The sequence below is a fragment of the Clinocottus analis genome, unplaced genomic scaffold (assembly GCF_023055335.1).
Source record: "Clinocottus analis isolate CAN_PGR_092001 unplaced genomic scaffold, fCliAna1.0.p SCAF_6, whole genome shotgun sequence".
In the NCBI taxonomy this organism is placed as follows: Eukaryota; Metazoa; Chordata; class Actinopteri; order Perciformes; family Cottidae; genus Clinocottus; species Clinocottus analis.
The window spans coordinates 11,145,126-11,286,473 of record NW_027176218.1 but is presented as its reverse complement, the minus strand read 5'-3'; the positions used below and the strand labels follow the sequence as shown (position 1 = coordinate 11,286,473).

The 141,348-nt window shown below is 41.7% G+C and overlaps 10 protein-coding genes across 20 annotated transcripts in view; 6 read left to right on the top strand and 4 right to left on the bottom strand.

Annotated features, from left to right (window-relative positions):
• The window catches only part of grm3 (glutamate receptor, metabotropic 3), a 40,319-nt gene extending 34,118 nt beyond the window's left edge, over positions 1-6,201 (top strand). For all 3 annotated transcript variants that reach the window (XM_068602158.1, XM_068602156.1, XM_068602157.1), the window contains 7 exons: positions 142-384; positions 502-691; positions 2,021-2,330; positions 2,438-2,631; positions 2,943-3,075; positions 4,279-4,456; positions 5,328-6,201. In XM_068602158.1, the coding sequence (XP_068458259.1) occupies positions 142-384; positions 502-691; positions 2,021-2,330; positions 2,438-2,631; positions 2,943-3,075; positions 4,279-4,456; positions 5,328-5,404 (1,325 nt within the window). In that variant the 3' untranslated portion in view covers positions 5,405-6,201. The remainder of the gene's footprint in view (positions 1-141; positions 385-501; positions 692-2,020; positions 2,331-2,437; positions 2,632-2,942; positions 3,076-4,278; positions 4,457-5,327) is intronic.
• A 4,722-nt stretch (positions 6,202-10,923) lies between these two features.
• elapor2a (endosome-lysosome associated apoptosis and autophagy regulator family member 2a) lies at positions 10,924-25,389 on the bottom strand. Its single transcript, XM_068602738.1, has 22 exons — positions 25,133-25,389; positions 23,696-23,816; positions 21,324-21,513; positions 21,099-21,246; positions 19,623-19,712; positions 18,705-18,810; positions 18,449-18,601; positions 17,240-17,328; positions 16,978-17,158; positions 16,765-16,893; positions 15,687-15,777; positions 15,479-15,581; positions 15,260-15,397; positions 14,257-14,520; positions 13,964-14,137; positions 13,672-13,858; positions 13,383-13,479; positions 13,181-13,282; positions 12,951-13,077; positions 12,276-12,454; positions 11,679-11,847; positions 10,924-11,590 (listed from the first exon to the last, which is right to left on the bottom strand). The coding sequence occupies exons 1-22, from the start codon at positions 25,226-25,228 to the stop codon at positions 11,522-11,524; spliced, it is 3,003 nt and encodes a 1,000-aa protein (XP_068458839.1). The 5' UTR covers positions 25,229-25,389; the 3' UTR covers positions 10,924-11,521.
• Positions 25,390-31,564: 6,175 nt separating this feature from the next.
• On the top strand, positions 31,565-54,591 carry fam107b (family with sequence similarity 107 member B). Of its 3 annotated transcripts, none has more exons than XM_068603945.1 (4): positions 31,565-31,718; positions 50,811-50,982; positions 53,692-53,848; positions 54,040-54,591. In XM_068603945.1, the coding sequence occupies exons 1-4, from the start codon at positions 31,565-31,567 to the stop codon at positions 54,157-54,159; spliced, it is 603 nt and encodes a 200-aa protein (XP_068460046.1). In that variant the 3' UTR covers positions 54,160-54,591. The 3 variants fall into 3 exon arrangements, with proteins under 3 accessions (XP_068460046.1, XP_068460048.1, XP_068460047.1); XM_068603947.1 differs by lacking the exon at positions 31,565-31,718 and adding an exon at positions 38,383-38,568; XM_068603946.1 differs by lacking the exon at positions 31,565-31,718 and adding an exon at positions 49,821-50,019.
• A 2,555-nt stretch (positions 54,592-57,146) lies between these two features.
• On the top strand, positions 57,147-60,044 carry gcsha (glycine cleavage system protein H (aminomethyl carrier), a). The gene is made up of 5 exons (XM_068603131.1): positions 57,147-57,336; positions 57,530-57,612; positions 57,752-57,815; positions 58,758-58,889; positions 59,472-60,044. The coding sequence occupies exons 1-5, from the start codon at positions 57,186-57,188 to the stop codon at positions 59,567-59,569; spliced, it is 528 nt and encodes a 175-aa protein (XP_068459232.1). The 5' UTR covers positions 57,147-57,185; the 3' UTR covers positions 59,570-60,044.
• Positions 60,045-60,113: 69 nt separating this feature from the next.
• Positions 60,114-65,142, bottom strand: si:ch1073-390k14.1 (deoxyribodipyrimidine photo-lyase). Of its 2 annotated transcripts, none has more exons than XM_068602327.1 (9): positions 64,766-65,142; positions 63,191-63,839; positions 62,735-63,028; positions 62,421-62,593; positions 62,117-62,201; positions 61,801-62,033; positions 61,454-61,648; positions 61,130-61,355; positions 60,114-61,019 (listed from the first exon to the last, which is right to left on the bottom strand). In XM_068602327.1, the coding sequence occupies exons 1-9, from the start codon at positions 64,997-64,999 to the stop codon at positions 60,478-60,480; spliced, it is 2,631 nt and encodes an 876-aa protein (XP_068458428.1). In that variant the 5' UTR covers positions 65,000-65,142; the 3' UTR covers positions 60,114-60,477. The 2 variants fall into 2 exon arrangements, with proteins under 2 accessions (XP_068458428.1, XP_068458429.1); XM_068602328.1 differs by having other exon boundaries at positions 63,734-63,839.
• Positions 64,814-98,675, top strand: gtf3c6 (general transcription factor IIIC, polypeptide 6, alpha). Of its 5 annotated transcripts, none has more exons than XM_068602330.1 (8): positions 64,814-65,007; positions 96,036-96,078; positions 97,067-97,147; positions 97,276-97,339; positions 97,614-97,658; positions 97,749-97,856; positions 97,982-98,098; positions 98,148-98,675. In XM_068602330.1, coding segments are annotated over exons 1-7 (456 nt in total). In that variant the 5' UTR covers positions 64,814-65,005; the 3' UTR covers positions 98,095-98,098; positions 98,148-98,675. The 5 variants fall into 5 exon arrangements, with proteins under 5 accessions (XP_068458431.1, XP_068458430.1, XP_068458432.1 ...); XM_068602331.1 differs by having other exon boundaries at positions 64,830-65,007; positions 97,985-98,098; XM_068602329.1 differs by having other exon boundaries at positions 64,816-65,007; positions 97,982-98,675.
• LOC137803648 (zinc finger homeobox protein 3-like) lies at positions 73,747-91,106 on the bottom strand. 2 transcript variants are annotated; one of them, XM_068602324.1, is made up of 11 exons: positions 90,817-91,106; positions 86,550-88,257; positions 85,927-86,468; positions 85,557-85,770; positions 84,796-84,894; positions 84,558-84,694; positions 84,269-84,379; positions 82,599-82,749; positions 77,696-82,470; positions 76,915-77,571; positions 73,747-76,786 (listed from the first exon to the last, which is right to left on the bottom strand). In XM_068602324.1, the coding sequence occupies exons 2-11, from the start codon at positions 88,219-88,221 to the stop codon at positions 76,670-76,672; spliced, it is 8,475 nt and encodes a 2,824-aa protein (XP_068458425.1). In that variant the 5' UTR covers positions 88,222-88,257; positions 90,817-91,106; the 3' UTR covers positions 73,747-76,669. The 2 variants fall into 2 exon arrangements, with proteins under 2 accessions (XP_068458425.1, XP_068458427.1); XM_068602326.1 differs by having other exon boundaries at positions 84,558-84,691.
• A 450-nt stretch (positions 98,676-99,125) lies between the features above and the next one.
• On the top strand, positions 99,126-103,641 carry calub (calumenin b). Its single transcript, XM_068603843.1, has 7 exons — positions 99,126-99,178; positions 100,171-100,413; positions 100,561-100,754; positions 100,873-101,039; positions 101,132-101,192; positions 101,376-101,575; positions 102,300-103,641. The coding sequence occupies exons 2-7, from the start codon at positions 100,193-100,195 to the stop codon at positions 102,402-102,404; spliced, it is 948 nt and encodes a 315-aa protein (XP_068459944.1). The 5' UTR covers positions 99,126-99,178; positions 100,171-100,192; the 3' UTR covers positions 102,405-103,641.
• Positions 103,642-105,832: 2,191 nt separating this feature from the next.
• LOC137804531 (cadherin-related family member 5) lies at positions 105,833-113,472 on the bottom strand. Its single transcript, XM_068603825.1, has 15 exons — positions 113,388-113,472; positions 113,074-113,288; positions 111,567-111,623; positions 111,041-111,133; positions 110,853-110,939; positions 110,642-110,752; positions 110,263-110,433; positions 109,983-110,073; positions 109,796-109,902; positions 109,494-109,694; positions 109,248-109,379; positions 108,483-108,561; positions 107,399-107,589; positions 107,283-107,303; positions 105,833-106,949 (listed from the first exon to the last, which is right to left on the bottom strand). The coding sequence occupies exons 1-15, from the start codon at positions 113,470-113,472 to the stop codon at positions 105,924-105,926; spliced, it is 2,667 nt and encodes an 888-aa protein (XP_068459926.1). The 3' UTR covers positions 105,833-105,923.
• A 4,026-nt stretch (positions 113,473-117,498) lies between these two features.
• kcp (kielin cysteine rich BMP regulator) lies at positions 117,499-140,523 on the top strand. Its single transcript, XM_068603511.1, has 46 exons — positions 117,499-118,034; positions 118,635-119,167; positions 119,429-119,501; positions 120,067-120,371; positions 120,468-120,636; positions 126,805-126,875; positions 126,977-127,070; positions 127,913-127,995; positions 128,077-128,170; positions 128,276-128,355; positions 128,479-128,564; positions 128,691-128,781; positions 129,038-129,137; positions 129,258-129,343; positions 129,550-129,643; positions 129,749-129,898; positions 129,975-130,081; positions 130,168-130,261; positions 130,369-130,542; positions 130,622-130,704; positions 130,804-130,897; positions 131,280-131,462; positions 131,590-131,760; positions 131,859-132,032; positions 132,136-132,218; positions 132,299-132,389; positions 132,465-132,547; positions 132,632-132,805; positions 133,427-133,606; positions 133,724-133,988; positions 134,411-134,493; positions 134,568-134,661; positions 134,735-134,908; positions 135,010-135,092; positions 135,395-135,515; positions 135,598-135,680; positions 136,073-136,172; positions 136,293-136,381; positions 136,463-136,565; positions 136,676-136,812; positions 137,041-137,213; positions 137,913-138,024; positions 138,111-138,212; positions 138,322-138,486; positions 138,598-138,898; positions 139,883-140,523. The coding sequence occupies exons 1-46, from the start codon at positions 117,932-117,934 to the stop codon at positions 140,101-140,103; spliced, it is 6,309 nt and encodes a 2,102-aa protein (XP_068459612.1). The 5' UTR covers positions 117,499-117,931; the 3' UTR covers positions 140,104-140,523.
• Positions 140,524-141,348: the final 825 nt, after the last annotated feature.

The window sequence follows — 141,348 nt, the reverse complement described above, 5'->3', positions numbered from 1 at the left end:
TCTGTCCCTACTACTGCTTAAAAGAAGCATCAATGAGACATCAATGGGATGACTGTCTGGGATTGTTTAGCTTTAATCTCCTTTTTTCCATTTGTCTCATCACTTTCTTCGCCACTCTTTGTCTCCTCTCACTCCCCGCAGCCCCTTTCTCTCCTCCAGGCAGTGAGACAGTAGTGAAATTTGATTCCCAGGGGGACGGCGTGGGCCGATACAACATCTTTAGCTACCAGCGAACTGCCGATCGTTACGGTTACGTGCCAGTAGGTGACTGGGCAGAGAGTCTGACTCTAAGCAACGATCTGATTCACTGGCCCAAAGAAGTGGTACCCACCTCACAGTGCAGCGACCCCTGTGAACGCAATGAGATGAAGAAAATGCAGGCAGGTATGAGACTGAATTTCAACAATGTTCTTTTTTGTCACAGCATACCATACCAAGCAGCAGTGCCTTTTGAGAAAACTCAGACTGACACATTCTGCTGTTCCTATTCCTGTTTCCCAGGTGAGTACTGCTGCTGGATCTGTACAGCCTGCGAGCCTCATGAATACCTGGCCGATGAGTTCACCTGCTCGCCCTGCGCTCCTGGCCAGTGGCCCACTGATGAGCTGACGTCCTGTTATGACCTTCCTGAGGACTACATTATGTGGGAAGATGCCTGGGCTATTGGTCCAATTACCATCGCCTGTGTAGGGTAAGTGATTAAGGCCCGTCGACATGATGTCAGTTTCTGACTTCAAGGAGGTGTAAACGTGTGTGTGTGTGTGTGTGTGTGTGTGTGTGTGTGTGTGTGTGTGTGTGTGTGTGTGTGTGTGTGTTTGTATGTATGTCGAGATGGGGCAAGGGAATTGGCCGTGCCTCCAAGCTATGATAGTCCAATCATAGTTTAGCAGCCGTCAATTTTTTTGGCTTTCCAAAAACTGAAAACAAAAGAGCGAAAGTTAATAGGAATGAGAAAACAGAGTGCTCATCTGCTGCAATGTAAGCTGCAACTGATGGCAAATCCAGCTAACTAGCTTACCTACAGTAATGGGGGTACTTTCATATTTTCAGAACCATTAGTTGATTTGCTGACCATTCAATACTTGGTCCACTAAGAAGTTGATTTAATATTTCATAATAAATTACTTATTTACAAGAAGTGTATAAACATATCTCTGCTAAACACAATATTTTGAGAGGTGCTTTTGCACATTTGTTTGTGAAAGAAAATGTGTTCTACAGATCAATTATTTGACAAAACCATATGAGTGTTTGTCAACTCAAAATTTCTTTGGTCGAAAACAGCTGTAGGTTTTTTCCCACTTTGTTCCAGTTGGTCCTGGAGGCCATTAGAGCTGAAGCTGGCATTAGCAGCTCTGCTCTGCTTTTTATTGGATTTTGAGATATTTACACAGCAGCAACCCCAGCCAATATTACTCAAGATGCTCTTATGTTTGCCAAACACATCAGTTTGTCATCAACCTAAAGTATTTTCTCTTGTAACGTTAAAGTTGAAATAAAGTCTCATCACATAGTTTCCCTTATGCTAACTACAATTATAGGACTATATAGCACTTCACTGCAATACAACAGCAATGTAGCTTCTTTCTTTTGTCAGTAATGTAAAGCGTGTTTGCGTATCTAGAAAAGCGCTTTATAAATTGAAATTATTATTATTATTTTTTGTATTTTCAACTAGTGAGGATGCTGACTTTTTGCATGGGACATGCAACTTTAGTCTGTTATTTTGATATGTACATGGATCCCTTCTATACTTTTTTAGTATAGAGGGGATCGACTAGTTTTAAAACTAGTCGGTTGAAAACATTCAACTTTTCCGATGAACTAATTGGTCTGATATGGGTTAAGTAGCGAGCTAGCAACATCTGTTAGTTTACTTGTGCTTTTCCATCCCTAAACATGCATTATTCAATTGTTTTTGATATGTGTAGCTCAGCTCTACTTGTATAATAATATAGGCACCTATCAAAACTGTGACTTCATGACGCTGCTTGTCTGTTTGGCTGCTTTAACTCCACAGGTTTATGTGCACCGGTATGGTGTTTTGGGTGTTTATCCGACACAACGACACACCGCTGGTGAAAGCTTCCGGCAGGGAGCTATGTTACATCCTCCTTTCTGGTGTCTTCATGTCCTACGCCTTGACTTTCCTCTTCTTGGCCAAACCCTCTCCTGCCATCTGTGCCCTGCGGCGCCTCGGCCTGGGCACTTCGTTTGCTGTCTGCTACTCCGCCCTCCTCACCAAAACAAACCGAATCGCCAGGATTTTCAATGGCATGAAAGACGGCGCGGGTGCAGTGAGGCCCCGCTTCATTAGCCCGTCCTCTCAGGTGAGCGATTGCAGCATCATGTCCATCCATCTGCATCATTCACATGGATGGAAAGACAGACAGTGGGTATTAATGATCTTACCCTTCTTTTCTCCCTTCTGTTTTAGGTGTTTATCTGTCTGAGTTTAATCTCCGTCCAGTTAGTGATGGTGTCGGTGTGGCTGCTGCTGGAGGTTCCCGGGACACGCCGCTTTACGTTGCCAGAGAGACGACAAACTGTCATCCTCAAGTGTAACGTACGCGACTCCAGCATGCTGCTTTCACTGGGATATGACGTGCTCCTGGTCATCCTTTGTACTGTGTAAGTGTTGTCATAGCGGGTTTGATTTGTACTGATAGTTTTGTAAAAGGTTCCAACTGAAGAGCTTTATGTTCTCCACCCTGATAACTTTGTTCCCTGTGTTTTGGAGCCATGTGCTTTCATGCACACCTATAAACAACTTTGTCATGTCTTCTTATGTGCGCAACAATCTCAATGGCCTCTTAGATAAAAAAAAAAAAATAAAATGTTAAACTTTCATAAGTTGTGCTTTCTAAACAACGATCATCCAGTAGAGTAGTCATACATTTATTGAGAGGTCCTCTAACTGAAATAAGATTCTCTCCCTCTAGGTATGCCTTCAAGACCAGGAAGTGCCCTGAGAACTTCAATGAGGCCAAGTTTATTGGATTTACAATGTACACCACCTGTATCATTTGGCTGGCTTTTCTTCCCATCTTCTATGTTACATCCAGTGACTACAGGGTATCTTCCTTAACACACACACAGATGCATGCAAGCACGCACGCACACACACACACACACACACACACACACACACACACACACACACACACACACACACACACACACGCGCGCACACACACACACACACACACACACACACACACACATATACACACACACGCACACACAGATGCATGTCTCTGTCTTCTAGGAAGACATTGTCAGATAATACTGAAGACAATATAATTGTGTTCGAAATGTTTTCTCCCCTCAACATGGTAATACAAGCACAGAGGTTACAAAGCATTGACCATACAGGTATAGAGGCCACCTACATACTTAATAATCCTGCTGGCAAATGTTCCAGCTCTGCAATGTTGGCATGACAAACAGGCAGGCTCTGTCAAACTGCTGACACTTGTCCAGATTTAACAGCAAAGGGGGTGAGTGTTCATTTGATCCATACAAATCTTAAGCATACAAACACACACACACACACACACACACACACACACACACACTGTATCAAAGGGCATAAGAGAGAAATGCTGATGCTAGGGCTGCTCATTTGATCCCTAGAAGAAAAAAAACAGCCCCTCTCTCTCTCTCTCTCTCTCTCTCTCTCTCTCTCTCTCTCTCTCTCTCTCAAAAAATAAGCATGTCTCTACCCTTGTAATCTGACTTTAGGATTAGTCAGGTGGAGGTACAACATCACCAACAGACACCACCCACTCATACACACAAGTACACACACAGACGAGATGTTGATTATTAATGTGTTTCTCTGTACTTCTACTGTGAGCTTAAAAGCTTCTACTGAGATACTGTTAAGTTTGGACTCTGTGGTCTCTGTTGATTAAGTATTGTATTGATTCATCCTGTAACAGTTGTCCTCTAAACTGTTGCAAGGCAACAGAATCTGCTAATAAATAGTTAAGTTTACTATTTAACCCTCATTGGCTCTCTTTACTCATCAAGATTACTTAATTACTTGGGTAATTTGTATGCTTAAAATGTATCCATCCAATATATTATTGTTTTATTTTCTGTTAAGCACTTTGTAACACTCATTTAAAAAAAGTCCCTTTGACAAATCTTCCTTATTACAGATTATTATCACCAAATTAGCTCTTAACAGCAATTACTTTATACGACATTAGCATAAGATGTATCCATCAAAGTCTGGCTACTAATTGCTGTCTCCTCCTCTTTGCTCTGCAGGTCCAGACCACTACCATGTGTATCTCAGTCAGTCTGAGTGGCTTTGTGGTCCTGGGCTGCATGTTTGCTCCCAAGGTCCATATCATCATGTTCCAGCCCCAGAAGAATGTGACCAGCCACAGGCTTAACCTCAATCGCTTCAGTGTCAGTGGAGCTGCCACCACATACGCATCTCACGGTAGATTACAAGCAGTTACCTCATTTGTAAAGAGACAGGGGTTTAGAGCGGCACTGTCCTGCTCTATTATTATCATACCTCTGTCAAATGGGTGTTTTCCGCATTCAATATTTAGCCACACTGTGTTCCACTTTTGCTATAGGGCGACATAAAATCTTTAATTATAAACATTTGAGGCGTTTGTTTTCTGTATTTTGTATCTAAACTGCAGGACAGGCAAGTCATAATGTCCCGAGGAAGAAAGGTTTCTAAATATGAATAGCTGTTCATCCAAAGTTGTTGCCTTTACGGTGATGCATAAATAGTCTCCATTGTATGCTTGTTAGACTGCAGAGAATGGCATCCTGCTGACAGAACTGTGGTGTTGAACAGTGCAATGCAATGCCAAGAAAGAGGCGTGCCCCCAAGAGGTTACTGGAAAGTCTAACAAATTCCTTAGTACGGAACTAGCCTAAAAAAAAAAGATAATTTAAGGGTCGGGAGCAATTCCACACAATTCTTTCTTCACAAATGGCTTGTAAATTAGCAGTGATAACATATTTATTACCGTTAGATTTTGTCTGCATTCACACCCCCACTGATGTCATTTGCATCAGTTATATGACTGTCCCTCATTTAATTTGCTTATCAAGTCAATGCTCTTTCTACACTAGCGCCAAGACCTCAATAAATATTATGATTGTTTAATGTAATGGCGTAATGTCATACATATATTGCTTTATTGTTAGTTTTAGCATTTGGCAGCAAAAATCCTCAACTGAGGAAGTCTGTTATGAATGATTATATGCATAAATCTGATGTCTGAGAATGGTTCATTTCCTTTTTTCTACGCATTTATCTTCTTTTTTCTTGGTCTCTCTCTTTTTTTTAGCTTCTGTCAGCTCCCACCACGTCCCAACCGTGTGCAACGGGAGAGAAATTGTCGACTCCACTACTTCCTCTCTGTGACCACAACCCGTCCACTCTCTAAATCTGCCCCTGCGACTGTTAGCCAATCCATGAACATTATCCCCATAAAACCACCATTTCCCACCTCAGTCACACACACACTATATACACTCATAAAAACACACAAACACACACAAACATACATACACATACACACAAATACATGCACAAACAAACAAACAACCTCCCTTGTGGACTAGAAGTGTATTGTTTCAAAAATGTAGAAAGTGTGTAACTATAATTAAATTATTTTCTAGGGATGTACATACATGGAATCAACATTGTTGTAAGTAGAGAAACAAAAGAACAAAAAAAAGTTTTTAGGAGGAATTTTTGGAGCCTTTGTTTTTGATAGCTTTGTTATGATGCAGTGTAAATAGACATGCGCTTAATAATCATGGTAGGAGGGTGTGTGTCTCTCAGTCTGGATGCACATTTGTGGCTCTGCTTGCCTCACCTGCAATATCTCACAGACTTTTTATTCTCATGCTTTTTTGTAGGTCTCATTGTAATACTAATTATGTATGTATTTCTATTGTGTATCTGTACATTTGTATATTATACTACTGATGGTTCAAACAGCACAATGTTGACAGTCTTGTAACCCTTGAATGAATGTGGACAAACGCATAAACTGGACGGTATAGGATGGCTGGAACGGACATGTACACAAATCCACCAAACTCATCGACTTACAGTTGCACTGTGCCAGTACAGTTTTTTAGTTTGACAATTCATCTATTCATCTCTTGATATACTTTTGTTGCATCCTAGATCAATATAAAGAAACCGTTGTAGCTGTTTTTGCAGGGAAAATATGTTTTGCTTTTGATACAAAAGTTCATTTTTCTATTTCTAATCATGGAATCCCTTTATCTTGATGGCCATAGTTCCAGACATGTGTTCAGCAAGGAAACAATATGTTCACTCCCACTCCCAAACTGCCTGTTTATTCAGAGGACTGTTGTAATGAATTGCTAATAACAACTAACAACTGAAAATATATAGCACATCAAAAACATTTATTTTGCATCAAAACTGTCAACACAGACAGAAAACTGCAATAGTTCTGTCAACAAGCACACATTGGTGTCTTACCCAGTAATTATGAATTTGTGCCCTTCACTAGTGGTTGAGTTACAACCACTTATGGGGGAAAACTTTATTTGCTGACCACATGTGTTTTGTTTTTGTTCAACTACAGGGGAGTGGTAGCTTATGGTTTTTCGTGCCCCATAGATACAGTATGTGGTAATGTTTTTAAAATGGCTATGTGCCTTAATGTATGTTTGGTAGTGCTCCAGGTAGGCATCGAAAAGAGATCAGTTCTACATTACCAGATACAAATCTTTTCTGGCAAATGTAAAAGTGACCCCAGCATAGCGCACATGTTTCAGGGCAACACAATGCCAGTTTTATTCCCTAGCAAGCCTTCTGTTATTGATTGTTTACCTAAAGCGTTGAAACAGTGAATCTGAGGAACTCTTAGGTTGAAATGACTTTCTCTACCATCCTCCTTTTTCCAGTCTGTGATTAAAAAAAAATAGGAAATGGATATTTCTGATAGACACCCATCACAATAATGTTACTTTACATTTATCTCAGCTTATCTGCTCCAATAACAAACGGAAGGAGAAGAGAACAGCTCATATACCAATAAGGTGAAGTTGCTGAGTTGTCGAGTTATTGAAGTGTGTCTACATGCCTGTGTTAAATGTGTTCATGTTGAGAGGCACAGTGGAGCAGCTGGCCACGGCAGTCCCAGAGAGGCTCACGAGAGGAAGCAGAGCACACAATGTCAGCTGCTGGCAGAGCTCATCATCTAACAGAAGGATGTTAGAGCAGAAGTCATATGCAGAACATGCATTACATTTATCAAAACATCCCATCAAACTCTCTGTTTGTGGCTGGGAATACAACATACTCTCTGCTGGGTGACAGTTATGATGTGGGGAGTATAAATGACAAAAATATGAATAAAGTTTTTTACAAGAAAATCTAAATAGCCTAAACTAATTTAGGTTACATTATATTTTATTGTTAAAAAGTGGCCTCTCTTTTAAGAATGTATTGCAATTAGGATAAACTGATCATAAACAGTTACATACTATATAATATGCTGTCTAAAATAAAGTGTGACTGTTATACTTGATATTTCTAACATAAAATGTGATCAGAATCACTTATTTTTCATCCCCGGGCAAGCTTCTTCAATGTGGTTTCTCCATGATAAAATCCATACAGTAGGTACAGGCAGAACTCTTGAACATGCATCTCTTGACCGGTCTACACCTTGGCACAGGCGGTCTCCAGCAGCACCCTGTGATTATCACACTGAATGATAGATTGAAAGAATCTTAGAGGATGCGCCAAGACGAGCCGACCTACATTGGGGCGTGTGTGTTTAGGTGCAGAGAGCAGAAGGAGAGAGTGATGTGGCGGAGCAGAGGGGAGCTGCTGCTGGATTATGTAAAGCACTCCCACAGCCCAGAAGTCACAGCGCTTCTATGGAAGCTGAAAGCATCTCAGAGATTCACAGTCTTTGTTAGCAGAAGGCTTAGCCATTCACTCAGTGGTCCTGCTCCCACAAGATACACCCCGCATGGCAGGTTGCTATGGACAACCACCGCCACATCCGCTGCCGGAATGTCTATTTGTCTGCATGGAGAGGAGGCGGGTGGGGGGTAAGGAGGGGGGAGGAGAAAGCGAAAAAAAGAGGAACAGAAAGAGGAAAAACTGGTTGCTGGTTGTGATTCAAATTGGCAGCGAGTGATGAGATTTGGCTCTGCGAGGCCCAGTACTCTACTCCCAGCTTTTAATGGTCACACAAATAGAGCACTTAACCCGGCTTCTCCTCTCATTTAGTCCAGGGTACTAGTCTCGGACAACAGTCTCACACTCTTCCTCTGACCCGCTCTCTCTAAACCCACCTCCCCCCTTGAACTTTTCCCCCGCCACCTTGTGTCCACCTCATTTCAACTCTATGTGTGAAAGTTGCTGCTGAGTCGGTCCCAGCCAAGACCACCTAAAGCCAGACCAACAGACTGGGAGCCCACACTTAAACTGAAGATCTGACTGCCCACTGCAGCACATGCCAACGAGGCGGACTTGAGGAAGTTGGAGGAGGGATTATGGGAAGGTAGACAAAGAATTTGGAGAGAGTATAACAAAAGGAAATTGGCGAGTAAAGAAAATGCATCGGTTTAAAATACATCACCTTTCTCACTCCGATGTACTCAGTTTATCATCTCATATAGCTACTAACTCTCCGTGGAAGCTTCTTTAATTGGCTTTCCTCGTGAATATCCCTTTCATCCCGCTAGCCATCCACTACGGACATTGTTTCTCTTTTCAGCCTCTGCCAACTGCCATGTGCTCTACAAAGGTCTCTGTGCTGTAGCCCCTTGCTTTACAACAAAATGTGTCCTCGGCCTCTCGACTTTAAACAAGACAAGATCTCTGTGTGAAGCTCAGATCGAGCTGAACTCTGGAACTGATCAATCAAAGCAATAGTTCCGTGTTTATGAAACGTGCAATAAAGACGCTGTGATGACATCATAATAAATAACAACAAGGAAACAGATGGTGTCGTCTACTCGTCCTTCTGTGTCAAGTCTGTCCTGCTGATGAAAAGTGTCTCAGTGTGTCTCGAACTCTCATCCAAAATCAAGGAGTTGAATGCAAGTGTCCCTATATTTGTCTCGACAGCGACATTGACAACCCCTCACCACCACTCTCACACACACACATGCTCTATTCATAGCGTGTGTTGGCAAATGTTGAAAGACGTCTTTAACACTCCTGCGTAATCTGTTCCCTAAGTGATGGCACTCCAATTAAACCATCTACTGGAGTGCTCACTGCCGGAGGACAATGCACTCCTGTGTGTAGGCTCAAATCCATAAAAAAAAGACTGAAGAAGAAAAATAAAGGGCCTAAAAAAGAAACAATCAACAGTTAGAGTGAAGTTTAGTGTCCTACACTGTCAGGTTGTTGATTCAGTTCATGAAAATGTTACACACTTAATGTACTCATGTCATTGCTGCCTCTCTCTTGTTTCAGACTCCATCATACTGCCAATTGTTCCTACTTTTGCAGAACTACATGTTGATTATCTTCATATAGCTAAGCAAAGGTTGCCCTCTGGTGGTAGGGTTGGGTTATTACATACATTACCATCTACTGCGACACAAAATTGTAATCTCTATTTTTCACTTTTCTCTAATCATCTCCATTCTTTCCAGACCAATAGACAAGCACCTTTGCAGTCTGTGCATAAAACCGATCATGAATTATAAATATACAACTGCCTCTCAGTGCAGCCTCACAAGAATAAATCATATGATGTTCATATGATTACTTGAACAGACATCACTCAGGCCTCGGCGCTCTAATGAGTATAAGTAGTATATGTATTTATTTTAAAAGCAATTTAGAATATTTAGGTAATGGGTTTAGGTTTTATGGAACAGCCTTTTTTTTATTCAACATCACATGAATCAAACTCCAAAAGTGCTGGTGTAGTGCACTAATATATGTTATTTCATATTTCTTACTGATTTAAGATGACCGTGTCTTCTAATTCTAATTTACTTTAAATGTGTGTTTAAGTTCATTCACATGTTGTTATTCCAATGTTTGAGAACATTAACTACCTTTGTGTATTTGATAATTTTTTTTAATTGCTTTTATCATGAATATAGTTTTGAAATATAAGAAAACCCTATCAAAATCTGATGCTGAACTGGTGGCTTTACTTGTGTTATGATCATTTTGAAATGAATACATCATGTATCTTTGCTGACTCCTCAGCTTGTAGGACAAGGTATGCAGGGGCGTGCTCATTTTAGACCACTAACATATCACAGTTGTTAATGATCAAATGGTTTTGTAATCAAAGGATTTTGAAAAAAATTATAATGCTGAGCCACACAAAACAAATTGTTGGATAGCTGAATGTCTACAAGGAAATATAGTTCACCCAATACATAGATCATCCCACCTTCAGCTAAAAGCGTAATTACAAGTTCATCAGTAAAAACCTCAAATTTATAGTCAATGTCATATATTTGAAAATATATGACATTGTAACTGGTAATTGTGAGCTTTAAATCCTGCAACATAAAGTTTTACAAACTGGAAGTTAAAACGCAGATTACAGAATGCAAACTACTATGTTAAAATTATGGCATTCATTCCACATGTCTGACATGCAGGTATCATGTATGCCATGACACGTTTTGTAGTTTTATGAGGGATTCCATTATTTTGTGTATCAGAAACCATTGGAATTTTTCCTCCAAAATAAATGTTCAGGAATGATTATTGGACTGAGTGCACACATTTTCAGCTGAGGTTTGAAATTATTTAGAACCTTTTTGCTTGAAATCCATTTCTCACCCACAATGCCACTTAAACCGGTCCATCCGCAAGCCCTTCAGATAATTGCTCAAAAAAATCGGACACAAGGGAAAGCAATCAAACTGGGTCCACTTATACATAAATACATCATAATTTAATTGACGTAAACAGACAGTCGGCAACACAACCTTATCCGCATAATATTACATCTTCATTTTCACTCGGTGAGCAAAACACTTCTCCTCGTTACAATAATTTCAACTAAGCAAAAGAACACACAGATGAGAAGATAGAGACTTTATATGTCTGTGTAAACATCTATGGGAGATGGACACACACTCACCATGATGATCCTGATGGCAAATGAGACTATGGCTGCCTAAAGAAGCATCAGGCACTACACAGACATAAATTAGTACGAAAACAGAATATCGATCAAATAGGTCCTCGTCTTACCCTGAGCTCTTCTAACAGCCTTTCTGACATTAGTTTCAATCAGAATATTACCTGTTCACAGTACGATACTTCGAGTTGGACGGCTCTATCGTACCGAGCTTTAAGGCCACCATGTTCTTGACTTCTCTGAACCTGGCTCGAGGTGCATAACGTGTGTGTGTATTTCTGTGTGTATGAACACGCAGTTGGTATTCCAGGTACCAGAGCTCATAAAGGGGATGGTAGGTTAAAGAGAGAGGAGGGTGGGGGTTGAGGAGGGGGGGGGGGGCTTCCGATCTCTCCCCTCATTGTACCACCTCTCTAGCTCCATACCAATGCTTTTGAATGAGAGGAGTTTAGCTGCACATGTTCATAGTGCTCTCCATTGCCCTGAGAAAATGAAAAAAGACATTATGTGTATAGTCTATAAAGACTTATCAAAGTGAGATTTATACAAGTGCAACATGATGTGACTTACCTTGGATGCAATGGCTTTGAGTTTACCAAGTAGAGAAGGTTTTGTGTACACGATTTCATCCTCCATGTCTCCCTCGTTCTCTCCTTCCATCACAGCACAGCTATCAGCTCCTGGCATCTCACACTCCTTATTGGCAGATATCACCAAACGGGAGTACTTGTACTCCAACCTAGCAAAAAAAACAAGTGACAAAATTAAATACTGCAGAAAAAAAATAATGTTGTCATCATGAATGTTGATAAAATGTGTGATGTGAAAAAGGAAACAATCGCAGAAAAGATGGGATCAAAAGGCGAAAGTTTGGAGGAGATGATGAGTTGAAGGAAAAGCGAGAGCTGGTGGGACATTGAGGATGGAGAAAAAAGAAATGAAAGTGATGTCGTTGGCATGAAGGAGGAAAAGAGGAAGTGGTGTGGACTTGAGAGGGAGATAAGTGGCACAGGAATGAAAGAAACAGAAAGGGGAAAGGAGGGATAAAGTTAGGAAAGAATAAAAAAAAGAAGTAGAGTAGTAGGAAAAAACAAAATGAAGGAAAGAAAGAAGGAGGTATATAGACAAAAACAAAAAAGCTTGCAGGAAGGAAAAAGGGAATTGTACCTTTTGTTCTTCTTCCAGAAGTAGCAGGTGAGCGAGACGAGCAGCACTGCAGTGAAAGCTCCCATCCCTGCACCGAGCCGTACCCAGAACTCCATACCCTCACATGGCAATGTTTTCTTTTCAGGCAAGGTCAGACCTCCCATGCACAGCTTTGGATCAGTCCACACATACAGCAGGTCCTGAGGAAGAACCCACACACACATTTAGCTGCAAATAAACCAAAACATACACTGAATGCGCACACATTTGCCTTACATATCATGCTGTCTGTAAGTACTTAATATACTTTAAATGGAGTGGCTTTACTCCAGCACACTTTATTCAATGAAACACTACTAAAGTGCTAACTTTCAGCTTTAAGAGGGTTTGCATCCATAGTGGCTGAAGGAAGGGGGTTATGAAATAGGCTTTAAACACTACAGTCAATAGGATGTGGGTGTAAACACCTTCAAATTAAAGCTGGCGGCACATTGTTTCATTTTAAAACCATTGTGTTTTGCTCAAGAACCAAAACAAATCTGTCCTCAAACTTGTGCAACGCGCACACACACACACGCACACACACACACACACACACACACACACACACACACACACACACACACACACACACACACACACACACACACACACACACACACACACACACACACACACACACACACACACACACACCTGGTGTCCTCCCTTGCAAGCGCCCTCTATCTGATGGTAGTCTCTCTCTGTGCATGTAGGGCAGGCTCCTGAGCTCTCCCATAAGAAATTAAAGGTACAGCCATCACATGTTCCTGCAGGGCACCGACTGTAATAGCCAAACACAAGGGGTCACCTCTACAACACAGCATACATCGGGGTTACAGGAGATTGTAGACGGGGAATCAGGGAAACAGTGACACATGTGGTACCTGGGAACGGTGAGCTCTCCTTTAGTGCTCCTCTCTGCATTACAGCGAACTGTCACCACTGCGCTCCGACCTGACACACAAGATGAGGTCGGCTCCAGGGACCTTAGCAAAGGGAAAAACAAAAAGCAAAACATAACCTTAGAGCACAATGTTTATTTCAGTTTGATTTTTTAAATTGTAATATTAAAATTATCGGAGGTACCTGTAGTAGAAGTTAACATCAGGGACTTTCTTGGTGGTTTGAGGGTACAGCTCTGGACTCGCCCTTATTCCCTCAAGTGAACTATCAACCGTCACTCCTGTTAATAATATACAGAGAAATTATCTTGTAATGTGTGTATGTACAATTAATGCATCTTTGATTTTCTCTCTCCTGTAACATGAATGTGATATAATTTGATCAAAGACCAACAAGACCAAAGCAATAACAGTAGCATAAAAGACACCAAATGAAGCTCTCCACACTATCACTGCATCTTATGCTCACTAACCAACTAATGTGTCAGCCAGGTTAATGGACTGTGAGGCGAGCGCTGTGTGGAAGCCTCGTCCAGTAGCTGGGATTATTGTTGACTGACAGATGAAGGTCTTGACGGCATTGATTCCCTCCCCTTTCTCTCTCTGGGAGTCAGTGATGGAGAGGTCTGTTACATTGTCTGTGCATACTGCCAACTGACCCTTAAATTGAAAAAAAGAGCAAATATTAAGATCATTGCATTCATACACACAAATATTGTATTATATTGACTCTGCATGTGTGTGTATGTTTTCATCTCATCACACCTTTCCTCCACACAGGCCGATTTTGAAGTGGTGGAAGTACTTGGTTCCTTTGGAGGTAAAGCTTGGACCGATCATCAGTGATCCTACAGACCCGAGGAGGCTGAAGTCATAAGTCAGAGTGGCATTGCCATCAGTGTGGGTGAAGTGACAGTCACTGTAACATAAACTGTGGTCCTGTAAAAAAAATAATTAAAAAACACATGAACACAGGTATATGGTTGTGCTTATATGAATCATTTAAAAATAATTTCCCAATAGTTTGATTCCTTTCCCCATTACAAAGAAAAACTAACTTTGTCGCTCTTGCTGGCCGGTCCACAGGGTTTGCAGGCATCCAGGCCCGGCGTGGCATGAGGTACGAGGTATGTGTTAGGGGGACACTCTGTGCACTGGCTGGTGCGAGCGTCAATGTAGTGTCCAGGGGGACACGGCACACACGTGGAGCTGGAGGGTTGGGTGCTGAGGGCACAAGCCCGGCAGCTGGAGGCCACCCCATCGACCGCGTTACTCACTGAGATGGAGTAGATTCGCACCACATCGTTGACGTACCGGCGTACCTGAGAGAGACAAACAGGTACAGAACAATGCTGCTTATAGGGGCTGTGGAGCTTTTGAACTTTTTTTTCCTAGAGAGTCTAAGCAAAACCCTGACATATGAGTGGATCGCAACATACAGTATTGGTACTTTATACAGTTCTGTCCTTACTTGAAATGCCCACGTTCCTGCTAAACAGTGCTTTAAAAGAGCAAGTTAATGATTTAAGCTTCAGCTAAGTGGCCACAAAGATAAGTAGCCTGTTTGTTTGTTTCGTGGTCAGGTTTAAGCATTACCTCAGCAGATAGCATCTTACCTAGCCAACAAAAGGGAGTGTTCAGTGTACCGAGTGTGGGGTGGATTTACGAGGCTGAAGGACTTTCTAGTTGTTGCCCGAATGTGCTCTTAAAAAAAAATTACAGGAATTATTTCAGAGCCGCCTTGTTTCTGGAGATCAAAAATAAACCCCCAAACTAGGTTTCCTGACTTTTTGAAGAACCAAGTGGCCAAATCCTGGGTCAGTGACAAGGCAAGAAACACACAGCTGAGCACAGAGGGGGTACTATGAAATATGTGAACTTGCTGATTGATCGTCATTGATGAAGGGTTTCAGGATTTCAGGGAACACATATTTGAGTAACAACCTTCTAGGATTTTTGATAATAACCAGGAAACTAAGAATAAAATAAAAAATAAAAAACTATAATAAAAAGGCAATTAAAACAAACATTATATATTTACAGTAGTTAACGCATACTTACATCTGAAGGTTGGTTTGTCCTCTGAAAAGCCCATGTGTAGGAAACTGAGGCATTCTGTGTCATGACGTGTGTGTAGGTCTGTCTTTTTTTCGTTCTCTCCCATGACTCTACCACTGTAGTACTCTTCCGGTTTACATCCTAAAGAACAACATTTTTACTCCACACCACTTATATAACAATGTATTTGTAGCAGCAAATATCTGTCAGGGGCTATCTCACCATCATGAAGTAGAACTCACAGTCAGCAACACACACAGTTTCAAATTCAAATGTGGTGCGACCAAACTCCGTCCCAGAATGGCTCGACATAGACGTAGGGAGCCTGGTGGCAGAAAAAAAGACAAGCGAATCAGTCACAGCAAAACAAAACAGACAGCTAAATGATGAGAATGATGCAGACTCAAAAAAACAACATGGCTGTACTTACTTGAAGCCAGGAACATGGATGTTGAGGATGAGATAATCGTTATCTGAGCTCCCAGCTCCACTCTGGATATAGTCACCTGCCACCTCCCAGCCTAGAGGACAGGACAAATCTACATTACCTAACTATTAAAATAATATTTAGATAACATTGACATTAAAAGGGACAGTGAGTCGATGTGGTGGCATCCAGCAGTCTGGTTGCAGATAGCAACCAACTGAAAACCCCTCCACTCACTTCATCCCTGTGTTTGGTTTGTCCGTCCTGGGCTACTGTTAAAACATGAAGGTTCAACCGGCTGACACCATGAAATGAACCATCTCTGTCTGTAGACATGAGGCTCAGTGGTGAGCAAGATTTTTTTTTTTTTTTTAATCAGAGGATCGACGGTTTGATCCCCGGCGGTGCTGGCCCATGTCGATGTGTCCTTGAGCAAGACACTTAACCCTAAACTGCTCCCTTACCTACGCCTACTGAGTGTGAATGGTTGATGATACTGATGTGGTGTGGTGGCTTAGTGTGTGAATGAGTGTGAATGGGTGAATGACGTCATGTAGTGTTAAAGCGCTTTGATTGGTTGGAAGACTAGAAAAGCACCATACAAGTACAGGTCCATTACCATTACCAGTCTATGTCAATGAAAACAAATCAAGGCTTTCAGGTGATTAGACATCAATGAAACATAGTTATGAATATTAGATTCTATTTCTGAAGAACAGTTCAACAATGGGTGAAAAAAAAGCTTATTTATCATCTTGCAGAGGATCAGATGAGAGGAAATCACTTGCAAGTCTGTCTAGTAAAGTTACAGCCCTCTATCTATCTGAGCTGAGACCAGAAGTGTTGCTGTCAACGTGAGGTAGAGGCTCCAGAAAGTTACTGGCCCCGGCCAAGCTAAGTTTACTATCTCTTGGTTTCAACTTCATATTTACCAAACAGACTTAAGAATCAATCTTCTTCATTGACTTTCTTTTGTAAGAAAGCGCATGTTCCACAATGTTGACATGTTACTTTAAAAGAGGCATTCAGAAACAGAATGACCATAAAAGAGAGAGATCACTACTGGACACCTGTGACTTACCATTCATACCATCACATTTGGAGTTGCCAACATTGAAACAGGAGGTCTTCATGTTTGCAGGAAGAATATTCCACCATTTATACTCGTAACCCAAGGTGGGCTCAGTTCCTGCTGGACATCGGTCACATGCTGGGGGATAAACACAATGAATAAAAGTAACTAAAGAAAATCGGCAAGGAGGAATGAAATACATATCAAGAGAGTTCTCAGTACGTTTCATCCCATCAGAATAGGTCCCGGGTGGGCATGGGGAGCAGGTGGCCGTGTCATTGTTATAGAAACCAGGGTTACAGGGGGGGCAGGGCTCCCTTTCTCCCCTTGGAGGCAACGACTCAGCTCCAGTCACAGCCTCCAAACAGATTTTAGGTTCAATCCACTTATAAATGACTTGCGTCTGAAATTACAAAGAGATGTTGAGTCATGGACAAGAAACTGTAATTACAGAATAGGATTTCTCTCTGTATTTTTCACTCACCTTGCCTTCTTGGTCACATGCTGTGTGGATTTGGGAATAATCCTTCTTTGAACACGGAAGTCTGTCCTTACACACAGCAGATCCCTCCGCTTTTAAAAGGCAAAAATAAAACCACATGAGCAAAAGAGAAAAGAAATGTCTATCGTGTAAAGATATAATTCACACAGACCCCTGCTAATACTGTGACACTTTATTATTAATAAGTAGAACCAATATGCTCAAACACACTGCAGAGAATTAAACATAAAAGCCATGCTGCTAAATTACTAAGAAAGAGAACCATTCAGATAAAATACAGGCGAGTGAAGATATTAGAAAAATATGTGATGCAAGATGTGAATGCAGACAACGAATAAAAGAATAGTAAAAAATGGTGTGCTCTTGAAGAAGAGCACTTTGGTAGGAGATTAAAAACACAGTACTGAAGCACATGAGTCATACAATATGCATCAAGAGGTGTACTGCATTAAATATGTAATATGTTCTGAATATTCCAACCGTCTTACTATCACTTCTCAGAGACTTTTCTAAAACAGGACACACACTCACAGCATCATCTGAGGAATCTTAGACATGGAAATACTTTATATTACAGCAAGTCAAAGAAAGAGAAAGATAATTTAATTGAATTACTTTCATTTAATTTATTTAGACCACATCAAAATTTAAAAAAATGTCAGGTCAGTCAACAATATTTCTTATAGTTATTATAACTAATTTACTACCTTCGGTTGATTTGGAGCAGGGTCTAGAACAATAACTGCCTTACATGGGCAAATGTATTCTAGTAAATCCCTGTTGAGAAACATACTAATGTAGATCTGCAAGCATAGTACATATAGCCCTGTAGAAAAAGCATATACAAAACTAAAATTGTAACACGTAAGTAACATAGAGGCTTTATGAAAAATACATGAGCACACTGGCTACACCCTGTGCCAAAATCTGTGCCAAACACTATGACTCCCTTGCGATCACACAAGTCCTCCACACTAAACAAACCACTGTGTTTCTCCTTCTGAAGTTTGACTAATTTGGCAGAAAATAGGACAAACTCTCGTTCCATCATGTGGCTGTGTTATGTCTCTGTGAGCAGCGCTAATAGCAATAAGGCTACACTGACGTTACAAAGTTTGGTTTCAAAGATGAAACATGCAACATACCGTGTTGTTGTGCAACATATGCACCTCTTCTTGTGCGTGTTCCTACCTGCATACTGAGTGGTAGTGTTACAATGGGTGCAGGAGCTGGCCCCGTGGCCGGCGTAGGTGTCCCGAGGACAGGGGTCGCATGCAGTGGATCCCGGGACTCGGCTGAATGTCCCCAGCTTACATGGGAAACACTCTGATGTGTAGGCCACTCCTGGGAGGACATTAAAGAATGAGAATGAAACGATAAATCATTGTTTATTAAGTGTATTGATTTGTTGTTGATTACAGGGAGAAGTTGGGAATTTCTTACTGACCTTCGATTTGAACATTTTTCAGCAAAACAGGCTTCACCCCTTTAGCCCTCATCAGGACGCCACCTGTCCTCCAGTACAAGATGTTGGTGCCAGATTTCAGGTTCACCTGGAATACATATGTTTTCATGTCTCATCAGTCAAGTTGTGCCAGTGTGGTAGTTAAGAGAGCACATTTAAGTCAGGCTTTACTTTATGTAGCTAATTAACAAGATATGCCAGCTTAAAGTAACTGATGACATATATTTTTATAAACAAAACTTGAAATTATGTATGTATGTATGTATATATATATATATATATATATATATATATATATATATATATATATATATATATATATATATATATATATATATATATATACATACATATGATCACCATATTAAATAATGAGAAAAGATATATGAAACTAAATGTTAATCATAACCTCTAAACCAAAAAAGAAATTAATTGAATTGAAATCAAACAGTATTACTCAGCTTGTTTACAAGATATGTAGTAGAGGGGGATCTACAGAGAAAAACTACAGTATGAAGTGAATCTTTGGATGGATGGGAAAAACAACACTGAATGGAAATGCTATTGACGCTTTCAGTCCATGAAAAATGTATGAACCCTTACTGATTGGTTTGGGTGACACTCAAACCGCATTATATTTAGAAAAAAGCAACAAAACTGGCAGCTGCAATAACTAAATTGCACAAATTCGTAAGATCGGCCCAAATGCTCCTTCACTGCATATGATCATGTCATGTAAATGGGAAAAGCTGCACTATGAATAATCTGGAATCCTGTTGATATCCACCCATTTCTTGCTACTACACTTGAGTTTAATACATTTCTGTTGGTAAAGCGAGGCCAGCTGCCAAAGATGTGTCCTTTCCAACTATTTTTTATCTTACGGCATGCAACACTTACCGTGTGGGTTGCCCATTCACCATGATTGGTGCGCTTGAGCCACTTCGTATCAGCAGACGGATCCATCTCCTGACATTGGTCATTCTGGATCTAAACACACACAAATATTCAATCTCCATCAGCTGAAACTCTCGCCTATTGTATGGCAGTGTGGTGTTTTATGACTTCAATATTCATGATGTACACCCTCATGCATTACCCAATAAAAAACATGAAAGTGACTTGTTGTCTATAGGCAGAACCGTGTTTTGTTTATTGAACAATACAACATCTGTCTTTCATAATTGAGAATAAATAAAAAAAAGTGGCCTCTGTTTACTGCATATCAATTGTAAATCAATATTTCCAGCACACATGGCTTCAATTAAACACTAAATAAGGGTCTCATCATTTGACTCGGCATTGCAGATGAAAGCACAGGTGCAACAATCTTTGTTAGTTATGGCTCTGTTATATCTAAGCAGTGCACCATGTCAGTGAGCACAATGCTGTGCATGCCGGCTTTGAATTCAGCCAAAAATATTAGGTTTTTTTTTTGCTATGCCCTGTCAGCGTGCCTGTCACGAGAAAAGCCTACTCAGAGTCTCGTATTGGTGGGCCGTCAGGGCCTGCTAAGCCTTTTCTGCAGGCCTAAACAGAAACTGATGAAGCTTTTTGTACAGAGGGTTGCGGAGCATCTGGTGAGTTAAATGTTGCTTGTTACTTTTTTTACATCTGCAGTCGTTTTTAAATCATAAACAAGCAGTAGCGCTGTTGTTGCTGCTGGTTGAGCCAGCACTAGGGCTGATCCCACGCCTCTCCCCTCAAGGTGCACAGCTGCACCGGTTATGTTACGTGTGTTGGTGTGTGTGCTCGCATAGTTTCAGTGCCGCGGTTTTGTTAGATTGTTTTGTTATAACTAAATGTGACTGGTTGTTAATTTGGACTAAATGACGCAGCAACGGCGAGGTTGGACGCTTGCTCCATGGAGCGGCCGCGCACACCGAGCCCCCAGCACCTCATCTGACAAAAAAAAAGGTTTTAAAAACTGCTTTTTTTCTTCTTCTGCAAAGTGGTTAGAATAGCTTCGCAAGTCGGTCCAGATACCCCGCGTGACCTCCCTCTATGCCTGTAATAGTAAAAAAAATAAAAATGAACGCGGTGTGTAGTGAGCAGCATCACATCAGCCCTGTTCTTCAGAACCTCCACTGGCTCCCCGTCCCACAACGCATCCATTACAAAATCCTTCTTCTGACCCACAAAGCCCTTCACAAGGCCCCGTCCAACCTCACCGACCTGCTCCAACACCACACTCCATCCCATCAGCTATGCTCCTCTAATGCCAACCTCCTGTCCATGTCCCATAGGACCAAGCACCGAACATGGGGTGAAACGCACAAACATGGACACACAAACAGCATCCACTTCAACAGCTATTTCGATAGACAAAAAAGACAAAAGTAAAAAGATAAAAAGGAATAAATATTTGAAACTCACAAAGAACTCAAACAGCAAGTTGTTGTCTAGATACTGGTACTCAAAGCTGACAGAACCCTGTTTCTTCAGATGAACAGCATAGATGAGGGAGACCGTGCATTCATCCCTGTTGGACTCCAGATAGTTTCCTTGAGGCACCCAGGTAGAACTGCAAGGAGAAACACATATAGTTGATTTGTAACACGCAATCCCAATTTAGTTTTTTCTCCCATCCTAACCACACACCTGTTGCAGGTGAGTCTGTCGTCTCTGTGAGGATTGTACTCCATTGAGGTTGCCAGGCTACTGAATCCAGCTGGCATGGAATCCCATTGGTCGAAGCGGATGCCGCTTCCGAGGGAGTAGCTTCCTGCTGCACACGGGGTACACTCCTGAGCCGACATCTCGAGGAATTCCCCGGCCTTGCATGAGAAGGCTAGAGGAAACCAAAGGGCATGGTACAGAGGGGTGGAAAGAAGAAGAACACAAGTCATTTCCCAACCGTCTTTGAAGTCTGCTGCCAAAATTATGAACACAATGTAGAACGGCACAGACTGACGCCATGCAAATCACTGCCACATTCAGTGTAATGTAGCTCCAGTGATCAGGGAACTTAATCCTTACATCCTGTTACACATTATGTCTCTCTCAGTGCTTTTTGCTCTCCGAGCAGCCCTCATGTCTTTCGCACCTGCCAATGTTTGACAGCGTCAGCTTTTCCTCATACCTGAGCTGGTCAAATGTCATTGTGATGCCTCACCGTGCTTTAAAAACAACCAAGGCAAAATGTGTAGCCGTACACAATTTGTGTAGCACGTGAAAGCAGGTGTATATTCATGTGTGCAGAGGGAAGTGCTTGTTGGTGTGATTGGAGTTCGTATAGTTTGCTGTGGTCACATAATTAAAATAATTAATTGGTGACAGTTAACTTTTTTAACTTGGCCTCTTGTGATGCCTTACAGTGCAATGCATCATCATATATAATCATCATATCTAATCATCATCCCGTCTAATCAAATCACCATCATATCTAGTGGAAGATGTGTTGTCCAATTGCTATGAGGTCAGGTGTTCTTACAGTGAAATGTGTAGGAGTTTGAACAAGAAGGAGGAAACAGAAAATGTCAAAATAACGAAAGGTGAGGTATGCAACATGAAGAGGAAAATAGCTTCAAGCAATGTGGAAGGAAGGGCAGGTCATTTCACCATCCTGATCTATTCATATCGTGAGAAACGCTATAGCTGTCCATCAACATGCACCTAATTCTGTGTTATCTTTTACCTTGGAAAACTATGATGATCTCAGCATGTGTTGTGACAGCGCAGGACAAACCTGTTCCAGGGAAGTCTAACTAAAGAACAAACTTGATTGACGACCTTGAAGGAAATTAGTGCCCTTATTATTAAAATCTGCCTTCCCGACTCTGTCATGAAAAGGCCAGTTTCACCAGGATCGAGATGTCTTTGAGCACCCTCCTCTCAACAAAAATAAGTATTTAACTATCTCTGTGACTCACCTTGTACTTAGCAGACCTGTTCCCATGGCAAAACATTAGCACTGATCTGTAATGATTATGTATATGGCCTATGAATAAGGGTGTCCACTCAAAAGCCCGAACATTGTCGACCGACTATTAAATTACTTTATTCTATTCATTTATCACCAACATTTAGTGCTGTTGCTCATGTGAAAAATGTTCCCTTGCCAAATTTGTAGAAATAGACCAACTATCTTTTTATTGTATTCATTTATCACCACATATTACAGCCATACAATTACTGTGATCGTCTACATGGTCCTATCAATGATTAAGCAAAAAGCAATGAAGTGACAGTGTTTTGTTCTGAGAGCATTGGCCTCTGGCTTTGCTCTGTAGTTTGTTTGGTGAATTTCCAAATAGGGTCAGTCAGGTTGAAGTGGCGGAAATTCCTGGCTACTGATAAGAAGGTGAGCTATACTGTACACATACATACACATCCTCTCGCTCTCTCACATGCGAGCCAGCACAGCAAGGGGAGAGCCTAACCCCATCAGCTCAACAAAAATGCATGTTGTCCAAATCTTTCAACAAAACCGCCACTCTGACCCTGCACAGTGCACAGACATGACATTGCAGCACAGCTGCGCCAGTGACAACCTCTCCGCGCGCAAAGGAGAGGCTGTGGGTAGAAGCACCAGTACCCCCAGGTGCAGCAGCAACAGCAGCTTCTAGGTTTGAGATGGTAGCTACACTGACCAATCACAGCGCATGTTAATGGTCACAAGGGCCCTGCATTTCAACTAGGGTAATATTACATAGATAAAGAGAAGTGAAATGTGATTGGATTAAAAAATGCTGTTAAACAGGTCACAAGAAGCCATACAAGAGGCCTGAAGGAGCAGAGGAACAGATGAAGGCAGCTGTGCAATTAGAAAATAAGCTAATAGGGAAAACATATTATAATACATGTAATGTATTGGTGAAAAACAATTACATTATTTAGAAAAAAAGCTATAACTTTTAATTATAAAAAATATATATATAATGTAATTATAAAAAAGCTATAACTTTGTGATTCTGTTTAGGCCTGCTTGCCACTGGCACACACACACGCACACACACACACACATTACTTACAGCACTCTGTGCCACGTACTGGCTCTGGTAGTCCAGTGCAATCCCCGGGATTCTGTGGGATGGCCACTCTCCACCGAGATCCTGTGCTGTCACACTCTGTGTACTCATAGTAGTAGTCTGTCTGTCAATTACACACAAACAAAACAACTGCATTAGAAATCAGGCGTCACGAAAGTCTTGGACCCAAACAATTAGCACATGTAGGTCAGAGGCAGGTCAGTGAGCACCACAAGAGGCCTGCACCCACATCAGAGTCATCTAATTCAGAGTGAGAATGCATCGGAGCAGACTGAATTGCTCCTGCTGCTGCAACCGGTACTGAAATAAACGTCTGTTACTAGCTGCTCTGGGCTTTCAAAACATGACCGCCTTTTACACTGCGTTATCTCTTAAACCACAACCACACTTTTCCTAAGGATACACAACATACCATCTCCAGGGTGATGGGAACCTGGGGGGGGTAGCAGCAGGCATGAGGCGTTATACCAGCAGCTTTTTTTAAAAACATTTTCAGGATGACAATTTTGACGACCACACGTTATAGTTTTAATCTATCGTCTGATGTAAAAATCCATTGACTTGATGTTCTTGCCTCCCTCCATATTTCCATCCACAGAGGAGGGTGGCCTAATTTCTGACCATTTACATAATGTCGCTCCTTGAGCCAAACCAGATTTTGACACTGCAGCACATGCAGGCTGTTGTTTGGGGAGTCAGACTGGTTTTCAGTGGTGTCTGTGGGTCTGGACATAGAGCTCAGTCACACTGATGATAATGAGAAAAGAGGCAGATTTGAGCTCAACTGCCTTCCAGACTTTGCGAATCTCATTTTGAGAATCTTAAAACCAAGATATCAGCTCAGGTGTCATACTTTGTCATTCCACAACATGTTGCACCATTAAGCCCTTCACGGATGAGCTGCATAATCTCTCAGCCTGTGTGAAAAGACAGATTGAGTCAATAACGTAAAGGAATGTTGCTCCTCTATCTTGGGATCAACTCTCTGCTTTGAGACCGAGCTGCCAGCCTGGACTCGGGAGGTGTTGACTGGAGCCTGACCAGAGGGAAGGAAAGGCCAATCCGTGCAGGAAACTGATAACAGTCTGAACAGCAGTCGAGTAGGTGAAGTTCAACATGCACCAGACCTCATCAGAGATTCGTGTTGTTCAAACGTGTTCTCTTCACAAAGGCAGCTATGATTAAAACGTGCGTTCGTCCTGCTGCAAAGGATGATCAAATCAAATAGTATACCATAAATCCACCCGGAAACGTGTCATCAATTTTTAATCGTAGTTGATGTGGATTACTAACTCGCTGTCAGCGTGTAGAGCCATAGGAGCGCCTATCTGTGCGTGTGTTTTTCCTTTTTAATTGTCATCCCCGTCCGTGACTCTAACAATTAAAGGCGGTTCATTGATCGACTGTGGCATCTCTCACCTCGCCACACAGGCGATGTCCTTTGGTCCCTTCAATCAACCGGAGCGTAGAGAGGATGAGAGCGTAATTGGCGACGAACCAAGCCGAGGACCGCATTGTGGATCATCGAGGGGGAGAAAACAACAACCACGATCCGGGATGGACGAGTGAAGCCGGCCCCAAACCCGAGGCAGCTACCAGTCGACACCTGCTTCTGTCGCCTCTCTCGTTGTAACCCTAAACACCTGCGATTATCCTCAGACTGTGCGCCCCAGGGCTTACTCATCACAATCAAGCGAGGCAGAATAAACGAGTACTTCCGGTTACGGTTTTCAAAGTAAATCTCGCAATGCACATGTCACCGGTTAATGAGTAGGTGGCAGAGGTTTTTTTTGCTTCTTTTGCAATACAATTTTGTTTTTGTCTAGCCTAAACCAGTGTTCATATTGTCTGATTGTCTTAATATTTACCTTTTTGCTGCTTTATTTTGAAGGCGGAGTAGTCTGTTGTTGTTCTCTCTGTGTGTGTGTGTGTGTGTGTGTGTGTGTGTGTGTGTGTGTGTGTGTGTGTGTGTGTGTGTGTGTGTGTGTGTGTGGGCGCGCGCGTGCGCGTGAAGGGAGAGGGGGGTTGTACACCGGGTCTGACGCTCTTCTGACGTTGCTCAGGGGTAAAAAAAAATTTAAAAAAAAGAAATTTAAAAAAAAATTTAAAAAAATATATCTTGTAGATGCGAGAAAAGAAGGAAAAAATGTGGAACATATTTTGAAGACAGCCTGTGTATTTAGATTCGATGCCAATAAAAATAGGCACGTTAACAGTCTCTGTTGGGATCATTGTTGCAAATTTGTTTTGGTCGATGTTGGTGTGAGAATAGACATTTTGAAAAGATGAAGCTGCAGTTCGTCTTTATGTTGAACATATCGTCGGTGAGATTCATTGTACTGTATTGTCCTTAAATCCAAACATTTGCAGTTCACATCACTGACCGCCAGAGGGAAGCCAAACTCTGCCAAACTGCGAGATGGATCACATACATTGCGGTGTTATTTGTCTGCTACAATGAGATCATTCTGTTTGTATCTGAGAGCGCGAAGGGAATGATTTTCATGGACATACATGGTTTATTTACAGCTACAGGTTAGCTCAGTGAGCAGAATGTCCTCCGCTGCCAGGACCTGGTGCTGCAGCAGCAATAAGACAAACTGTATTTTAAGAGAGGTCAGTCTTTGCCTCCTGTGAGTATGAGTTGATTTAAATGAAAGCAATAACAACTGTGCTAATACGGTTTAATGCACCATACAGTATCATGCAGAATGAAATAAGGCAACACAAGCAAAGTGGTATTGGAAAATAGTGTGTGAGTGAGAATCTAAGAACATAAGGCTCTTTCTTTTAACACCATTTATGTCAACCAAGCTTGCTGCCCCAATGTCATTTTTATATTAAGTTCAAATGAATAATATGGGTATGAGTGTATATTAGGCCGGCTATTTTCCTAGTTTCCCCAGAATGTATTTCTCTTGCTTTCTCCATCCAAACTATGGATATGTTTAAACGCTAAGTTACCTTTAAGTATTGTATTTATAAGAATACAAATGTTAAAGACATGTATAAATTACGTGGCATAACAAAAAGTTACCAGATGCTTTTTATTTCATACTCTTGCAACTATATCCCCTCTAAGCTTCCAAATAGTTAGGCCAAATTATCTCTCTGTTTACCTGAAATAAAAGAGCCCATGCATGTTTTATGATCATACCCTGGTTTTATTTGTCATGGTTTGTTACCCTCACAACACAAATAAGAGAGTAAATGGAGGCGATACAGCGAGCATGACAGATTTTGTATCTTTAGAAGGGAAGCAAATATTCACATGAGAGTTTACTAAAAATCCCTCTTTAGAGGGCAGAGATTATGATTGAGGTCTATCAATCTAATTATCACTGTAATAATTAGATGATCCAATCAACAGTTTATAGTATAGTACTTATTACAGTATCTAAATTACCTCTAAGTTAAAAACAAATTAAATAAATTGTTAACGTTCCAATTCTAGCAATTTTTTTTAGATTTTACATTAATTTGCCAAATGCACCGAGCTCAAACTCCTTACTACCAACATAATACCAACAACAACCTTTTTTTAATGTACGGGCCGATTTTACACACATTGTAGGATTTGCCTTTTCAGACATTTGTATGTCTTCTTAAATCTCAGTCGTCTCACCAAACTGGAGCTGAATCATTTGAACTTGCCTCCTAATGTATCAGTTAGACCCAAAGTGCATGTGTAATTCATCTTTCAGCACAGTTGTATGTGGTGTTTAATGTTCTTGTCAGTATGGATTCAACCCTGCATCAAAAAAGTTTCTGCTATACTGGTTAAATAACGAATACAACCAATCCTAATATGCATACAAACAGTAACCTGACAACCACATTCTCTGTATTTTTGTCATAATGCTGTGTTTAATGTTGTCTTGTGCAAGAAAAAATAATTCACCAATAGACCCAGCTGGATAAACTATATCTGCCAGTATGCTTCATGTGATGTCTGCATATTTAAGTATATTCAAGCCGTCAACCAAGGGCAGCTGGGTCTTTCTCTCTCTCCCCTCCTCTTTCGTTCTCATCTGAGGCCTATCGCTTACGGTGTAGCCTGTAACTTGAACTCTCATATTCAACCATCGGTTACATTCAATAATCCTTACACTCTAAGCCACTGCTCTGTGATCAGATGAGTTCATTAATTAATAGCAGTGAAGTGTATAGGGCAAGTGTATTAGCAACTGACCCTGAGTCAGGTGGTAACCAGAGTCCAGATGGCCCAACCTCTACCCCCAAAACTCACAACAGACCAGGGACGACCTGGTTAAGTAATTAGACACCCAGCTCTGACACACTGCAGCTCACACACCCTGTGACACTCAAACACACATCACTTGTCAGGAAAGCAGACAAGGACCAAAGAAGGGCTGAAGAGAGAGTGACCCTCACCTGTAAATAGTGGCTGAAGCCACTAAAAGACAACCTGACTGGGAATTTATTTTCTGTGAGAGAAAGAGAGGATAATAAGATGAGAGACCAGCCTACTGACCGAGAGATGACCCACACAGTCTGGACTTTAAAGTTGAAGTCTGTGATAAACTGATGATGCACTGTTACAGTTGCTGCTGTTGGACAAGTGGACAACTAATGATGCAATGATATAACAAGGAGATATGCTGAAATGGAGGACAGCTATTGAGGATACTTGTTGGCATGGATTAAACTGAATGTCTTCCCTGGACAAAGAGATGTTTCCATTTCATACATAGCTTCAAAAGTGTGGAAAATGGCTGCCACGTTCTTACCTTACCATCTTACTTCATCCCACTTTGTGGAAATGATGGATATACCTTTTTGAGTGATGTTTGTTCATACTCTGCTCAAGTGTAATATAAAATGTTACTCCAGATTAACTGCCGAATGTTGAGCCACACACTGGGATACACAAGGTCCACCTGATGTCAGTGCGATTAGCTTTCCTTTTGTTGTTCACTTGAATCATTTCTGAATGCCCCAGCATGCACGGACTACCTTGTTCCTCTCTGGGAAACTGTTTTGGTAATCCATCTGATGTTAACACTGATCCAGCACCTGCTCAAGAGACAAACTACTCCAGACAAAGCAGAAATAACAGTGGACTTGCGGCAGCAGACCCGGTTATATCCCAACCAGAAGCCCTAACATGCAGCCCACAGGAGCAGCAGCACAAACAGCCTCAGAGGACTGTCAGCTGTATCTCCGACCACTCAACCAGAACCATAAAAGTAAATGGTACCAGCTTAAACTCTATCTGTTACCTGCGAGATGCAGATGATGGCTCATGCTTTGAGTCTCCTTCAGCCTGTCATAGCCTTTCCCAGACCTCAGAGGATGAGGAGGAGGTGGAGTGTAGTCCGAAGATGGAGCTGCAATATCCACAAATTCCCAGACCATCTATTATTATCAGACAGTCAAAGGTAAGACGGCTGTGGTCAGTACGTTCTGTTTCCAGAATATGTATTTATAATATCTATATGTATTTTATAATAAACAATTTTATAATTCAATATAACATCAATCAATTTGACAGGAAGAACATCAGTTTTGGAGTCAAATCTACCAGTCTACTGCAGTTGTTTGTAGATTTAATGCATTACATTATATCACCACAAGGTGGGTGTAGATCCAAATGAAGTTATTACTTGAGTCTGGCATAAGTAGACGCTGATCCTCCCTTGTCAGAATTTAATTTTAATTCATTCACTTCTCATCAGAAAACATCTTCTTATCAATGACATGAATAGCTCTGAAACACACATGCAGACTCACACGCCCACTTTGCGGTCAGAGTGCTCAGTGACTGTGGATAAGATGTCAGTGAAATGAGTCCTCAGCTCCTGTTCAACATGATCTGTGAATCCTGATCCCTCTAAACACACAGACATGTGCCTTTGACCGTGTGTGTGTGTGTGTGTGTGTGTGTGTGTGTGTGTGTGTGTGTGTGTGAGTGTGTGTGTGTGTGTGTGTGTGTGTGTGTGTGTGTGTGTGTGTGCCTATATGTGTCAGCTATTCAGTCTTAACTAAAACTGGCAAAACAAACAGATTTGAAGCTTAAGATTCGACTCCCTCCTGCAAGAAGAGGATGACACTTTGAAGCCGTGGCTCCCCAGGCTCTGATCAATAGTGCTGATCAGCAGTGGCAACTGCAGAAGAATGAGAGGGAGGAGGGGCGGGTTTTAGTAGGAATCCTAGAATTTACACTGTTGATTATTTCATCGGAAACATTCCATCAGCAGATGCTTAGACATCTGGTGGCTTGGTCGTTTTATACCAGAGGATTGTCACCTCATACAATCTGAGTAAGTATCAAACATATGGTTGATTCTTTGGGGCGGTTGGATACAAGCTTGGTATGCGAATTTCCTTGAGCGACTAAAACATTGAGCCAACAGTAACCATCGCTCAACAATTTAAGTAGCGTGTGCCAGCCTCCCTATAAAACTGCAGTAAAGCTGCTAAACAGTGCACTGCATGTTTGTAGTGGACACCTCCCAGAGTTACAAGACTGTGAATGTATACAGCCAGGCCCTCCCCCAACACAGCCATGAGCTAGAATGAGTTGCAAAATGTTATTTTGAGCATATGTTTCTCATATTCTGTGGAAACAGGAAAGAGGTTGCACAATGTTTACTTAAGAAAAGCAAATATTAAACACGTGAAACACCAAGGGTTGTTTCCTCATTGATGTCTGATCCTGACAGCAGGAGCTCACAAAGGTATCCAGTGGAGCATAGGCATGATCTGAGCATGTGCATTAACCTTTGTAGGGCTCCATCTTCTTACCAGCTGACCCCTCACAAATCACAGCCAAAAGCCTTAGTGATTCCTTCCCTCGAGGTTCTAATTAATGCCCTCTCTGCTGAAGAGCTCAAGGGACTGAATGTGAAAATACTGGTAATTACTGACAGGCATATTGTGAAATGGCTGTACAATGTGTCCAAAAAGAGAAATAGGTAGGAGTGTGTGAGCATAACTAACTTTTCGGTTATTATGAGCCAGTCCATTGTGTCATTCCACATTGTGCAATTATTCTGACTTAATCATTATAAGATATCCAGCGCAGCAACAGATGTAGCTTTGATCTCCTGGGTCCTGAGGCTTTATCTGTATCTGTATGTGTGTGTGTGTGTGTGTGTGTGTGTGTGTGTGTGTGTGTGTGTGTGTGTGTGTGTGTGTGTGTGTGTGTGTGACACAGTTTTTGCATTTATCTCTGACCCCTATGACTCCTATCTTAAAGCCGGACAAGTTTATGGGACACTTCCAACATCGAGAGCAGTAATCACTGCTATCTGAGCATTTAGCAGTTTACACACAGGAACAATTATTAAAGGAATGTTCAATTGTAAACAATAATGCAAAGTATTCAGTGTTACTCTCTTTCACACACACACACACACACACACACACACACACACACACACACACACACACACACACACACACACACACACACACACACACTGAGCCACACAAAGAAGTAAAAGATTACTGTCATTATGCAAATGTGTGGGTGGTGTGGACAGTATAAGAGAGAGCAAAGAAAATGTAGATTCCCTGATAGAGCAATCACTTGATATCCCTACAATGACTTCATAATATACCTGACAGTAATGTGTTGTTGTGTAGCATGCAGACATTTGGCAATAGATTAAAAAAAAGATAGTTAGCCCTGAATTCCAGTCCTTGGCTATCTTAAGACACTTTAAAAAACCTCATATTTACAAAATGCAGCACAATAATATGTGATATCCTGTGTGTCTAAAATTAGCCAGCGTGCTAAGATCCCTGGTCTTACATTTTTTATGGCCCCATAACTATGCACTTTGCTTTGTTCAGCCTCAACCTGGCATGTATGTGTGACATGTCATGCCTATTATATTGATGTGTTTCTTATCCAGTGATGGGACTGACAGTATCTCTTTGTGTTCCCTTCCCAAACACTCCCCTCAGGAATCAGAATTCCAGGAAACGACATCTAACAGGTCAGACGGTAGGGAGACAGAGGATGGAGGGTTATCAGGTACGGAAAACAACACCAACTTCCTCCTCTTTTCTCTCTCCTCTCCCAGCTCTTGCATGCTGGAGTTGTTGACCACAGATTTGACAATGGAAAAAGTTTTGGCTGGAGCTGTCCTCTGCTGATGGAAAAACAACTTAGATTTTTATGGGGAGAGGAACATATTTGTGAAAAGAATTACTCTGCGTGTGAGGAAATGATCAGGTTCACACAGTTATGGCCCCGATGTGTGAACGTGTTTTTGTGAAAGAATTGTTGTTCCAAAACGTGTCCGTTCATGAGTGACTGGGGAGACTTCTCTTTGTCTGTCTGTAGAAAATAGTGACCCAGAGGAAAGGACAGGCATTCTGTGTGTGTGTCTGTCTGTGTGCGTGTGTGTGTGTGTGTGTGTGTGTGTGTGTGTGTGTGTGTGTGTGTGTGTGTGTGTGTGTTGTTCACTCACCTTGCCAGGATGTCTGGGAGGAGCTGAGTGCTGGCGGTTACCTTGGCAATGATTCTTGGGGCAAAGCACAGGGAGGGGTACAAATGGGTAAAAGGATGGAGTTGAGTGCCCGATTAATAATGTGATTGAGTGTGTACATTGTGTGTCTACAAGCGTGGCTAAAATGTGAATAGTGTGTGTGGTAGTTGACCGATAGGAGAGGGTGTGTATCCCCATCTGCAGTCAATCTCTCTGTCTTTTGTTTTCTAAATCCATCTGATAACATTACAAAGGATAGATTTAGGGGTGGGGGTTGGGAAATAAAAACATCAAAGAAAATATTGCAGTCCATTACGATATCACATTAAACTATGACCTCAAATTTGAGCGAATCTGACACAACAAAATAAAAATAAAACATTGTCGAAGTTTCTAGAGTATACTTCTATAACTTTGCCTTTTATTATATATTCATGTATTTAAGGTATTGAAAGGGGCACTCTCCTATGTGGTGGGTGGATCAACAGGCAGAATGAATAAACCAAACACTGACATTAATGTTTTACTTACCCAGCACAATGCATAAGGTGCTTTTAAAGGATTAACTATGCCTCTGTGCCACAAACACATGCACACACACTAAAAGAGACAAGAGAACATCTGCTTCATGAGGTTTTATAAGAGTTGTAATATCCACACAAAGAGCTCAGTATGCCTCTCAACTGAAGTCTTTTTATTCTGGTGACAGATATTTCAACAATGCAAGCACACTTTTGCCCCCCCCCCCCCGCCCCTCCACTCTCCCTCCACCAAGGATAAAATGAGAGAGATTATGATGCACCAGGGGGAAATGTAAGTACAGCACCTTCCATGTCTCTCTCTGACACACACACACACATGCACACAATTGTCACACTGACCTTGATATCCTGTGGTAATGGTGTGTGTGTGTGTGTGTGTGTGTGTGTGTGTGTGTGTGTGTGTGTGTGTGTGTGTGTGTGTGTGTGTGCACGCGCGTGCGTGTGTGTGTGTTGTTTGAAGGGCCTTCCTGTTCTATGTGTTGGAAATCCTGCTTATTCAGCTTATTCACACAAACGCACAGAGAGACAGGCGAGTGGACAGGCAGAGAGGAATGTATAGCTCTACTGTAGCTCACCCAGGCCTCCTTACTTCCCACATTCAAACCTTATTCTTTTTGTCTGTTTAGTTATGCACAGTTTATGATTAACTTAATAACTAAATAACCTGTTAGCTTATGTCCATCCTACGAGGGAGTACTTGAGTTTGAGTGTACTGAATGTGTGCTGCATGTGTGCACAGTCCCAAGAGTAAAGAGCTTTTATGCCTGTATTTAGGAATTGTACAGGAAATAATGAATTACTCAATTTGTGTATCCATGAAAACAGTGCTCCTAATAGCGTGAAGATAAACGCTAGAGTGTCTAGCAAAGAGACACATATAACCTTAATCAGTTTGTGGCCTGAGTGATAAAATAGACATGTAAGTATTGAGCACTTTTGTCCAACTCAGTGGATATTTCTCCGTCACTGTACTGTAACCGGGCCATCTGCTTTCATTCCTGTTGGCAGTCATTAGGCTAAGTGGAAAGGCTCTGTACAGTAAAGCTCAATAAATCTGGGTGGCTTGATCAGTAATAACAGTCTCTGCGACAACATCCGGGGACTGCAGTTAAATTACTGTATCTTGATCTTTTTGCATGCTCACTCGCCTGACATTCAAACACAGACACACACGCAGGCATGCATGCAAAGGCAGGAAATGGCATGCAGGCTGTCTCATCCGCTACACTCGAGTGACTTTTTTCATTTGAATAAACGACAATTTGTTGTTAGATTCACCTCGTATGGTTAAAAGGTGAAGTAGGTGTGTGGTAACAGACAGATAAGAAGAAAAATAAATTGTAATTATAAGTAAGTAAAAGTAAAATCAGTCAAAACTTGACAAAAGCCATCATTGATGGAGAGACAGCCCTGAGAAAGTGTTAACATTATTATTGTTGCTCCACGGTGTTCTATGTCTCACTGCTAGTCAGTATACATAACAAGGGAAATTTCTGGGTTGGTAACAAAAGAGACATCAGGAAATAAGAAATGAAAAGAAAAAGTAAATGAAAAGGAATATCAATACTAGAGAGAATGAAAAGCATGACAGTGCATTAGCTGATTATAAAAACAGAGACAGGGAGAGAGGGTTATGAAACTAGGGAACAAGAGCTTATTTCAGAAGTGCGTTGAGAGGCTGACGCAGCACTCATTTTACAAACCTCATCCAGCCATGCATCATGGTGCATGTGTGTGTGTGTGTGTGTGTGTGTGTGTGTGTGTGTGTGTGTGTGTGTGTGTGTGTGTGTGTGTGTGTGTGTGTGTGCGTGTGTGTCTCTGTGCAGAAAGGGACACTGTGGTGTGAGTCATCCAGCAGTGATTGAATTAGCTGAACTTTGGCTGAACACTCACAGTGAAAAAAGGAACAGGCAGGAAAAGGAGAATGCATTACGTTTCCCCAACTTGTGACAGACAGGCTGACAGTGGGAGTGTCACCCAGTTTTTAATTTAAAAAATCATCCAGCTTTATTAAAGCTACACAAACAGCCTGCACACACACTCTTTGTAATGTGTACGCAGCTCACAAAGTCGCGTACAGTTACCTAAATGGCAATTTCTTCCAAAACACATGTCATAATTGTGGAATATTACTTGAGTACTGAGTTCTATCTTGGGGTTTCTCCACCAGTGCACTGAGGTCATAAGCTCCAACTGTTGCTGGGTCAGACATGAGGCAGAAAACAGAGTGGAAAGAATGCATTAAGTCTGTTTTGGCGAGTGAGAAAAAGAAGAAAGTGGTGGTTTGATGTTAAAAAAAAGGACTGATGATTTCAACAAGTATCTCAAATGTAACCAAGGGGCTCTTGAACATACACTTCTTCAGCATATGGTGGGTGTACTGCTGGTGTAAAACCACAGTCATTCACAAGTAGGTCACACATGAGGGGGTAGTGTTTATGTACACTACAATTACATGCAATTATTTTTACCATCTACTCCTTTCCTTTGCTGCTGTGATGTTAAGAGTGGCTTTACATTCTTCACAACAGCAATGAGGCAATGATGTTATTCTTCAATTCACATTATCATTGAGCGAGCTATACAATTTATATTCACATCTTGTCCAGAAAGAATAACCCCCAAACCTCTACTATAAGAGATTCACTATTGTCAGTTTTAAGTCATTCCCCTAACTCACAGGAAGACCTCTCTGTGTCACCATGGTTTTTTAGATAACTGCCATATCCTGTTTAAAGTGAAGGCCCTTGGAGGCCTGATGAAGAAAAAATAAAGGGGCCTCACATGCAAACCTAGATGCACATGTGCACACACATGAACAGTGGGAAACCCTGGGACAATAACAGAAACATCTGTCTCAGAAATTAGACTTCAGATACCAGCAGTGTGAGACAGAGAGGAGGGGGCAGGGAAGCTGTCCACGTCCCGGCAGTGACACTGATCGGGGAAACCTCCCTTTTACTCGACACACAGGAAGAGGCAACAACATGACCTTCAGGGTCCAAACCGGTCCGCTTCACACAATCAGCCTTTATTTACGGCTAAATAATTGTATTTATATGCTGACATGTGTCCACACAGGTCTATCAAGAGACACATTTATGTTTTGAGGGTAAAGAGCACAGTGGTGAATGCGGTGTGTTTTCTAGAGCAGGAAAAGGTTATTTTTTTAAACCACTATTTGGGCGTGCCCCTCTCAATCTCTTCATCTCATTGGTGGTTTAAAGGAAGATGAAGTTTGAGACTTAAACAGAAACCACTGAGAGATGCAATATCACTGGAGAGGTTGCTGAAAACACAGGCCTGTTGCCATAGCATGGAGGAAGTGCTTTCTCCTTAAAGTGATGAAAGTTTTAAGTTTAATATGAATTCAGTATAAATAGCAGGGAAAGTGTTTGTTTAAGGTTAAACAACAACAACAAAATAGGCTGTCATAAATAGATGAGGTAATATCTGTATTATTTTAGGTTAAGTTTAAATGTAGTTTTACAGTCAGGGAAATGCACTCAGTCGCTTTCTTGAGAGGGGTTAGATGACAAAATTGTTGTATTTACATCCTAGTTTTTGTACGGATTAAATAACGAGTCACGTGGCGAGCTTTAGAGAGCAAAGCTAGGTGTTTAGCCCTGTTTCCTCCCATTATGCTAGGCTAAGCTAACCGGCTGTTGTCTCTAGCTACATATTTAGAGAGTGTTATATGTAATCTTCTCTTCTCTCAGCAAAAAAGCACTTAAGTACTTCCCAAACTATCACACTATTCCTTTAGGCAATAGGAATAGCATGGTGAGGATGGCTTGTGAGATAAGCGATAGTTATAGTCATTGCTCTGGGTTTTGAGTTTCTCATACAGCTTTTACGCACACTCTGCATACACATCTGCTTCCTGCATGGTGGGAGCTCTGAGTGTGGTGGTCTCTGAAGGGAGGGCCCTCCCTATCAGTGCCGACCCTTATATGACTCATCCTATTGTGTAGCGCAACACTCTTAGTCACCCCACTTTTAAATTATGAGAAGCTGCTTAGGAATGCATTACTTCTCTGACACCCCTCCCATATGTTTGGAAATTAAACCCAAAACCGTAGGTAATTTTTTGTTCTTTTGGTCATTTCCAGTAAGTCTGCTCTGGTAATTATATGGCAACTTAGATCTTAGAAGATGTATTCCTCCTGAGATAAGCAGGGCAACATAAACGACATCATGAAACTATAGAGTTTTAGTGAGCCGATTTAACAGAAGGGTGGTGGATAAGCAGATCTACTGACCCTTCATCAGTAAGCAGATTACTCTTCATCACAAAGAATGCTTGGGATATTTAGTATGCCACAATAACAGACAGCAGAGTGAACTGTTGTGATCAAACTAAAGAATTAATGATCTCTCCTGGAGGGTGTGATACAAACTGTACTTTTGAATCCTTAAAGAAATCACTTTTGAAAGTAATTAAAGATTCCATACAGACAAACATTTATTATTTTATAATGTTCCAACATCATAGTTTTGCTCAAATAAAGAGTTTAAATAAGACATGATACAGAAAAGAAAACATATAATGGTGATATGATACATTAAAGTTACTTATAATGTATTTATTTATTTTTGGCTACAACATGCAAATATAATGACATAACAATGTTGCATATTTACATATCCAGAAGGCAAACAACAGCTCCGTTTTGGTCTTCATCAGCTCACTTGCTAATTGCTGCACTCTTTTCACAAGCTTGCTCATTTAAACTTGCTGTTTGATGCTGGATGTTCTGTGTGTTCATTAGAGCTGTTTGACTGTTTGACAGCTGGAGCAGTAAATTCAATGAGAGCACACCTGAAAGTTATCAGCCATAAAACCCAAAGCATGGGCTGAAAGATGCTTGAACACTCTGAAGTTTCACTTTTACGTTTACTTTACACATTTGTAGTGCTGCTTTGACAAAATGAAAGGGGGAAGTATCGTAAAGAGCCAGTGTGTAGGATTTGGCGGTAGCAGTGAGTTTGCAGATTGCAACCAGTTGAAACTTCCCCTATGGGCGAAGCGTGCAGGAAAAGGTGGCCAACAAAAACGTGAATGGCCCCACCTGAAGCTATGCTGTTTGCTTTGCCTGTTCTTGACTACTGTGGAAACATGTATATGAAGACTAACTCTGAACTTATTCTAAGGTAACTAAAGCACAACAATTAGTGTTTCCAGGTGATTATTTTCGAAAGAAAATTTAATTCAAAAGTTTAAAGTTTAATACTCTATTCCATTTTTGTCAAATATATACCCCTAAATGCTACACATTGGCCCTTAAAAGAGGTACATTTTATCATGTTAAAATATATCCCAGGATCTAAAACAATGTTTAAAAATATGGGGTGTACAAGTAGCCCACTGCTACATGTTGAAAACAACAGACAAAATACAAGTCTCTTTACAAATCCATTTTTCGCAGGCACTTTTCAGGAAGCCTGACACAGATATCTATGACTTGTTTTTCTATTTATTTTTTTACATGTGTTTATTTGTGTAAGCGTGTGTGTGCGCACGCCCCTCCACCCACGCCCCGCCCTGCGCTCGAGGAGTCCCCACTCATGTTATTCAGGGAAGACAGGGAAGGAGGAGGAGGAGCCCTTCGTGACGTCACTGCAGCCCTCCCACTCATCTTAAATTTACATTTTCTATGGGTCCGGACTGAGTGAATGTGTGTGTGTGTGTGCTACAGCTACGGTGCAGTTTACAAAACCAGAGTCTCGCAGACACACCTCAAGCCAAAAGAAGTGACCCGGAGACACACTGATGTGGAATTGAACCACTTTGTCATTTTAAATATTGAACAACTCGAGTTGGAGAAGTCGGGTCGGGGTCGACTTTGAGGTAGGTGTGTACGTGTGTGTCTGTAGCTCGTTTTTTTTTTCGTGAGGTTGTTTCACGAGCGCACTAACAAAAGCAGCACGTTTTGACTGGTCTGTCTGCTCCCGTCGGCAGATGCAGCAGGTTTTTTTTGGGGTTGAGAAAAACTGGAAAGTAGCGCGGAAAAGAAAAGACCGAGGAGGGAGAGAGAGAGAATGAGATTACAAAACACAAACTCTTGTTTCATTGTCTCCTTTTGTTGCGGCGCATGACCGAAGCCGACGGGACAGTGAGGAGCAAACACGCTGAGGTTGTTGTATGTACAGCATGTACAGACGACAGTTACTTGGGAGCGGAGAGATAGTGTTTATGGCACTGTCGGAGAAGTATAGCAGAAAAAAAGAAAATCTGTGTTTATTATTTCTGGTTTCGCGAAGGTGTTGTAGAGACAGTGTCATGGGTGCTTATGTTACCATGTGATTATATAGTTGTCAATATCTGGACACTATCATCTAAAATATAGCCTCACGCTCTTGTTTTTAAACCATGGCGAGATTATGTATCCATCCCAACCTCACGAGTTTACAATAGAGTGTTTTACACTCTACAACACAAGAGTTTTCTGACTTTTTTTTCCTGCCCTTTCTATTAACTGTTGCCATAGTTTTGAGATAATAATGTCAACTTAAGTCTTGAAGTAAAGGCCCGTTTGTGAGTGTATTGTGAATCCATCCTAAGTGAGTAAGCCTGTGTGTAATAGCACAGCGGTGACTATACTGGCTTCTGTGTCAAAGCACATGGCTTCAGTCAGAGCTGACACACTGGTGAGGTGCTGTCATGTAGGCGCAAAGGTGTGTGTGTGTGTGTGTGTGTGTGTGTGTGTGTGTGTGTGTGTGTGTGTGTGTGTGTGTGTGTGTGTGTGTGTGTGTGTGTGTGTGTGTGTGTGTTGTATTTTTGACGTGGCAATGACTCTCAGACTTATGGTTGTTTGTTTTTCACAGTGCCATAAACGTTGTTAAAAAGTCTCAGAGTTGCTGGCAAACTTCAACAAGAAGTTAAACAAACTGGGCTGCGTATGTTTAGTGGGTGGAGGCAGAGAGCAGCTTTAAAATGTAAAGTGGTTTAACTCTGGTTCATCAGATATGCTCTAGTGACAGAAGGGGAAAAAAGCAGGTGATATGAATGAGTAAGTTATAGGTGCAGAGCTTTCAAGAGTGTGTGGGTGTGTGTGCAGGGAGAGGAACGTTTCTCTCACATGTGTTAGTCATTTAGAGGGAAGTTTGCTAAAACATTTACATCTGTTTTCTGATCTTTGAACCCCCATCTTTCCCTTCTCTCTGCTGTTTCTTTTTTACACTGCCTCTCTTGCTGTCTTCTGTTTCCCGTAAGGGCTGATGTTGTCACTGTGTGTGTGTGTGTGTGTGTGTGTGTGTGTGTGTGTGTGTGTGTGTGTGTGTGTGTGTGTGTGTGTGTGTGTGTGTGTGTGTGTGTGTGTGTGTGTGTGTGTGTGTGTGCGTGCGTGCGTGCGTGTGCTTGTCTGTGTGGTTGGTGTTACAACTGGAATGCTCTCTGCTCCATTATTATTGCACTCAAAGGAATTTAAAAATGTGAATGAAATGTCTGAGTTTCCATTTTATAATAGCACGTGTCCATTAGTGGTTCTGGTGTATTTCTCAGCTGTATCATTATATAATCTGAGTCCATGTCAAGGATTCATCCTGACCTCAAGAAAAGCAAGGTATTTGGGTCAGGAATGGGTGTGTATGTGTGTGTCCAGGATGGCTAAATGGCAACCACATGTGTGTTGACAGTATTATCTCTCAGAGTCCTGCTGGTCTGTCTGTGGGCACAAAATCTTCATTACTCAGCAGAACACACTGATCCTTTAGATCCACACTGCATGAGACCGTGTTACTGTGCGTGCTTGTGTGTTGCTAGACATTGAAAGACCTTGTAGCAAAAAGTATTTCCCCCTGTAATGAGCCATGTAAACATAGAGTAAAGTTTCAAAGGGTCTCTGCAGTAAGAGTCGAGTCCTCGTGGTTTTAGCAATCACGTCTTTACCAGTTCTGTCCAGTTCTATGCTGCAGGGAAACTTTAGTTTGCTTTCTTCTAATTCACCTTTTCTTGCTCTAACAAAACAATTACAGCCGTGTCGTGTCCAGTGTTGCCAGTACTTTTGCCAAATACAAATACTGTACAATTGGAAATGTTATAACTTTAATCAGGAAATATGGAATCAAAGAATATGTTTGAGAGGCTCAGGGTTTCCCTGAGTGTTTTATAGTGGAGGTGGGCCGCCCCCTGAATCAAAGACCACCATTACTAACATCATAATGTTAACACTTTAATGAAATAAAATATTTTTAGGTACTATTTCACGCTGCAGGTGTTGTGTAGTTGAGTGTGGCTATTCTTAAGGCCATCATCTACAGACTGAACTGTGCACAGGACAAGATGTGGAGAATCTGTGTGGTGCCACCTCTGCTAAACAATACCCAAATGCTACTTGCACATTTCTATGAGCATGGGTATTATTATTCTAGCTAACATGGTCAAGTAAATTCATTTGATTGGCAGTTTTTGAAAGATACCCATGCAGGCGGAATAAAATTTTGTGATGCAATAAAAATGCAAGTGATGCAATCACAAATTCCTACAACAGGACAAAGGATCTGTTTACAGTGTGCTGTGGTTTTGTTGCCATGGTTTAATATTATGATGTCACGATTCAGGTATTGTGTGTGTGTGTGTGTGTGTGTGTGTGTGTGTGTGTGTGTGTGTGTGTGTGTGTGTGTGTGTGTGTGTGTGTGTCTTGGCTGCTTGTGGGGTAGGTGTTGGTGGATGTCAGTTCATGTAAATGTCAGACATTCACAGGCTTGACTTACTTTTATTTAAGCAGGCTAAGGACTCAATGTTGATTTAAGATAAGATGTGTGTACCAAAGACTAAAACAGAGACACACACACCTACAGAGAGCAAGCTTCTCAAAGAATCTTATTGATTTTTCTGCTGTTATGCTGGAGCTTCAATCACAATAAAGCACCATTACTGTGCTGACCACTTTGCGTAGTCTTGGAGAATGGATGACATGCACAAATGCACACATAGACTCTAAATGCCTTCCTCCTTGCATCGTGTTAGGTTGAAGTAGAGAGAGAGTGGAAGTCTGAGCTGCATGAATTGGATTAGGCTCTTTTGTAAGTCAGTATTACGATATATGTTCCTGTTTTATTACAAATGGGAACATATGCCCTCTGAAGAACAGAGCTATGTCTTTCTGTCACAGCCTGATATGCAGAATGTATACTGGCTTTAAAAAGTTTCATAAGACAATGAAACCGAATGATTGCCTACTATCCCAACTAAAAATATGCATGTACATACTGAGTATTTTGAGTCATTGCAAGCTTACAGCATAGAATCAGATAGAACAAAGACTCTCCATTTAGCCTACTTTAATACAACTGGTTACCCCATTATACATGTGTGTGCGTGTGTGTGAACGATCGGCTAGCACCCCTGTGTGTCTGTCTGGCTAACTGTGGATTGTCTGGTTGCCCAAGGTAACAGTTGTTATTGGGATTTTCTGTACTAGTGTGTAAACAAAGGAGAACCTCCCAAATCCTTCCCGGTGTGCCCCCCAGCCAATAAGGATTGAGCTCCCAGCATGGCTCAGCCAGTAGACGATAAGGAGGGGCGTGACTCTGGTCCAGAAGGGAAAAGCAGCAGTAAAGCACAAAGCTTTGAATCTGGAACTAGAACAGACAACGGAGCCATAACAAAGACTCCTCCTTTATGACTGAACGGTACTTCACACTGCTGAGCCAGACAAAACCGCTGTGGCTTTTTAACTGTATGGCTTTTACAACACTAAGAAGACAGATATTGGAACTGCATTTAAAATGCTTGTGTGCGTGCCTGCGTGCAACGAGCAGTATCGGGGCACATGTTTACATCTGAGTGAGGAGGAGCCACATGAAACATACTTGTGGTCCGTCTATAATTTGTCCTCTTAGGGTGTGTCGATGTAGCAAAACCGTCTGGATTCTGTACATCTGTCTCAGTCCACCTGTTCTTATAAGGCCTACACATATAAGTGCAAGACCATGTGTTAGTGTCAGCTGTGGGAGAGTATAGACCAGCCTTTTGTATTTGATTGACAGGTGTGACCCCACACTGTACCCCCTCACCAATTATTCCGGACATGTGTCCATTTGGTTGGAGTCAGCACTTTGATTTTAACCATTTAAGGAAAAGTGCTCATGGTGTGCACGTGGCAAATCACTCTGTCTTTCAAAGTGTGTGCGTGCGTGTGTGCGTGTGTGCGTGTGTGTGTGTGTGTGTCCAAAGAGTAATAATCACTTTGCAGGTTCATCACATTCCCACTGCATGACTCAAAAGTGGTGTCTCTGCCTTTTCAATCCACCCCATTCATTCTGTAATCTGCCTCAGCCCGGGGCTCAGAACGTGTGACAACCGGACTGTGCATGAGCCACCGCATTAAATAACTTCAGCCAGTGTGGAGGACAAACTGTCAACACAGGCATGTTGTAATTCAGAAGGGGAGATCACAATATAACATGATTAGTTTGTGCTTATTTGAATTATCTTAACAGTAAAAGATGTCAGTTACTCTTCATCCAAACATGATGGGTCATGTTGAGTAATGCATGTGGAAACTTGCTCACAATGCAATCAACTCTTAAAAGCCAGATATAAAAGCGGCCAAACTTTCCTTCAAGTCAGACAAGACGAAATGCAGCCGCCGTGGTGGTTATCCCACAGATGCAAGTCACGAAGAGGAATGGAAAGAAACTCAGACACATATTTGAAGAACTATGGCCTCAAGAAACAACTGTTTCCAGACAGAGATCACAAGACCCCAGAACCACATTAACATTGTACTTACAATTGTTGCCAAAGGGGCTTTGTTTTAAATGCAGAACATATTTGTGCAGAATATAGACATGACACGTTGTCATATACCCTCTATTTTGGCCTGTTCTCCAAAATTACAATATCGTCATGTGATCAAGGGATTGTTTATACTTTGAAGCCGGGGTGCCAATTTTTACATATAAATAATCATCTGTAACTTTCAAGCCCTTGCCAAACAAAAACACGCGTTGCAGATTAAGCCTCACGCCGCCAGGGAAAGCTCACTGTATTTAGCAGCATGCTGGAGTTGTAGTGTCCGGGGCCTGTGGGTAGGTTTCCTGCGCTGGCGCACCGGTGATGCATATCACGTTGTCTTTAACTTGCCAGAGCTAAAAGAGGGAAGGGAGGGAAACCTTAGAGACTGAGCAGCAGCTTGGAGTGTCACAGAGGCTATGGCAGAAAATCCTATAAAGCATCCAAGAAAGATTTCCGAAATGGAGGCTCTAGATGAAAAAGTAATTTTGTAGGTCAACCTGTAAAAAGTGAAAAAAATGATGTTACGCAATAAATGAAATGCACCAGGTCGCATTAGCGTAAGTTTACACATCAAGGCGGACTATAGATGTGATGACATTTTGTCAACTCATTTAGGAACGTGTAAGCAACCATATTTCTTAACTTTCGTATAAGAGAGTTATGTATTCATGAATTATTATATACTGTAGAACAAATGTTAAAATCTCTAAAGCTTGTGTTAACCACAGGCCATATCTCAGGTATCTAACTTCTAACTTAACGTATTCTGCTTTAAGGGATCATTCCTGGAGCACTCTATTGTGAGACATGTAAGAGTAACGATAAACATTTGATAAGGATTGCATGACTTATTTCTGAAGAACACAATGAAATGGAGACACTGATTCCAAATGACCACACAAATATCAGATATGTTTATGCTGTATATATGCCAACAGCAGTATATCTGCTAAAAGCTGTTATCAGTCCAGATATACTAAGAATAGGTTATTAATATTACTCAAACTGCAAGTGAAGACAAAACAGGTTTTCAAAGTCAACATAGGGTAATAGCCAGAAAGATAAAGGAAGAGCCACATCAATTCAGATGTTTTTTTTCTAAATATTACTCTTGGCATCCAGGCGTAGTAATGAGTTTGGGTGTTTACTTTTCATCATGACAGTCTACAGAGCCACCCAGTATTCCCATAATGACATTAGGACACACACACACACACACACACACACACACACACACACACACACACACACACACACACACACACACACACACACACACACACAGTGCAGGCCTCCCTCACAGGATACACTGTGTTTTTCATTGTGTGGGTGTTTGTGCATGTCTGTGCTTTATGAACCCTAACACCCAGATTCTAAATTCCCATACTCCCGCCTCTCCCTAGTGACATCATCACAATGTGGGAGCGGAGTGGGTGCTTTTCAGATGTCAGTAAACGATGAGGCCCCAGAATTCCCCAGCTCCTCTCCTCTGCTCCAGACCCCCACTCCGAGGCAGGAAATACAAAACAGATCTCAACCCCCAAACTCCCAAGCATACTGTGGTGGAACCCTTTCCCCCTTCTCCCTGTCTTTTCGTTTCTCCCTCAGATCATCTCATAATTAAGCCTTTTTCAATCAAACACTGTTAATGTTGGATGTATTTGTAGCCTAAATATCCTTCACTAAAGCTCCTTATTTTCTACTCAAAATATTGTCTTCTGTACGGGTAGTAAGTATACAGTGCAGCCATTTGTTTGCATTGAATGTGTGCTTGGTCCTGACTCGATCATGGTGTTTATGTGTCGTCTCCTCTTATTGGCTGCTTCTTTCTTTAGCGTTCACTGCAGGCCGATATTTCCTGAGGGGACGCATACAAATTCAGTTAGACTGAAAACAAATGACGTGGGTATGTTTCTTTTTTGTGGATACTGACTTTGAATGCGTTTTATAGGTCTAAGTGATTATGTGCTCTGAAAATATGTGTATGTACGTCACTGCGCTGCCTACCATGATTTATGTGTCGTCACGAGGGGAGGCTTGTAAATGAACACGTGCACACAGCTGCTGTCCGGGAAATGAGCTCATTGTCACTACTTGGCCCCCAAACTCTCTGCTTCTCCTTCACTTTCTGTCACTTTCTCGCTCGTTCGCACTCGCACGCACTCGCACACCGCTCTCCCTCCCCCATTGCCCCACAGCTGTTCGTTAAATGCTCATCTATCTGTGTGTTTTAATTAGGCCCTCCCCTAGTTATGGCTGAATGACCGCTTCATTAACAGAAACGCTGTGAGACGCACACTTAGATCTGTCCAGCCTGTAATACGCAGTAAGTGGGGGGAAAAGGGTGTGTGCGTGTTGGTCTGTGCGTAAGAGAAAGAACTGGGTGTGGGGGATGCTTTAGGGGTATTGATGACGCAATTTCCCCTGAGGGGTGGACCTCCCATCTGCGAGTGGAATAGACAGTATGAGAGTGAGCAAGAGGAACTATATGGGACAAGAGGGAGACATGGGGATAAGAGGGAGGATGGTGATTTTTAAGTTTTTAAGAAAATGTTATTTGTTCTTCAGCTTTTGGTGGAAATGTACTGTGAGTCTGATTCAAAGCAAGCTTATCCTTTTCTTCACATATTAATGCTTCAGAAAATGGGTCACATTTTTGGTGCGTTTCTGTCGGTGTGCCAGCTCTCCAAAATGGCAACTATAATATAAAAATATATAAGGCCAAAGTCATGGATTACAAAAGTCTAGTTTAGGATTCATTCTATGGAATTGCTCTCTAAGCCTCCTGGTACACGCTCGTGTCCATGATCAGCTTCTATCGAATCAGATGCTAAAATGCTGACGCATCCTTTTTCATAAGCCTGTGTATCTGTGTGCGGGAAAACTGTGAAAAACAAATCCTGCCTGGCTGTGGAGTGGGTGTGGTCCACCATGTGTTCACAACCAATGACAGTTAACGGCCCATCCCCACTCCATGCAGGGATGGTTCGTGCCCGTATCCTGGAGAAGAACAGGGAGGTCAGGTGGTAGAGCAGGCCACCAGCTGCTCTCCTTGCCTTCATTTTCTCAAGAAGGCCACTGTTGACTGATTAGAGCAAACCATGTCATGTCTCTGTTATATTTCCCCGTCTGTCCATGTTGGCTCTGATCCTAATATCAAGTTATCGACCGCTTTCTTCTCTTTCACTTTAGTAACAATTCCTTTTTTTGCAATTGTCCCTCTTTTTCTGTAGTATTCACCATATTGTTGTCTGCTTCCTAGCAGTGTAATGAAAGACAGCCAACTTATGTTCTCCGACCCCCATCATCAATCTTTCTGCCCATCTGTGCTCTTCACTGTTGGATTAGATGAGGAAGAATGCTTTTCATGCATGCGTCTCATCCTCTTTAGCTGCCAAGTGCTCTTCTCTGTTTTGCAACTTGTCTTGTTAACAGTGGCACTAAACAAGGGACATACAGTCAGTTATCTGAGCTTTTATGCTGCGGAAACACCACTCCAGGAAACTTAAACAGAGGAAATTAAAACACTGAAGTTGCGGCCTGAAGAAAATAAGTGGTGAACTGACATAGTCCTACACATAGTCAGTTGAGCCATTGTTGGTAAATACATTATGATTTTAGATGCTTGGAAGGCTGCTTTTGCCGAGTTATTTTCAGTTGTTTCGTGTCATCAGTGATGCTCATTGGAAGGCTTCAGACTCCCCGTATTAGTTGGCAGCCGCTCCTTCCTGTCCCTGAATGCTGTGTCACCAAATGCAGAGTGGGTGACGGCAGGTCTCCATGGCAACCTAGAGAAGATGACAGTTGAGGGGGAAATTGAGAAATGAGTCTGCGTTATGAATGTAAGTCTTTGTGCGTGCTAATACAGCGGCGCTGGCCGGTGGTAATGAAATCAGTTGGCACGGTACGGGAACTCTTATCCATCAAAGATAAGTCATTCAATCAGCTCTAATGCAACCTGTCACTGCACGGCACACTTTCACACACACACCACAAACATGTTTATCAAACACATACATCCGATTACCGGTACTTACTTTTTTTAACTGTGAAAAGAAAAGCATGTGTGTGATATATTATTCAAAACGTATGCGTTTAGTTTTAGTCTCTTTGTGGATTTAACTTTCAGTGTTTTTTCTTTTTTTTAGCATTCTTACATGATTTCCTTTAGCTGCTAGGTTAAAAACCTGTGTCGTATATGAGAGCGCAGTAATACAGACATGAGGATGACCGCGAATGAGTAATGGCCTCATATTACCAGCTTCCTCTTCTCTTTATCTGACCCAGTTCTTCTTTCTTTTCTATGGTTTTCTTTTCAACTTTCTTCTCATTTTCTCCTTGAATGCTTGGATATTTTGAAACTTCTAAATGCTGACCCATTCCTCTGGACATAATGGAAATCCAGGTCTTTTGGATGCTCTGTGTGTGTTTGCCTGTTGTCTGTGCTCTAAGGTTGTGTTTCCACAACCAATAAACAAACCATTTTAATGGGATTCCTGGAAGTAAACTCTATCCACACACTGACATGCTTGGGGGGAGTCGCTTCTATAGAACACGTTTAGTTTACAAAATTTTAGATATTAACGCATACAATCTACTGTATCTGTTGGACGGGCTGGTTGTCACACCATTGTTGTACAGTTCTGAAATGCACACAGAGCAAGACATCTGTAAAAGGACAGGTCATTAAATGCAGGGTTTTATCTCACTGACATTGGAGCATGTTGACTCATTTATTTGTATATTTCGCTTCAGGTCTTGTTAGTGCAACATATGATCTATGTACCCTTTTGAGTAAAGCAGGACTAACTATAACATGCAGAACTACTAGTGATAAAGCAGAATTTAAAAGGCCCTGGGGAACCAATTTGAGGTTGCAGGTTCTCTTTGAACTCCCTATGTCACTTCCCCTCTCCCTTGGGGCACAGAGGAAGTCGGCGCAGATGTGTTAAGCTAACGGACACTTTGACAACACTGGCAGTCTGTAAGTTCCTCTACCCCCTACTACCGGCTTTAACACAACCCGCCTTTTGATGTACACAGCACCTGTGTGCTCACACGCAGCCCTCGAGTACAGCCAAAAAACTGTTCTGCCCACCTCTGCCATCTCAAGCACTGTCAACACTGCCACTGCGTATTCTTTACATGCTGTGCCTGGCATGCTGCTAACAACATTACAGCCTGTGATGAACATTGAGGAAAATACTTCACTGAACTGGTACAATTTCTTATTTTTAGGAACAGATTCATGAATATTTATTTTCTACACTTAACCCTAAACTTGTGTTACTTAAGATTATTATGTCATGGATTTACTGTCTACAATTTAAGATTCGTGTTGGCCACATTTATTTTTTATTTTTTTAAAGTAAATAATCTGAGATTAGATGGGATTACTCACCACTGTGACTGTAGATGATAACTAACTGGAAAATGCAGTATTTACATATGTCAACATATTCACTCCATCCATCAAGCGTATTATTATGTGGTATTCCTCCCCCTTTGTTCAGCAGTGTGCAGCCACAAACCGTGTTTATCTTGGGCTTCTTTGTTATGTAACTGACATGGTTTAGTTTCGGGAATGCAGGAATGTTGACCTCTTGTGGTGTCTTTAACTCACTACACCAATCCTCTGCATGTATGTTTTGATTCTGAGGACACGCTCCCTCCCCTTTGTGTCTAGCACGTGCAGTAAAATGCATCTTTGGCACCAGTGATGATTGTGATTGGACCGCTCTGGTTCCAAAAAAAGTCTTTTTTAATTAGTCGCAGACATGAGAGTCTCACTCAAGGGCTCTTGAGAACATAATCATTTATAAATCTGAGTCATTCGTCAGAGCGTGGGAGAAGAAATGCATGAGACTTTGCTATCTAATCTCAGCTAAATGTGTGTGCGATGTATACCCATTTACTCCTCTATATGGGACTATATTACAGGCGAGATAAAAACATCACAAAGTTCAGAGGGGGAGAGAGAGGGGGGGGGACAGAGAGAGAGAGAGAGGGGGGGGACAGAGAGAGAGGGGGGGAGAGAGAGAGAGAGAGGGGGGGAGAGAGAGAGAGAGGGGGGGAGAGAGAGAGGGGGGAGAGAGGGGGAGAGAAGGGGAGAGAGAGGGGGAGAGGGGGAGAGAAGGGGAGAGAGAGGGGGAGATAGAGAGAGAGAGAGGGGGAGAGAGAGAGAGAGGGGGGGAGAGAGAGAGAGAGAGGGGGGGAGAGAGAGAGAGAGGGGGGGAGAGAGAGAGGGGGGAGAGAGGGGGAGAGAAGGGGAGAGAGAGGGGGAGAGGGGGAGAGAAGGGGAGAGAGAGGGGGAGATAGAGAGAGAGAGAGGGAGGGAGAGGGAGAGGGAGAGAGAGAGACTATAAAACCCGACTTTGATCTCCAACCAGCTCAATAGCAGACAGCTGTGCAGGACAAAGCCCCTCTCCCGCGTGAGGCTCTGCAACGGACGGATAAACAGAAGCGAGTTTTATTAGCTTTTTCTGGAAGATATATTTAGGATCAAAATAACAGAGATGACGACAATTTTTAGATACCCCGTCTTTCCTCATTTGCAGGGTGAGTTCAGTCATGGTTGCTAACTATGTTTTTAAAGTCTATATTTTTTGTCAGATATTATTCTGTTAAGATTTTTTAATTGAGCATGTAAGCCATCAAACGGATGTAATTTGGATTATTTTCATTAAAATAAGCAACGTACGCAACAATCACACTTGGCTTCTATAAAAGTTACCGGCTATTGTGTTATTGTTTGTAACTTGTGATTAGCATGAGGCATGGGTCAAACTTGCTACATTTGAGTTATTTATCATCTTTATAACAACCTGACCTATGACCTTTTGGTCCGGAGATAGTAAATGTCAACACATGAGTGTTAAATTTCTATTAAATCAAGAAAATACTGAACCATACTTGGAAAATATAGAAGATATGTTTTTTAATGTATTAAGACTGTGTGACGATTAGAATCACATAGATTTTTGAGGTCATGGAAAACAGGGGATCAGACGTGTTGGTATGTTATTAAAATAGTTACATAACAATGTGCCTGTACGATATTGACATTATTGTTCTGTTTCATGTCTTCATTATAGAGAGGAATGAAATGTTCCTCTTCACTCTGTGGGAACAATTATGTAATCCCAGCGCTGAGTCCTATGACTATCGAGACAATTCAAAAATCTGAGCTGGTGCCAGAGGATCAGGCAGATGCTCTTATCACAAGTTGAAAGGAGATATAATGAATCAGTGAAAATGGAAAAACGATTTTTGTTGGCACTGCATTGTTGCATCAGAGCCCATGGCATGATGGTCAAATAAAGTATCTTCTCTTGTCTCTGTCGAATCAGATCCGCGTGACCCTGGTCTATCGCTGTCACCGGGGAGGAGTGTCATGGCAGAACCCGACTACATCGACGGAGACTGTGATGAGCTCATCAAACCTAAAAAGCTGATCAACCCAGTCAAGAACTCCCGCAATCACCAGGACCTGCACCGAGAGTTGCTCATGAACCAGAAGAGGTCAGGAGACAAACAAATACACCTTCAACACCTTTCTCCCTTTGTGTTGTCTGGCAAACACACATCGTAATTCCCAGGCTACTTTTAAGATGGTGATTGATATTTTACAATTGGCAACCAGAACTTTTCCCATGAATTTATAGCATGTGAATAAACTCATCGGTCAGAGATAAATGTCTGCGATCGGTCTTTCACAGAGACGGCTGCATTTTAAAGGTATCACTGGAGATAATTATGAATTTATTGGGTGGTAAAATCATTTTGAAGTCCAACAGTTTCTTCAATATCAAGATCCAGGCGTATTTTCTTACTAATGTAAGATGAGTTGATACAGTCGCCCTGCTACTTTGCTCTAATTGGCCTGATAGTATCCATGCAGACTGCACTGATACTTCTGCAGTGAGTCACTGTTGTTGACTTCACTGCTCCCTGAGACCTCTAGCACCAGTATTATGTAAAGCTCAGGAAATAAAACTTTCATTGTGATCTATTATATAAAACCCCAAGTGCATTAGTGTGTCAAAATTGGCTATGTAAAGGTCACACATATCTACTCTACAGATGAATAAACCTGGTCTGGCTGCCGACATTAATACTGGATCCCACAAGGCAGGATTTAATGCCATCTGTGTGAGCATCCATGCAGCAGTAAACATGCACACTGGGACCTAAGATCACCCTTTTGACACTAAATGTTAGTATCTTCTCTCACCAAACAGTGGCGGCAGCTTTGTGCCTGAGCTATAAATAGCCACATAAACACACATGCTGTTGACAGCTGTTACATCACAGCAGCAGTGATGCTCTGTCCTAAACAGGTCAAACAGTGAGGTGTTAATGAATAATGGGAAGAGGCAAAGATGCGCAGGATAAAAAATGTAGGCCAGACAAGATTTTTTTTTTGTTTTTAATATACTGTACGAAGATTCCGTTCCAAATGCTGCAGAGTATTGTTTGCAGTTGTCTAGACGAAGAATGTCCGGCCGTATCAGCAGAAGTCTGAGATAAATCTAGTGGGCTTTTAGGGGGGATATACTTGTTATGTTTGGACTTTCTGTCGTGTACTGAAAATATGGAACGCTTGTCTGCATGCATAGTGGATTAGTCACGCTGATGAGGGTGAGGTGGGGGGGATGGATTGGCTGCATGAAGAGGGGAAAAAATGTGTTATGTAATCAAGATTACAAAACATTCCTAGCTGAGGGCCTTTCTCTGCCTTTGCTACCTTAGCTGTGCTGACACCCCCCCCCCCCCCCCCCCCCACACACACACACGCGCACACACACACACACACATTATATTATTGAGTATTTACAGAGGAATTTCAGAACTTCAGCCGTCAAGACTGGTGAAGCATTTAAGCAGATGGAGATATTGATGTGTGAGATTTGAACACTTATTCTAACTAGCTAGAGGGTGTGCACTCATCGGTTGACGTCATGGATAGGAGGGTCACTGATTATGTAAACGATGCCTACTGTGAAAGGAGAGTGGAGTAAGCATCTTTATAGTCGTATTGCCGACATCGGCCTTAACCCTCCTTCCATTCTGTGTGTGGTGCTCGACAACAGCCCGACTCAATTGCGTCTTTCACCCTCTGCTCTGCTTCAGCCCGTTGAGTGCTTTCACACAACCCTCACTGTCAGGAAAACCAGAGGCTATTTAACTGCAGCAGTTACTTGGGATAAAGTAGTGCCTTGTTGTAAATGAACTCCCACTCCTTCTTGGACCACCATGGGCTCAATTACGCAATCTTTAGGATTTAATGATGCATTTAATTACGACGTTGTTGTTGCCGAACTGCAGTCAGGTAAGCGTGCTGTGTTTTCTCTGAACAGACGCAGCCTGTGCCAAGTCAAGCTTTCATGACGAAAGGAAACTTATTAACTACGGGGAGAGAAAATTAATCTGGAAAATATGCTTTTTAAATCGACTTAATCAAGTAATCAAGGCCTGTAGCATGTTTTTTGGACCAATTGATAGTTGTTGTTGTTTTTTGTGGCACTTTATTGTGCCTCCCTAATCCTGTTTGCTGTTTATTGGCTTCTGCCTTTTTCTAGCTGACTCCAGCCCAGTTTTGTTCCCCACTGTCTGAAGTAACTCTTTTCCTATGCCTCATCCTCAGCCCCAACCCTTCTCTCTCGTAATTTGGAGGAGTTTGGAGCATTACATAACACTTGGTATTTTTGCTATTTTTCTCAAGTCACGCTCACACTTTATTTTAAGATGCCCCTTTTTGAATGTTGCTGCACAAACCCAGGCAGTTGTGCAACAATCTGTCTGCTTTGCCACAGATGTATCGCCCCAATACAACTTCCATGTGGGGAACACTTTTTATATTAAATAGTTAGATTAGTTTAAGATATGGGTTGATAAATTGGGATAGTTTTGGCACTTAGGGGGGAAAAAAGGAAAGAAAAGGAGGACATGCCCTAGCTTTCAACCCTCTTTTCCAAAGTCAGTCGAATGCTGCCTACCACATACACAGAAATGTGGAACAATCTGGGATTGGGCTCAAAATCAAAACTTTTCCAAAACACGACTGTTTAATCTACAAAATCAAATACAGATCTGCATGTCAAACTAGAATGAGGTCATGTCCATCATGTGTTACGCATGAATGTGAATGCTAATCTCCCTCTGAGTGTGGACCTGTAGTGTCGTCAGAGGTTTCTTTTACTCACATGCTATCTCACTGATTCTGCACAGGGGTCTGGCTGCTCAGAACAAACCTGAGCTGCAGAAGGTTCTGGAAAAGAGGAAGAGGGAGCAAGTTCTCAAGGCTCAGAAGGAGGAGCAGGAGGCCCACAAGAAGAGGAGCGACCTGGAGATAGAGCTCATGAAAAGACAACAGAAACTAGAGCAGGTAAATATTTAAAAACATGCATAAATATGAACTGTCACTTGAATAGATGCCCATTGTTAGTGTATCTGATCAAGCCAAAACAAGGATTAAAGTTACTGACTGGACCTTTCGAGATAAACCGACATGCATCAACAGATTATCACCTTTATGATTAGTTTAATCTGAATTTGTCAATGTCTTTGCTCCTGCAGCAGGAGATGGAGCAACAGAAAAATGATGAGGAACAGGAAAACACACCTGAGTTTGTGAAGATGAAGAGCAACCTGCGCAGAACCAAGCAGGAGGCTGACGGGGAAGAACGGACCACCTAAAAACCAGCCGGGGTGTCTGGGTCCGGCTGATTGTGCGCGTGTTTGTGAACACGATAACTTCAGGAGTGCGTGTGTACAAAAGAGTGTGTCGTCTGTGGTGCACGGCGGTGACCAAGATGCACTTCCTGGCCTTCCCAACCTAGCTGTTCCTTCCCGCAGTGAGGAGAGAGACTTTACAGACTAAAGACCCCCCTCTGCCTGCCTGCAGTGGACCGCCAGTACTCACCTCTGCTCCTCGCACCCATCCAGCAGCACACAGCACCCCCTGCAGGAAGGACCTAACACAGACATGTTTCATGCTTCCAACAAGGGCGAACAAGCTTCCTATGAGCTCTGATGGAGAAAACAACCCCCCGCCCCACCACACACACACACACACACACACACACACACACACACACACACACACACACACACACACACACACACACATACATACACACATACTCAGCCCCTCTGTTTTCACTCCTCGCTCCACAGCAAGCTGTCATTACTCTTTACTCTTCAATGTTGTTATCGTCGTCGTTGTTGTTATTGTTTTTTTTTGTTCTCATCTTCAGAATGAAATAAGGAAAAGTGGACACTGGATGGACTCTTGAAGCTGTGTAATGTAAAAGCCAAACAAATGTGCTTTTGTTATTTATGTTTGTAGCTTTTAGCCCAGGTATAGGGGAGGACACTTTTAGTCGTTCTGTATTTTAATTTGTTTTTACAGCATAGTTTATGAAGCCAGAACAGGACAAAGGGAGTGTATGGTTGTGTGAAACACTTAAGTTTGCTATTTTATTTTTTTTAATTCCAAACATGCCATTTCCTCAGCTAATGCAATTTTGAGCAATAGTAGAACTCCCAGGCATGAGAGTGACCTTTTCTTTATATATTATGTTGTTTTGTATGAATAAAAGTGTTACTTAATAAATAATTTAAATTCTTGTTAGGGTGGTCTATAAGAATAAGCCTTGAGCCCTGTCTGATCAGTCTGTGTGTGCTTTTATGAGCAAAGGACTTAGGAAGCATCCACATGTAGGCCATCTGTCATATATATATATATATATATATATATATATATATATATATATATATATATATATATATATATATATATATATATATATATATATATATATATATATATATATATATATATATATATATATATAGTAGGCTTTGGGACCTACGTGGCTCTTAAAACAACTCTGATAAGAAGCTGGAACTTAATCACTGCTGTATTGTTTTCTTTATAAACAATGGAGCCATAGTTGAGCAGACAGATAATTTAAGTCGATGAATCTGAATAAAAGTGGCTGTTATCTGCCAAACATAACTAGTGTATGCAGCCATTATATACACACATTCCAAAATGTGAGAAACTGTGATATATTTGGATGTTAAAGTGCACATGTAGTGGTTATATAATTATCACAAACAATAATATCATGGGTCTAAAATTCTGGTGTGTGGGTCTCCAAGGGATGGTATTTATTATTCTGATGGAAAGAAGCAGATTTATGACAACATAACCCTGTGTTCTTTCCCAGAATCTTCTTTTAAATAAACAATTTTAATGCACATGTTCATTTTATTTTAATTTTATTTTGTGTGTTGCTGGAGTCTGTGGATTTGCTATTTAACTATTAGCCGTCTTTATTTTCTAAATGGAATGTGATCCAAAAATAACAGCAAATTAGGACGCGCATTGTGTAGTGTGGGGACTTGAGTGCACAAAATACTGAGTAAGAAAACTGATGGTAATGGTCAGGTCATATGAGATTTGTTAGATGAAAGTTATGTACCTAAATAGTTGTAGTTTAAAACAAGATAAAATGAATAAGATACATTGGTTTCAAATAACATTCCTCCAATACATGACTAGAAAGTAAAGCATGAACGAACCGTATATTGACATCTAGCCAGTCGTATGTAAAATAAACATTAATTTCTGAAACTGGAATGACGCAAGCAAAAGATGAAATGTGCTTTATTTTATTAAAACACAAGTACAACATATTAACAAACATAACATTGCCAGGTTAGATATCAGTATGCAGGATACGCGTGTGTGTGTGCGTGTGTGTGTGTGTGTGTGTGTGTGTGTGTGGCAACTGCGTGTTACAGGAGCACAGGAACTCATTTTCATTCACTTTATTTTTTGATGCATACTCACTTCAAACATTTCACATCATCACTGGGTCAGAGTAAGTAACAGATTCTGGTCAGAAACATCTAAAAGGTGTGCTTATCTGGCCAAGAGGTAGTGTCAGTGGGGGTCCTGCATGGACCATCAGCTGAAAGAGTTTGTTCTGCAGCAGAGAGCCAACACAACAAAGTTATTATATTTGGTTGATAGTTGTTTGCAGCTATCACAAGGTCAAGAATAAAGGCGACACGTTTAAATATGTCTTTCTCCATTATAAAATCACTAGACATGAGTGTGGTCTATAATTATAATAAATAATACAGTCATATTAGAATATAAACTACAGTATTACTCAGCAACATCCCAGTGCAGTTTCATCTAAAGCCCAATAGAGGGCACTTCATTACCACAAATGGTCACCATTACAAAATGAGGAGATGACCCATTGAATCTTGCAGTAGAAATATAATAGTATAGTATGTCATTAAAGTGTACCGGCACTGTATCTTGATGAGAAATGTGTTTGTCCTCAGATTGTATTATGCCATTTATTTGACAAGCTTTTTGCTTGTTCGCTTGTTTTTGCTTGGAGGTGGATTTGATTTAGTTATTTAATACGAATTAAACCAAGAAGAGTGAGATCAAGCAAATACAGTGTTAGAAGAAGAAGAAGAAGAAGAAGAAGAAGAAGAAGAAGAAGAAGAAGAAGAAGAAGAAGAAGAAGAAGAAGAAGAAGAAGAAGAAGAAGAAGAAGAAGAAGAAGAAGAAGAAGAAGAAGAAGAAGAAGAAGAAGAAGAAGAAGAAGAAGAAGAAGAGGTGGTGGTGGTGGTGGTGGAGAGCAGACCCACGAAGAAGAATTCGAAGCGTTCATCATCAGTACGCGACAAACATGGCCGCCTGTGGGCTACTTCGTTCCCTGTCTTCCAACTTTTTCACAGTTTTGCCTTCACTATCCCGCTCGGCAACACTTTCCCCGTTGCGGCTGGCATCTCAACCTTACTTTGGAAGAACACTAGCCACTTCTTGTCGATTAACAGCAGGTATTCCCCCGTGGGTGTGTTTTATTGTAGCGTGTTAGCTAACATGTTCGTTTGCTAGAGGGTAACATTAGCTAAAGAAAAGGACACGTAAGCTGACGACGCTGCTGCACGTCTGTATATGTTTATTCTAGTTGTCATACATTACAAAATACTCCACACCGTTGTGGTCTGAGTCTGTTGTGTTCTCTTGCAGCACTTAAATTCACAGACAAGCACGAATGGATCCGAGTAGAAGACGACGGGATTGGGACTGTTGGCATCAGCAAATTTGCGCAAGTAAGTTCCATCGTGCGTGTCCACATGCACGCACGCACACACACACACACACACACACACGTGTAAGCTACTTGCACGAGCACACAACAAAGTAAATACTTTTGCTACAGTCGTTGACCTTGCTTTCTGACCCTTGCAGGAGGCTCTGGGAGATGTAGTTTACTGTGGACTACCAGATGTGGGAACACAGCTTGCTCAGCAAGGTATGAAGTGGAGGGCAGTGTGGTTTAGGCGAACAGTGTACATATGTAAAATACTGCTATGCCGGAATAAAACCCGATGGCATGCATCATATTTAATGGCGTGGAGGAGAACATTCTAACTGTTGACACTGTTTTCAAAACTAATATACCATCAATTTGAGACTTTTGTGATTACCCAAGTATTGTTTTAAACTTGAAATGTTGTTTTTGTTCCCACAGTTTGATGGCTACAATATAATGATGTAGTATTTTTTTGTCTGACTAGTGGGCAAAACAAATGATTCCTCTACAATCTTAATCAACATGCTAATTAATTATCTTGTCAGTATCACCACACTTTTTACTTAATTAGAGAACGGAAAGATTGCTACACTTTCTTTCAATGCAAAGGCTTGAAAACAAAATTATCTGGGCATGTTTCTATGGTCAGTATTTCAGAACTATTGTAGTTTATCTCAGTTAAAAAATGTCATCTCGATAAGTTTGGGTTAGCTTTCCTGTTTCATAACTCGAAATAAGTCTTTAAAAACATTTTTAGTTTGTAGTTTTCACAACACAACCGGCCTTACAAAGCAAAGATGTATAAATAGTAATGGTGTAAATTAATTTTACATTTTAAAGCGAGAGCTACATAATGTTTCCTTCAGAGGCACTTGCTTAACTATTTTCTGTCCATTACTTAAAATGGTTTTGGTAGTAAAATCAATATAGCTTGTTTAAATGTTTTTTGGGCAAATGCATGAATTATCACCATGCCACAAAACATAAAGCAGTGTAGCTTGCTGTCATTCAGACCTAACAGACTACTGGGGAAAAAGTAGTTCATGTCAACATAACTTTGCAATATTTGCCTTTTTGTCTTCTGTGTAGTTGCTACTCTGAAATTTTGAAATGAGCTAACTTGAATATATATGCACTTGTTTCTAACCTCTACTGTCACAGATGAGTTTGGAGCTTTGGAAAGTGTGAAGGCTGCCAGTGAGCTTTATTCCCCTTTAACTGGAGAAGTTGTAGAGGTTAATGCACTACTGGCAGACAATCCTGGTCTGGTGAACAAATCCTGCTACAAAGATGGTAAGCACACGCATATCAACACGTCGTCAAGTCTATCTAGTGTACTTTCAGGATGAGGTTTGACTAATTAGCAACACTCTAAAGTCCTAATGTCTTTTGTTAATTTTTTTTAATTGACACTAGTCTTTGTTTACTTTCTAAAATTCTTACTGCAGATTGGTGTACATCATGTTAATTGAGTTTGTTGAGTCGGTTCACTGAGAAGTTTCATACACAACTTGAAGTGGCTTTGATTGGGGAAAAAATAATAATACATATACTGATGATTTACTGTTTTCAATATGACCAAGTATCCTGATTCACAGTAATTGGTTGTGAGGTTTAAGGAAACCATTCTAACTTTCTTATTTTTCGGACAGTCGATGGCAGTAATGCAACATAATAGCAGGCACACTGTGAGATAAACAAGATGAAGCCTGTTTTTAATCTTTTTTATGTCTATACTGTAATGCGCAAAGAAAGTCAATGAAAAAGACAATAGCAGTGCTAAAAAAAATATTTGACTTGTACTAAACATGCTTATGTATGCAACAATGGGCCTAAAATCACAGCGTAACCTGATTTTTAAACTATTCAATATAGGTTGGCTGATAAAGATGACCATCGGCAACCCTTCAGAGCTTGATGCTCTAATGGATGAACCAGCTTATGAGAGATACATTCGCTCCATTGAGGATTAACCTAACAGTTCTTAATAAGTGCTTCATTCTCCTTTTCAAACACCACTGGCAGGAAGATCCACAAGTTGTGCCTGTCTGCTACAACGCTATGCTTAGCATCCACTAGTGGAGCTCATGAGCGCCATAATGCTGACCTGCCAGTGGTGTAAAGCTGTGAACATTAGGAATCCTTTATCTGCTGTTAAAGACTGACTTTAGGGGAAAAGATTTACTGTGAAATCTGCACTGACTAAACATCCAGTGTTGAGTTTTTGCCTCAAATGGAGGAGATGGGACTCGGTCAATAGAGCAGTTCACATACATTTCATTCAAAGGAAAACTTGAATCTCTGTTGTAGGACATTGTTAGACTTTTAAAGGCACTTTGGTCTTCATGGTATTGATGATAATGTTGGTCGACACTGCATGTATGACAGCTAAATTGTAGACATGAAACCTTTTTAAATTTAGAAAAATAAAAAAATCCTGAGACATTGTTTTCTTTGTCATTTTTTATTAAATCCCAAAGATTAGACTTTATATTATAAAAGTAGTTTTCATATAAATGACTGCTTGTTGTGTCATGTAAGTGACTACACAGTATCTTTGACATTACACAGGCACCTGCACCCTGTCAGATCACAGAATATAAATTGTATTTAATATTTCGCATTACTTAAAAGTTTGAGTAAACCCACCTCTAATAGTCACACACTTATTTCCAACCAAAAAATATTGCCCAATAATATGCTTTATCCCCTACTTATGCTTTAACGATACAATGTATCAAAAATGTTTCAATTAAGCATTCTGCAAACTTTGTCAACACATGTTACTCACTCTATCCACAGGCCAGTGTAGAATTTGTTCTTTCCTCATCTTTGCACTTAAAGACTATTGTTCTGTAACATTTGTACATTGATCTCTGGGTCACTTGGCTGAAGAGACCGCCCCATCAGGCACAGAAAACTTGTCCTTGGATGTTGGAGTTCGTCTCGCCCTGCCCCGAGGCGCTGGAGGCAGAGGGAGTCCTTCGATTCTGCGATAATTGCTCTCCAGCCTTTCCTTTCTCTGAACTCCCTCGTACATCACACTGGCAGTAAAGTCTCTTTCATTAAAAAAGGCAATGGTCTCATCCCTCTTGCGACTCACATATCCTTTTAGAACAGCATTGTAGGGATTTGAGGCGGCATCTGCATCTGGATCTTCCAGCTGGTGTTTGAATTCCATGCGGGTGATAACCGGTAACAGGAAGTGCTTCCCTTCTCTTACCACATCTCCATCCTTGTGCGATAAGCCCAGAGCCTGAGAGACAAGTCGTGGGGGCAGAGGCACCAAGTCGCAGCCTGATCGCTTGTCCACGTACTGTCCAAACTCTTTTCGCACCAGAGCTACATCTTGCAGGGAATGACTCCTCCGCTCCTCCAGGTCTGTAACTATTCGCTCGGCATATGTCTGGCCAAAGACCAAACCTATGAAGTGAGGATAGCATAGATTTGTATGTTAAGGTGTAGAGCTGTAACCAGTAAGTAGCATGATTCAAAACTACTTCTTTTTAGTATGAGCACAATTATTTCCTCACCTGTTCGTCGAAGCATAGACGCGGGACATTTCCAGGGTTTGTGAATAAGGTCATCAGGCAGATCTGCAAGTTCCGGACACCATTTCCTAACATAGCTGCCGTAGGGGTCACATGTCATTGCTGCATCAACAGGGTGCATAACGAAGTTCCAGTGATCCAGACCACACATGCCCCCATTCTGCCACATCATAGCATCTATGGCAACATCAGCATCCACGAGGGTGTCCTAAACACATGTAAATGTTGGACACAGTAAGTAGTATTTACACTGTGTTGTTGCTTTGTGATATCTATGTGAGTGCCTTTTATACATGGACGTCTCACCTGGAACCAGCGATAACCTTCTTGCCAGGGCAGATAGAGATATGCTATCAGAAAAGACGCCACCACATGTCTCATGTAGTTGTTCATCCAGCCGGTCAACCACAGCTGCCGCATCGCTGCATCCACCAGAGGGTAGCCTGTTCGCCCTCGCTGCCAGGCCTTCAGGTGGTCACGATTACGGCTCCACCGCAGAGCCTGCAAATACCAGTGGAGAAATAATGATTTGTCAGAAAAATATTTCATATAGGTGTTTTATAGTGATGAAGAAAGTAAAACATAGTTTAACTTGTGCACATTTATGAGTAACACTTATAGTGTATGTCAACATGTGTGTAGGCAATTTCTACCTTGTATGGAGGTCTGAGGGATTCCCATGGGAGGTCAGGAAACAGTGTCAGCTGCCAGTAAGCCAAATCTCTCCACGCCAGTTTGCGTTGGAACTTTGGGGGTCGACAGCGTGCCCCTTTGGCATCCCACAATAGCCAGCGTGGGCTGAGCTGGCCAAAATGAAGGTAGGGAGACAGACAGCTGGTATTTGGGGCATCTGCCCTGCCGGACTCTTTTTCATATCTATACACACCTAGGATGCATGGAAGAATCAAATGATACTGTAAGATCAATATCAAACACGTATGTTTACAAAGTGCACACAAGATGTCTCACCATCATCCAGAAAGGCCTCCAGCCGGGCATACGCTCCTTCCTCACTGAAATCCCAAGATTTACGGATGTTAGCTGCCCAGTCAATCTAAATGCCAAAATGAACAAAGAACATATTGAGGACTTCATGATTGAATATAATCTTAATTTTGAGCATATTTTTTTAAGCATTTCTGCTCCATTGGCTAGTGATGGCTTGAAGAGAGACAAGAAAGTTAGGGGAGAGAAAGAATGGACGACATGCAGCCATTCATGACAATCATAATTATACACTGGGCAACAACTCGGCCCTACAAAACTTACTGACCGTTGTGCCGTCCTTCCTGCGGGGCATGCGTGCAAGGCCTAGCGTGTCCAAAGAAACACCCTGAGGCCAGTGAGCAGGTGTGGGGAGGGATACAGGAGTGTCCAGGGGGGGCCTTAATGCAGACCCTGGGTTCTGGCTACAGCAGTTCATGAAGTGAGATACTGAACCTATTCCTAAATCAGGACAAGAAAAAACAGGCGTCCCCCATCAAATGAACCTCTTTCCAATCGGCTTGTATTGGTATGCATATTTTAAGCTTTGATATTCACTACAAATATTTAAGCAAACACCAAATAAATGCTGTTATGACTAACCTCTGAGTCCAACACCCTCCGTGCTGACAGAGTAAGGGTCTCTGAGACAGTACGAGTGGAACATCCTGCAATCAACACCTTCTTTCTGAAGGACTGACACCACCACATCATCCCTGTCCTTCAGCCAAGGCTCATAGAGGGAGTTAGCCAAGATAGTTCTTGCCCCGGTCTCCTTCACTAACTCTTGAAGGGTATGCAAAGAAGAACTGTTTGCCTCGAAAAACACAAGATGGCTGCCAATGCGCTCCAGAGATGAAGAAAAACAAGACAAGGCTTGATGAAGCCAGTATTTACCTGTTGGAAAAGAAAAGGTGTGATTGCGCAAGAGTCAGGAGACTTGCCTATGAATAAGCTTTAGTTCTATATGAGTTATATTGCGAGCACAGCCACCGCAAGGAGCAGTGATGCATTGTGCTTTGACAAAGATTGGCAATACTGTGTTCTCTGTGAACCTACAAGCTCCCCCCATAGCCACTGTGATCCCAGGTCCCTCCTCCTCCTCAGGGCTCCAGATGAAGACAGGGATGACCGGTGCACCAACCTCCAACGAGCCAGTGAGAGCAGGGTTGTCCCCAAGTCGCAGGTCCCTCCTGAACCACAGCAGAACCGGTGGCAGAGCTGACGGAGAACAGGGCAAACCAACAACCTGCTGGCCGGCGCCTTTACGCCGCTGTCGCCTGTTCTTTGAGCGTTTTGGTTTCTCTGATGGATTCATGTCTCCCTTGTCCATCATTTTGTCACTTTCTTCCACCGTGTCTTTCTTGAAAATTGAGCTGGACAATCTGGAGACACACATGGTCTGACTTGTTCCTGGTATCTCCTTTTCATATTTGTCGCTTTTCTGAAGCTCAGTTTCCTGGTTTGTCTGTGGTGGGTTCGTCTTGACCCAGGGTTCAGTCTGTGGTGAGTTGTGTTTTTTTCTCCTGCCAACTGCATCTGCTAGCTGCATCTGGCTGCTTCCCTGTGGTTGAGATATAGAGGTCAGGTTATTCGGTCTACCTCCAGGTTGCTGAAGACGGGACTCTTGGCTCGGGGTCGACAGCTGGTGATCTTTCATTTCCATTAGAGAGAGCGCCAGTGCAAGTTCCAGTTCATCATCTTCACTCTACAGTTGAATTAGGACAAACCCATTATTATACTTAATGATAAAACAACTGCATATTGTCATTGGGGTGGAAAAGACAAAGTGTATGTATAATATTTACAACATCTAAAAATAATAAGAAGCTTAACCAGAGCAAGTTGTAGTTCAAACCTTTCATTATTAGTTAGTTTCTTTCAGGAGCTTGGCACAAAATAATTCCCACTACATGCTGTACTATGTAGGTTGTGTAAGTGAAAAATAACCATATATTACATTGATTGTTTGATTAAATACTTAATGCTCTTAGTAATACTGTGACTAATGCTGTTTATATTTCGAGTATTACTACTACTGTTGCTACTACTACAACTATTACTACTACTTCTTTGAATACTATTAATACCTCTACTGCTAATACGTCAGCTGCTGAAACTACTGGTGTTACACATTTTCTTAGTTATTTTTACTACTATGTAGCCTCACTGAGCCAACTCAAAATCGCTTTGTCTCTTCAGAGCAAGTGGACACGCATAGGCTGGAGGAGACAAGTAGACATAGGAAGGAAGAGTGTGGTCCCTGAGCCAAGAGGCAACAATTCATGTCAGGCTTGGTTGACGAAATATGCTCAAATACCAATAAAAGAGTGGTTTGCTCACGTCAGCCATGCCAGTCCACACACAACTTATGTGGCTTATTTCCAATATGTCTGCGTCTCGTAATTGTAAAGAATTGAAGTGCAGTTCAAATGGGTAAGTAGCTAAGGCGCAACAGACCAGTGTTACACACACACACACACACACACACACACACACACACACACACACACACACACACACACACACACGTTATTGATTGGCATAAAGTGTTAGCTTTGAACGCTTTCCTTACAACCTTATTATAACGTTGTTGCATTGGTGTACTGTAGGCCTATGTAAACAGACACTGACCGTAGTGAAATATTCCTCGTAGATGGAGGTGAGGGTGGAGTGCAGGGGGCCGTTCGCGGTGGTCAGAGGCCGGATGAGGGTCAGGAACTGTGAGCGGGTCTCCTGGGGCCCCAGAGCGGACACGCACGTCGCGAAAAACCCCTCCGGGTCCTCTCGACCTATCAACACTTCCCGTAACGAGTTCCTCACTAAGGCATTACCGTCTTCGCCAGCAGCCGCTAAAGGAGGAGGCATCTTCAAATGTAAGGTAACGGTCAATTGCAGCAGTAAAACTGCAGTGAATACTCATCTACTGCATAGTTTAAACACATATGTAGCACGCAATGCGCCCCACGTCCTGGACCTACTCCTCAGTGCCGGTTATCGAACAGCTGATGTTGAGTTACACAAGCCATGTGTCATGTGTAAGTGTTTTGTAACACGCAGAGTTAAAGATGTGTAATGGATTAATATAACCTGTAGGGGGTGTGCCAGTCTAATACATAAGAGTTGTGTGGGGATGGTAGTGAAACCCATAGGTTTTTTTTTTCATTGCGTCTGAGTAACATTTGGGATTCCCTGTTTATATTTCATTAATTTGATATTAGGCTAAGGGGATGAATGTATGACAAATGCGTCGGGAATTTCTGTTTTCGTCTGAGGTTTCTTTTTCTCTTCCTCCCTGTTTCATCTTCAGTGCCATCATGATTACACTGAAATGGTAATCCACGTTTCAACTAAAATGTGTCATGACAAGGACTCACACAAGCTACATCCAATCAAATAGAGATCTTTTGGTCAATTTTAATTGATGTGAAGATGAAGGGGGGGTCATTTTCCTTAAGATAATCATTCTATATTTTTTGCATAGCCTTCATCTTGACAGGAATATGGGCCTTTTCAAGTTCACCCTGTGATGTGAGACTGATAAACAAAGACAGGAGACAGCGTACCAAGCAGTGCATTTTTAATCATGCTCTATAGTCAAGCTGTAAAGGGGTTTCTAAGTAATTGATTTCTTTAATGAGACCATTCATACGCTTTTGAATGTACACAGCAGGAAACAATAATATGTAGCAATTGTGAACAAAACTCTAAAATGCTTTGTATAGTTGATCAGCTCCAGTTATAATACTGTCGTACTAAAATTAATCAACGCGGTATTTTGTTCATGTTTTTAAGTATTGATCCAAAATATGACTTGGGGTTTCATGTACAAGCCAAGGACATGAAGTCTCCATTATTTAAGCTTTTATCTGAGAAAAAGTCAGAGTGTATGAAGGGAAGATGTGTTGAGAGCTATGGTATGTGGCGAGAGCAAGACAGAAAGAGAGGGAGAGAGAGAATCAATAGTGTTTAGACAGAGAAGTGGAGTCTAAGTGTGTGATCAATAGAGAGCAGAGAGGAGAGATTAGCTGCTTTTCTCTCTCAAACTAACACTGACAAATTGGTGAATTGGTGTATCGGCCCTTGGGCTAAACGGATTGACCTGCTGTTTCCATGTTCTACCGTGTACTGTCAATAAAGATCTGTGTTCATTGTGGCTCTCAATGACGAGAGTGAATGAAGCACCGGAAAAGAGAAAGGAAGGAAGGGAAATGGCGAAGTCTGAAGAGAGAATCACAAAGTACAGCTCAGGTGCCCAAATGGCCTCGATTCTCACAAAATGTCCTCACCTTTGTCTCATTAACACACATGTGCACTCACATGTGCAGCGTCGTGCACACTGTTATAAAACCATAATAACGTCTCCAGGAAAATTAATGGAAAGACAGATTAAAAACTAAGTGAGGAGAAACGGGCCACTGGTGTAGCTATTTGCAACTCATAAATCATTCTGACACACCCACGCGCATGTAGACGCATGCATACACACACACACACACACACACACACACACACACACACACATACACACACACACACGTACTGTAATTAACCACAGGCTATTTACTCTCTCCTGCTGTAAATTAGACATGCAGACACAGTTATTACATTAGAGGGATCTGCCATGCAGAATACTAACAGGAGGAGGAGGGGAACACACAACAAACCGCTCATACAAACATAAACACACACATACACGTACACAAGAAAGAGGGTATGGAAGAATCATAGACTGACGGGAGTGAAAATGAAGCTGCAGCACAGAGAATAGGGGCCCCCAGCTCTTTGTTCCCTGCTGCATTTCATTATCTGAAACGCCAGCCAACACACACGACACACACACACAACGCACCTCCCCCTTCCCTAAAGCTGTCTGCCTCCACTCCATGCACACAGCACAAAAAGAGGAAAATAGAGATACTGCGTCAGTGCCATTCACTGGCATCTGAACTCACTCATGACAAACATGTCTGCATGGTCATCCTGAGCAGATCAGCCCTTCCAGAAGCTGCTCTCCGTTGAACACTTCCACTCAACCTGCACTGGCAAAAAGCACTTCCCCATAAATTCTATGTTAAGCAGAACAATAGGAGATAAGGACTTGATTAAAGCAAGTATTGATACCCTGTCTTCGGTAGCTTGTCTCCATTTAGTTCATTTGAAGGTTTTTTTTCCCTGGCAGTCCACCTCCTTCTGTTTGTGTGTGTGTCCTCTGGTTCCCCCTACCTCCCTCACCCCTCTCTGTCCCTCGGTTTTCCCACGGTGATCGATAGCTCATTACAATCATTGACTGCGGCTCATCAGCACCTGTTAAGGTCTAGAGAGACAGAGAGAAGGTGCATGAGCATCTGACAGTGTGTGTTATATGATGCTAGCCTATTGATATGTTTGGCATTTGAATACTTATTTTCTGCATTCATTGTTGCGGGTGTCTAGTTTGTCGTCGCTTTATGGTCCGTGCTCTTGGAGAACATCTTATTATGCAACTCACGTGGGTACCATGGTTTGTTGCTATGGTGATTGCCAAGGGAGCCAGAGTATTATAGGTGTTTATCCGAGACAGGAGCAAGGCTACTCACCGTCTATCAGGGCGAGCTTGAATTTACCACACAGTTTGGACCACACATAAAGAGCAACACAGTGACAAAGGGTCAAAGACAAAATACAGCACACAGCACAGTGGATGTGATTTAGTGTATATATTATTCAGTATTCATATTCCAGCAAGAAAAACCTTGTTCAAACACTGAGTTGTTGGTTTAATGCGTCACTGCAGGGTTTGTTTTTGGAGACAAGGCTGTGAGCAGGAAGAACCAAACAGGGAGACTCTGGGACACCGTTACCTACTACAGATCATGGTTAAAGGCGGAGAAATGTGTTAAAAATACAAAATAAAAGAGATAATAGTGAGACCTCAAGAAGTCCCCCATGGATTTATACACAGTAGGTGGTCTAAGAAAAGAGGAGAATTGGCGTAAGAGTGTCAAGTTTAGAGGAAAGGGGATATACATAGAGTGATTACAATGGAGGACTCAAAAGAGAACAAGTCTCTCAGCCCATGCATAAATTACACACGTCATTTACATATTCATTATGTTTTGTGTACTAATGAGAGTATTTGCTTAATGGCTCCTCCACCACCACTGGCAGCTTTTGTTTGACACAAGATATTTTAAAGAGGAGGAAAAAGAAACAAAGGTCATTTTAGAAAAAGTGGGGCGAGGTCAATGGTACGCAGGTAATTTTAGTAATAATCGGATCAATTGTATGGATGTATAGTATGTTTGTGAACAAGCACAACCTGCATAAGGCGCTTAGAGATGTTATAAAAAAAACAGCACACATGATGGGGGTTGGTAAAAGTTAATTAAAACAACACAAGCTTTATCCAAACTCAGGGCTCTCTTCGTCTTTCTCCTCTTGTCTCGGTGGAATAAGTAACTGCTGCGGTAATTATCGGCAGGGCAGTAACTCTGAGAATTCCTTCAGGTGCCAAAGAAGTCTTCCAAATTACAACAAAGATCGGCAATTTGCGGCGCACATTTAAGAAATGAAAAGTTGTATATCTGTCACTTAGCTAATTGCTAATGCAGCACTTTATACACACAGCAAGTAAATGATTCAGAAAGTAAATGAATGAGATGAGAAGAGAAGAGAGAGGGATGGAAATGTAGAGACAGGGGGAAGGGCAACGGTGGGATGAGCTACAAATGAGAGCGATGGCGGTGGCAGGTTGGCACAGTGCCATCCAGTCAGGGCTAGAGCGGGGGCGGGCATGGGCACGGGCGAAGGGGTGAGGACAATAAGAATAGAAGAGGAAGAGAAACAGACCTCCATACTGCTACCATGGTGCCACCTTGGCACAGACACAATGGGGCGAAACGAACAGCAGCGCGGGCAGAGAAAAGGAAGATATGGAAGATACCAGAGGACAGCAGAGCATAGAAGTGAGCAAGATGCCAGAAGACACATGATGACTCAGATGTAGCTGGATGAAGGGAAGCATGGAAGGAGAAAAATGGACGATACTTTGAACCCATAAACTGTAACTTGGTGATGACCGTTGAGCATACAAAGAAAAACGTTGGTGGAATATCCTATATTCCTTTAATTTTTCTAATTTTCTTTCGCTCTATGCCAGCCACAGCGTGCCAGCCATCGGGCACCATGCCAGGCTGCAGTCGTGGCATACCCGGAGCGATGAAAACGGTTGGCGGAGAACTGTCTTAGTCAAAGACAAGGGGACTCACCTCTGAGGATTTGCTGCTAATCGCCGTTTGTTTGCTTGGACAAAGCCAAGAAGAGGTGCCCAGGCAACGGTTGCCAGCGATTCTGTGATGGCATTTCTTTCATGGGCGGCAAGGGCACGAGGAGAAAGATGGCACGCTGCCAAGCCAACATTACACACACATTGGCAAACTCAAACTCCATACGGTGAGCAGGACATTTCGGATGCCTAAATGTTTTGGCAATGGCATCGCCTCAAGGGAGAGACCAGAAACAGAGATGGCACCATGCCAAACGCAAACAGAGATGCATTCACGGGCGCCACCAGAAGCTGTATAAAAGCGTAGTAAATGCAGACAATAAATAGCTGCAGACTGTTTGAACAAGAGCCAAATTTAACTATAGTAGGAGTATTGGACCAAAAACCTTTCCTCGATGCCAACCCTGCTCAATGCCCATTGCTGCACTGGAAGGAAGCTGCTGACCATTACAAAGACCTGCAAGGGATCATACCATTCCAATATGAAGAGAAAGAAGACGAAGAATGTGGAAGACAAGAAATAATGAGCAAAATGAATAAAGGATATTGAAGAAGGAAAAAAAAAGGAATTTTGTGCTTAACGAAGAACAGTGGGAGTGGGTGGACAAGGATGATGAAGAGCCTCTTTCCTGCACATGCACACCTGGGATATTCTTAAAGGGATATCCCCTCCGACTGCTGTGTGTGTTAAAGGGAGGGATGTGTTGGCATCATCTCCAGGGTGTCAAGCTGTGTTTCTCTATTGCCAGTCAGGGAGGGTGCTGCAGTCGTCGGGGCGGGCAACTGTCTGGGCATCTCATCTGCAGCTAATTAACAGCCACACACTAATTCTAACAGCCGATCATAATTAGCGATTTAATCGCTCGTCAACGCTTTACTCCCCCCTTAAATTGCGCCTCCTATTTGGACACGTGCGGATAAGCTAAGGAACGCCGGATCCCCCTCCCCTTCTCCTCGTCCTTCTTTCCTTCATCCTTGGCTCCAGACTCCAGTGGGATCTTAATTAAGCCTGGGCTTCATTATGCAAATGGAGTACAATAAACGACAGCAGAGGTGGAGCTGTATCCAGACTGAAACGGAACGGTGGGAGGGGAGCAAAAGAGGTGGAAAAAGAAGAGATGTGGAAGGTTACCAAAATCGTCTGTATGATGTTACCGCATTACAATATTTGCACGTTGTTGTGACATGCACGTTGTCGGCGTACCACGGATCACATGTGGCGGGAGAACCGACATCTTTCGCTCTGATGCTCTATCTCTGTTGCCATTGGAAAAACTTCTCTGTAATAACACTGGATACGCGGAATCTCACAAAGCAAATTCATAAGGGAGCGGTGACAATGAACCCCTTAATATCACCAGTTGGCCGTTGTCGTGGATACGAAGAAAGATGGTATCGATAGGAAGAGAGAAAGGAGGCAGACAGAAACACTGACAGTGGCAGCAGCATGGCAGCTAATGTCATCTCAGTTTAATCATCGCATGGGATCATGGGGTTCATGAAAATTCATTTGCATATCATTAAATGGAGAGAGGTTATTTGGTGCAGGCAGCCAAAATGGGATTGGATGTAGCAAGAAAAAAAAAAAAAGGCAAATGGTGGGGCTCGTTATTAAACAGCAATGTTTTATAGTCCGCCAGCCAATTCATTTAATTTGGGCGTAATTAAAATGTGTCAGACTCAATCAATCATTCCAACAGGGATACTATCAATGCTTCAGTCTGAAAAAAGAATAATCAGTGAATATGCGGTCGGACATTTTCCAATAACAGTTTAAGTGCTTTAGTCTACTGTGAGCTTGACCCAGCCACTCTTTTTTTTACTAATTTATCTGAAGAAGTGTGTCAAAACATTCTTTGTGACTTCTCTGTATTTTGTCAAGACATGTCTACCTCTGACAGGTGGGGATGCCACCTCGTGTTAGTCAATAAGAGAATCTTTTTGACCTCAGTAGTAAGCTGTCAATGGTGTGTATGTATGTGCATGCATATGTGCATTTCATATTTGCATAAGTGATGTAATTAGACCGCCCTTTCACATGCAGATCAGTTTGACAACATGGCAATCACTTCAACACACACACGGCCATACGCACGCGTACACACGCGACAGCACACGCTTACTGCCGTGACCACCCCCATATCATGGGGAGTCTGTTGTCTGTGAGCAGAGAGTGTAAAGATTAACATAATCCAGCTAATAAGTGTGAGTAATATTCACACAGTGACGCGTGGCGTAGACACTGTCCTGCTGATGCGTATTTGTATCTCATTATAGATGTAAAGTACTGAAAAGGGGCCTATGAGGGGGGATGCGATGTGGATGGGGGATGGTGAGGGGTCACAAAAAAAGAAAAAGCCTGAATGTGGAGACACCCAAGAATGACAATAAACAGTATAATTTTTTTTATGAAGTTATTCTATCCACCTTTTCTACTGGTTTAGAGTGCAGATATAATATAAAGACAGATTTCAAAGAGTACCTCATATCTGGGATGCTGTTGAGTGGCATAGGAAGTCTTTCTAATGTTTCCACAAAACCTTAAAGACAATTTCATTCATTTTTCTGCTCGTTTACAGCACTAAGAAGGTACCGAGTGTCAGTTTTTGCAGCAGAATGTAGGAATTATAAATAGAGTGTATTTGCACTTGCAGGCTAGCTCTGCTACATGATTGATTAGGATGGTGTGACGACCATTAAAAAGTCATTTAAAAGATGGATAGGGACCACATTTCCAAATAAAAACCACTTTATACCTGATGAAGTGCTGAACAAACTCTCCTTCAAAGACATTTACTGATTACTCTTTGTGTGTGTGTGTGTGTGTGTGTGTGTGTGTGTGTGTGTGTGTGTGTGTGTGTGTGTGTGTGTGAGAGAGAGAGTGATTGTAATGTGGGAAGCACCTATGTACTGTGTGTAGCTCTGCATCAGCTGTAGAAGACACAGCAACAATCTTCAGGACAGAGTCGAGCAGTGGGATTTTAAAAACTAAAATTCGATCAAAATTTTGTTTTGATTATAAGAAGCAGCATGATTTTCATTTGGACATAGATGGAATCTATCTGCGCACACAACATCACAAACAGACGAACACAAGCACAACTGATTGAAATGTATCTGATAGTAAAGCATCACTTCGACTGAAGCCTTATCCAAAGAACCAGAGCTGTGTCTAAATGTGTGAATGTATTTGAGCTCTGTCTCTTTAACTCGGGGCTCCACCACAGCAGCATGCTTTGGGATTCATGCATAAACATGAGCTGGCCTTTCAGCTCTCTCCTCACATAACCAATCTAAATCTAAATGAGCCCCCACTACTGATACACCAGCAGGCAATGACATTACACCCCCCCCCAGCCCCAGCCCAATCCCCTACTCTACTCTTCTACCCCCAGCGACACATATACACCAGCAGGCAATAATTTCACGCCATCCTTCAAAGCCCCCCCAAGCCCCCTCCTCTGCACACACTCGTACCCCTTTTTGCCGCAACCCCACCAGCTGCACAGTACTCATTTGATTAAGAGGGGGAGGACAGGGAGAAGGAGAAATGGTTGGGGATCACTTTATCAGGATGACTTTCTAAGATGGCTATCATCAGCGACGAAGCTATCTCAAGTCCTCTTCTGTGTTTACTTTGCAGTTGTTTTCCTCATGTATCTGTTTGTCTATTCCTTGCAACCCAAAGCCGAACTGTTTCCTCTGTTGTCGCATTCATGTAGTTCAACAAATCTATTGCTGCGAGAGAAAAAGGAGCTGAGACCAGTTTTGTGCTTGAGACTCAACGACGCATTCTTGTTTTGTAGTTTTCCCTCTCTAGTGAGGTGTCTGATCAACCACTGGAAAGTTTTACACAAAAGAAAACAAAATAAAATCTGCTCTACCAACCTATGCTGTGGTCTTTGAAATGTTGCATATGAAAATTTCCGTGCTTTAAATGTGCTGTCGTGTGCAATTTTACTCCCCTCTCTCTTAGAGTCGTAAAACACATTATCATCAGCAGCAGCAGAAGCAGCAGTGTAATTCATCCAAGGTCGTTAATATTCATCATATCATTTAGTTACAAAGGAAACTCATCTGGCTGAATGTCACAGATGTAATTAATGAAGTGACCCCAGAGGTCATGGCTCCATTCACCAAACGCCTTCCACACACTGCTGTGTCACACACACAAACACACACACACATGGTTGGACATCAAAAGCCTTCCAGCCAGACACACAACATACAACCTGAAATATGAAACACACATAACAGGCAGACACCCTCGCATACCACAACATTCACAAAATGGCTTCTCTTGGTAAGACCAGGGATGAGACCAGAGCATGCACCAAAGCAGACTTTATTTAGCTCAGTGGAGTATGGGAAGGGGAAGGAAGAGAAACACACACCAGTAAGGGAGAACTTGGGCAGGGTGAGTATAGAGACGCACTAAACCACTGGAGCAGGACATAAGGACAGGTGCACATCACAGGTATCTTTTTGGTCATCACTATGGCAACAACATATCCAGAAAAAATTAAAAGAATAGTTTTACCTACATTAAGGATAACAGAGTCCCTTCACCATAGAGGACCCCAATATGTACATCGTACAGTCAATAAGATCAAGAGAATATGACAAATTAAATAATCAGTATACAAAAAACTGCCTTTGTGGTATTTGGAGTGCACATTTCTGTACAGAAGAAAGCTCATTGGTATTGTCGTAAACATTGGTTAGTTTAAGAACAAAACATGACAGAGTATAAGTCAGTCCACATCCTTTGGAAAGTTGGTTGTGATGTCAGTCTGAGACGGGTTCAGCAAAGCTGTTTTCGACGGGCAAATGGCTAGAGACTAGAGACATTGCAACACAGAAAGCCTGACACCATACCAGTGGAAGATTTGGGGCTGAACTCCTTCAAATAGCTATGCAGTATATCCATAAGTATTGAGAAATGAATGCCCCAAGCAGGTTTCTCTAAAACTGAAGCTTGAAAAAATATTTCTGGTATTACGAAAGCCATTTTTATCTTCTGAGTCGGGGTAATTATTAGGATACTGAAAAACAAACCTGATGGAATTGAGCCCCACATATCCATTTGTTTACAACGGCATAACATAGGAGCAGTTTATCAACAGCATCACAGGTATCATTACAGTTTGTAGTCATTAAAGCCTAGTGGTAAAGCGATCAGAGCATGCATCTTTCTACAGTATCATTAGAAACTACAGTACATTAGCAGCAAACTGGACATCCTTAAGGGCTGAAGTTCAACACTAAAAAAAAAAATAAACTGTAACATTTCTCAAGAGAAATAAAACTCTTTAACCGCTATATTACAGACTGCCATGGCTCTAGTTTGGGGTTTTGGTTACAGTCTCCAGTGTGCTTATGAGAGGCAGAAAACAGTAGCTTAGATATAGGGACTCCTTCCTTCTTTAAAAACAGCAATACATCGTCAAGTAAACAGTAGCGCTTATTTTTGTAGGTCATATGGTTAAAGTATTATCACGTCTTTGGATTTTTGTCTTAAAGCATTAATTATTGTTTAGCTATTATTGTTATATTATCATTATTACAGTTAGAATAAGGACTGGTTGCAAATGAACACAGAAAGAAAAGTAGAGAGCAAACGAGGAAAGTCGGTAAGGTAGGAGAAAGAGGGAAAAATAAATTAAGTGTACAAAAATAACATCAATAACATCCGAAGTTTTTCTCAGATTTGCGCAGTAGCATCCCATCTGTAAGTGGAAAAGGGAGCTTTGTCTCAATCATCCAATGAAGTCTTGAGTCAACCATACAAAAGCTAAATACTGTACATTTACCCCTCACACTATTAAACACTTTAGTTTCAATAAGGTTTTTGTCACAATCTATTACTCAGTGGTGAAAAGCTCAGATCTTTGAACTACAGATGTTTTTGTAGATATCTTTTAATACTTAGTCTTAGGTTAAACCATGCCTCCTCTGTTTTAAAAACAGAAAATTACAGTAATAAGACCACAATTTAAGCAGAGCCATGTTGAGCTGTTGACCTGAGCATAGAAAGCTTTACATTAATCAAATAACATTGGTCAGCCATTGGTATATTTAAATAGAACGGAAAGGCAGTAAGTCTCCTTGCCTGAACATATCAAAGCTGTCATAATCTTTTCATAATCATGACACTATTATATCGAAGCAAGACAGTTTATCTCAGTCCATAAGATTTATATTAAGAAACTATTACTAAACACACACAATGTAAATTTGAGTTTGGTTAAAGTTTTCATATACAGTATAATGGTTGAGTGCTATAAAAAATAGTTTGCCCCGTTTAGGACAAACTGGCCTTTTCGTTCTGTGCTATTTGGGCGGTTATCCACTAAAGGAACATAGAAGGTGTACATGTACAACAGAAGACTCATCATTGGCTTGTGGGGGGGTGAAGCTGCATCCTGGCACCGTATCAGTCTTTTGGTACTCGGCTTCATTTTGCCAGCTGCAGATTTCACCCATTCACCGTACAGACGTCAGCTCTGCAGTTTGTTATTGAAAACAAACGTGTTGAAACTAAATCCACAGACATGAAAAATTTTGGTTACGAGCTTTGGAATCTGAGTCAGTCTTTACAAAAGCTCTTTGCGAATACCTCCATCTCCTTCAAGGATATTTTTCAGTTTTTCTTTTTTTTTTTCATCATCATCTTTCACTGTTAACTGCTTTGTTTTTCTTCAAGTTTTTCTTTTGGAGTTCTCTATTTACACTAAAATCTCTTTGACAATTTCTTTTCCAGCCTCTTACAGACTGGCACTACATGCTACACAGCTAGTCATCTAGCACTGTCTGGTGGAGGGCCCAATGTGAGTCTGACATGCAGACTGAGAGGTAGACTGCAGGTCTAGCTGGGCAGTGAGGTCACATACTTGGAGAATGCTCTTTGGCCTCTGTGGCATCTGGTTGTTTTTTTTTTTTTTATCAAGATGGTGTTTGGTTGTAGTAAGGTGTCTTGACGTAATAGGGAGAGGAGCTCTTTTCAACGTGAAAGGACAGACCGGGAAAGAGTTTAAGAACAATATGAAAAGAGGAAAGCTGTGGTAAAGAGAACTTGGTTTGGTCTCTCTCCTATTTTCAGTTGAGAGAGTTTCTCTTTGGGCCGCTGTGGCTCGGCATCTTTGGGGTGTTCAGGTTACAGGTTTGGCAGCAAAGTGGACAAGGTATAGGTTTCGAGATCAACAGCAGGCGCAGGAGGGGTCTTGGAGACAATGTAGTAGAAAGAAGCGAAGCAGCCGTAGTCTGCCTCTTTAAGCTCGGTCTCTCTCCCCTGCTCCTGCTGACAGCTCGGCCTGCTCCCTCTCTGCAGAGTCGGAGCTCAGGCTCCTGGCCCTCTTCTCCTTAGCTCTGGCATTCTGGAACCACACCTAAATAAATAAAAAAAAATGTATGAATAAACTAGCTATCATCCTTAAAATAATTATTCTGAAACAGAACTTTTTAATCTTTAACAAATGCAAAGAAAATTGTATTTCATCATTTATTCATATTTGACCTGCACAACTCGGTGAGGCAGTCCCAACTCCTGGCCCAGTGTCTCACACTCATGCCGGTTGGGGGTACGGTGGCTCCTGTAGAAGTCTCTGAGCTGGAGTACCTGGAAGTGGCTCATCTGTGTCCTTTGGCGCTGCTGCTGATGTTGGTGCTGTTGCAGACTTTGTGTCTCACCCCAATCTGAGCTTGGACCCCCAGAGCCTTCAGGACTAGGAGACCCTTGGTCAGCCATACTGGAACCCTCCTCACATGGGTACTCCTCGTCGTCTTCCTCATAGTCATCATCCTCCTCTGGGTTGTTCAGATCAGTGGTTGAAGACAAAGGTGGCTTCATACTCATCTCTTTGTTAATGATGACAAAGCCATGGTTTGGAGTGAAGTTGGAGGAGATGGATGGGCCTGGTCTGTCCATGACAGATGACATAGCCATCCCAATCTGCCCATTAGAGCCATTACTCATCGATAAGTTGTAGCCTGCTCTTTCAGCCTCTGCCCAGTGGCGTGACCGCATATGGGCATCAAGAGCACTCTTTACCTTGAAGAGAGCCCTGCAGAATGGGCAGCGCAAGTGGTTTAAACCCAAGCTGAAACTGGATCCTGGCCCCATTGACCGGAACTGTCCTTTTCTCTCTCTGGCTCGTGTATTCTGAAACCAGACCTGTAAAGAAAAGACCAGCATGGTTTAAAATCGAGTTACATAATATTAAGTATTTTTTGTTGCCTTTCTTTCTGTCCCTCTCTCCCAAAATGAATTCACACATAATCAAACATCCATAAAATACCTGAACTACACGTCTTGTTAGGCCCACATCACGTGCAATGCCTTCCAGGACTCCTCTGGTCGGGTTAGAGTCCATACTGTAGCGCTGATACAACACTTCAAGCTGTTCTGGGGTGATGGTGGTTCTCTGACGCTTATCCCTGCGGTGGTCTTCCTCAATCTCTCTACTGCTCCTTTGGCCTTCAAAACTAGTCTCTGACATAAGATTTGAACTCTGCTTCATGGGTGTCAGGGAACTTTGAGAAAGGCTGGTGTGGGTGTTACTCGAGTGATCAGCGAGTGTGTTCTTCATTTGTATGCTGTTTAGGTGTGACATCATGGAATGTGTGGGATTGGGGTGCATCTGGGACATAGCGCCTGAAAGCATTTGGCTGGCCATCAGGCTGTGGTTGGGGTGGAGCATCATGTAAGGCATGGTTCGGTCTGTGAAGCCAGAGTGGAGAAATTGGACCTGGGACTGAGCTGCCAGGAGGTGCCTGGTCTGATGCTCCTGCCACAGTTGGAATGAGGGCAAGGACACTGGGCAGAGACTGCACTGAAACTGAGCCTGGGTTTGGGGTTGGAGTGGGGTTTTTTGCTGGGTGTCAGTAGATAGGCAAGAGGTGGCATCAGGCAGCCGAATGTGGCTCGTGTCAGACTCTGAAGCAGCAGGGAGGCTGGGTGAAGTATCAACATGCTTTTCAACCGCTGCTTCAGATGGAGGGCTGCATGTATGCCCGTGACTGGAATGAGCTGTGGATGCGATGGCCGGTACCGTCTTCTGTGAAGAGGAGGAGGAGCGAGGCTGTAGTCTTTCTGGAGTACTTTCTGGTTGCAGATTGGGCTCTAGTTGTGAAGAGGACCCGGTTTTCATGGCCTGAACAATTTCCTTACGTTGGATGTCCCCATCTGAAATTTCATTTTTAATTTTGACAAGAGCTATGCTCTTGTTAGCTTGTGAAGATAATGTTTTATCTTCTTGTTTCTTAATACCTGTAACAAGGGTTGGTTCACCATTGGCTGTTAGATGCTCACGTTCCATGCAGTGAGAGGAAGAATCAAGGACAGGTGAGTCAGGGTTGGTGTAGTATTCATAAGTCAGATCCATGGAGTTTTCATTCTGAGATTCACCTTGTGCTTCATCCCCACAGCTGTTGTCATCATCATCATCATCGTTCTTGTAGCAGCCATTTCTCTGACTATGAATGTTGTCAAGTTGGTTCTTCCCCTCTAATTCATCGCCTGTTCCCAGGTCTTGAGTTTTACGGGCTCTCTGTCTTGCATTTTGGAACCACACAACGATAACTCTGTTAGGGAGAGACAACAAAGCAGATAAGCTGTCATATTCTTCCTCTCTGGGATAAGGAGTCGCCTCAAACACCCCCTGCAGGGTCTCCAGCTGTTGTTCCGTGAAGCGGGTTCGGGAAGACCGTCGGCCCCTATGGGACTCTCTTCTCAGGAGATCTGTTGTCTGGGGCTGTGGGGAGGAATGGGCTGGAAGGGTTGGGGACTGTGGACATGGGGAAAGTGACAGAGGCTGGATTTGTGCTACTTCTCTGGACTCCTCCAGGACTATGGTTGGCGGGTTATTAAAATTGTAAGGGGAATCCTTGTCTCGCTGGCGCTCTTTAAATAGGGTATTCCGAAACCAGTGTTTGATAACTTTATTAGGCAACCCAGACAGTTCACACATCTTGTTCATCTCTTCGTCACTGGGAAGGCTGTTAATATCAAAGTGTTTCCTCAGGACAGTCAGTTGCTCCTCGGAGATTCGGGTTCGGGTTCTTTTACCCTGTTGCTCAGGTATTGTTGGGCTGACTTGGGGTTGCTGTCCTGTTTGAATTGGGCTGTGTTGGGATGGTTGACCCAGCAGTGCAGAATTTAAGGGTGAAGGTTGACCTTGCAAAGCTGGGCTGAGCTGGAGTTGCTGAACAAGCGAAGGAGGGCTGAGCTGCGGCTGTTGCAGTGCTGTGTTGAGTTGAGATTGGTAGAGTTTTGCCAACTCAGGGTTCAAACTTGAGTCTAACCAAGGTTGGGGCTGGAGACCAACAGACTGCATAACCACCGAAGGGAGGAGAGATAGGTCCATGGGAAAAGGAATGTGGGGTAGAGGAAGCTGAGGTAAAGACAGTTGGGGTACAGGAAGCTGGGGCAAAGATAGAGGAAGCATGGGTATTTTCGGTAAGGTAAGAGGTATGGCGTTAGCGTTGGATGTGGTTTGAGAAGTAGCTGTAGCAGCTGTGCTTGGGATGGGTGCCTCTTGTTGTGGAAACTCTTGAGATTGAGAAATAAATGGAGAAGAAGGTTTGGGGGCAGTTGTTGTTAGGTCTGTAGCAAGAGTACACGTTTTGGTTGTGGTATCTGAAAATGATGGGACAGGTGAGGGTGGGAGGTTTTTAACTTGAGGGATAACTGGTTCCAGTTCTGGTTCAGATTCTGAGGACGGGACCGGGGTGGTAGCTGAATTGTCCCCAGATTTAGGTTGTGTGATCGGGTACATCTGGTCATACTGCTGCCTGTATTCTCTGGAAAATTTCTCCAGTGCAGGAGTAGGGAACAGTTTTCTATGAATATACTCCCGGTGACTTTTCAAAATCAAGGGATCTGAAAAAAACTTGCCACAGTCTCTACACTTTTCTCCCCTTCCACAACAACCGTTCTCTTTGTTTACAGATTCCTCATCTTTCTTTTTTTTGTCATGTGGCGAACTTTCTATTGCTCCATCGCCCTCTACTCCTTTGTTATCTTCGTTACAGCCTTCCAGCTTTACATCCTGTAGTCCACTTAACTCAACTCTTTCTTCTTCTGAGCATACCTTCATCTTGTTGATATCAGAACAATCGTGTTTATCTGGCATTATATGGGTTGGTATCTGCTGTGGGTGTCTTTGTCTACTTTGTATGTATTGCAGTGCCAACTCATAGCCATAACTCTGCAGCAGGGCTCTAACAGGCTCGCCATTCACAGCTGCATAGGGCACTCTGGGAGGAGGACACTGCAATCCAAGAAGAGTAAATGAAGAGGAATCCATTTCCTCTTTCTGACACTTATTTTTAAAAGTAGGAACAGACATTTCTTCTTTTTCTTCTTCAAGATTAGAATTACTGTGTCTTTTTTCTGACTGGTTGTTGGCGGATCCACTGCAGCCAGCTACAACATTGGCTTCAAACTGCACACAATCCTTTGGTTGGCTAAAAGCTGAGTTTGAACGTTGTCTCTGGGTTTGTTTGTCATCATTTTGAGGTTGGGGCTCCCTTTTAACTTCCACCTTAACTTGTTCTTTGGGGATGGAGTTGGCACATAGTAACTGACTAAGGTCTAGGCTCTTAACGGTTAACTCTGGGTTATTATGCATGTCTCCTGACAAATAAAAGGGCATAAGAAGTTGCTGCTGCAAAGAGAGCAAGTTGTCTGGTGTCAGGGAGAAGGGTTGTTTAAGGAGATTCTCTGTCCCTAAGGGAAAATGCTGCATCAATTGGGACTGGAGCAGAGCCGTGTGTTGTTGTAACTGAGCTTGGGCCTGTGCCTGAGCCTGGGCTAACTGCTGCTGTTGTATTAGCATTAACTGGTTTCTTGATGCTATAAGTTCTGCGACTCTACTTTTAGCCTGCCTGCTGTCAGTTGGGATAGAGAGAGTTGGCTGCGCCTCAGTTGTTAAGCCAGGGCCTAACAGTAAAGAGGTTGAAGAGCTTACTACATCTGGCCTCTTGGTGAACAGCAAACCCTTTGATATTTCTTCTCTGTTGGTAGCAGCCTGAGTAGCAGTGGTGGGGACTGACACTGGAGCAGCTACACTAGATGCTGGGTTCTGTGGAGCGCAGTTCTGGGCAGCACGAGCTCGAGTCTGATGAAGAACAGAGCGAAGATGAATATCCAGTGTGGAGCTCTGGCTATAGCCCACTCCACACAATCGGCAGCGGTAGGGCCTAGGATCTGGGCCACGAGGAGCCTCTGGGACAGCAACACCTGTGCCAGAGTCCTGGAGGGCCCGTCTGGCCCGGTGGAGATGGGACACAGAGTTATAGTGGACCAGAAGAATGGTTTTCTGGGTAAAAGATTCAGAGCATATTGTGCATTTATAGGGCCTGGTTGGATCCAGATAGCGGTCCATTGTGGGGTTGGAGCTCTTTTTGAAAAATGAGCTGGAAGTAGGTTCTGGTATGATCTCCTCATGTGGCCCTTTCTCTGGCTCAGTTAAATCTTCCTCATCTCCATCAACTTCACCGATTAGGTCCTTCTCTTTAAATTGTACTTCTTTTTGTTCTTCCTGTCCCACCATGCCTAGGGCTTCTTCTTCCTCTATGTCTTCATCCTCACCCTCTCCTGCTTCTTGACCCACTTGAGGTGATAAACTAAAATCTTGTTGAACTGAACTTTTACTTTGCTCCATGTATTGAGACGTGTGAGGCGGCAAGAGTGTATTCGGTCCCTGTGTGTAGTCCAGCTGTGAGTGTGTGTTCTGCATGTGTCTCTGCAAGGCCTCTTGACTGCGGCATCGTCGAGAGCAGAGGGGGCACTCTGTTGCCGCCCTCATGGCATGGTACTGCCAGTGCAGCTTGAGCTTTTCTTGAGTGGGGAACGCCAAGCTGCACCTGCTGCAACGGAAACGGTAACCATGGCGATCAGAAAGAGGAGGGGGGTCGCCAGTCGGGGAGGAGGGGGGGGTCTGATTTGGGGACTGAGGAGCCAGTCTGCCACTGGAAGGGTGAGTGGTGTTGTCTTCTAAGGGTGGGGTGAGTAGAGCTGTGACATCTTTGGGTGCGGCTACATCTCCCTCAGTGTTCTCTACTGAAATGCCTGCAAAATGGTAATAGTGATAGTACATTTTAAATCACATTAGGCCAAAAAAACAATGTGTTTTAAAGAAATTACAGTGACATTGTTTGGAACGTATGTCTTTTTTTAATGGTGCATTTTAAACCAACCTTGGTTTTTCTGTGAATTAACTGAGGCACTGGAATCAGCAGTATGGGAACAATTTGCATTGGTATTCTTGGTGTCTTTATTTTTCTGAGTATCATCCGTCTGTGGTTCTGTCTGCAGCTGAGGCTGTGGTTGTTCCATGGATAGTGTGACCTGCAAGGGAAATAAAGGGAGTTATTGCCAGTTATAATTAGTGCTGTTTTACCAATTCAGACTGAGCAAAATATGGGATATTACCATATTTTCTCAATCCTATATTATGAATAAAACATTTAATTGTACAGAAAAACCGCAAGCAAATATCCAGACGTATAAACATGAGTTTCTGCACACCCTGTCCTAATATCATAAAACATTAAAGTGTGAATCTGTGAGTGTATCGTTACATCTTGCACCTGCCTGCGCAGCAGTATAGACATCGAGGCACATCAATTTAGTAATAAGTGTATATGGTGAGATATGTGGGTCTGCCCTTCAGCTCCGTCCAACATGCCCCAAGGGTTTAATAAAACTTTACTGAGCTGAATAATGAATTTATTTAAAATCATTCTTCATACAGAAAAGCTCCATCTCCACAGCTTCGAGCAGTGAGAGCAAATACCATATCTATGCGAACAGCTAGCTACCCTTAGGAAAGGACAGACAGCAAAGATGAGATTTACATGACAAGAGTTTTCTCTGCGTAACAGCTTCATAAGAGAGAAAGAGAAGAACAACCACACACACGCACACACACACAACCACACACACACACACACACACACACACACACACACACACACACAGCAGAGAAAACTGAAGGTCAGGCTTAATCTAGAGAGCGTAATTGGAAAGCAAGGTACATAATGGCCATCATCACCTCAGTCTGAATTAATGAACCTCAATTACTATCAGAGAGAGTGAAGGAGGGGTTGGAGGGGAGTGAGGGAGGACGATGGTGGGGGTGGCAGAGGGGTTAGGGGTATAGAATATGAGAAAGAGAGAGAGCATGGAGAGCGAGGAAGAAGGTATGGGGCAGTGAACAAAAAAAATGCTTCGAAGAGAGAGAGTGAGTGAGGGAGGGGGTAACGCATAAGAAATTGAGAGAGAGCTTGGGAGAGGCAGAAAGGGAGGGGCAGGGACAGAGATTTCTGAATAGGAATGATAGGAGTAGCTGGAGGGGGAGGAAGGGACAGCAGAGGGGAGAAAGGGTGAAAAGCAGTCAGTCAAGTGGAGGCGAAGAGCACAAGAGACAAAGGCCACTTAGCATACGGGCCAGGGAGATGGAGGATGGTGATGTGGATAGATGACCAGTCTTTGTTAGTTGGAGAGACACAGTAAAAAGCATGGGGGCCCCTTTTTAGCTTGACTGCACTTCTGGTAATAGAGGGCTACTTAAACATGCATTATAGAAAGACTGGCTTTTCCCTCACTCACTCATTCAAACCCCTCTCTCTTCCACTCTAAAACACGCGCATACACATACACACAAAATGCACGGCTGCATCAAAGATGATAGCGGGGAGCTACTTAAACATGCATTAAAAAAGCGGTGCCTTTCTCTCTGGTGCCTTCTTAATGGAATTGTCTCCCTACATTTCACTCTCCCCCTTCCCCCATCGCTTTGCCTTCTCGTTTTCTTTTGCTTCCTGACAAGCGCAAATACAACAAATACACACTTGCATACACTTACTGTGCTGATGAGCTTGTCAACACAATCCTGTGCCACACTGTGCACATGTGTGAGATGCTGTCGAAGGTGTGCGTGTGGGACTTCAACCTGGCACAAAGGGCACTGGACAGTCTTAAAGAGAGAGAAAGGAGTGAAGTGTAAAAAATTGTTATAAAGTGTGGAATTAGAAGGCTGAAAAAGTGCACAGCTGTGAATGGGTTTGTGGGATACAGTAGAACTGTATTTATTGTGTCTGTTGTACATCAACAAGGTCATACTTAAATTATTAAAATGTGTGTCAGCTGCTCACCTGCTGGTTCGGATTTTGCTGGTGTATTCTGGGACGTTTGGTTGAGATAGAGTTTTCTGTTTCCTCGCATTCAGAGGATGGACGCTTCACTGATGGAAATGACTCCCTCTTTTCTTTTTCCTCCTCCATAATTTCTTCTTCAAGTAAACAATTGTATGACCATGTAAATAGATTGATATTTACTATGTATGTAATATGTTATCATGCTATCATTTTAATTAACTATGAATAAACGTACCTGTCTCGTCAGAAATCCCCAAGTTACAAGTGTCTTTGGTTGTGTCCAAAGGACCAGTGGTGGTCTCACTGGAAGTTTCCATATCCTCACTGAGCTCTCCTATGGGACATGAAAAATAATTATGTTACACAAACATTGTGCTTCATACAATATGTTCTCACAAACAATCAGGCTAATTGTAGTTTATAATATCCTCTTGATAGCATCCTTCCAAAAGACCAATGTCTTTAAGCCTCACTATTCGTTTTGCTTGCCTCCATACACTATTGATCAAGTATTGATTCTCCATTAGATTCTCCTCAGAGGTGGAGTAGAGGTAATATGGACTTACAACACATCAGTTCACCTCGATAAGTCTTAATCTGCACGTAAACAAATCACAGGATGCACTTAATTTACAACTGAAGGGTTGAACAACTAATTTTCGATGTTGTGCCAACAGTCCATACATTTCAGACGATGTAAATTCAGTGTTTCATCTTAAATAGACTGGTGACTTGCCTTTACTGCCCCTGCCCCATCCTTATCCAGGGGATTTGTATTGGTCCATTGATTAGCAGGTGCTAGTTAGCTGTTGTCAGGAGTTATTGGGGGTATAACAAGGATGTGTATCGACAAATCAATTTACTTGATCAATATCGCAGCAACAGCCATTACTCATTTTCTCACTCTTTTCATCTTAATCCCCTATCTGCTCGATGACGTCAGCTAGCACACGCAACATGAAATTAAATACGGCCCCATGGTTCATAAGCTCATACCTGTGACACCATCAGGGCTTTTCCTGATGGTAAAAATTGCTGCCAGCTCCTCTCCACCCATTGGCTGCAGCTGTAGTAGCCCTTCCCTCTGCTGATGGGTTGGGGTTTGACTGTGTTTCAGTACTTGTAGTTTAGAAGAGGAGGAGTGGTTGCATAAGAGACAGTGGAACAGCCACGATCCCCCATCAACCTCACCATCATACTGCTGCAGGAACTAAAAAGAATGAGGCAGAAAGGAGAGAAAGAAAATGATTATGGTTGACAACAGTAGATAAATCGCGTCCCATCATCATGAATTGCTGAATAGATTTATGATTGAAATGTTGCTTGCATGATGTAAGAAAGGTGTTCCTAATGAGAGTGTACTGACTCGGTAAACCCGGACGCTGGCCTCGTGGTGGGAACTGAGGGAATGTCCTCGCAGCTTGTCCAAACTGCTGGTCACGTAGTCACACAGGTTGCACCTCAGCTGGACGGGGTTGCCCTTAGCAATAAGGGCAGCCCCCTCCTGACCCCTGACCCCACCCTCCTGGAGGTGAGCGGCAAGCTGGTACCGGGTGCGGTGTCTGTCAGTCTGGCAATGCAAGGAGAAGTTAGCCCTCAGCTGGGTGGTGTAGCCGCACAGCCTGCAGTGGCAGCCGCCAGCGACCAGGGAGCACCACTCAGACTGGGGCAGAGAGCGAGGGGCGTTCAGGTGCTGCTCCACAGACTCTAAGCTGTCGGACGAAAAGCAGGAGCAGACAAGGCATTGAAACACGCCCCCCTGGGAGAGGGGTTCAGTGGGAGACAGAGACAGAGCTGGGGGGGGAGAAGGGGAGGGGGAGGGAGAAGGAGTCAGTGTAGACCCAAGGGTGACTGGCTGATCTGCGACTTGATGACTGGTCAGCCGCATGTTCAAGGAGAGCTCCGCACCTATAAAACAGAGGGATTCACCGTAAGAATTTGCACATAAAAAAATTGTTCTTGGATCACAGCGAGGGCTGCATTACTTACCTGCGTTTTGTAAGTGTTTCAGCTGCGGGGCAAGACTCCTACAGTGAGACAGGTAGTAGCCTCTCTGGAGCCGTAACATGTTATGCGTGTGTTTCTCGCTGGTGGTGTGTATGCGCAGGTTGCGGGCAATGCTGGTCTCGTAGTCGCACACATCACATCGCCACCGCTTACCATGAGAGTGAGTATGTGGAGGTGGTGTGAGCTTAGTGGGCTGGGTAGTAGGTGTGGGAGTAGTAAGCGGGGGCTTATATGCGGGCTCATCGACTGCGTTACTGTCGGAGGAGCTGCTGTTGCTTGTGGTAATGTGAGAAGTGTGGACGTGACCATTCGAGTGTCCTCCATTTTGAACGTTATTAAGGTGTTTATCTGACTGCATGTGGATGCTGAGGTTGCCTTTCGATGAGGTAGCATAGTCACACACCTCGCAGCGGTAGGGCTTGTAGCCACAGGCATAGGTTTCGCCACGGGCCAAGCGAGGATGGGGTTTTCCCGAACTGCAATATCCACACACACCTCGTGTTGCACCGCCACACACACACTTTCCTCCGGAGGCAGCACACACACACTGGCCTCCTGTCTCCGGATGTTTCTCTTTCATGTGGACTTGCAATGTATGTTGGGACTTATAGTGCCAGTTACACTTGGGGCATTTTAGGGTCTTGCAGGAGTTGCGTGAGTGCATTATGGTCATGTGACTGGTCAGTGAATTAGGAGAGAGGTCTTGGTTGAGGTTTTTAAGGACAGCTTCTTTCTGTTCTTCTTCTTTGTCTCTCTCGTCATCCACCTCCGTGTCTAGCTGGCTGTCATTTGGTTCTGGAGCTTTGGCACCATCTCCATTGGAAATGGAAGTGTGAGGAACCCCTGCCGGTCCATCATCCTCAGCAGGTGTACTGGCAGGCTCTGTACCTGCCAGTGGAAAAGCCAGAGTAGACTGCTGGGATTTAAAGCTCTGAGGAAACTCAGAAATCCAGGCCTGATCTCCCTTAATGTCTTTTACCTCCGTCTCGCTCAGCAGGGCAGAAAAGGAGGACGGACGAGTGAAGTGCTTTGGAGAGGTGGAAAGAAAAGGGGAGGGATTTGGAGAGGTGGAAGGAGTGGGGGAGGGCTTTGGAGAGGCGGCTATTTTGCTGTCGAGTGTGCCATTGGCCTTTGCAGTTTTGGAAGAAGAGCTGTGCTGGCTCGGTTGAGGTAATAAAGAACATTTGGATTTGGTTTGGCTTTGGTTTGAGATGGCCTCCTCCTCTTCCTTCTCCTCCTCTCCCCCTCTGCTGCTAAGGGCTGCTGGGAGGCCCCCTGTAACTGACGCCTCTCCTACACCTACATGCACCTCCCCTTCTTCCTTCCTTTGCCCTGACAAATATCCCTCCGCGAAGTCTTCCTTCATGCCCTGCTTTTGACACGCTCCAGTCTCCTGTGAAGGCCGGCCTTCTTCTTTCTGCTCACCTCCCTGGGTCTCTTCTCTAGCCTGGGACCCCTCTGCGCCCTCCTCCTCCTGCTGAGGCAGGGTCAGGGGCTCTTTGGCAGGGGCCATGGCTGAGGTATGAGAAGATGACCCCTGCTCCGGAATGACCACTAGGGTCAGGAGAGGAAGAGATAAAGCCTGGGGACTGAGGTCAGCATCTCTCTCCTCTCCTCCCCCTCCATCCCCTCCGCCTCCCTCACCGCTGTCCATACCAGAGGCTACAGCTGCCAGGCATTACTACCCCACCTGTGTTTCAGATACAGGGAAAGAGAGGAGACAGACAGAGACAAGAAAAGTGAAGGGAAAAAAAGGAGAAGAGTCATGTAAATAATATTGCATAACAGTAGAGGAGAAAACATTGATTACAGTCCCTGGACAGCATCTGTTCAATACTGACTTCACAGTGCGCTATACAGAGGCTGGTTACTCAGGGGTTAGCGTGAGCCCTTAATGGGAAAATCAATAGCATGAGCGCTAAACTAGGTAGAGGAATGCGGGTAAAGGCTACGCAGGAGGTCTATAATATTTCTCAGGGGATGGGATTAAATAAAGAACTGAATGCTTCTGCGCTAAAGGGCTTCCACTAAATTGCCACACTTTGATACACTGGGTTTAAAAACGGTTCTTTTATCTGCTTTTATCTGTCCTTTGGTGTGCATTGGTACAGAGATATTAGGAGAGGAAACTGGAGCTCGGTTTAGCACGAGCCATTTTATAACACGCTGTGCAAACACGGGGTGGCCACAGTACAATAAACACCTGTGTAATCTAATTGTGTCCAACTGCAACAATTACTTGTTTGAGGCTTATAACATTTTTGTTGAGATTTCAGGTTATTAAAATCTGTAGTAATTTCTGAAACAATAGTTAGTTTTGTTGCAGTTTAGTGTATTATTTATCTCCTCTCCTTGTATGTGTATAAAATGGTATACACTTCCTGTAAATCCCATTGCTGGCCCACTGTAAACACACCCATATAACAATGAAGCAATTATGTACATTAAAATGAATCCCTTTTTGTTGTAAACTGAAATGTTATGTATAATGCATTTATAGCCAATAATGGTGTTTAAAAGATAAACATTTTCAAGCAATGTTTAAATTAATCTTTATTTCAGACTGCATTTCCTTGTCTTTTGAAATAATCTAGTCTTAATAAAACTGGCAAATGGCTGTGATATTTGTCATACATGAATTACCATAAAAATTCAAGTCAATAATTAGAATTTCCCAAGATTGATCAATGACGTTTCACAAATAATCTTTATCACCAGCAGCATTGTCCATCAAGACAGTCACTTTTTAAAATAAAAATGTAATTGAGCCTCTCTTCCTCTGTTTTTAACTGACAGATGGATGCCAGATGAGACAGATACATCTCTCTTACTCAGTGTGTGTCCCACAATCTCATTACTAACCTTTTTTAATCAAGGAGAGACCTTAATGTACCCTTTCACCTTCTACTTCAACCAACCAACCCCCTCTTCCTTCTGCTGTTTAAATACCGTCTCTCTCCTGTCGCCAGCGCCTCTCCCTGCACCTTAAAGATATATGGCTCATATCGGCACTCTGATAGTGCTTTAATGTACTGTGTTTATGTCACAGGCCACAGACCCTTGCCCACTGCAGCTGTCCACTGTCCCGCTGGATAGTGCTGAGGGGCTGAGCCTGACTGCCAGCAGCTGAGAAGAGTCTCTAATCTGATAAAGATTTTCATTTACACTGCAATCAATAACCTGGGTCTATCGGCAATGTAACTATTTATACAAACATTCCTGGCTCTCTATCGATCACAAGTGCGGGAAACCATCATTTAACAACGTGTGGTTGTGTGTGTGTGTGTGTGTGTGTGTGTGTGTGTGTGTGTGTGTAGGCGTGTGTGTGTATGTGTGTGTGTAGGCGTGTGTGTGTGTGTGTGTAGGCTACATCTATGCGTGTGTTAATGTGAGTAAATCCTGTTGTCTACTGCAAACTGATTCTGATAGTGTCATTTAAGCACAGGCAAAAAAAACATCTGAAATTTGACATACATTTACTGAAAATATGAATGTACATTATGTGTTGGTTATTAGGTGTGAATACAACAGAATTTGCAAAAAAGGATGCTCAAATATTTAACAAATAATGTGTCCCCCGAATCTCAGGCTTCTCTCTCTATGTGTGTGTGTGTGTGTGTGTGTGTGTGTGTGTGTGTGTGTGTGTGTGTGTGTGTGTGTGTGTGTGTGTGTGTGTGTGTTAAAAATAGAGAGAAAGGAGAGAAAGGGGTGAGAGGAGGTGAGAGAAAGACCTTAATAGAGTTGTGTGGCTGTACTTTATGAAAATGCACATTTGTATTGTCTTTATGGACCTGGACAAATACGGTTGGACATACCAAACACTGTTTTGAACGCAACTGCTGTGCGTGAGGACTCCGCACAGCCTACACCAGAACCAAGGTAATAGCACTGAGCTGTAGTTAGCATTATTCTGGGTGCTTACAAACGGGGCTGTTGGGGACTACCGGACGGGCAGCGACTAGAAGTTCACTCCCCGTCTCTGTCTGTGTTGTCACCGACCAACACTCAGCCTCCAGACTACTTCAGCCTTTGTTTACAGTGGACCGCACCGTTCCACACTCCGATTCCGCTAAAGCAAGAGTGGTCGCGTTCAGTACCCAGTAACAGGTGACTCAATGCACAAGCAAATCAACAAAAGCTCGATTTGTGCGATTTCCAGGCTGCACTAACGAAACAGCCCTTCCTCTCCACCGCTACCGGTGTGACTTCCTCTCGTCCCTTTAATATCGTAAACAAATGGCAGACTTACATTTGTGCAGCGGCTCTGGTACAAAGCTCCGTACGCTGAATGTGTAGTAGTCCAGAAAACAATCGTATAGAGCCCACTCATTCCTTATGAATGATCCTCTGCGTTTTTACGGAGCCAGGAGGAAAAAAGGGGAGAGGGAGAGAGAGCAGCGGGGTCCAAGTTGTTACCAAACAACAGTGTAATTAAAGCTACATATAGGCTGTAGTAAACACAAGATGGGGGACGGAGGGGTTTGTGCGAGCTCCAGAGGTAGAATGAGTTCTGATCACTGTGGGGGAAAAACACTTGGCTCTTTATTCCTGCTAATTAGTTTCCTTCAAAAAATGGCTGAGATTACGCCTAGTGCGCATGTGCGTAATTGCGCAGACACCGCTAATTAGCCCGTTTGGATCAATAGGATTCCGCGAGAGAGAGGGAGGGAGGAGGGAGGGGGAGAGGCTACAGGGGACGCATTGAGAGGACAGGGAGGAGAAGACAATATTAAAAAAGTACGATAAATTTCAGCTAAAAGGTTGAATTTTTATTGCGAAAAGAATGTTGTCGTTGAAAGATTTCAGTTATATATTTTAGATGGATGTTATGACAAATCCCGGCTGATGTGAACAAATATGTAAATTAGAAAGAAAACAATATCGCAAAAAAAGAAATCTATAGATGCCTAAATAAAATATGCTTGAATACCAAGAAGGCGAACAATAATGTAAATATTCAAACAAAAAAAGACAATGGGATTTTATAAGAGCAATGTGACGCCGGAAGATCTACCACAAAATGCGTCACAATCACCGTGATTTACTATTGAGAACAAAAACACATTGCAGGGCCCTTGAGGATTTTTCTAGGAATATTATATAGACATTTTGTTTGTGTTAAAGCAGACGTTAGACGCTCAAATGTACGCATTATGTTCCAGACCGAAATTGCATTATTTTCATTAAATATTAAAATATCTGTTTGTCAGCCCACCTGCTTTGGAAAAGTTGTAACATGAAATTCATGACATTGAAAGGTTTCTGGATTGACAGATACTCACATTTGAACAAATAATTCAAAATATATGCTGAAGACAAAAAGGAAAAAGGTCTCGTCTAAAAATGCTGCAATATGAAATGAGAAATTGCACCCTTAAACAGTTTTTGGACCGAGGCTGCAGGTGGGTTGCGGGCAATTGTTTGCTGGTTAATTTTCTCTGTTTGGATAACATTAAAATACCTAAGCCTAAATTGATGTGTCCACTTCTGTGTTTGTCATCACATAAGACCTTTGGGTTTTTTTGTCTGCTCCGGCCGTCCCATCCTCGCCACTCGGGTCTATTGTTATGATAATACTATTGTGAATTTCTCGCTGGACGTGCAATCTGTCGATCGTCCATATTTAAGAAGGAGAAAACTGCATGTATTTGTAAGATCAAATACTATATGTTATACTTAATTAGGTCTTGATTGTCACAGCTCACGTAGTCTTAATTTTTAGAATCGTATTAATACAAATGTAGAAAAGTGTGAAAGGCTACGATGTTACAGAGAAAGTCCATATGGAAATAAATATGGGGATATTATTGTATTAGCTACCACAGAATATAAAAATACTATCGTATTAACTGCAGTCAGGTTACAGCTCGCTGTTGCGTGAAACAACCGTACAAGGCCATTTCGGAATAGTATATGAATATTAATGCTATTTCGTTGTCTTGGTTTTGAGAGCACTGATATTTTGGTTTGTCTTGTTTTGGTCTGGTCATTTTCTTGCATCCGTACAACTATAAAGAATCGATGCATTTGGCCAAATGGTTTGGTCTACGTGTGAAGAACATTCAGTGATTATTTTACTGTTTGAAAACCTTTGAAGTGATTGTCTGTCCTGCACATACAAGCAAGCGAAGATTGCAGGTTGTCAAAAACATAAATCAGTGACTGCTCTGTTCTCTTTATGCCTACATGGATATTTCCTGTTTTTGTTGGGGCTGCAGTTAGAACTGTGATGATTTTATGTATTGTTATGAGCAAAAGACAAGAACAGTGAATGGTTTTATAATTTTAACGTTGGTCCATATTGCAAGGTGTGTGTCACAGCAGTCTGTGTGTGTGTGTGTGTGTGTGTGTGTGTGTGTGTGTGTGTGTGTGTGTGTGTGTGTGTGTGAGAGAGAGAGAGAGAGAGAGAGAGAGAGAGTGAGAGAGAGAGTGAGAGAGAGAGTGAGAGAGAGAGTGAGAGAGAGAGAGTGTGTGTGTGAGAGAGAGAGAGAGAGAGAGAGAGAGAGAGAGAGAGAGACAGACAGACAGACAGACAGACAGACAGACAGACAGACAGACAGACAGACAGACAGACTCAATAAGTGATCTGCTCAGTGCAACCTTGCATAAAAGGGTTTTTCGATCCATTCTTACATGTGCATCATTTTTTAATACAATAGTGTATTTATAAGATATCAAATGTGTGCTTCTTTGATGGAAAAGAATAACCCGTAAACACCAATGGCATACGAGTGGAAAAATATTTGGTTCTGAAAATGTTGCTTTGATTTTGAACCAATTATGTTGCTTATTTGATTTTCAGCATAAACAAATTGTACACTCCAGTGTGGGGACACCATAATAAAATGCTTTAAATTGATCCATATTATTTACATCACTGGCTCTTTTTATTTTTTTGCCCTTTTTGAAACAATGAAAAAGGCCTATGAACACACATATTTCATACCTTCTCATGCAAGGAATTCATATATAAAAAAATACAAAGTCCTCTATAAAGCAGTCCTCACATTAAGTCACATTTTATAGAATATAAATTCTCTTGATTGGTTATACACCTTGAGAAAGATATGACCCTGACTGGAAATTTGAGTTAATTTCCGTCGTGATGAATATAAAAATGTAATATTTCACAGATATTAAACTGTCATGTAAATGTACATTTAAATTTACAATTGACACACACACGCACGCACACACACACACTCACGCACCCACGCACGCACGCACACACGCAAACACGCACACGCACACACACGCACACACACACACACACACACACACACACACACACACACACACACACACCCTTTGCATACACACTTAAACATAGGCGGTACTGTTAAACGCACCATGCCCTCAGGTGTATGCCAGGGGTTGTTGTTTTCACTGTAATATATAGTTAGCCCTTCCACCAATTTACCCTGTCAGTGCTAATGGGGCAATTAACCACCATAATACCCCCCAGGCAGAAGGAGACCCAAAAGCTCCCCAACTCCAAACTTGTCTTTATGACATTTATATGGCAAAATGTGGGGGAAGCTCGAAACCCATCTGACACCTTGGAGGGTCCTTAATGTCACTCCCTCCCTTGCCCCCCGCCCCCTTTCGGCCCCGGGGTACGGCACTGAGCAGGAAGTGTAATACATCATGTACAGGAGAGGCCTCGTCCAGCGGGGAGAAAACTTTGTTCTCCAAAGCTTCAGTGGGGCCACTCTGATTTACACAGTGTGTCAACTTCTGCATGAGTCTGAATGTAAGCTGACCTTTATCGTCCGCCGTACAAACACAAACACACTTGCAGCTAACATACTCAGACTTGACCTCTCCCTTCATTCAAGCCGTTTTGGTGTCTATAAGCCCCCCTATCTTTGTCTCTGCTCACATTCCCCCTGCATGTCCTTCTTACATCCCCAAGGAGGCAATAACCTCCCTAGCAAGTGCCTCCCCTTGAGCCGTTGTCATAGTAACTTGTGGACTGGTCGACATGACAACCCCACCGTGGTCCAGAGATAAATGATAGGCCAGAAATATAGAGGGAGAAGAAGACACATGGGGGATTTGCACCCCCTTTAATTTGGTTTGCCGGATTCTGATTCAAAATATGTTTTTCTCTCTCGTTCAGCATCAACCTGCTTTACATTTATACAGGTATTTACAAATACCGCCAGACTCCGAACCGCTCCACGCCAGTGTTACACGGCCTTGCTGTACAGTGCCTGGATGGACAAAATTGCAAGAGTAAAAAATGTTTAATTATTGTGCTATTTTCCTTTCCTGTATCCTTAAAGCAGATATATTTTATAGTGGTAATTTTTTTCAAAGCAATTAAATATAAATGGTGGGTGCAGAAATCCTGTATGTTTTTACAATTTGATCTTTTAGGGCATTAAACGGAGAATCTGCTATTTATGGTTACCACCAAATTCATTAAATGCAGATATCTGAAAAACCAGGAGATCTACTTAAATCCCCTTCTTTCCACGACTCCATTTCCTAAATCCAAGAACGGTATACTGTGACTGTCCCAGCACCAGTTTATTGACTTTGTCCTCGCACGAGTTAAACGGGTTCAGTTTTACTTCAATTCACTCAATCAGTTTATCAATTGTGTTGTGGAAGAGGATTCATGTTTCCCTCTAAAAAACTGAATGCAAAAATTTGCCAGAACATTTATCTAAATAACATGCATGTGTAAAAGGCACAAGCATGGTTGATAGGTGACATAGTAGATTTGCACAAATGCTTTTTACTTATTTATTACATCTTCCATTTATCACAACTGTCTTGTTTTTTATTATTGGACAGTAGGGTCTATCAAGAAGAGCACTCGGGGAGAAAAAACAGAAGTCCTGAGCGAGGTGATGAATCCATAACAGCTCCAGGGGTGTTGCCCCTCAGCTTTTCTCGATCTCTGACCCCAGAGGGTAGCGAACCTGAAGAGATATGTCCTATAAGGATCGATATGTACCATTATTAATTAGGACTATTAGATACATGTTATACATTTTTCAGATACAGTATAATTAGTAGAGAACGATATACATTACGTCCAGCCAAGCATTCTGAGGCAAAAAAATATAAAAACTAAAACTAGACAACTGAATGATAAATGAGTTCACAAGACGGCATCACCTTTCATCCTAGAGGCTTTATTGTTCTTTAGGCAAATAATGTCCTGCTTTAAACCTTAAAACTGCAAACCAGAAATGCAATATAACATTCATTTGATATTAATCATATATGTTGTCTCCCGAAATTCAATGCCATGAAAAGGAAAAAAAAATACTGAAGAATTACCCACTCCTTTATGAAACTGATACAACTGTGTTGCTGTATCATAAAACATCTTTATCTCATAAATTATATTATATGTCCATTATATTATATTTTACATACTACCATAATAATACAAATACATTTACAGATTTTGGGAGTTCTGCCTTTAATGTATGTGTATCAGATTTGCAGGCACCAAATTCACTTCTGGACAATGACTGCAGTCCTAAAAAACGTAGGTTCCCCCATACATATGTTGTGATATGTTCATGTCACCAAGCTAAATGATTTGTTTTTGTGCATAATATTTGTTTTCCTTAATCTGCACTTTGATTAGGATTCAGTCATGTTTTGCATCTGGCCTCCTGTTCCTTTTTTTCTTTCTTTTTTTTTGTGGATATGTTTGATGTGTGTGCTGGTTTTATTTTGTGTTGCCTCAGTCTTTGACAGATGTATTTCTCCTTGGGGATCAATAAAGTGTATCGTCTAATTTCATCTCATCTCATCACCTTCGCTATGGCCTCCTGCAGTAGAACATTAATAACATTAATGTTAGATGTGGATGAGTCTGCCTACAGGTAGCCAATATTTAGATCAAATCACACTCAACCATAAGTAGAATGAACAGACAGAGATACAGACAGAGATACAGACAGAGAGACAGACAGACAGACAGACAGACTGACTGACTGACTGACTGACAGATAGGGTGGATAGTTGAATTGGTCGGTTGGAGCTATATTTAATTGTTATTCGCTCTATTTCCAGTTTACTAAATGGCTTTGCAACAAGACACTACACAACAAACTGAGCAACAGCGCCCCTCGTTGTTCAGGGCTCGAAACTGCAAATATGCCATCTAGAAAGAAAAAAGAAAAGAAAAAAAGGGGCACCTCGGCCACCGTACATTCGCGGAAGTTGGCGTATAGTCTTACGTGAAGAACGGAATAGGCGCTTGCTTTATATACAACTGAAACGAGTATTTACTTTTAATGATACCATTCTATTTAGACCAGGATTTTCAAAATGGAAGATGAATGGGAAGAGGAGGTACAAATATACCATCAGTGTACCAGCGTTTTACCATATTAAGAGCGCGTTAGTTCATTAATTTTGGGTCCTGATCCGTCTGTATGTTCATTTGTTTCTCTGTGCTTGTTTGACTGTTGCAAAATCACAAAGTCTCTTCATTTGGGAACACTCTTCTCTTCTCGCTTATTTAGGAGCAGATTGTTGTGGTTGAGCTCTCTGGTATATTAAACAATGACTTCCTGTCCAAGTGTCGCGGCACATGCAAGATATTGGTGAGTATTAGATTGTAATGCTCGTTTGTCATGAAAGAGAAAAGACCTGGCCACCGTGCATGCCATCAATATCAGTGAAGGCCTCTCACTGCAGCAGTCAATAAATACCTTGTGTCTATGTGTTGCAGGACATAGACAGTGAGAAACCCATGATGCAGGTGGGACATTATGTGTTTGCAGGGGAATATGAAGGTAAGGAGTAACCTCTAAATATCCACAGCAAACGCATGTATATTCTATTTCTGTAGCTTGACTGACTTGTGCCTCCTGTAAAGAGTAATACATTCAATAGAAGCCATAACTATATAATTACATAACTATATATTAATAGATATGTACACCATGAACACCATGATTAGTCATAGACTTATTTTCTTATATGCAGAAGCTTCTATGATTTCCTATAATGAGTGTTATCATTAAAAAAAAAAAGTTTAATTTTTTCATTTTCCTTCACTCTTCAAAGATACTCTGGGAACTTGTGTGCTGTTTGAGGAGAAACCACAGAAAGGTAATGTGTTCTATATATTTCTCTATGTTTATTGTTGGATTTCAGCTTCTTCTTTTTTGCTTTATTGTCCATTTTGATACACGTCTGCAGGAAAAGCAGACAGTAGTCCAGAGCTCAAGTACATGTGTCACACAGTGAAAAAATTGATGATGCAACGAATCTTCCTCGTGGAGAAGAAGGAGGGTGAAACCAGCACAGGTCAGCCAGAACCGCAATAATCCTCATGGTGCAAAATCTGTTGTGATAATTTTGTTCTTATACAGTTCTTATAACTTGTTTTGTGACGCATTTTCATACAATGTTGGCTTTATGTGTTGTCCCAGCAGGAAGTGGTGATAGTGGTGAGCAGATGGACCCAACATTTCAGTCCAATCAAGAAGGAAATGCCAACCAACAGGGAGAAACAGCAGTTTTGGAAGACTCAACAGTGGGCTAAGATATAGAGGTGTTACTATATTATGACCTTCCTATAATGATATAGAGGCACCAGGCTGTGAAGGGCTCCATGTCTTAAATCGACAATTAAACAACAGTTGGATTCATACAGTTTATTACAAAATACAAGCGTTAGTATTTGTGTAAATCTTGTGTCACAATCATTTTCCAGAAACATGCAAAATATGTGAATTTGATATTTGAAGCACAACATAAATATAGTTAAATAACACCTACAGGTAAAACAGGCATTCACAAACCGTCATGTGCATATGTATATATTCTTTGATTTCTACACAGTAGGGAGCTTGGAAAAGGCAGTCACAGACAATTCTCCGTTTAGCAGCAGGAAGTCCTGTCATTGTGATTTTTCCACTTATGATGAATGTTTAACCACCAGCGGGAGAGATATTTGCTTGAACTGCAGGGTTATAGGAGAGAGTTTGTCATTTATACATTCAAAGAAGTGAGAAGAATAGTTAATACCTATTTTTCTGAATTGTGATAAATATATAATTTCCACGCTTCTGTTACTATTTGCAGTGTTAAAGCCAACAGAAATAAAAGGGTTTTATTTTGTGAGTCTTGGTGTTTTTGTGTTCTTAATGGTGTTTTGTTTTTGTGAAATTTCTGCCACAAAAGATTTGTGTGGATTTGGCATTTGCTTTCAAAGCAGAAGTCTGTTATTCAGGCAAAATCCCCTTTTGAATTACATTTTTAAGAAACTCTAGTATAACTTAATTAAATGCATAACGTTTCCATGGTATTTGTCTTTGGTTCATTTGTATAACTTGCGTAAAAGTGCTGGTTTTGGGCTTCTATTGTGGAGTTTACCAACTCCACACACGGGAGTTTCGTTTTATGAATGAAACAAGTTTTGTTGACTTTGAGGACGTGGCGGTTTTCGGCCAATCCAATCACCGATGCACCCTTGAAGTGGACCAGTGAGCGAGCGACATCGCACTTGCCTCTTTGGCGCCTGATTGGTCGGTTGCGTCGGTTGCCGATTTGGCACAGGAAGTGCATGGGTGTGTTTCCGAGGGGCGGGTCTTAAATTGCATCGACGAACTTCTCTGAAGGCACCGGTGAGTTCTCTTGATAAATTGTGGTTTTATAAATACAAAAAGTAATTAAATTGTGTTTCCCGTGTAGCTGGCGTTTAGAAAGGCGCAATATGGACACTTACCTCGTTGCTTATTTGCATTAATTGGACGAGTGAAGCTGCAGGTTAGCTGAAAAAATAACGGTACGCTAGGTTAGCCAGTCTAACGTTGACGTTATTCCTCTGATTTTGGATGGTAATGGCTACTAATTGGACGTAATGATTACAAACTGTAGCTGCTGACTCGTAACTTTACAAAGGATGAGACGATTAAAGGTGTCGAGCCGTGCTAAAAAGAGACTACTGATATTGAGCCATGTCACACGAAAGCAGTCGCGTTAGCGGTGAACTTATTTTAGTTAGCAGACAGTTAAATAGTCAAAGACTATATTTCTCCCCTCCAAATACTAATTTACAATACCTGCTATTATTAAAAGCGATAACGTTATAGTTTCTTTATAAAAACTTGAGTTGCAAGCAGGTGATTCGAATATCTTCCCGTGAATCAGCTTCTCTGTAAAAGCTTAAGCATGCCTAACCAGAACAAAACTTTAATAAAAGTAGGATTTCGTTGCATTAATTCTACATGTGGCATTAGTTTTAGGTATGCTAGATGTACCTCATGATCGATCCAACAAGCTATGCTGAGATGTCACGTAAATAATTAATAAATCAGTGTGTATAAATTGGTGTTTTGAGAATGGTTGTGTCGTGATGAGAAAATATATGAGATGGTATTTCCTACAACATAACATACGTTTGGCAACAAAGGGATTGCATCAGCTTGAACAGATTAGTCCTGCAGTTCACCTCATAGTCTGAGCATGTGCTTGCTTAGAGTGATCCACTTCTAAACTGGAGCAGAGTTGAATAAGTTAAAAAATTTGGTCAGTATTTGAATAAAAGTGCATAACAAACTAACATAGGCATGCAATAAAAAAGTAGCTTTTTGTTTTCTTTCTACTCCTTGTCCAGACGGCGTCTGCACATACACAGGATGGAGCTGCGACCCCTTGTTATGTGCTTTGCTCTCTGTGTAGTTTACGCCACCAGTAAACCCACAGAGAAGAAGGAACGTGTTCACCACGATGAACCCCTAAGCAACAGAAATCACGATGATATGGAGAACTTTGATTATGACCATGAAGCCTTTCTGGGACAAGAGGAGGCCAAGACCTTTGACCAGCTCACACCAGAGGAGAGCAAGGAGAGGCTTGGGTAAGAATGTCTGCTAGGGAGATTGTTCAAATCTTTTCTTGAAACGCTAAGATGATATAAATGTCACTGTGTTAATGTCTTAGTTTATCCTCAAGGAGCAGTAAAGTTCATCTGAGGTGACACGTCATGTCTTTCTTTTACCTACAGCATGTTAGTTGAACGTATAGATGAGGATAAGGATGGCTATGTGACAGTCGAGGAAATGAAGAAGTGGATCAAGCATGCCCAGAAAAGGTGGATCTACGATGATGTGGATCGACAGTGGAAGAGTCATGACCTAAATGGGGATGAAGCGGTGTCCTGGGAGGAGTACAAGAATGCCACATATGGATACATTCTTGGTACAGCTGCAGACAATTATCTTTTTATACAATAAATGTATTATTACATCGATACAGACACAAATTGACTTTGCCACACATGCACACACTAAACAAAGTTGTGACCCCTGACTTGCAGATGATCCTGAACCCGAAGATGGCTTCAGCTACAGACAGATGATGGATCGTGATGAGAGGAGATTCAAAATGGCCGACCAAGACAATGACTTGAAAGCCAACAAGGAGGAGTTTACAGCCTTCCTTCACCCTGAGGAGTATGACCACATGAAAGACATTGTCGTGCTGGTGAGTGACAAATGCACACAGGTGTTAAATGACGACACTAACACTGTTTTACTTCCCTTCTCACTGCTCTATGGTCTCTTTTCTTCCTTTAGGAAACTATGGAAGACATTGACAAGAATGCAGATGGTTTAATAGATTTAGATGAGTACATAGGTGAGTTCTCGTTCACTGTCATATCAGCACCATCAATTTAGACCACACAACTTTGGGTTTGCAATTGGTGAAATATCAAGACCGATGGAAAATACAAAGTAGAGGTATCGGTAAATGTTTGAGGAACCAGTTTGAGTAATCCTTATGAAATGAGCATGACAACACCTTCCTTCTGTGTTGTAGGTGATATGTACAACCAGGAGGGAGATTCCACAGAACCTGAGTGGGTGAAGACCGAGAGGGAACAGTTCACTGAGTTTAGAGACAAAAACAAAGACGGAAAGATGGACAAGGAGGAGACCAGAGACTGGATCCTGCCCAATGACTACGACCATGCTGACGCCGAGGCCAAGCATCTGGTCTATGAGTCGGATGAGGACAAAGTATGTACTATAAAATCTGTAAAGAATTTCAAAATTTTATCAGAAATGCATGGTTTTGAATATTGGGGGCAAGTCAATGAGTACTGGGCTACAAAATACTGGGAACAGTTGTGATGTTTGGTAGATTTGTTTGATATTGCAATGACAATATTCAGTTCTATGAAACAAAAAATTAGACAATTGTTTATGTCTAGATTTAGACAATTATTTATTAAATAATGACTTTGCTTTTTGCAACTAACTAAGAATATTTGTCACCAGCCTGCGGTTACTTCACAGTAAAAGCCTTCCAGTGACACTTAAATGTCTTTTTGTCCCAGGCGTATAATGTAAACAAAATGGTCTTAGTCAACAATGACTTTAATTACTCTAGTTTTGTGCATTTAAAAAAAAAAAAAAAAAAGTTTGTCAGTTATTATATAAAAATACAGGCGGATCTACTTAATTACAGCAGTAACAAGGCATGATGAATGCAAGACGTTGAGACTTTCCTCTCAGACCTGCCTGTGTTGTGGTACTTTTAGATATTTCTAATGTGTAATTAAGATGAGAAAAGATATCTCATTTGTTCGCACCAAGTTATGCACGTTCTAATCATACAAGACATATCAAACAATAGCAGCATGAAACACTTTCATATCTTTACAACAGTTTTTTTTAAATAATCATCTTTGTACTGACACAAATACAAGTCTTATCGTGTGTGTTATTCTCCCTCCATCAGGATGGCCGCCTGACCAAGACAGAAATTGTGGATAAGTACGATCTGTTCGTGGGCAGTCAGGCAACCGATTTCGGAGAAGCTCTGACTCGACACGACGAGTTCTAACATCCGCCGGCCTCCAAAGACTCATTGTGTAGTTCATCTTGTGTACCACCTTACTCCTCCAACAGTGGACGGAGTATCTCAAACAAGATGAGCTCACTTAATTCAACGCCACGAACAATAATTTATTTGATTTGTTGAATGTGTCCCATTGTGTACACACTAACATCACACACCGAGTTTGTCCTCATGCTCAGTTGTGTGTAAGATTGGGATATGCCGTCAGCCTGTACTCTGCTTCCAGACACTAATCTTCCCTGTGCCAGGTCAGGCAAAGGACAAACAGTGTTAGATGACAATTTGGTTTTGTTTTTTTATCTGAAAAAAAGGATTTTATGAAATAGCCAGGTTTTTTTTATGAAACCCTAATAGAACAAGTTTAAGTTTGCATTATGCAGAATAGTTTATCGCACCATTTCTTTTTGCAATTCACTAGACTGTGAAAAGTAAATCCGCTTTCTTGCCAGCAGTCTTATCATATTATTGGGCCTAAACTGAAAACACCAGTTGTTGATTCATTGTACCTTGTTTTTGTGTCATTGATCATAATGCGGTAATTCAGAAGTATAGGGTGTTTGGAACGAGGAGTAAAGATTCATTTCCAGTGGCAAAGACTATTTGGACCAGTGCAATACAGTATCATCAGTGGTACCTCACTGTCTATACTATACTTGTCCTTAAAGCTTCCATGTTGGCACAAACTGTTGGTTCTCCATACAGGTGGGTTGTGTGTTAGCTAAAGGAATCAAGAATTTAGGATTTAGGGATTAATGGATTCTTTGTCCACAAAGCTGCCTCATTTCACCTCAATACTATGTGTGTGCGTGTGAGAGAATTTGTGTGTACATATATTACTTGTTTTCTTGATTACTGACCTACCTTTTCTTTATGTTAAGTTTTGTTGTATTCAGCTAAGTTGCGTGCCAAGGGAAAAACTTTGTCCGGATTTGTAATCAGTTTTTAAAAAAACACACACCTTCAAACCCTTTCGCCTCCTAAATATGTTTGTTATGCTTGTATTATCCCTACCACCATTTATAACCACTGTTGAGATTTTTTATGGTATACTATAATGTATATGATAATGTTTTTTTACAGGCTCACTGCAGCTACCACCCTTTCACTTGTGACTATACTGTAAATAAGTTGTCGGTTTGCATACTGGGCACGCAACAATCAGGTCCAGTTTTTGTGATTGAGAAGAATGTTCTCAATAAAAATAAACTAAATTTCAACATTTCATCTGCCATATTCTTTTGTATAAAGTTGTAGTTGGCAAGTGTTTTTCACATGGCAGCTGCTATTGATTGGGTGTTAATCACACTCTGACCAAGCTTTTGTGCTCAGGAAGAAAAACACACCAATACATAGGTTTTTCTTATGACTACATTTAAAATGATCTCATGTGGCACTACGTGGCAGTTGAAAATAGTATGTGTTGCAATATCACTTTTTCCTAGCTTTCTTCCTTTTTAGGAAATGCTGTTTCCTGCTTTTATTCAGGCTGTTGACCCACTGATTTCAGGGTTGTTGTTTCAGACCTTTTTTCTCTCGCCATTCACTTCCATTTTTTAGGTCTGTCACTGCTGTCCTCTACATGTCTAATAACTGAAGCTTGCAGGAGATTCTTCTCACCCACAAGTCTGCATATATGTCTCATTATTTGAACTACTTAAATAATATTTGATTAACACAAATGTGTTTCAGCTGCTCTTCCTTCTTTAATTGGTCATTGGGAGCTTCAATGAAACCGTTAACTCATCCTTATTCACCACCAAACCTGATCTGCAAGTTTAGATGTTTAATCATTTAATCAAAAGCCTTTCCATCTGTTTCAGTTGGCAAATACTGTTCATCAATACTCTTAGCCTCAAAGGTTTTACAGACACATTTCTAAATGTTTATACATCTACAAAGGTGCTAAAAGAAAAGAGTAAATCTGCAGGAGATGCATAGCGATGGTAGACTATCTTGGCAGATCTTATGAGATGTACATGCTGCACATACTGAATACTGCTGTCTCTTTTCATCGTCTACTTATTTTATCACCAGCTTCTGTTATCTTTTCAGTTTGTCCGGTCTTTTGATTTATGATTAAATACTTGCAAAATCTGGCCTCACTTGTTTTTAGTGCTCGGCCAATTATCAATATTATGTGATTGATAGTGATATTCACTCGAGACCTGATGGTAACATTTATTCGCTGCAAGGAAGGAGCAGAGACAGAGATGTAACATGTTACTTTACTAATTGTATATTCAAGTCTGCTCGCCGAATGAGCAAAGCGCTACCGTCTTAATAGCTCATGGTTATCAACACACAGAGGGACGCATGACGTCTTTAGAATGGCCTCAGCATTGTATGATAACAATGAAATTGCACGTTCTTTTAGAGACATACAGATTTCCCAGTCTCACGGTTGTCAGGAGACATGCCAAGCGAGTAAGATAAAAACGCTTTGTGTTTAAAAAATGTGCCCATTATTATATAGCTCAGATAGATGCAACTCAAACTCTCAACTTGTTCCCTCCTCCTTCTCCAGAATATATTAAGTCATTCAAGGGGAAACAGATGGATTTTCTGTTTATAAAATGTTATTTTCTCCTCAGTATTTCCACATTTTGTATTCAACATGCCTTAAGAAGATTACGTTGGTTAAGTTATTGTAGAACTCAAGACCCTTAGTAAATTGTTTGGCTTTATGGGTTGTAGCTGCTGCGGTACTGTGCACATCACAAGTCACATTACGGCGGTAAACTGCAAGCGACACCATACAAATAATCCGCAGGTATCGTTTGACTGGAGAAGTTTCGTTACTACCTGGTAATGGGCTGTTCAGGCCAATATAGCTGTCTCAACCATTATTCATCCCATGTAGATAATATGTTGTAAAATGAAATTGTGTGCTGTCTTGTCACAGCAGGTACAATATGCATGGCCTGAAGTTGTTTAATGCTAACGAGCCCAGCTTGAGTTGTTTCCTGTTATAGTGTGTCTTGGTGTGCAGCATTGTTGTAACATATCAGAGAAGTAGATTCAGCCCAATATTCATCGCTTTGTATGCTTTAGAGTTTACACTGAATTACAACTGTACATTTCTCAGCAACACATAAACTCAAGTAATAAATAGTAGTTAGCATTACAGAAAATCCAAAGGCTTTTTGTTATGAAACAAGTTATATTCTTCATATTGCCTATTTTTATTGCAGTTCACCAGAAAAATGATGCTTTGTTAGTTGAAATGATTAGCGAGACTGGTCAGCGGATGACTCACGTCAAACAAGCTGTTCCATTTTTATTATAGTATGATCATGGAACAAATTGAAAATGCAAATATAATATTTTGTTTTATTTTTACTCAAATAATACTGACATGTTGAAAATTGAATTACTATTATGGAAGTTTACATTATCATATGTATGAAGTCCCCTATGGGCTTGCACAGTCAGCCATCTTCACTGTACCCACTTTTTTCTCTGTCGTCCATTCCGTCTCTCTCAGTTCCTGCCACATTATAGTAATCACTTACTAAATGTGATAAAAATGGGATTACAACGAGCCATCACCCTCAGCAGCTCTTCATCGGCTGGATCTAACTCATCATCGGCATCCTCATTGTTCTTGTGTGCATCTTCATCTCCCAGAAAATCATCATTATCGACATCCCCTGCCCCACGGATGTCCTGCGGGTTTCCCAAGTTTGTCGAGGCGATTTGGTCCTGAGATGGCCTGCTGGCGTCTGAAATCCCATCAAGGTGTTCTGATTGCTCTATATGGTCCAGTGATGTGGAAGGTTGGTCTACCTCTGTGCCTAGATCCATGGATAAACACTCTGGTGTTACAGGAGGTGAATCAAGGGGAAATGTATCTATGTGTACAAGCTCAGCTTTTAAAGGAGCATGCTCAGGAGTGGATGGGGGCGTGCCCATCTGCTTGGGGAGGGGTGGGGACAGTAAAGGTGAATACGGGGGTGTCTTCACACGAGGTTTGCGGAAAGGTTTGTCTATTTCTGCGGAAGCAATACGGGTAAGACTCCATGGAATACTGCATTGAGAGGAGGGGCTGGTGACAGGGTCGGCAGGGTCATCGTTGGTGTCTGTTTCTGTAGTTTGTGAATAAGGACAGGTGAACGGTGAAGTGCTCGTGGCATCAGGGCTTGCAGGGCTAGGACTGCTGTTAGGTAGTGGCTCGGTAGGGTCAAGATATGTATCAGTTGGTGAGCCAGGGTTTTCTTCAGGTGGATCCATATGTGTGGGCCTCTCATCCACAGTGGCAGGGTGAAAGGTGGGTGACCAAGAGGAGCATTTGGTTGGTGTAGAGACATTATTATTGAAGATGACAGGGCTGAGCGCAGTTTCAGTTGGGATGAAACTGGTGTCGGGTGCAGCAGCTGTTCTGGGTGGAACAGGTCCTCGGCATGAGGGGAGGTCTTGGTGGGTGTAGATGCCAGGATTGTCTGGGAAGCTGAAGGAAGGGTTACAGGTTCCATATTCTTCATTGTTTTGGGGAACTTCCTCCGTGTGCGACATGCCGCTACGATGACTCACCTGGAGAGCAACCACAGTGGAAAAAGTAAACCACTATTGTATGGCAGAGCGAAAGGTAGCAAATTATCCTGATCAGTGATGAATGCCAGGAGACGTAGTTAAAAGCTTCAGAAACAGCTAATTATTGGACTTTGGAATTGTTTGGTCAAACTGTATGAAGCCTCAAATTTACTTTAAGTAGGATTCGGAGAGTGCAAACATGAATTAATTTAGATAACTATAACTACTCGTGAAATGAACATCAGGACTAGTGTACTACTGAAAGTTATTTCAGGAAAGGAACAGGAAATAATGAACAATGATGATAACTTCAGTAGTTTATAATTAACTCACCAGTTGGAACCACCGTAAGCTCTATGGGAGAAAATACAGTCAATATTATTTTTTAAACTTACTAACGAGCAAATCTTAGTAAATATGAATATAGATTCTAAAGCTGAGGATCTCACCACATTGGGGTGTTTGCCTTGAGCCACACAGCCTCTTTGCAGTGGGTTCTGCTTTCCCTTGTACTTTTTCTTCAGCCACATCACCAAAGACAGGATACATCCAAGTACAGTCATCAACACCATGCTCAGAAACAAGGCTTTGCCCAGAGTGCAGCTTATCGGATTCGCAGCGCCCAGCGGACTAACAGGGACTGAGGTGTGCACAGACAGACATACAGATACATAGTTTCAGTCTGCAGGCTCATCAGCAAACAGTAATGCCAGTGTTTGAAGGCCTATAAACACAGGAAATACTATTTTGCATCATGCACATAATAGTTTGCACTTTTTAAAGAAAAGGTTTGAACAGGCAGAGGACCAACTACCTGGATCCTATTTGAGGTCCTTTTGAGGAACATTTACGCAGTTTGCTGTATATATCTAGGCCAGAGATAAAGTATATACAGCCCACTGTTTAAATGTGTCTCCCAGATGCCCTAAATGTGTGCCCTAGATCGAAAGCTCTAGATTCTAGGGCTTTGATTGTGAAAGGTAGCGGATCTGGTATGTGCTGCCTTTGTGCCTGTGTGCTGCCTTTGTCATGGCTGAAATCACGACTGTTTGCAGTCCTGGCTCCTCGATGGTGGAATGAGCTCTCCATTGACATCAGGACAGCAGAAAGTGTCTACATCTTCCGCCGCAAACTAAAAACTCATCTCTTTCGACTACACCTTGGATAAAGACAATGGCAGCAGCACTTAGGCAGCACTTAAATGGCTCTTACTGATAGCACTTTGTAGTTTGACTTTATTTAAGAAATTGTACTCTCTTGATTTCTGTTTTTCCTAGTTCGTACTTACTGTTGAATGCACTTATTGCAAGTCGCTTTGGATAAAAGCGTCAGCTAAATGACATGTAATGTAATGTAATGTAAAAGTGAGTAATATAATATGCTATCTTTGGAGCGTCAGTGTTGTTGTTTTACTTATAACAAAAATGCTCTATAACAAAGATGATGCATTTTAACTTCATTTAAGTTTCATGTTCAATGCTCTGTGTGAAATCATGCCGCCGGTGTGTAAGAGCCTTGAGAGACTGTCCTTACTTGATTGTCCTTCAGATAATACCTCCACCACGACAGTGGCAAATGTGGCATCTCCAGACTCCTGGTCTCTGGCCATTACCTAAAAAGTATTTAGACTTTGTATTACATCTTCAATAACTATGTCTTTACTTGTTAAGGATTTGGATGAAAGATAAAGGGGTTGTGCAACACTTGTACTGGCTTCCCTGCAGGATGTAACAGTAAGTCAAATGTTTAATACGGTTTGAGTTGTTGTAACTGGAAATGTTTATAAAATATCAATTCAATTGTTTTTGGTAAGAATATGTACATGCAGGTTGATTTGCATGTTTTAGCTAATTGACTTACATTTCATATACTTTAAACTACTGCTGATCATTTTCCAAAGCACATCAACCGTTTTTCAGTTTGCTTTCCCATATATAGTTCCTCTTGGATGGAAACATTGAGAATAACTTAATGATATTCTTTCTTATTTATGTAATTTTAGTATATAAACACAATACTTCATAGTTAATTTGTTGTACATGGCAAAATCTTTTTTTTTGTTGCCTTTATGCAGTCAGCCTAATGAAGGATTTACTACTTCAGTCAGCTTTCATTCAGATTAGGAAATCTATCGAAACACTTATGGCATTTAAAGGAAAAAGGCTGATATTTGTAAGCTAACATAATGTAAATATGTGGTTACAATGTGTGGTGGTTTGGAATGTGAAAAAGGCTTGTATGGTGTTTTCAATCAATTAAAATATGAAATGATAGAAGTGGGTTTTCGCTGAGGCTCACCTCAAGAATGTATTTCTGTTTTGGCTCTAGCTGATCGGTCCTGGCGATCAGAAGACCCTCTTGTGTTATTTGGTAGATTTCTGTGTGATTGGATGTAGGACTGAAGGTGAAGTGGATCATGGGATTGAAGCCCTGTTTATGGATAAAACAATGATGGGTGACAACATAAATCAAAAGACAGATCTGCTTTGAGCATTTTTGCACTGTCGGTATGTTATGTGTGTGGAAGAGTAGTGTAATACGTACATGGTTAAAGTCTTGATCTTGTACATATAACATCAGTGCTTTGCTGCCATAAGTATTGACCAGAGAGGCAGCGCTCTTTCCAACAGTTACAAAGCCTTGATATTCAGCCTCATTAAACTCTGGATGAAACTGGTTCACTGCCAGAACTCGAACCAACACTGAAGCAACAGAATACTTCCTGGGGTCGTCGTCCTGATATGCCTGGGGGCAAGACACACAGAGAGACAGAAAACAGAGCAGTACGATTGGTAAGAGTGGACGCCTTTCAAGCCTGATGTAAACACTGAGTCTGCAAGTCTCACCATGACCTGTAGATGCAGCTCTGGAGTTGTGAGTCTGTCTTCAATCACGCAAATCAGTTTCACCTCCCCCGTTGCTCTGTCCATTAGGAAACGGCCATCATCGTTTCCTAGCATGAACACAAACACGGTTACAGACAAAAGCACAGCACATTACTAATATGAAATTGAGTTGGTGTGTATATGATACCTGAGAGAATGGCATAGCTAAGTGGAGAGCGAATTCCTCTGTCTCCATCCACTGCATGAATGGGACCAGGAGAGAAGTCCAACACAACGTCCTGCAACATGACACACATTTGTTGGTCCTAATCCTTGGTTTTTGATATGCAAAACACAACCACGTTTGCAGTGTTAAGTTCAGCCAGATCAATTCAGCGTATATTCTATAAACATCATGAATGGACATTCTAGTATAGCACAAGTAATGTGTATATGGTGTTATTGAGGGGCGGGTCTTAGCATCTGACCTCTTCCCCCTCTGTGACATTGACTGTGTACACAGGGCTGGTGCAGATGCGACTGGTCCCATCCTGGAAAAGCATCTGACAGGGCATGAACTGTGGGTACTGGTCATCTCCATCCAGGATGTTGATGGTGATGTTGGTGCTGGTATTAAAGTGCTCAGCAGTGCTCATTTCCTGAGATAATGACAAGTTAAGCTTTCTTTAGAAGGACATTACTATGGTCATGAAAGATTGATATAGAAAGAGATAAAATATGGTTCATGTTTTCCATTAGGGAATGAAATCTGTACATTATTTTCAGTGATAGAAACGTAGTGACAAATTTAATTTAGATGTATGTGTGGATACTAAAACAGTAAAAAATGAAATGTTCACAGCTTACATAGGCATGGATGGTGACAGTAAGCAGGGTTTTGGTCTCATAGTCTAGAGGCTTGGACAGGATCACCTCTCCACTGTTGGGGAGCTCGACCTTGAAGTACTCTGCATCGGGCTGAAGAACACACACAGGCACATTAATGATGGTTCTTTTTGTGATGGTGTTTTGCTTTTTGCTCTTTTTTTTTTTTACAAGTGTGAGGAATAGAACTTACTGATGTTGGGTCAATGGAATAAATGATCTTGTCATTATCTGCATCTGTGGCCTGAACAGTAAACACCACAGTGTTCACTGGAGTCAGCTGAAAAACAGACATGTAGAAGGCAGGGGAACACTTTAGCACCTTAGTCTTGTATGTTTTGTGCACAGTTGTGTGTGCTTGTATTTGTGAAAGTGTCTCACCTCACTGATGGTAAGAGAATGGATCATGTCTTCTGGAAACACAGGCGAATTATCATTCTCATTGAGAATCTCCACCATGATCCTGTACACACTCTACACCAGTAAAAAAAAAAAAGACAGAGGTTTGCTCTGTGTAATTTCCTCCATTCCCCTTGATGTGGCTTTAAGCTTGGCTGAGACAGCAAACAAGCTGAATAGTAGCCCACTCTCCTTCTTTCTCTACGTGTTTCTCTGACCTAACAACACTTTTAGTCGACACTAGGAGATATATATATATATATATATATATATTTCCTGTATTTGTGGCTTTCTCGTGGTTGCATTTTCTACAAGCACAGAGAAGAAGAGTAACAATGACTAATTCTAGCAGTATATCTGCCGTAGAGACATCTGCGTGGATCTTGGTCATTATCCTTTTTCACCACAATAATCAACATCAGTTATATTTAAACGAATTAAGGTGTGTGAGTAGAGGTTTGCATGTGGGATGAGAGCTATAGGAAAGTTGAAGGTTGATAAAGTGTACCTGAAGTGCGTCGTCCTCATAACATGATAACTCAGCCATTAGAACAGGACCCTGAGCCTGACGGAGAGACAACAACAGATATAAGGAGACAAATAAATTCTTTCTTTAATAGGGGGGACCCTGAATAGTCAACTATTCAACAATTGGCTCTGATTTGACTTACAGTCGAAGGATTTCAGTGATAATAAGTGGTAAATGTGGAAAATATGGTAACAAAACACAGTATAAAGTATCATTTATAAATAACAAGATAGCTATTTCAAAATCAAAGAATAGGCCTATATGTATTATTTATTATATTTCCCATAAGAACGTATAACTGTTAGAGCGCAAGATATATTTTGCATTTGTGAACAAATCTCTAAAATCAGTGAAGATGGGGGAAGCTCGAAATGTTCACTTCACTTTGGATTGCTACAATTTGAAAAAATGGAATTAGGGCCGAAAGTTCTATTTACAACCAGGAAAAGCAAGCAGGAAAGAAAACATGTCTCTCTGTCTAACGATCTTCGCTCCATGTCAGTGCTACAGACGGAGCTGCAACTACACAACACAAACATGCAAACTCCTTACACAACAAACTGCACGATCCATTATTTTAAAACTAAATCCACGCAAAAGTAACGTTTATTTTTGGAGATACATAAAGCTTTAACAAAGGGATCAATGAGTGAAAATAACCCACATGATTTGACGATAAGTCTCCAAAAGGAAAGACTTGACCAATCAGGAACATCTATGTAAATTCTCACTGGGTCATCCCTAATTCAATATATCAAAAATATTAAAAACACAAATACTAAATTATGATAACCAAAGGGTAACTTTGTGACTGCCAAGACATTGACACAGGAAAGCTCTCTAATACTCAATTTCATATGAAAAGTAATTTAAAAAAAACTAAACCCAGGCTTCAAAGCCTTTTGTATTGGTTATGTACTTTTGTATGTACACCAAGAAATGAGGACATACACCCCTCATATAATCTTATTTTTCCTTTCATGATTACAGTCTGAGAAATGCACAGACAGATATTTTATAAGGTGCACTGGAAAGACTGTGTTATTTTATTTTATTATTTATTTGTAAGGACGTAGTGACAGAAGTAGATCGATAGAGAGAGAGAGAGAGAGAGAGAGAGAGAGAGAGAGAGAGAGAGAGAGAGAGAGAGAGAGAGAGAGAGATTGCTAATCTGGTTGACCTCTTAGCAGCTTCCATGATGTAAGTCAGCTGGCTGGGAAGAGGATGACGGTAGGAGATTGTGTTTGGTCCAAGGTCAAGGCTGTAAAATTCAAATTTATGTATCTATGTTTACTGCAAACATAGATACACGTTCCTCATTGCGGTCCCACAGTATTACAAGCATTTCTTCAAACTCGAAATAGCAAAATAGAACTGTATAAAATCTGTAATCTTGATATAAGCATTATATTCTTTGGCTTCCTTATTGTTAGAAAGTTCCAACACTCAGATCAGGGTTTCAGAGGGCACATCCCGACTCAGTTACCTCTCGGTCAAGGACCTTGTCAGCCGATGTGTTGAGCCGGATGCTTCTTTCATCCAAGAAAAACCAATCAGCATCTTTTCCATCCAGGCTCCAGTGAACTCCCTCCATTGTGGTTTCAGCCACTAGTTCAGCAACAACTTCTCCTGAATGGCTGTTTTCTCTGATCGTTGTGAACACATCCTGACCATCCAAACATCCACCCCACCCCGACATTCCTGTGTCAATGAAGCACAAATGCAGAGTGTAAGAAACCCATTTATTCTGGTCAAGAACCAAACTCCTATACGAACAGACGTGACGTGGCGTGGCAGTACCCGTGACTGTGTGCAGACACAGGTGGACCAGCAGTGAGCAGACTAGAGCTTTGGCATGACATAATTTCAGTTCAATGAGGGCCATCATTGTGCTCAGTAAGGCCTCAGGGACCAGTTTCTCCTGAGGGAAGAGGGAGAAATAACAACCAGGATTAGTTATACACGTGCATCCTTTCCCCTTCTACAGTGAGAATGAGTGGGCTGGACCTGGAGCTTCATTCTGTGTCTTGATGACAACACGTCCTAAAGGGCATCATTAGCTTGAAACCTTTTCTAATGTACAAACAAAAGCACACACACTTGCTCTGTGTAAATTCCCTCAAACTTCCCTTAAAGTAGGTTTAATTAAGCTTGGCTGAGAAAGCAAACCAGCTGAAAAGTGGCCCACTATCTTCATTCTCTACATGTTTCTCTGATCTAACAACACTTTAGAGTTGACACTAATATTTATAATCTTCCTGCATTTCTAGGGGTTGAATTTTCTACAAGCACGGAAAAGAGTTGTTTTCTACAAGCGAGAGTTGAGTCCTTGTCTATGCGGCTATATATTCAACGTACAAACAATTGCTTGAAAACTTGGCCATATTTCTTTACGGCAATATTTAACTTCTAGAATAAGTGAATTAAAGTGTGTGACCAAATGTCTGTTATGCTCTTGTGAGTCCCTGGCTGTCGTGTTTGAGCCAGTGTTTGGAGTAGGAGGGGTGAGTGGGCTTTTTTAAGATCAGGGATCCCATCCTATTAAAACAACTTCGCTTCAAATGCGAAGTAAATACACACTCAGCTGAGGTGTCATGGATATGAACAAAGACTGCCTATGGTGTTCAGTGGACTGACCTGTTGTTGTCAAATCCTCTGCAGGGTTTCTGTCAGTCTCCATATCCTCTTGACTTGTGATGGAAGCAACATCTCTGATTCCCAAAGCCCTGAAAAGCTACTAAGCACGACTCAATATAGACAGACTGAAGCTTTTCAGAAAAAAATGATGTAGACAAAACAATAGATAACACCAGCCACGCATAAACTAAAAAGCAGACAACACCTTATGGTGTGTAACCTTGGATCAACGTCAGCTAAGAGGCTAAAGCCCGAGGGCGGGGCTTACCTGGTCAGGGACAATGACTGAGCCAATCAGATCAGAGATGGCAAAAACCTGATGGTGCGGTCACAGACTGGGGTCACAAGTCAATTTAAAGGATTTATCTGTGACAAAGACAATTGACGTACATAAACAGTTTGTCATGCAATCAAGGTTGAACAGTCACATTGTCCATTAATTTATAGTTTAAGCTGAAGTGTCTGTATTACAAAACATAACAGGACAGGATATGTCATTTTCTTGCCATATTTTATCATAATTCAAATATACATGTTTATGTCAATTTTATTAGATAGAATTGTTCTTGCTAAAGAGTATGAGTTTGTAATTTGTTTACGCCGCCTTCGCCTGTTGGATTTGTTCAATTAGCATCGTCGACATGTGACAACTAATGTGGCCTGACAAGGGATTAGCTATCAAACATCGGCTGTTCACCTTCTGAAGATTAACCCACATCCTTTGTCACAGCATATGTAGATACGTAGACACAGCATACGTAGATACTTAAGCGCTCCATGCGTGAACACTCAGAGAAGCACCCATCTGTACACACACACACACACACACACACACACACACACACACACACACACAAACAGACATTCAGACAGACACACTTAAAGAAGTGTCTTTGCACTATCTTTAGGGCTCCTGCGATTAAAGATATTGTCTGGCTCCACTTGAAATGTTTTGGTTTGTGCAGGCATGTGAGTGGTTTTCATTGTCAGAGAAAAGGAAAGGGGAGCAGAAGTCTAAAGTTTGCCTCAGGGAAAGGTTAAATACTGCACAGTCTCTGACAGAGAGTGCAGAGGACAAGCACTTCTCAGATCATATTTCTTGGCTTGAAGATGGTATTTCACACAATATTTACAGTACAGTGGACGAGACAAACCCTGCCGTTTATTTCTACAAACAATTTGATGAGATAATAATCTTAAATTTACAATACCTGAGTAGATTAATATTATGTGAACAGTTTGTATTATACTGCTGTGATTGGGCTTGGCCACTGGATGTCAGCAGAGGTGTGATTAAAAGGATTGTGGATGATAGATAATATCTGGCTTTGACAACTTCATCAACTGAACATCTGTTTCCAGAATGTGCGTTTTGCTTTTTCTTGTAATAATGTTACCAGAAATGGCTATTGAGGTAAATGTCTCAATAACTAATGAATAGAAGACATAACATGTCGTTCATACACTGCTTAACCTTTTATTTTGAGTCATTTTTAATTGTTTGGTTTAGGACTAAGTATCTGCATCCGGCTAAAAGAAAAAAGCAATGTGCAATATCCACAGATGCATGGCTGTAGACTTATTTGTCTTTTTCTAAATTGCACAATTTGTCCTCCACATTGACATATAGTCTGGGTGTAACACTGATCTACTTCTTCCACACATAAGGAAGACAAAGTTGGTGTGAGAACATTTTCATCTAATAAGAGCTCTTCTGAGAAGCATTTTTCTGATTTGTGAAAACTTGACATTTATTTACCTCTTCCAGAAAGCTTCATTCTTCAGAAAAAAATCTTTTTACAGGCGCATAATACAAGATTGGGGAGCATTTTGATTGCCTCACTACAGCTCTCAACGTGGCCACACCTTAACTTGTGGCTCTGCAACAATGAGTCTTTCTTCAAAGTCAATCTTTGCCTGAGGGATAACCTGCCTATGGTGTTCAGTGGACTGACCTGTTGTTGTCAAATCCTCTGCAGGGTTTCTGTCAGTCTCCATATCCTTGACTTGTGATGGAAGCAACATCTCTGATTCCCAAAGCCATGAAAAGCCACTAAACATGACTCAATTTAGACAGACTGAGGCTTGATGGAAGCAACGTTAAGTAGCGTTTGTGAAAAAATGCTGTAACAAGGGTGCCATTTTTTGGTGGGTGCTACACTTTTTATGGTGGGTGCTACGCTTTTGCAACGACACAGTCAGTCGGGACAGCAAAGAGAAGATTAGATAACATTATTCTATACTATCTTGAATAGCTAATAGCCTGAAGTTGTCAGAATATTGTCTATTGCTCCTTTGACAAAATGATGTTGCATTCTTAAGCTTTTTCTGCTTTATCACTGTCTCTGATCAGCCCTCCCGGCCTGAAAGAGTCCTAGCATCTGGAAGAATTTTGTGTATGTGGAGAAAAAAACGCAGACGCGAATAGCGCAAGCCTTTGAATTGTGATTATTACAGAGTAGCTGGCCTTAGTCACGGAGGTGACAAGGTTTGTTTAGTATGTGGACAGACGGTGGGAAGATCTCACATAAAATTATGACTTCAATGTCCAATGTTCAACGCCTCGATCTCCTGCAACAGATATACTCTCAATCTAGTAAACAATCTAGAATGATGAGACTCTCCAGTCTGCTAAATCCATTTTGAAACACCTGGAACACACCACACCAAGAACACTTCAACAAAACAGAGAAGCGTATGTCTGTCCTTTTGAGTGGCAGTGTCTGTGTAGTCTGAGAGCTATTGCTTATGAGGGTGCACTCAAAGAAAGGCTCTGAAATAATAAACCTAGCAGAGAAGAGGAGGACAACAACATGAAGGGAAAGCCCAGTATTGTGGAGACAGAGGTGGGGGGATTGAGCACAGTGGGATGCACACTGGGACCGCTTCCAAAGCAGTGAAACATGACTACTTGTGTTTACCCCGCCCTCTCTCTCTCTCTTTCTCTCTCTCTCTCTCTCTCTCTCTCTCTCTTCTCTCTCTCTCTCTCTCTCTCTCTCTCTCTCTCTCTCTCTCTCTCTCTCTCTCTCTCTGTGTGCACACACACACACACACACACACACACACACACACACACAAACACATACATTTTTGGCGGCTTCAGCGTGGATCCCCTCCAGTCTCCAAACCAGGTTTTAGCTGATTACCAAAACGAGGGTCTTTGGGAATCAACACCACTGAGTATTGGGTGGAGAGGGTGTTTTTTTTTTTTTGCCTGACAAAACGAGGGAAAACAAGGGAAGAAAGGACTTCACCCACAGCTATCCTTCTGGGACTGGAAACTGAACAAGACAGACAAGAACCGGTGACCTCATGCGCACTGCTCACCTGTACTTTTCTGCATGTCTGTGTTTTTTTCTCTCTCTCTTGTTTAACAAAAACAAGCATCTTCAGCAAGGATAGTAATATTCATCAAACTCTATTCCTTTGTGATCATGGAGTGAAAGTACGTTGTAGATATGGCCCCAGGGGGGAATGTAATTGTGAGACTGCAGAGAAGTGACGCCCTGCCTGCATCCAGATGTTTCATGTTTCCCCTGTGTGTTCTTTGGAAAAGATCTGCTCGCAGTGAAAACAGGGAAATCTTGAAACCTAGAGTCCAAGGTCCATGTCATTAGAATAAGGTTAAAGAGACGATGAATACCATGCCTTCTGCATACATTGTTTGAAGATTAAGCCAGGCTTTACATTTTGGTTGCGTCTGGAGAATGGAGAGCGGCAAACTGAGGACGCTCCTGCTGTTGAAGATACATTTGCTCTGTATCTTTGCGCAGTCTGTCCAGGGCCACTTCAGTCCAAAACATGATAGTGGTGAGTACAAAAGCATGCTTGGGTTACTAGTTAATATTTTATTATTTTACATAGTTATCATTTTTTACATTTTTTTTTAATTTTGATATGGAATTTTTGTATTTTGCTAAAAGTAGAAAGCCTGCAAACTGAAAGTATTCTTAAGTCAAACTAAAATGCTTCCTGCAACATATTAATAAGTGTCAAAAGTAAGTACTTGTTTTTGAAGTACAGTCTTATATACCATGTATCATAGTATTAAGTTATTTTCAATGATTTATTATGTGCAAGCAACATTTTATAGCTGTTATGCTGGTGTAGATCATCTCAACTACTTGACATAATGTTTGGTAGATAGATAATTAACCATGCATCAAATTTTATTAGCAGATCCTATGTTTTCAAGCAAAATACTTATTTTACAATCAAGCTAGGCCTATAGCTATTGTAATACTCAATTTCAAGTAATTGTATTGCATACTTACTTTGTGTACATGCACTTAGCCACTTTCCACCTCTTGGGGAAACTATACATTTTTCTCATTAACCAAAACAAAGTTAATAAGTTAAGCGTTCAGCAGTGAGTATTTGTCACAAGTCTGTTTTCTCTCTCTCTCTTAGTGATTGATCTTCTGGCAGCCCTCAACATGTCCCACCACATAAGCGGTGTGACCAGACTGCAAAGTTCTGGCAGTGTGATGTACAAAATACGTCCCAGAGCACCGTACCTAACTCTTTCTCGTGAATATTCCCATGTTTTCTACTCCAGCCTTCAGGGTAGTATGGGGGTGCATTTGGTGGGGCATCAGACCTCGGGATCCAGTGCCACTCTTTTTTCCATCTCCTCTGCATCCTCACCTGTTCTCCAAATCATCTCCTCCACCCACAACTCTTCTCTGCGTTTGGACTACCAGGTTGGAAGAGAAGTTCAGGGCCATTCCAGCATTCACTTCCCTCGGAGAAACCCCTTCTCCGGGGTGGAGTGGGTACAGTTGGCTGTGAGCCTGGAGACTGATAGGCTGACATTTTTTGTGGACTGTCAAGAAGCTGTTGTAGTATTGATGAATAGTGATGAGAGAATCAATCTGGAACTGCCTCAAGATGCTGTGGTCACTCTTGCCAGCACAGCAGGGAAGAAAGATAGCAAATTTAGTGTAAGTTTCTTGCACAAACTGCAAACCTGTACATACTTAAATACTGACATCACTTGCACTGATTTACATACATACATACCAAAAGGATGGAAAAAAAAACAGTAATATTACAGCACAGTTTGGAATTGCAGTACTGTATATTCCAAATGTATACAATCATTCTTTGTAACAGTTACATGCCTTAGTTTCTGCCTCCATTGTATGTGAATTCTGTATCTAGAGTAACATTTAGCATGTGTGTATGTTTCTGCATGAATGCAGGGATATTTGAAGACAGCTGAGATTTCAATGAAAGCATACTTAAGGAGGCCGTGGCTCTGTGACAATGTTACAGGTAAAGAAACATATTTTATATCAAAACTTAATGCAAATACTTGAACACAGAACAAGGATGGATGTATAAGAAGATATACAGATTGCAGAAGATTGCAGAAGAGACCCCACAAGGGTTCCTTTCAAAATAAACATTTTAAAGCTCACAATGGAGCTGTAAATTATGTCCTTTTTTTTATATGGATGTGTACTATATATTTGTGTTCATGCTTGCAGTGTCAGGCTGCAGTGTCTCTCCCTTCTTGTTTGCTTTCGCTCCATTCTTTCTCTCTATTGCTGACTCTGATAATGTATTTTATTTACTAGTGCTCTTGTACTGTGAGACATGTAGCATTTTTGTCAGTTAATAGTTCTTCTGTCATAAATTATATGATGTATTAGATAACTGATAAAACTTTATTTCGGAACTCCGTCTCGTCCCCCAAACAGTTTGTTTACTATTCCTCAGTGTGGGTCTTCATTTTGACAGCATTTTCCCAGGATGTTTATTTAAGCTCAACATTTGTTCTTTTATTAATGGAATCCAGGAATCTCTTCTCCCAACTTCTGCTGCTTTCTCCTTCCAGATCCTCTGTCTCAGTCTCAGTTCAGAAACGCCGATAGCTCAGATTCTCGGACTGACAGGGGTCGATTGTTCCAGCAGGATGCATCCACCAGTGAACATCAAACAAGCAGCAGGCCAACAGACCAAACCAACCATTATCTCCAGGGTGTCCAGAGTGACCAGCTGCAGAGAGGTGTAGTGCTGGGGCCCCCGGGATCTCCTCAAGGAGTGAAGTCTGTTCCACAGGCACAGAAAGATGACAGGCTGAAGTTGCTGGAGAAGAGGCTGGAGGAGCTGGCTAATATGCTGGACATGGTCAAAGCTCAGGTATATATCGTAATTAGATTTTATGGTTTACAATGATAGAACAAGCATGTCAAGTGATATAAAGTGATGTGTCATGGAGTTTTGTTTTTTCCACAGAACGTAGACCTACAGTCTCGTGTACAGTACCTGGAAGGATGTGAGTGTGTCAGGCGGCAATGTGTGTGGGAGGGGCATGAAGTGGAGGAAGGCAGGCGCTGGCAGATTGACCTCACCACTGTATGTGTGTGCGCATCTGGAAAGGTCACATGCCAAGCTAACATTAAAGGTAAAAATGATTCAGCTTCTGTGACTTCTCTATCACTCCTCATTCCCTCTCTCATTTTCTCACTCTATCTTTGTCACACATTTACAAAAACACATAACAAAATCTAACTATGATTTAAAAAAACGAACACAGTCAACTGGTGTTAAGTAGCTAGTTTGCAGATGGCCATCCCTTTCCCAGACCCTTATCTTTTTAACACCTGTCAAAATGGAGGCGTATGTTTCGTCTTGACTTCTGACCCTGCTGGGTTTCGCTGCTCCTGTCCCCCCAACACCAAGAGACCTGTGTGTCAGAGACAGCCGAGACAGGTATTCTTGCACCAGGATTAGTGGAGTAGAGTATATTCATAATGTGTTACAAAACAACTAAATGTCCATGTTGAACTTTTTTTGTCCTTGTTGTGAAAATGTATCTATTAGTTACAGCCATTTTTAGCCATGCTAACGGCAATATCCAGGTGTGACGATGTCAGTCCACTTGTTATGTTTCAACTATGGTAGTCCTATTGAATGGAAATCTGCTTCAGCTGTATTCAGTTGCTAACATGTCAAACTGAGATGGTTACATGGTAAACCTCAAAACAAAACATAAACATGTTAGCATTGTTATTTTGAGCATGTTAGCATGCTGGCGGTATTACATGCTCAAAGACCTGCTAAGTGCAGAATCACACAGCTGTTAGTAGGACGGAAGAGGCTTTTTGTAATGTTGAGCATGTACCCTTGTATGCTTTTCCCAGCTCTGTCTCCAGTTGGTGTTTCATTGTTTGTATGTTTGGTTACCCGATAGGTCTCCAGAACTTCTGAAAAGCTTGAGGAGGGTCATAATCATTAATTAAAATGAAGGTTTACTTTTTATTTAGTTTTCTTATAGGATTAGCACATAGTTTTAGTTTTAGGCTATTTACCTTTGTACATTGCATTGCAGTGCAGTTTAAGGCTGGGTAAGAGGCCTGTGTCCCCCCTCCCCATTTCTAGGCATTTTGGGTACCCAAACCAGAGAACAAGTGTGAAGGGATGTGACCATTTCAACGTCGCTTGGCCTTTAATCCTACCTCAGGCCTTTGTGAGGACTTTCTCTACTGCACTGGACACAGCAGCAACAACTTCCTTTCCTATAAAGCCTGCATGGACCAGTGCATGTTGGGTGCCTGTTGCCTTCACAAACCAAGGCAGGATCTTACCATAGGCCACCAGAATCACGGTCATCATGGATACAATATCTCTTCTGTGAATAGGACTCTCTGTGGATCCGACCTGGGTAATTTGGAGAATAGAATGCATTACGACAAAATAGACTTCAACCATATTGAGAGGGAAGATCTTAAAAGAAACCATGTAACGTGTAAACTGCCATAGGGACACAGATTTCATTTATACCTATGATTACCTCACACAAACACAATGCCAAGCTTTTGTGAGGAACCAAGCTGGAGAAGTACAAGTAATGAGCTTCTCTCCTGGAGTGAAGCGCTCTGATGTGAGATGTTGTAAAGATTGTGGTTGCTTCTTTCAACAAAAGCTGTGGAGATACGGGGAACGGTTAAGGCAAGGCTGTGAAGAGTGCACAGAGTTGACTGTGTGTGCACGCACCTGATCGAATGTAAAGAGATCAGAGACCTCACACTGAGAGAGAGGAGGTTGTACCAACGGACTATCAGAAAAGTCAACTCTAGGCCAGGTAAGAATGTCAATTTTCCTCAGCTTTTTAAAATGTAAAGTATACCTTTTTATCATTATTATGTGTTTACTTGAATCTGTGTTTGTATGTGGATTTAGCTTTGTGGAAGGGCTTTGCACTACTGAGAGCTGAGTTCTCCCCTTTGGCGGGTGATTATGCCTTCTTCCTCCCCTGGCACCGCTACTTCCTGCGATTAGTGGAGCGTTAACTGCAGTCAATGTCATCATGCAAACTGGCACTTCCATATTTTAAGTGGACAGTGGACTCTGGGTCGATGAAGATCTCAGCTGCATGGCAGGCTGGATTGTTTGGAGAAGATGGTCAGCCTGGCTCTGACTGCGTCCCACATCATCCTTTCCAGGTTTCCACTGGTCCCCTTGTCTCAGACAGCGTTTCAACTCCTTGGTTTGTCAAACAGTGTTTATTCAGTTGACAGCCCACCTCACTGTACTTTCTATACATTGCAACAGTTTGAGCTGTATTATTGGTACTGTGTTTGCCGAACTAATTTCCATTTATCCCTTTAGATGTGGCTGCCAGATGCAGTGACCTTGCAGAGGACCTTAAACCAGCCAGACTTTCAAGTGTTCTCCCGGTCTCTGCAGACCTTTTCTGGCCTCATTAGGCTTTGGGTAGAGGGTCACATGGCTTCACCTCTGGCTGCTTCTGAACCTTTATAGCTCTCACACATGGCATTCATGGACAAGTTGTGGGCACAGTGGCAAGATAAACATCAGCGTGGATCAAAAAGACAAATGTCTAGAGATGATCATGCTCAGAGTGACATCCTTTACTCTACTGCACAGAGGCATGAGAAGATGAAGCCTTTTGATGTTACCCCCGATGATGTGATTTCTTCCGAGAAACAGATGTGTATTGTGTATGTGCCCATAACCATTGGTGCACCTTGTAACATGACATCCTTACAAAAATACCCACAAGGAAGTCTGAAATATCAGATGCATAGCTTTGACCAACCAAATTCACACCACAGCAGTTTTGTCATTGGAAGCAGTGATTTTAACCAATATGGATATGATCGTAATGGCTTTGACTAAAGCAAGTGGGACAGATGGGGCTACGGCAAAGATAGCTTTAATTGTGACTTTATTGATAGGAATGGATATGACATATCTGGTTTAAACCGCTATGGGTTCAACCGTTCGAATGCTACCTGGTTTGGCATGCGTAAGGATGGGATGTTAAAGAATGAGAAGAAAATAGAGCATGACAAGACAGATGAAAAGGACGAGAGTGATAATAGACACACAGATTAACCAACGCCAACGATTAACCGACGCCATTAACCAATGGCAGCCCAGCAAATGTTGTGTTTTTCAATTTCCAATCCATCTAATATCTGCTTCTCAATAACTTTGAGATAAAAATAAGGCCATGCAGTTGCAAATCCATACTTTATTTTACACTTAAAACAGCAAGTTTGCAGTTGTTCTCCAGTTGCACAGTTTCTAGCGTGAGACACAATCATCTAAACCTCTACCCAATGCTCTAGCATCCAAATACCAAGCCTATCCCAGTCTTTGAAAATAATATGAACGAAACAGAACTTGATACACAACACCTGGCTTCACAAGACAGTAGACATATTTAAATATTAGGTTTAATCTTGTATCACCTTTTTCTCTTTTTTTTAGCATTCTAACCAATGATGCCTATTCCTTCAAAACACTGTAGGTTTTGTTTCAAGCTAGACTGGTTCAGTGGCTGTCCCCTTGGTTCTGCGCCCATTAGCTGTCCTGACCTCAGCTATCAGGCCCGTTGCCATTTGCACCCTGAGGTTTTCTGTGCGCAACTGTGCTTCCTGTTTCACACAGTGGCGGGATCCAGCTACTGGAAACCATGTAATATGCCATGGCTGGTAAACACTAGATCATTTCCCCCCAAAATAGAAGAATATAGTGGACTATTTTTTACAGCAGTGAGAAGAGATTGGACCATTAGTCTGTATTTACATCGTCTCTGTGTAGTCAGAGAAGCAGAAAGCACTTCATGATGAGAAGGACTGATACTGGAATTAAATGGGATAAATACTTCAATACTAATGTTACAATAGCAAAGTATGATTTCTTATATTTTATAACATGAAAAAAAAGGAAAATTGGTCCAGGATTGAGGAATAATGATGCAGCAGCCAGCTGCTAAACAAGCTGTAACTTAAGAAAAACATGATATTTCTCTGTTAATTTCATAATTTTGTCGCTTAACCATCTGAGCCTGAAAGTAGCAAAAACAATCACGTTTAGTGGATGTAAATTACTTAATCAGTACTAGACCAATTAAAAAAAAGTGTCCTTTATAGTCACTTGGAAACAAAAACATGGGAAAATAGGGTCCAGTTTGAAAAATTCAAAAGTCACCCTTTCTCTCTGTAATGTTTTCATAATATGCTCTATATACATTCTATGTATTTGTGTTATTGTGTATATTACAAGAACTTAATTACATTGTCTTACCTACCTCACGTTATATCAAGCCATGGAGATAATTGATAATAATCAGTAATGTCTCCATTAGTCTTGAGTATCCATACACTACATTGTCAGGAGTTGGTTGGAGTTATTTGATCAATAATTCTGTTGAAAGACATGTTCTGTTGACAGCAACGTCTGTAGGTTATTTAGTATCAGAGACATTGTTCCTGGAAAGTGCTATTATTGTTGAATCATTTTTAAAACATTTATTTAATGCTGTGAGCAGCGTGAATCTTTAGGATGTAACACATAAATATGTGTAAAGGGAAGGGAGTTGCTTTTAGTGAGGAACCCACTGAGAATGATCACCCAGTGCTGTAGTTCTCCTTAGCTCTTTGGAGTATTTCAACGTTTTTTAGCTAATTGTTTTGGATTTTAAACCCACAACTGTTCTTGTTTACAGTGACCGCTCTCAAACTTTAAACTGAAGCAGGCTGCTACTTCTAGGCTAAAAATTACTTTTGTCAGACACTGGACAGACATGGTGTAGCAATTAGCTGCAAAAAGAGCCAGATAAGATGTAACTGCTGGATGTGTAAAAATGCAACTGTCCGAAATGCTGACCATATCTTCTTTTATAAGGGGATCATTTGCAGATGTGTTTCCAGCTTGTTCCACTGCCCTCAACTAGCCAAAAATATGTTAATGCAGGTCTAAAGCCTCATTTTGGTAGTTGTAACAGGTTTTTGCCAATGTATATATGTTGTTTATATTACTACCAATGCACACTCTAGGTTTTAGAGTACTTTGCTTTTGCTTGGTGATGCAGTTGTACTCAACTTCCTAGTTGGAACATTTGAGGTAACTGAGGACCTCTTGTCATATTTTAGTGAAAGAAACATGTAGGACTTCAGTTGAATTTGGACTGGTCTGGCCTCAATAATGACTCTACTATTTTCTGTCTCTCTTTGTCTCTTTCTCCCTTAGTTCATTCCCACAGTTATGTAAAGTTATGTAAACTGTGTTCTGTCCTGCTTATTGTTCACATTTTAACCATCTATGTAATGCACATGTGCCCAAACAATCCACTGTCCCTTCTCTCACCCCTTTGACGACTCGCTCTGTCACTGTGTCCTCCTGTTTCCTTCCTGCCCTTGATTGTTTCTGCATGTTGGCCAGAAGACTCCAATGGCACCCAGTTGATACACACTCGCAGAATCCCACACACACAGACACACACACAGACACACACACACACACACACACACACACACACACACACACACACACACACACACACACACACACACACACACACACACACACACACACACACACACTTTGATCTCATGCATGCTTGACTTGCTGGAGGAAATGCTTGTTGGCTGCTGGCACAGCAGGCAGCCTCACTAGCCTCTCTCTCTCTCTGTGATTATTGCGCTCTCTCACACACAAACACATTGTCTCTGTCCTTCGGAGAGTTGTCATTAAACTAATTATCTGCTGAAATGTCCAAGCTAGGCAAAATAAATATTTCATGAGCTCCCTGAAAGCCTTTGATGGAACAAATTGAGCGACTTTGCTCTTCACAGTGTTTAGCACGTGCTTTACAATAAACAACGTTCTTCTTCATCAAAATAACTTAAACAGTCAAAGAATGGAGGAAGTTGTTGCAGTGATCTATTACTCCTACAGTAAATCTCTTCCAGTGTTAATAGACTGATTTTTAGGTCTTTAGTGTCTAAAAGGCTGTGGGCACTTGTGGTTATGGTTGCGGCCCATAAAATATAGTATGTGTGAGAGCAAGCACTTATATTACATCAAAACAGTTGAGTTCTGTCATCACTGGAGAGAGATCAGAGCCAGATGTTCCCCAGTGAGTCAAGAAAAAATTGAAATAAATCTGCATTGATAGACAAAGAGGGACCACCAAAGCATAAACTTCCTTCCACATTCCTCCTTTCTTACAGTATAGACTCTTTATCTCCCGGGATATTTCCGACACACCCACAAGCTCGGAAATGTTTATGCATTTAAATGTCTGTCTCATTTTCAGGGTGTGACCTGGATGGCACAGTTCATAATGTGTCCTACAGTAAAAATGACTGCCAGACATGTACATGTAAGGTGAGTATCTTTGTTTTAACAAATACAAACTTGAGCGTAAGCCATTGCTTTGGTCTTCCCTGTTCACAATTTTCTCTCACATTTTTTTTTGTTGTAAACAGGAGGGTAAAAGGGAATGCTGTCATCAACCCTGCCCTTCACTGGAGTGCACACAAAGGGAGACTGTACCTGGAGACTGCTGCCAGCGATGCAGAGGTAAGGACACAGCAAAAACACAAATCTGTCCTCATCAATCTTTATTAGAGAGAAAGATCTAAAGCAAAACTCAGTTCACTACACTTTTATGAAGAACCTTACTCTTTTTGAATGCCCAAAAGCATAGATCCTTTTTTGTATACATTCATTTTGGAATAAATCCAAACTGATCTGCCATCACAGTTTATCAGGGTTGTTCTAAAATGTAATTTGTCTAACTGTCTCAAAAGGTTTCAAGAAAATATCATCAAGATTTGATTCACAATATCTTAACAAGTCCTTAAGCTTGCCAATCCCCCCTAGATTGCTATATAAAACTGTAAATCATAGCTTGTTTAATATTTTAAAAAAAGAAGTCTGTAATTGGATGTATTGACCACCATAAGTAATATATAAGTGGACTTTATGGTACATGAAAACATTTGAATGTCACAAATACAATTTTTTTGAAACCTCACCTGAATTTTCGCTGTACAAAACATTCTCTAACTTTGTTCTGCTTTACTTTATCAAATTGAAGCTTTGCACAAAGAAGGTTCACACATTGAGTTTGAGTTGGACTTTACAGCTGCATCATTTCAAAGAAATAAACATTCTGAAAGTGCTTTTTTTCTAAACGGATCTGAAACATTTTTATTTGTTTCTGTGTGTCATCTTCATTTACTTTCAACCAGTAACATATAGACTGATATTTACACATTTGAACAAAATCTCACATGTGTAGCTTTTTATTATAACATCCAAATTATTCAAATAGCCATAGTGGTTGCAGAGATGCACCCTTTTTAGTTTGGGTATGTTAATTTCAACACCAGTAAAGTAATATAAAAATGTGTTTGCAGGCTGTATCCATTCTGATGTCCAATATGATCATAAAGCCGTGTGGAGGCCGGTGGGGAATCCTTGTGATGTCTGCAACTGTTTGGTGGGTTTGATACTGATTGGCAATTTAACCCACTTATCTTCTGTATCACCTTCATTTGCCTTGATATTGTTCTCTCACCAGGAGGGTCACGTTCGCTGTGAGAAGGAGCAGTGTAACACGCCATGCAAAAACCCAGCTGCTCCTCCTCCCAATACCTGCTGTCCAGTTTGTCAAGGTCGGTTTCTTCAATTAACTGGAGCAGTGTGTGTGTGTGTGTGTGGGGGGGGGGGGGCTTCAGTAAACTGCAGAGACACAGTGCGTGTTTGTGGATGTCTTGTAGGCTGTGGTGTGAACGGTCAAGACTTCTCTAACGGAGCTGTGATCCCGACTGGAGACCATTGTCAAGAGTGCACATGTTTGGTATGACATTTATCATCACGTTCATCATTACATTTCTATTTTTTGTGTGTATGAATCATGTTTATCTTTATTATATTTTAAAGGATGACTTTCTTTTCTTTTTTTCTTTTTGTTCCCCACAAGAATGGGAATGTGGCTTGTTCACCTCTTTCCTGTCCTTCATTAACCTGTCGAAACCCTGTGCATCGTGCTGGAGAGTGTTGCCCAAGGTAACCTACCTGTCTAACCTCATCCATATCACTTCCAAGCCTGCCTCAATCCAGTTCATTTAACTCCTACTTTTTAGGACAACTGAAACATTTCCAAATGTTTTATGCTTACGGTGTTTGTGACAGGTGTGAGCAGTGTGAATATGAATCCAAGGTGTATGTAGACGGACAGAAGTTCCCCTCCAGGAGAGACCCTTGCCTCCACTGCCGCTGCTCTGTAAGTTCAGTCACATTGTTTTTTTTCTTCATGTTTATGTGACTGGATAATGTGTTGGCAAGTTTTTAAGGACCAGGGGTTCAAAGAAAACCTGTCAACATTACAGGAGTAAAGGCAAATAGAATGAAATATGAAAATGAAACTGTTTTCTTCCTTGAAAATTAATTATATAGATATATAGATAGATAGATATTGGGTTATCTGCAATAACCCATATATCTATATCTATATCTATATATATATACCTACCTGTTAGGCAGGAGAAGTGGCTTGTGAGCGCATGGATTCATCATGTCCTACGCCACACTGCAGTCATCCGTCTAAACGCAAAGGAGAGTGTTGTCCAACATGCAATGGTCAGTAGACTGCATTTGTAAATTTGTCATAAATAGGCCATTTCCTTGTCTTTGTCAAGTTTGTTTTGCATATTGCATGTTTTCTTCTCATTCTCATGTTACTATTATTTGTTCTCACAGAATGTGAGTATGACAGGAGGGTGTATCCTGAAGGAAAAGTGTTCATCCCCGCTGGAAGTGGACCCTGCCTGCAGTGCCGGTGTAAGGCAAGTCCAGTCAGTAAATTTAAAAAGAAAGAGGTTAAACTTGAGGAATTTAGTATTGAACCTTGTTCGTTTATACCGTTCAAAACCTTTGATAAAACTCTAGTACCTGATCGAGCATGCCCATAATAGCTATTATTGTTTTGTATGATCTTTTAAACCGTCAGACACCGTATCACAACGTTTTCATACTTTTTAATCTGTTTTAGGGTGGGAATGTCAGTTGCCGTAATGAGAAGTGCCCTCCTGTCCAGTGCTCCAACCCCATTATAGATCCACAACTCTGCTGTCCAATCTGCAAAGGTTATACTGCATTCACAAACACACAATACACACACACACAGACACACAGACAGACACACACACAAGTGCAACTCATCAATGAATATATGACTCCTCTCATTGTAGTGTGTGTGTTAGAGAGGGTAGAGCATGAGGAAGGCTCCAACTGGCACCCTGAAGGTCCCTGCTCCAGCTGCACCTGTGTGAATGGAGAGACGATGTGTACACACACACAGTGCCCCCCGACCGTGTGCCTGCATCCAACCAAGACCACTGGTAAGACTGTGTGTGTGAGCTTTGTTTAGATACAGGTGACAGTGTAATGTTAATACACTCTCTTCCCTTTCCCCAGGCTCATGTTGTGCATTGTGTGAAAGCTGCACGTATAACCATCGTATCTATAGCAATGGTCAAAGGTTTACGACTCCTGATCACCCTTGCCACATCTGCACATGTCAGGTGAGCACATCTCCATTCTCAAACACACACACACAACACATTTGTTTGCCTTCAAACGTGCTGATACAGCTCTCCCTTCTCCTCAGCATGGCAGCGTAGAGTGTGAGAGAAGACCTTGTCCTCCACTCAACTGTTCTAACTCATACACACCACCTGGAGAGTGCTGTCCAAAATGCCCAGGTACCAAAACTCCGAATTAGTTGAATTAAGAAGTAGTTGTTTGAATTTTCTTTTACTTTATTTTCAGTCAGCTCACTATAGTGTCTATGTGTTTGCATCTCTCACAGACTGCTCCTTTGAAAACCGCATATTTGTGGATGGAGAAGCTTTTCCCAACCCTGTGAGTGTGTGTGAGGAGTGTAAGTGTGTGAGCGGCCAGATTGACTGCCACCAAGCCCAATGCCCTCATCCTCACTGTAACGCGCCTCTACACGGAACATGCTGTCAAAACAACTGCAATGGTGAGGAAACATACATTTTCTATAAGGAATATGAATGAATCTAACTAATTATCTAACTCACAACATTCCTTTACATCAGGCTGCAGCTATGCGGGTAAAGAGTATCCCAATGGACATGAGTTTCCCCATCCTACTGACACATGCAGGACATGCAGCTGCATCGTAAGAATAATAAGCATCCCAGCATGACTAACCCGGCTGTGTTGATCACTTGTGGTCTTGAAGCAGGTTTTTATTTTATTTCAATCTGTGTTCTGGTAGAATGGGAATGTCCAGTGTCTGATGAAGAGGTGTCCCCTGCTGTCATGCTCCAACCCAAATGTGCTGCCTGGAGACTGCTGCCCCCAGTGTCCTGGTAAGGATGTGCAAGAGATAAAAGAAAGTGCTCTAAAAGAAATGCATGGTTACGGTAGTTATTGTAGTTTAGCACATCATTTTGCTAATATATCAACACAGAAAGCGTTTGGAGGTCAATGAGGCAATTAGTTTTACCATCGACGCCTGATTACCACAATTTGCATTAAAAAGCATACTTTCTTTGCCATAAATCACGCACAGACATAATAACCATATTTTTATATCGCTTTTTTTCTTGCATGATAATTCAATTGACAAACATTTAATAAGACTATGGTTGAGTTTGTTTCCTGGCTCATGATGGTTGAACACAACAGAGATTATGAAGTTGTATAGTGGAGATGCATAGTTGATTTTTTTTTTCATTGATATTCCCTCAGCTCCTCCATCAGACTGTGTGTATGAACAGCAACCCTACAGGCACACCGAGCGTTTCTACCACCCAACTGACAACTGTCGATCATGTGCTTGCACCAATGGGATCGTTCACTGTCAGCGCAAGCCCTGCCCCTTTGCTCAATGTTCTCATCCCATCACACAGCAGTGCTGCCGGACATGCGAAGGTACAATGTCATATCTCTGCCAAGATACTGTAACACAAAGACAAAGCAGTTTGTATATTTTGATCTAGCACTTATCAGTTTTAACGAAAGACCTGAGTAAGTGTTTTCTGTCTCATTTCCCTTCCAGGCTGCTTATACGAGAATCGAGAGCGAGCTAATGGGGAGACTTGGGATGATGCATCTGATCAATGTGCAGTATGTGTTTGCCGTGAAGGCTCCGTCCGGTGCGAGAGGAAACATTGTCCACCGTCCAACTGTAACCACCCAGTCCAGAGACAGTGCTGCATGTCCTGTGATAGTGAGTGAAATGTTATTAGCAAATGTTCCATTTATTGAAGATAATACACAGACATTTCTGTATTCCCAATATCTTAATCTCCAATGTTCTACTTGCAGACTGCATGTTTAATGGTAAAGAATACCCAGATGGCACGGAGTTTGCTGATGAGAAAGACCCTTGTGGCGTATGTTATTGTTACGGAGGCGAGGTTATCTGCACCAAGATACCTTGCTATGGAGAGTGCAGTCACCCTTACAAACCACCCGGACAATGCTGTGGAGAATGTAAACGTATGTAAAGTCAAAATTAAACTCTGCCCACATTCCTAGTTTAGATTTGTTTGTCTTTCCCATGATTACAAAATAGCAAAATATACTTGTCTTTATTTGACAGGCTGTTTCTATAACAGTGCAATCCTTGCAAATGGGCAGTCAATCCCTGACCCAGCAAACCTCTGCGCTCAATGCACCTGCCAGGTAGCATCAACATACATTCGGGTACACATTCCTGCTGGTTAATCTCTTTCAGATTACGTGACATGCTTCTTCTCTTACAGAGTGGTTCAGTGCGATGTGTGAAGAAGTCGTGTCCGGCCGCTCATTGTCCTCACCCGGTCACCAACCCTTGTGGCTGCCCTGTCTGTGACGGTAACCAGCTTACAACATATCACAGTTCGTGTTATATAGAAAAAGTCATTAATTGGTGTTTAATTGCGTGTATAGGTTGTCAATTCCAAGGTGTGACATACGTTGACGGACAGATCCTTCCAGGAGGAGAGGGAGGGTGCCAAGACTGCACATGCTCAGTGAGTGGGAGAAGGACTGCACTTACTTTAAAGGTCTCTCTGCACCCTCACAGCTACTGTACATATTATCTTTTTTCTCCATAGAGAGGTGATGTGGTGTGTACACAGAGAAGATGCCCTGCTGTGTCATGCCCACATCCAGCTTTGGATGGCTGTACATGTGGAGTCTGTGATGGATGCAACTTCAACGAACGAAGCTGTTTCAACGGAGAGCGATTCCCACACCCCACAGACCGCTGCCAGCTCTGCTCCTGTCTGGTACTACCACTCATGTATTTCAATTTGTATCCACTGTTTTTATTTTACTTATAGATATAAACATGAAAACCATCAAATAACTATAGCAAGGTGGTCAACGTTTGCAGTAAGCACCTACCTGGTGTAAGAGCTGTGAAACAGAACATGTCAAATTAGTACAAAATGAAATGGCTCATCAGTGATGAAAATATGACGAAAGATGAAGATGTCACAGGTATGTTTTCACGGAATAGTCCAACAGGAGTCTATTTTTTATATTATTGACTTGCCTCTTGTAGGCTCTGAAAAGTTTGCTTCTTCCCATAGGATGGCAGCTGCAATTTGATTTACAGTTTGTATGTATGTCAGTTTGCAGCGTAATCCCTGTTAAGTATGTTACAAACAATCATTGCTTAAAAATATATGTATATATATATATAATCTCAAATACCTTCACTGGAGTATCAATGGAGCATCCCTCCCATCAGGATGACTCTGGGAAGAACACTTGATAAAACACATGGAGCATGAATACGCCCAGCTCCCACTACTTCATCTTTTTTATTTTTAGTTGTACAAAGGAGTACGATGATTATACAAAAGTAATATTGTCAACCTTAATGTGTGTGTTTTTGTCTATAGAACGGTGGTGTGGTGTGTGTGCATGTGTCTTGTCCGAGAGTGACCTGTGCACGTCCATTGACCCCTCCTGGGGAGTGCTGCCCTGTCTGCACAGGGATTTGTCTTCATCGGGGTAAAGAATATCAGTCTGGCTCCTCCTTCACTTCTCCCTCTGATTCCTGCTCTTCATGCTCCTGTCTGGTCAGTCTGACAATCCTTAATGGAGGAAAATGAAATAATCTGGCATGTGCATTTGATACAAAGTCAAAAAACTTTTCTCTCTTTACATTTTGTTCCTTTATCCCCTCCTCTGATCAGAATGAGGTTGTGAATTGTCAGAAGAGACCTTGTCCGGTCTGGTGCTCGCACCCGGTCCCTTCAGATACCTGCTGCCCCGTCTGTGACTCCTGTCTGTATGAGAGTGTCGTCCACTCTCACAGTCAAACCTTCAAATCCTCCTCCAACCCCTGTCAGCGCTGCACTTGTATCAGAGGCACCGTCACCTGTGTGCCCCTGGTCTGCCCGCCAACGCCCTGTGTCCGACCAGTTACCAAGCCAGGACAGTGCTGTCCGGAGTGCACAGGTACTTCCTGAACTGTTTGTGTAAATGTATGAGAAGGCTTACATATTACTACTATAGCAAATACGTGGCCTCAATATTTAACTTAAATGAACCCTGTTGCTGCAATTTGAAGAAAAATAATTAAAATTTTCTCACTCACAATTTGTCATTATGAGATGGACAAAATATTGGGGCTGCTTTTTGCTTTCTGTTTTACAGCCAAGTTGCATCTTCCATGCATGCTAATTTCAATCCTTGGCTTGACAGAAACAAGCGTTTTATGAAACAACAAAGAATGTTTATTCAATTATACATAAATTATACTGTACAGAAATTATTTGACCATTGTTTATTTGGTTTTGACCATGAAAACAAGCTATGTATCTCTAAAAGAGACTCAATTGATAAATCTGTCTTTGTCGCTTGCCTGTCTCTGGTCTCAGTGTGTATGCTTGATGGACAGGAGTTCACTGACGGGATGACATGGACCCTGAGTTCAAACCAGTGCTCCACCTGCACTTGCCAGGTTTGACTCCTTGTCTTTTTTCTCCATATTTTCACTTTCTAAGGGTTTGTTGTTAATCTATCAGAGTCTTACAGGCAGGTGAGGTGCATTGCACGTATCCTGAGTGTCCCAAGCTGCCTTGTATGCATCAGGTTACAGATCCAGGTGCCTGCTGTCCTCGCTGTAGAGGTAAATAGATCTCTCAAAATTGTAATCGCAAAAGGAAATAGTTTTTTACCAGTGATTTAATTGTCCTTCTCAGGTTGTGTGTATGTAGGAGAGGAGCATACAGAGGGCAGCAGCTGGTTCGCAGACTCCACCCCCTGTATGACGTGTATGTGTGTGGACGGGGTGACCACCTGCTCTGAAGTACGCTGTTTATCTCCCTGCATCAACTTCATCAGCGTGCCTGGGGAGTGTTGCCCTGTGTGTGCTGGTAAGCAGATTTAGATCTCAGTTACATACGCTTCATGCTTCATATTAGTTTTTTGTTTTGTTTTGGTGCTTGGTAATCTTATGTTATTGTTTTTTGCGTAGATTGTGTATTTGAGGGCAGAGTGTATGGTCCAGGTGACAGTTTCCATCCAGCTGATGACCCCTGTCAGATCTGCACTTGTGAGGTACAATACATACACACCTGACAACTGGAAACCTGATTGTGACATTCTGTTTTTTGGGGGGGTTTCTCTTTTTTTTTTTAATTATTAAAGAAGTAAATCATCAGCCTTGAGAAGATGGAACTACATGGTATTTGCCATTGTTGTTAAATAGATGACTTAAATGATTTATTAATTGTCTCTGATTATCTTCTATCGAGTTATGGATGAATCTACTAATTGTTTTAGCTGTCCTTGAAGTAGTTGAAATAGAAGGAGTATTAGTAATAGTGGTCATTGTAATCCAACCTGTGTGTGTGTCCTAGGTGATGCCGGATGGAGAGCAACACCTGAGGTGTTACCGAAAGCAGTGTCCCAGCCTGGTCGACTGTCCTAAGAGCAACATCTTGTTCTCTGGGCCAGACTCCTGCTGTCCTGTCTGTGCACGTCAGTACCAAATTGCTTTTGTGACACCATGTTTGTTATCTCTGCATTGTCACTGCGCTGTGTAAAATTTGTGTGTGTTTAGAGCCGCTCAGTAACTGCACCGCTGCACTGATTGGCAATGAGGTCTTGGCAACTGATGACCCTTGTTTTACCTGCCACTGCAAGGTACCACAGTAATGACACTTTTCCTAGTAAAAAAATAATAATAATAAGCATGGTGATGTATGATTCAATCTGAAGCAAAGTAATAATATATATATATATATATATATATATATATATATATATATATATATATATATATATATATATATATATATATATATATAATCATAGCCTGTAATGGAAACATGAATATAAAATATTTTCACAGTTTAACAAACAAGTGATGCAATTAGCATATTTTTTGGAACGATTTTTGTTTAAAGGAAGTCAGTAAAGTGACTTTTAGGTTGACACCACTGCACATTGACATCTAATATGTTGGTAGTGATCAAACCTTTATCATCATCCTATGTGATTTTGAGCAGTACAGTGATCCTGTGTCTGTGATTTAGGACCTGACATGGACCTGCTTACACCAAAACTGCCTCCCAGTCACTTGCCCTCATGAAGAACAGTTCAACTCTCCAGACTCATGCTGCCCTGCTTGTAAAGGTGAGATAATTTTAGCTTTCCTCCTGTTTGTCTGCTCGCTGTACATTATAATTTTTTTCATGAAGTCTCATTGGCATTAAAACAACAAACTTAGTGATGGTTCTCCTGTGTTTCATGCAGATTGTGTGATTGAGGGCCAAAACAGACGAGTGGCCAACGGCAGCAGCTGGACAGACAGCGATGACGACTGTGTCACATGTACCTGTAACGTGAGTCTAAACGAAATTCTTACACCGCTCATGTAATGCTTCTACTTTTAAAGTAATCTGTTCTGTCTGTTTCATCATTAGCTGGGCTATATTGAGTGCAGCATTGAAGAGTGTGTTCATACAGTTTGTCTAAATGGCCAGAAACAAGTGAAGATTCCAGGGAAATGCTGCTACGAATGCCAAGGTACTGAAACTATCCAATACAGTGAGCTTTCACAACTGTATTGTTCTGCCTCACAAGTTTAATGTGTGTGCATTTGTGTCTCTGTCTGTGTGTGCGCTTTGTCGAGTTAGGGGCGTCGTGCTTGTACCAAGGAACCGTGTATCACTCTGACGAACAGTGGGAGGTGGATGAGTGCACCAGCTGTACATGTGTGTTTGGAGACGTACACTGTCACAGTGAACGCTGCCCTGCCCTAACTTGTGCAACAGTCAGTAAAACACACACACACACAGTAACACACACAGTCTTTGTCGGTGTTTTATCGTGATGCCTTACTGTCCTGAATCCTCCATCTAGACAGAGACATAAAATATCTGACATTTATCATCAGTATTAACACTCTGGCCGGCGTGCGTGTGTACGTGTGCGTGTGTGTGTGTGTGCGTGTGCGTGTGCGTGTGCGTGTGTGTGTGTGTGTGTGCCTGTATGTTTGCAGGACGAGATGCCAGCCATTGTCCCAGGTTTGTGTTGTCCTCACTGTCTTCCCCGTCCAGCCACCTGCATTGCCTTTGGCGACCCTCATTATCGGACCTTTGATGGCCGCATGCTGCACTTCCAGGGAGCGTGCACGTATGTCCTGGCACAGGACTGTGAGAGTGGAGACTTCAGGTGAGTGGGTCACCACGCTTACCCAATCTGCATGGTAGATATGTGTTGTCTACAACTGCTCTATTTGTTTGTCTTGTCAAATGAAACACTCTTTGAAGGAACAACACTCTTTGGTTAAACTGCTCACAACTCATGTCCATAAACTGCGATGAGGGGTCAGAAATAGATGTTGCTTTGTTTTAAAGGTCTGCTTCTTAATAAGACGATGAAAACAACATAATTGTGCCAATGTTTGAACATTTTCGATTTATTTAAATTAGAAATATCGGTTTGAAGTTAGCGCGGAACTTTAAAAAAAAAAGTTGATGTCAAATGATTATATCTCGCAATATTTAGTAATATTTAAATCATTATCATTATGATATGACAGCTGATCAAACTCACACATTCCTGATGATTTGTTTTTGAGTGTTAACTTTTAAATAAATAATAAATAACTTAATTTGAACCCTGAACCAATTTCTCAGGGACAACGAGCCAAAAGGTTAGGAGCTTTTGTCTGACACGTACAGTACTTTGCCTGTAAATCATCTCTCATATCCAGTGTATTACGCTGCTGCTGCTGCTGCTAGTTTGAAAAAACATCCAGTTTTCAAGATGCTTTGCTTTTGAAACCAGAGTTTATATGTGACCTTTCAATAAGTTTAATATAATGTTACTCTTTTTGCCCTGCCCATTGACTCCTCCTTGTTTGTACAGTGTTCATGTCACTAATGATGATCGTGGGCGTAAAGGAGTGTCCTGGACCAAAGAGGTGACTGTGTTTATTGGCGACATCACAGTGCAGCTACTCCAGGACTGGGTTGTGAAGGTCTGTGTGTACAAATGCTTGAGATAATATTTTTGCACAGTCATGTTTGTGATATTCATTCACACGGCCGTTTTTGTCCTCTTCAGGTGAATGATGAGGTTGTGACTTTGCCGTTCCTCAGTGAACCGTACATTTACGTAGAGCGACAAACAAACACCATCTTACTCAACACTAACATCGGGATGAAGGTACTGTCTTTTTTATCTCTTATTGTCTTTGTGATTAATGTATGATTGGAAACAGTAAGGCCCTTTAGATTCACACACGTATTCACCAACAATATCTAACTACCTTTAGATATTGTGGAGTGGTCGCTCACATCTGGAAGTGAGTGTGCCCGGCTCCTATAAGGGCCACACCTGTGGGCTCTGTGGAAACTTCAATAACTACTACCAGGATGACCTCCGAATGCCCAGCGGACGGCTCAGCCTGTCAGAGTCTGACTTTGGAAACAGCTGGAAGGTAAAATAAATGCATGGAACAACACAGAATACACAGAGTAAAAGTGAAATCGCCATACAACAAACAAGTAATTTAACTGCATGCAAATCAAAGACCTGTCTGTTATTTTAGGTCACAAACGGTAGCCATTCCCTCTCATCCTGTCGCCCCGGGGAGAATGTTGATCCCTGTAAAGACGCAGGCTACCAGGCCAAGAAGGGGGCTAACGCTCGCTGTAAGGTCCTGAAGTCTGCTGCCTTCAAGGCCTGCCATCGCGTGGTGCCTCCTGAACCGTGGTACGGAGCCTGCGTGTACGACCTTTGTGCCTGCGGGGCCAACACTGATGAGTGTCTGTGTGACACACTGGAGGCCTATGCCAGTCAGTGCAGAGCGGCTGGAGTCGTGTTGCAATGGAGGAGCCCATCGCTGTGTGGTAAGTAAGACACACACTTAAAGGTCCCATGAATTTATTTGCCAAAGCAACCTCTTTGCTGGATGTGGTATGCTGGTATAATTTAGAGTTTTTGTTATTTCACACGAAAGATTTCTGTATTTCTGTTTGTCTCTGTGCTTTCAGTCACAGATTTTCTCAGTTGAAAAAGGGTGATACACATACCTGTGTGTACCATTCAGATTTTAGCAACATTTTAATCAAAATACTTTGACATTTTGGAGGTTGTTTGCACATGTTGCCAAACCACTGCTAATAAAATCTGATCAAACCTCACCCACAACGTCTTGATGAAACAGACTACAGTATCTTGCTGTTTCTGAAATGACTCACTCTTTCACTACTTTATATGATAGTTGTTTACCGGTTCTGTCATGGAGAGATGTGAGCCCATGTGGGGGTAAGGCAACAAACCAGAATAACAGAGAGCGTATGACAAGATCGTCATGGGACGTTTTTGTTCCTGGAACTGCACAGATTTTAAAAGTAATGGGTGGAAAATGATTCATATCCAAAGTAGGACACCTCCCAGTTTGCTGTACATCTATTGAGGTGAAACAGCTCACGCTATTACTCTGTATTCATGTTCATTTAATATTTTAAACATTTAAAGTTTTCTAGGTTTTTGTGTCAGATGAGTTGCGATTAGAGTAATTTCAGTCAAAAATAATTGTCTCATAACTGATTTGTTTTTATTTTCAGATCTCAAAAAGGTCTCTATGAGTCATGTTCTGTTTTAAATAAAATATTCACCCTAGGCCACCTGCTCCTGTTTTAACCTGCTCAGTGATGCTTTACAGAAGCAAGCCATGCACATCAAATTAGCCCCTAAATGAAAAAGAAAACTTTTGGAAAAAGTGATCTAATTGTTGACAACTGCTCTTTCCCACTGGTCCCCCTTGAAGCCATCGGGTTGACAGTGTTCTCCATCTCTCATTGTTTTCTCTGCCCTGCTTTCTGCTGCAGCTGTTGGCTGTCCAGTGGAGAGGGGCTTTGTGTTTGACGAGTGCGGACCCCCATGTCCCGTCACCTGCTTCAACGTGGACGTACCACTGGGGGTGATAGAGAGCCACTGCTTCAAGCCCTGTGTCCCAGGCTGCCAGTGTCCTGCTGGTCTGGTTCTACACAACAGCTACTGCATACAGCCAGAAAAGTGCCCCAAGATCATTCATGGCAACACTCCATAATTCATTGGACAGCTCACTTGACATATGCACTGCCACCTCTAATAATAGTCACTTCACTCAAGGACTGCTAAAATCTTGTGTTACTGTATACAGTTTGAAATACAAAAAACTGTGGATGTAACATATCAACATGAATTAAATACTACATTTTAATGTTTTCATCATCATTGTTTAACTTTTATTTGGAGCACTGAATATTTATACAACACAAGGGTTTCGGGTAATTGGTATTGTCCCTACCTATTTTGTTTTACACATTTATGATTATATTGTCCACTGCCTTTGGGTTTTTGTAACAGTATTATTTGCTTTCCAAAGAGCATTTGTTTACTGTTTTTAGCACTATGCAATGTGTGACTGTATTTAAAGGAAGCCAGATAATCTCAGGTAATCTTTTTTTTATTGCTCTCCATCATAAAAATAAACAAAGTCTTCACTAATGTATGTGATATTTCGTTTTATGTGATCGAAATGTGTTTATGATCTTGGTAACAGTTTTGACAGTTTTTTATTTCTTTATCTTTTTTTTCGGTTTCCAGGAATAAAATATGTTAATGTTTAATTAAAATGTTTTGAATTTATTAATTCCAACTCATTTTATTCAATGCACAGCAGGTCAGCTGAATATTCTTAAATGTTAATAACTTATCAATTCAACATATATGGAGGATCGAGTTTAAAATGATGAATGTATATTATGGATATAGATAATATTTAATGAAGCACTTCTTTTAGCTGAATTCATCTCAGTTACCAACTGCTGATAAACTAAAAGAAATGTTTTATATTTTCTTTATAATTAGTACCATATGGTTCTTTTGAGGAAATTTCTTAGAAAACCAGGAGGAAATTACAGACCTATAAAAAAAAGGGTTATATAGAAATATATAAAATTTACAATAGAAAATAAAACATAAAATAAAGTGCACATACAAACAGATAACAGTACTATAATCAAGTGTACTGTAAGTGTGTGAAAGTGTAATGTTCAAGTGACATTAAAATATGTGTTTAAAGTGTTTAAATATGAGGTATGGATGGATATATAATTCCATCCCCAAGGGGAAATGTGTTGTCGAAGTAGCAGCTTACAGACTTACAGAATAAAAATAACAGGGATGAAAGATATATACGGCGCAGAGAGTATACATTTAGGAAATTGTTTGAAAAATTATTTTGCCGCCTTTGAGTAAAATCAATAAAACAGGAACATTTATTCTCCAAAGAAGGAGCAGAGTCAGAAGT

What these genes read in the sequence shown, in the direction of transcription:
- elapor2a (XM_068602738.1), bottom strand. Translation starts at nt 25,228, where the DNA reads ATGCGGTCCTCGGCTTGGTTCGTCGCCAATTACGCTCTCATCCTCTCT. An exon ending in CAAATGTGATGGTATGAATG is followed by an intron (nt 15,778 to 16,764) that starts GTAAGTCACAGG and finishes CCTGTCCTCTAG; the next exon opens with GCTGGGAGGTGGCAGGTGAC. An exon ending in GGAGAGCTCACCGTTCCCAG is followed by an intron (nt 13,078 to 13,180) that starts GTACCACATGTG and finishes TGGCTATTACAG; the next exon opens with TCGGTGCCCTGCAGGAACAT.
- fam107b (XM_068603945.1), top strand. Translation starts at nt 31,565, where the DNA reads ATGCCTATTATATTGATGTGTTTCTTATCCAGTGATGGGACTGACAGT. An exon ending in AGAGGATGGAGGGTTATCAG is followed by an intron (nt 31,719 to 50,810) that starts GTACGGAAAACA and finishes CTGTCGAATCAG; the next exon opens with ATCCGCGTGACCCTGGTCTA. An exon ending in GACAACAGAAACTAGAGCAG is followed by an intron (nt 53,849 to 54,039) that starts GTAAATATTTAA and finishes TTGCTCCTGCAG; the next exon opens with CAGGAGATGGAGCAACAGAA.
- gcsha (XM_068603131.1), top strand. Translation starts at nt 57,186, where the DNA reads ATGGCCGCCTGTGGGCTACTTCGTTCCCTGTCTTCCAACTTTTTCACA. An exon ending in GCATCAGCAAATTTGCGCAA is followed by an intron (nt 57,613 to 57,751) that starts GTAAGTTCCATC and finishes TGACCCTTGCAG; the next exon opens with GAGGCTCTGGGAGATGTAGT. An exon ending in AACACAGCTTGCTCAGCAAG is followed by an intron (nt 57,816 to 58,757) that starts GTATGAAGTGGA and finishes CTACTGTCACAG; the next exon opens with ATGAGTTTGGAGCTTTGGAA.
- si:ch1073-390k14.1 (XM_068602327.1), bottom strand. Translation starts at nt 64,999, where the DNA reads ATGCCTCCTCCTTTAGCGGCTGCTGGCGAAGACGGTAATGCCTTAGTG. An exon ending in GGAGGCCTTTCTGGATGATG is followed by an intron (nt 62,034 to 62,116) that starts GTGAGACATCTT and finishes CATGCATCCTAG; the next exon opens with GTGTGTATAGATATGAAAAA. An exon ending in GTCTATGCTTCGACGAACAG is followed by an intron (nt 61,020 to 61,129) that starts GTGAGGAAATAA and finishes CTCACTTCATAG; the next exon opens with GTTTGGTCTTTGGCCAGACA.
- gtf3c6 (XM_068602330.1), top strand. An exon ending in GTTTGCAGGGGAATATGAAG is followed by an intron (nt 97,340 to 97,613) that starts GTAAGGAGTAAC and finishes CACTCTTCAAAG; the next exon opens with ATACTCTGGGAACTTGTGTG. An exon ending in GGAGGGTGAAACCAGCACAG is followed by an intron (nt 97,857 to 97,981) that starts GTCAGCCAGAAC and finishes GTGTTGTCCCAG; the next exon opens with CAGGAAGTGGTGATAGTGGT.
- LOC137803648 (XM_068602324.1), bottom strand. Translation starts at nt 88,221, where the DNA reads ATGGACAGCGGTGAGGGAGGCGGAGGGGATGGAGGGGGAGGAGAGGAG. An exon ending in TAATTCACAGAAAAACCAAG is followed by an intron (nt 82,471 to 82,598) that starts GTTGGTTTAAAA and finishes ACCATTTTGCAG; the next exon opens with GCATTTCAGTAGAGAACACT. An exon ending in TAACAAGACGTGTAGTTCAG is followed by an intron (nt 77,572 to 77,695) that starts GTATTTTATGGA and finishes TTTTCTTTACAG; the next exon opens with GTCTGGTTTCAGAATACACG.
- calub (XM_068603843.1), top strand. Translation starts at nt 100,193, where the DNA reads ATGGAGCTGCGACCCCTTGTTATGTGCTTTGCTCTCTGTGTAGTTTAC. An exon ending in CACATATGGATACATTCTTG is followed by an intron (nt 100,755 to 100,872) that starts GTACAGCTGCAG and finishes CCTGACTTGCAG; the next exon opens with ATGATCCTGAACCCGAAGAT. An exon ending in TGAAAGACATTGTCGTGCTG is followed by an intron (nt 101,040 to 101,131) that starts GTGAGTGACAAA and finishes TTCTTCCTTTAG; the next exon opens with GAAACTATGGAAGACATTGA.
- LOC137804531 (XM_068603825.1), bottom strand. Translation starts at nt 113,472, where the DNA reads ATGGCCCTCATTGAACTGAAATTATGTCATGCCAAAGCTCTAGTCTGC. An exon ending in ATGTCACAGAGGGGGAAGAG is followed by an intron (nt 110,074 to 110,262) that starts GTCAGATGCTAA and finishes GTCATGTTGCAG; the next exon opens with GACGTTGTGTTGGACTTCTC. An exon ending in AGCTGCATCTACAGGTCATG is followed by an intron (nt 109,695 to 109,795) that starts GTGAGACTTGCA and finishes TCTTGCCCCCAG; the next exon opens with GCATATCAGGACGACGACCC.
- kcp (XM_068603511.1), top strand. Translation starts at nt 117,932, where the DNA reads ATGGAGAGCGGCAAACTGAGGACGCTCCTGCTGTTGAAGATACATTTG. An exon ending in AGAAAGATAGCAAATTTAGT is followed by an intron (nt 119,168 to 119,428) that starts GTAAGTTTCTTG and finishes GCATGAATGCAG; the next exon opens with GGATATTTGAAGACAGCTGA. An exon ending in ATGCTGTGGAGAATGTAAAC is followed by an intron (nt 132,033 to 132,135) that starts GTATGTAAAGTC and finishes TTTATTTGACAG; the next exon opens with GCTGTTTCTATAACAGTGCA.